Source organism: Pithys albifrons, chromosome 7 (genome assembly GCF_047495875.1).
Source record: "Pithys albifrons albifrons isolate INPA30051 chromosome 7, PitAlb_v1, whole genome shotgun sequence".
Lineage (NCBI taxonomy): Eukaryota > Metazoa > Chordata > Aves > Passeriformes > Thamnophilidae > Pithys > Pithys albifrons.
In genome coordinates, this window is record NC_092464.1 from 43,317,654 (window position 1) to 43,433,295 (window position 115,642).

A 115,642-nucleotide genomic window follows, 5' to 3' on the forward strand; every position below is an offset into this window, starting at 1 on the left:
TGGGTGGAAGGTTGTACATGTCTTTAAAAATAAACTGTGATAATACCCTTGTTGCAGTCATGTTAATCTTACCATATGAATCACAGAGTATCTGAACACAGATATCTGAATGCAGGCTGGGTGTGGGGAAGGTCCACCTGAAAACAAGACGTAATTGATGAAAGGGTGATATGCTGTGCTCTGCTCCAGCAATGAGATACTTCTAAGTGTCAATGCCATGCATTTCTTATAGGTGAAGGTGAGATGTGCAGTTTTTGTGCCTATTTATGTCTTTTTGGTAGAGAATCTGGTTCCTCACAAAACAGCTGAGTTACTATAACCCTGTGTAAAAAGGCATCATTAGCTTAAAAAGAGCCTTGCATGTTGCACTGAAAGAAGGTGGGAAAGGTGCCTATGGGCTCAGATGGACAAACAAGCCATGTGTAGGTAGGTGGCTTGGCAATAATTGGCCGTGGGCATACTCTGGTTCTTGGGGAAACATGGGGGAATTTGAGATAACTTTACCCTTCTTCTGGATTTCTTTGTCTGTACAGAGAAGGTTGTATTACATTGCATAATGATTTTTGCATGTAGGCAAGTCATGACTAAAGCCCTTGCCTATGTATCATAAAATTGTCCCTGCTGCTGACAGGGCTATGGGCAAGCTGCCTTCTGCATAAGTGACCTGAAGGGGATTACTCTGCACCCTCACCCTTTGGGTGGGGCTCTTCTGGCTTCTGTGTCCCCAGTTCTGGCATGTTGGAATGGCTCTTCAGCTAGGAAAGAAGCACAGTTCCTGTGAACTCAGTGGAGTTCTACTAACCTGTGTGAGTGGTCTATATGATCCATTATTATTAGTGTTCCCAGAGGGTGTGTCCAGATGCTGTTACTGTAGGCAGGGAGTAAGAAGCCACAGTTTTGTCTTTAATCTGTATCTTTGTAATGCTATAGTGGGGGGAAAAGGTGAAGAAGCATCTTGCCTCCTCTCATGTCTGCTAGTATTTACTCATGGATGTGACAAGCTGTCATTTTCTAGTTTGTGTGAAAAGTGACACTTATTTCCCTTCCCCCCACTGCAACCTTGCCAATGTATTTGCTGCATGCAGATATAGATTTGAGTTCATTTCCCTAGCAGATGTCACAGTGATTCAGTGCAAAATCTGCTTGGGGACATGATGATAATTGAACTGTTCTCCAGGAAGGGGAGATGAATGTGTTGGTATTTTCTGCTTCAGTTACAACAGGAGAGCTTTATATTTCAGATCCTCTATTCAGAGTTTTAACTTTCCATTTTGCACAAGAAGGTGGCAATGTGTGGAGCTGTTTTGAACACTTCAGAAATTCTGTAGACAAATATAAATAACTAAAATATCTGATCCTAGAAAATAATAGATCTATGCTGATTTCTACAACAGGACTCTGAACATCCAGGCAGCAGCCTACAGTGCAAACTGCTCCTTCTAAGGTGTTTTAGGCAAGGCTGGATGAGATGTACTGACATACCAATGTGTATTTAAGATGATGCTTCTACTGTGCATTGCTTAAAGTGTTTAGGAACTGACTTAATATTCAGTGGCATTGTGATGAGACAATTGTTTGACATTTAGATCCAAGAAAGTGTCTATGAATAGAATATAAATACTACTGTTACTTAAAGTAAGGTTTAATTAAATGCCAGCTCCTATTACTCAAAATTTACTGACAATGCTTATCCTTTATTTCACTTCTGCATCCAATTTACATGGAAAAATCATTCTCTGCCAAGGATGTGGCTCAATAAGGCTTGGTATGCTTGTAATGACAACACAGGGGCACCACTTCCCACTTCACAATACAGGTTGATTATATATCTGCAGCAAAATAATTCAGGAGCCAAATTTAAAAAGAGTAGAAAGCAGTTACTAGCTGCTCACATTGCTGCTGCTGCTATGCTAATTGTTTGATAGCTGTATAATTGATGCATGTGGCTGGGATATGCAATCTCCCATTTGTGTGCATGCTCAGTGCCTATATATTCTTTCAGGAATTCCCAACAGCCTGCTATTTTCTGTCATTACAAGTAGATGCTTATGTAGAATGCATCTCCAGCTGGCTCTTGACCAAGCCTTCTCAGGCTTGTGGAAATACCCCTCCTTTAATAAAGTTAATGTCAGTGGAGATTGCCATCTTCAACCATTTTGATGTCCTTGGCACAAAGGAAATGCTGTTTCCTCCCTCTGGAGGATTAGGCAGCATTAAAGCTGCTCCATCTGTGAAGATTAGCACACTGCTGGGTGGCTGTTTTTCCTCCCCTTCCCCCCCTTGAAGGAATCACTGCTCCAAAGGGGTGCCCACAAGAGGAGAGCTGTGCTGCAGACTGCCTGACATCTGCTTTGTTCCTTTTGCTCTGTCTGCAGAATGCCTGCATCTGAAAAATCAGTTTCATCTCCTGCTGTTTGGAGAGGGTGTTCCTGTGCTAGTATCCCACTGCACATCCCCAGCACTCTGCAATAGTTGGAGGACTGGGCCCAGTGCTGCAGCTGTTGTGGTACTGGGACACCCGCCCAGGCCTGCTTGCTGGGACTGGGGAGCTGTGCAGGTGCCAGACTCAGCTGGAGCAACTGCCCTTTTGGACCAAAGGGAGCAGTTTTAAAATCCTGCACTAAGGAATCTTATGTCACCACCACTCTGATGGTCTAGAGAACATCTCAAAAACCCCCCAAAATAAAAAAACCATGCCCTGTCCCCATAAAAGGAGTGTGTGGGGGAATTAATTTCCTGATCTTTGGTGGAGTTGCAGGGACTTCCAAAGTAAAATGGTTCACTTCTGTCCCTATGACTTCTTATTCATTGGGATTGTGAAACTGTCCTCATTCATAGTTAGTCTTTCCTGGGGTTGAGCATATTTTCTGTGGTGAAAGAGACTTTTCTGGTCTAGGGAAAAATCAACATACTCCAAATGGTACTGCAAAAATTCTCCAGTCTCTGCAACAGATCAGCGAACCCAACCCAGACTGGCAGGTGGAATGATGAAGCTGCATTATTTTGACCAATGGTGGTGTTGACCCATAGCTAATGACAACTGCCATGTACCAGTTCATATATGAAAAAAGTCTGGGTTTGAGAGAATTTATTACTATAGCAAGAATTACTTTTTTCAGTTAGGTAATTGGTGCTATGGCAATGTTAGTGAATTTTTTTCAAAGACTATGCAGTAGGGCCTGACTCCTAAATGGGTAATTCTAATTCAAAGTGAGAAAACACCTTTTGCAGAACTAGTGGAATAGAGCAAGGATGAAGTGTACCTAAAAGGAGAGTCCAAAAGAGTGGTTACAATAAATTTAAGAAGTGACTCTTAGGGTCTGCCTTTGAATTTCGTCATAAGGTTCTTTTGTGCCTTTTTGCCTTTTTTTGACCTTTTTACTTGTGTTTGTCTGAAAAGTAGATGTAACAATAATACTGGTACAGCTCTTCTCTCAGACTCTTACTCAAAGCTAATTTTGTTATCATTCTCTGGCACAGCACTTGCTTTTATCATGCAGGAGAGACAACAGCTACCCTGGCACTGGGAACAGATTTTTGCTGGTATATTGAATTAATATATAAGCGTAGGTCTGGAACTTGTCTGGACCTGCTGGTGAAAGAGAAAAATCTGGAGCAGTTCAAAATAGTGAGTCCACAAGCATGTGGTGGAGGTATCTGTAACCTGGTAGCTTTGAATATTTGGTCTTCAGTCTTCAGAGCTCTTCAGTTGATGCAGCTCATGAAACTCTGAAGACCCTTTTTTCCATCTGCTCCTGCGTGTCCACAGTGTACTTCCCAGACATAATGTCAGTTTGTAGAAGCTGTGAGTATATTCCCTAACCCTCAGAAATTCCCAAAGCATTAGGCAGTTTGGGTTTTTTTCCCTCCCAGAACCTAAGTTGAGCCTTCTTGCTGCAGCCTCTGTTCCTCCCTGGGTTGCTCAGGCAGCCCCAGCAGCCTCCACTTTATGCCTGCCTTGTCTGAGGGCCCTGTGGGGAAGAGCAGATCAAGGGTGGGATGGGGGACAGTTGCCTGAGGATTGTTGTTCAGTCTGGGCTGCAGCACTCAGAGTGTGATCCTGAGACCATGTTTTGGTGATGGATAGTTGGGGTGTGGGGAAGTGATTGAGAATTGGGGTGAAACAGAGAAATGAGAGGAAAATTTTCAGGTAGTAGGAGTGAACATCAAATTCCACTTCTAGGGGAAGGATTTCCAGTACATAAAATTGAGGTGTTTTGAATATGGGGAAAAAAAGAGAAACGAAAGCCAAAGACAGTTTAAGGAAGGGGAGAAGCAGTGGGTTAAATGATACTTGTGATGGTAGAGAGAGGGGGAAGATACTGAGACTGGAGAAGCAGCAAGGCAGAGTTTGGATAGTGAGGGAGAAGTCGAGGTGACAGTTGAAGAGTGGGGAGGAGAGGTGAGAGGGAGAGCCCATTGCCTGCATTGCCCTCCAAAGTGTTTACTCAGCTCTTGGAGATGTGAGGCCCTTGGTCAGATACTGCTGGCAGCACGGTTGTGGTGAGGAGGCTTCAAATCCTGCCTCGTGTGTCTGACTGGTTTCATAGCCCTGGTGCTGCTCTGGGCTGCTCTTGGCCACCAAGATGGAAATGCAGGGACGTGGCTCTGCAGCAGCATGCCCCTGCAGGTTATGGCATGGGCGAAGGCAGGAGAGGGAACACAGTTAATCGCTACCTCTCCTGATATAAAAAGTTGGGTGCTAAAACAGACTCTACTTCACTCCTACACACAATGTGCTCAGTCACTCCACTTTTATGTAACAGGAAACACTGAAAAATATGATTCTGCCAGGGCAGAAAATCTTGCTATTAATAGCAGGAGAGGCAAAAAAGGGCTTTGTACGCAGGAAGCATTTCTGTTGTACAAAGCTAAGACAGACTTTTAAAATTTGAATATTTTAAAGATATGTGGATTTTTATACATATATGGAAGGAGACACTTGAAGTGTGGACAACTAGGATTTTGCAGGCATCAAACTAATAGTTGTTAAACTGACAATTTTTTTCTGTATCTAGATACTTGATAAGATCTTTTTTTTTTCTCAAGGTAAATTAGGCTATAACTGGCCTAGAAAGGAAACTAAGGATGAGGGGGGAAAAAACATTTCTTATTTCTTCTGTCATTACTTATGGGCATCTGAGTGTGGTTAGAAAGCAAATAATTTTCTTAATTTCTTGATAATGGCACTTGGCTGTGGAAGGGTCTGTCCCCATCTCTGGGCTTCCCAGCTGTTTCCCTCTTGGCTGTCAGTCTGCCTTTACAACTCGGAAGCAGGAGTTCATGTTTGGTTGCCAACCCCTGTCTTTTTTCTCTGTAGATATAGACCAGGATTCTGCCTTTGCACTTGAGCTGATCATGATGGTAATGAGGTTCCAGATCTTTCTGTAACCACGTGGTCTACTCAGCCCGCTGCTTGAAAGCTCATTTTGAGTAAGTATCTGTTTCCCCTATGCTCTGGGCCATCCTTATACTTGAAATGTCAGCACTGTTTCTCTTTGTTAAATCAACCTGCAAGAAAAGAGATTTGTGCTGGAAACCAAAGGGAAAGTTTCCCTGGACAGCCAATGCTTGAAAGAACACTCTGAGGGAAGGTGTTCTGGAAGCTCAAGATGTTCATATTATATGCTCAGCAGCTTAAAATAGGGCACAGGTGAATTTCCTGTCTGAGAGCAAGATTAGTACGAAGTAAAGTCTGTGGCTGGAGAGCCTTCAGCGGTCACCAGGCTGCTTTTGCACAGAGCTGTGCTCCAGCCTGCACACAACAGGTACCTTTGTTCCATAGGAGATAACTCACTGGAGGTGGGAAGATGGCTGCTCACAGTGTCACCAGGCATCTGTCAGGAGCATGGCCTGTGACTGGGAGGCACGAGGAGACCCTGTCCTAGTGAGCTGGAATGTACCAAGGGTATAGAGTAGCCATGCTGTGTGAGGGAAGGGTTGTAGAAGTTGCCAACTCTGAGCAACCCTTCATGGCTCTCTCACAGAAAGTGCATCAGACACATGAATACACAGAACCATACCCACAGGAACTTCACTACCTCAATTTTCTTGTTTGTCATTACATTTTCATAGTGCAGGGATTCCTGCCCTCATCTGTCAGTGTTGCATTTGGCATCACAAGCAGGGTGGGCTGGTGGCAAGAGACCAGTGAGGGGACTTCATCCTGTAAATTTACCACTGAGAAACCCACTGATAAAATTGAATAGCCACAAATATGGAATCAGTCTGAACATTAAGCAAACTACTGGAAAAATGAGAGGTATTCCTGCACACAGGTAATGTTATTTGAGAATTAAGAGGCAGTTCTTTAAATAAATGCTTTAAATGTGGTTTGCATAGATGTCTAAGTATAAAATAAAATATGAGGGTGGGTGTTTCTGAACTGAATAGCAATGATGTATCCACACCACTGCAAAGCATTAGTGCATTGTCAGGCTGGGTAGATGAGAATGGCACTTGCATCTCATTTTGGCTCTCACGAGGCAATGCCTCTTGTCTAAAGCCTTATTGTGAGTACAGACTAACACCTTTGTATTTGATCTTACTGCCATTGAAACTGACGGGAGACTGCTTATCATGGGAAGCAGATAGCAGGACTAGGACCAGGGTGGGTATATTCAACTTAAAAGGGTGCACTGTAGGGTTTTTCCCTGTTCAGGTATCAAGCACTGTAAAAAGGATCTTCCTTATCATTCAGCAGCAGATCTGAGGAAGAGTCTTATGTTACTCTGTTATTTTCTAAATCTGCAAAAGCAGCACATGCTGTACTTTAGTCAGAGGAGCAGCAGCACTGCTCTGCTCCTCTGCAGATGTAGTGTCAATGCTCTGATGGTTTCCAGTGGGAAATTCCACCACCATCAGCCTTGCCAAAAGATAGCTTGGAGGAGGAGAAAAAGTCCCATGAGGATAGTGGTTCTTTCCCAATAAAATACCAACAAGCAGGGAAATCCATCAAGCTGTTAGTCATGCATTTTACACACATATATATACATAGCATAGTGGATGTGAGTCTGTATATATGTGTATATAAAAAACTATATTGCACTCACGCTATCTGTATGATGCATCATCAATTTCAGGCTTCAGAATAATAAAAAAGTAGCTTATAGGATATAAATGTACATACAGTAGAAATTGGCCCAGCAGATAATTTTGCTAATAAGCTTTGTCTTTAGTTTTTATGAAAGATAGTAAGATCAGTGTGGCTAGAAAACAGATTGTACCTCTTTAAATGAGCCTTCTTTCTTTGTAGCCCTGTGAAGCCTGGAGGTTATTTTTAATTTTAAATGGTGCTTGTTAAAGAGAAGTGAAATCAAAGTGTATTTTGGAATGGGGTTTTTTCTTTAAATACATTCCTTGTAGGTGGGGAAATCTACAATTTTTTGTACCACAGATGCTCAAGCTCCATTAATGTGTCTGTGTGTGAAAGTTCATAAGGTGATACCATCTTACAAACTGGTATCGGAGAGATAATTGATTTTTAGTGCTTTCTAAAATGCAGAGCACAAACATGTCACAACCACTGTGAGTATGGAAGTGTGCAAATTTGCTTGAGAAATAAGTAAGGGGAAGTTTTGAGTCTGACCACTTCTAAAGTGTTTGGAAACCTGCATATGCATACAGGACATTTAAAATCTTCCATAAATGCAGGGCATATTTTCAGAAAAATATGTGCTTATCCTCTTATAAAAGATTAAATAATGGAGGACCAGATCTTCAAATGCACTGTGACTGTGGGTGAGATGCTACTTAATGTTTAAAAATGTTTTGAATACATGCAATATACTTCTGAAACCAGGAAAGCATTTGGGATTTGAATGGTGAGAGAGCAATGTCTTCACTGCAGTTGGGAAGATGGAGATGGTGGCTCTGTTTTTAAATGAGACATTCCCTGGGCTAAACTAATATCTGGTGTAACATTGCAAAAGTCAGTATGGTAAACTGGACTGCAGGGTTAATTCAGTTAAGAAACCACATGGGTTTTAAGCTCATAAATGTATGTTAGGGGACCATGTTTTGTATATTTGGGGGTTTTCTCCCTAGAATTGGACCGTTTATACGTCTTTTGTGTTTGTTTGATGATAAGCTGTTTAAAACTAAATTGCAACAGTGCTTCAATATTTGAAGCCAATTGGAAGTTAGCCTCCAGCATGGTCATCAATGGAAGCAGAAGAATTTTTCAGAGCAGAACTATGTCTCCAGTTGCCTTGAGGAGAGGGACAGTATTCTGTAAGCAAGGCTTTGTCTCTCAGGCTGTTCTCTTCTCAAAGCTTTCCATGAACTGAAATGTGTCTTTAGTAATCAAGTGAGCTTTAATTAGTCCTGAACTCTCCTCAATATGCTATCAGTGTTCAAAAAGAGAAGACACATGTTTCTGAGGAAAGAAATGCAGCTTTGATTTGTATTTTAGGCCTTTGCCTCTCATGCTTGAGGAGAAGCAAGCTTTAAGGGCAAGTATGAGCACAAATTTGAGTATAAGATGAGATTTGGAAAAAACCACAACTCTTCCTTAAGATCCATTCAGAATCTACCATTATCAAATATATGTAAAATTACACTCCATTCCCTCTGAATTTTATTCTTTAAATTAACTACAGTCATTAGGATGTTTCCTCAGGCAGTTCTTCACTGATGCATACCTCTTCCCAGCTGATTTTATTCAAAATGCAACTTCTGGTTCCCCAATGGCTACTCAGAAATGTAATACCTCATCTACAAACCATTCTTCAGAATGAGGGTAAGAATTTCTCTCTGTATTCCTCCTTCAAAGTACAGACATTTCAATCTTTCCCCTGCCAAATGTTGCCTGTACACGGAGGATTTCTGTGGGACCAAAAAAAAGAGATTATCATGCAACTTCCCCCAAGTGTGCGACTGTAACAGCGCTCTTGGCCAGAGCATTGCCCTTGCCCAGAAATTTCTGTGCTCCAGGATCTAATGTTAATGACCAGGCTTGTACCCTAAGTGCCTGCTGTCATATCACAACACAGAGGTGTTGCCTGGTGCAATTAAATTGGTTGTTGAAGCAACTTGGATTGTGGCTTTTCCTGCACCAGAACCTCTCCTTGTGCTTTTTAGTTGAGCGGTACCATCTCCAGCATAGTTCATGTTAAACTGCAGCCCAACCTGACAGGTCGGGCTAATTCTCTGCTGTGGCCACTCTGGAATCCCATTAGTGAAAGAGCAAGCTGTTTCTTCCTGTCTTAACTTCAGAGTGCTTTCTTCAAATATTGAATACTTGGGATGAACATGTTGAAATATTGATACAGGAGAAAGCACAGACTGTCTTGGTCAAGCCTCGTGCAGGCTTTACTCAGGCGCCTTGGCACATGTAGGACCTGTGGGGGAAGTGAAAAGGTCAGTATGACTGGGAGTGGGGTGGGGTTGGGGAGGTGTCTGGCTTTCAACAGACTGTGTAGGAGAGATTTGCTGGGATGAGATCACTCATGAGTTGGCAAAAGTAATACCCAAACGCCATCGTCTGCAGTTGACTTCTTGCACAGTATTGGCTTAAGTGGAGCACAGAATCCTAGACTAACAGAACTGTTTGGGTCCACAGAAATCCCCTGCCACAGGCAAGGACACCTTGCACTAGACCAGTTTGCATAAAGCCCCATCCAACCTGACCTGGAACACTTCCAGGGATGGAACATCGACAGCTTCTCTGGACCTGTTCCAGTGCCTCACCACCATCACAGTAAAGAATTTCTTCCTAATCTCTAATCTAAATCTATCCTCAGTTCAAAGTCATTCCTCCTTGTCCTGTCACTACATGCTCTTGTAAAAGTTCCTCTTCAGCTCTTTTGTAGGCCCCCATTAAGTACTGGAAGGCTGCTATAAGGTCTCAGTGTTCCCTTCTCCAGGCTGATCAACTATCTCAGCCTGTCTTCATAAGGGAGATGGTCCAGGAGAGGTGCTCCAGCCTTTTGATCATCTTTGTGTCCTTCTGCTGGACTTGCTCCAACAGGTCTACATCCTTCTTTTGGGGACCGCAGAGCTGGCTGCAGCACTCCAGGTGGGGTCTCACAATAGAGGATTGAGGGGAAGAATCACCTCCCCATAGCCTGCTGGTCATGCTTCTTTTTATGCAGCCCAGGATGTGTTTGGCTTTCTGGGTTGTGAGTGCACATTGCTGGGTCATGTCAGGCTTCTTGTCTGTCAACATCCCCAAGTCATCCTCAGGGCTGCTCTCAATCCATTCTCCTCCCAGGCTCTATTTGTGCTTGGGATTGCCCTGATCCAAGTGCAAGACTTTGCACTTGACCTTGAACTTCATGAGGTTCCCATGGGCCCACCTCTCAAGCCTGCCAAGGTCTCTGTGAATGGCATTCCTTCCCTCCAGCCTGTCGACCTCACCACACAGCTCGGTGCCACTGGCAAACCTGCTGCAGGCACACTCAAACATGAAGTGTGAGAATGTGATGTGCAGGATTGTTCTGTGGATATTTGTGAGGTTCTGCTGCCCTTTGCATGAGACAGCAGTTTCAGCCAAAACTTTCATGGGGAAGAGAAAACATTGAACATGTAAATAATAGTGTTGAGTTTTTTTATTATTTTTTATTTCTTTATGTGTACTGAGTAGTCTCCCTTTCCCTTTTCTGTCAAATCTTTTTCTTAAGGCCACTTTTCAGTTTATGCTTTATTGATGTCTGCAGTGATGACAGACATATGACATGTGCATTCTTCAGTGATTTTATTATATGTAAATCTTCCTAGTGTATTTGATTTAAAATTATCTCAATGGCCTCAGGACTCAGAGATTTCAGAGCCGTGGGGGAAGGGGCTTGTGTATCTGTACCATCTTTTTCACAGTACTAAGCTCTGCAGGCAGCTCTCCCAACTTGCTAAATCCGTTGTACAGCTGAGGAAAGAGACAGCTTGCTCTGCCTTGATGGTAGCAGATTGATGAATTTGGCTGGAGGTTTTCTGAGCTGTAACAATCATAGGGATTGTCATGGTGGCAGTGGAAGAATGGGGTCCTTTGTGTAAACATCACAAATCCCTTTGGGAGAGCACGTCTGTGAAAGAGCATTTCTGTACCCCAAGCAGTGGGCAGTGCTGTGTGTGACATTGTCACAGGTCAGACAGAGTAAGTTTTGGAGAAATATGGCATAGCTGCAGTAGCTGTGCCAGTAGCAGTAGCTTTGTTTTCTAGAAATGAAACTGATAACAGCAGGATTGTGAACATTGACTCTTTCATGCACAGCTTTGTGTTTGCTGTGCTCTTTTAGGATGATGAGAATGTTGGACCTTTGACCACTACAGTCTTGGCATGAGCCACAGCACATTAGAGATGACTAACGCCAGGGCCCTGGAAACCTCTGGCTGTGCGTACTCACTGAATTCCCTTAATGGACAGCAGTCAGAGTAAACACTTGGCTTTGGCTGATTTGTTTTTTGTTTGTTTTTTTTTTTCCTTCCCCTTTACATGATTTCTTCTGCTGTGAGAAGGGAAGATGTTGCAAACAACCCATCTGCATTTTTGCAACACCTCCTCTGTTGATTATTTTAGTTTGTTGGTGTCACTTTGCATGTTTATACTATTTTCAAATGTTTATGTCACTTTCCTCTTTTTTTTCCAGTCACTTAATGGCATTCGGAAGACATTGACTGCTTTTCTTTTACCTCCTTTTTTACCCTAGTTACCTTGGGAATGTTGATTTTTTTTTCTTCTTTTGATTTGCTGAGATTTTTTTTTCACGTTCACTCTCATAAAGGAAGCTGCTTTTTTCACCACATCTAAACTTTCATTTTATTTTTTTTTGTTACCTTTTGGAGAGCTTTATAACACAAATGGGGTTAAATCTAAAGTGATACTTTTAAGACAAAGATACATTCCTCATCGGTTCAAAATGACTTCTTATCCTCCCAGAGGGAGTGAGGAAACAGTTCAGTGTGGCTGGTGTGAACTGGGGAATGGCCTTGGCTGAGTCTGTTGCTACTTCTTGTTTTTCCTAGGTGGGTAACCTGGTCCATGTGACTTGGTGGGACTGTCTCCTCTGTGTCTTGAAGAGGAAAAAGACAAAGCATCATGATTTTTCTTTTCAACATCAAGGGAATGTGCTGTTGGTCTGTCATGGTTGTAACTGTAAGAAGGGAACAGAAAGTAATTGTTTAAATTTTTATTTCTTTTCTGCAGCCTGCAGAAGGGGGTTCAGCCGTGCCTGAGGCCAGTGAGGTGAAGAGATGCTGGTTCCCATCCCTGCAGGTACACTGTTCATCAGAAGGGCTGCCCACTCTTTTCCCATTAGTGTTTGGGTACCAGTATGGGCACTGCCCCTGTGATTAAGGAGACACGAATCTCAAATGCTTTGCTGGACAGGAGCCATGCATGGACATACTATCAGTGCTTGTTGCAAGTTCCTTTTTACTGACAACAAAAGAATGTGTCTTCAGTATGTCCTTTTCTGCTCCATGAACTAGCTACAATAGTTGCTTGCCCAGCTGCCACACAATAGAAATCTGGGTTTCATCTGAATTTTCAAGGTTGTTGAAAGTGCTCTTAGTATTTCCCTCTCCTCCCTCTCTCTCTGCTTTTCTTCTCCATAGGCATGTCATCCTCCAGCAGAGCTTGAAAAAGAGGAACGAAGAAAAGAAGGAGGCGGGGGGAAACCACCAAGGTGTCATTAGCATTTCCCTGCACCTGAAACTCCTCATTCCGCTTCCAGGCAGCGCCATCGGGGGGGGGGGGCGGCAAAACCCAGGCTGGAGCACACCAAAGAAAAGGGGCGATAGGGAGGGTTAAACACAAAACAAAACAAAAACAAAAAAAAAGAAGAAAAGAGAGGGGAGGAAAAAAGGAAACCCCGCAGTTTTGCGTCGATTTCCTCCTTGCGGCGCGAATGCACAAAGAGACGGGGGCGCTGTGGGGAGGGAGGGGTTCCCCTGGAGGCGGGGCCGGGGCTGGAGCCTGAGCCGGAGCCGGAGCCGGAGCCGGGGCTGGGAGCGGCGGGGCGGGAGGTGCCGGCGGCGGCAGCAGCAGGATCAGGATCCGGAGCGGCAGCAGGAGCAGCAGCCGCCGCCATGGAGCCGGGGGGTCGGCGGGGCCGCCCCGCCGAGGAGGCGCCGCGCCCCGAGGAGGAGGAGGTGGACCCCCGCATCCAGGTGAGAGCCTGCCTTCTCGGCGTGGGGGGGTGGTGTTCATTTAAAAATGTATCTTAACACTCTTATTATGGCTGCATGGAATAAGGATTGCCTTTATTTTTTGCTGCGTGTGCCCATACATGTGCACACACACGCATGTACTGTGCACATACGTGTTCCCCGAGGCGGCGGCGATGCGGAGCAGCCCGGGGGTCGGGGCGCCCACGGGATGCGGGGGAGCCCCGGGGCGCCCCAGCCCTTTGTTGCCCCGGGCACCGCTCGGCATCCCCCCTTCCCCTCCTCCCGCTGAAATCCCCTTCCCCTTCTTATTTTTTACCATGACGGCGTGACCTTGCTCGTGGAACAGAGCTGGTGCTCGGAAATCCATAAATGCGGGAAAAACGTCGATTTATTTTTTAAATTAAAATGATTTCTTTAAAGAAGGATCTTCAGCGGAAAATGGTGTTTCCTCTCTATGCATGCTTTCTGCAAGAATTTTTTATTCTTGCATGGTTTCTAAACAAAGCTTTTCTCCCCCAAATCGTGTCATGACCAATAGCCTGGTGCAAACTTCAGCACGCTGTGGTCCACTGAAATGAAATGTATTTTTAGGTCTCTGCAGATTTATGGCTTTTGCCTCCAGCATTGCTGGGACCGTTTGTCAGAAGTGAATATAACATGTGTGTACATTGCTGAGAGGGTCCTTGGCGTAGGTCCCTTGCTCGCTGTAATTGCCGTTCTTTTCTCCATCGTGAGCATTTCTTTTTGCAGGGCCGAGCAGAGCAATTGCAAAATTCACAGAACATGGTTACACAGAGCGAGGCCCTCAGCCAGAGGCGCTAGCTTGTTCCTGCCCTGATTTTGAGAAGCTAAGCCCATCACTTAGTGCCTATTAGTCTAATTTTGGCCTTACAAACAGCTTGCAACGTGTTTCCACTTAAATGATTTGCACATTGTTGGCAAAACACTGTTTTTGTTAAGTTTTCTGCTTGGTTGAAAAAAGAGGCGGCTGTGTCTGTTTCCGTCTCGGTTGTGGGGTTTGTAGCCTTACAGTGAGAGATAATTAGGTAATTTTTGTCCGAGTGTCTTTTTTGGCCAACGTGGATACACAAATAGGTGTCTTCCAAATCCTGGGAGTGGGAAAAGAAATCTGACCTCCGAGGATAAGAGAGCTAAACTGTTGCAATTAATTCTTTTCTGGTTGTAACCAGAGTCATTCTTGTAATCTAGTGGGAAATGGCTCAAGTGACAATCAATTCACAGTGTTCAGTTTATACAACTAAACACTTGAAGGTGGATTCTGTTACACGGGTTGACAATTAAATAACGTTTGAACGCTCCTGTTGAAATCGCAGGATCTCACACGGAGTAACGTGTTGCTCAAATAAAGAAGACTATCTGAGTCTGCTCCTGAGGGTTGCTTTTTGTGGTAACAAAGCCATTAAGAATGAGCTTTATTTTTACAATAATTTCATTCATGCCAACACCACCTCTAGTACATATTTATTCAAGGGATTTAACACCTTTGTTTTTGCTGTTAAGAGATCAAAATCTTGGCATGAAGGCAGGCTCTGTAAACATAATCATATGTCCCATTGATTGGTTGTATTATGAAATGGTTTGCCAAAAATCCAGAGTAAAATGTCTCTCGTGCTTCAGGAGTGTTTCTTATCAATTCTGTGCATTCACTGCATGCCTCCTGTGATAGTACTAACTTTATGCTAATCCTTCTGGAGTGGGTGTGTCTGTTTCCCTAGTGCCTCGCAGATATTGACTATACTGATTAACAAGACAGAACTTAGTGTACCTTATGTTTATTTGTAATAGTGAGGAATTAGCCAGAACAGGAAATGTATTGCCTTAACATAAAACTATAGAGCTTCTCTGATTATTTTGCTTGCAAGTAGCAAAGTAGAAGACCAGTGGCAAAGTTAAACTAAACACATCAAGTTTTCCTCTTTTCACTGAATTTGTAAGCCACAGCCCTTGTGAGCTTTCAGTGGGAATGCTGAATGAGCCTTCTCAGACATGTTTTTTCCCCAGATTCCTTATCATGCATCTGACTTTCTTTCTTTCTAGGGGGAGCTAGAAAAACTGAATCAATCTACAGATGATATCAATCGCAGAGAGACGGAGCTGGAGGTACAGCGTTTATCCTTGCATTTTCCTTTTGTGCATGTTGGATTTTGTGAACAACCGGACAGTATTTCTGAGTAGTTTGCCTCCTGAATTGTGCATGCTGAGTGGTGATTTGGCATCAAGAGTCTGGTGGTGATTTTTTTGAAGGTATGAATTGAGCTAATAGCTGGAACAGAAAGGGAGAAGATATGCTGACAGTGTGAATCCCTCACACCCCACCATTGCCAAACCTTATTTTTAGGTTTGGAAACTAAGCTTAGTCAAGTTTTATTTTTACGAGTCACTGGTTTGGGTTTGCATTCTTGTAATCATAGACAGGAAAAGTTTATTTGGTTAAGAGGTTTTTACATATAGTGCTGTGCCAGGATCTTCTCTTTGGTGGCTCTTTGGGGTTTTTGTAAGCATCTTAACTTTGCCTTTTTTGTCAGTACTTTCTGAGCAAGGCAGGTAATGAAGGAAAGTTGGAGGAAAGCTCTTCCTAGTTGTAAAAAGAGGTTTTCTTGGATACTTAAAAATCTAATAGAAAGTTCTGAAGAAATTGTTTCTAAATCTCCAAATCTGAGCTTCAGCTACTTGGTAGTTCTTCTGGAAGGCTCAACGTTATTGATCTAATGGCAAAGCAAACCAAACTGGCCTACTTGTGTGCCTACATTTTCTTTTGTTTGCAAAACAAAGAAGAGAAACCCAGTGGAAATGTAAGATGAACATGCTGCTTAATAAAAACTGGCATAATAGATGACTTTATGTCCTAAGTAATATTTATATCATTGCAACATTTTGAATACTGTATCAAACATGTTGAGGTTGCAGTGATGAACCAACTATAAAAGTACATCTGTAGATTTCTGTCTGCACCTTCAAAATGTCACTCTCTGGTTTCCTTTATTTCTTCTTGTGTGTGTTTTTTCATGACATGGTGCCTGGAGCATGGGATGATTCCTGGTAGTATTTAAAAATAGTGGAGTATCCACTTGGATGCACTGAACAGAAAATAGGGTTATGAGCTTCTTTGGAAACAAAGAAGCCTTATCTTGTGTCTATTTTCTTCTCCCCACTTGTTTGCATTTTCTGTATGTAGATCATTCACATATTGGCAAATAAATTTAGTGGAGTGGGGAACTATTTGTTATGCAAAACTAAATGATATCATTTTAGATGTGAAGACTGTTCAGTGTCACTAGCTTGATTTAAATGTTATGAGTGAACTCTAAAAATCAGCATGCTAGTCTGCAACAGTACCAATTAAATGGACTTCAGGACTCTTTATATAGATGTATTGAAAAAAGTAATCATTATGTATATCTTTTCACTCTCCTTATTTCATGCTGAGGTACTGAAATTGAGATGGTGCTATGGGCAGTTGCCTGGATAACCCTGCACTGAGGACATATTGTGAAGCAGATGGAATAGTAAAAATAATGCAAAGGCATACTCATGAAATAAGTCCCAGTGACTTTAAGGTGGAATTTTACTGCTTGATTAAAATTATTCCTGTATTCAAGTGTTTGTTTGGCCTGCAGAATTGTAGCTACTGTGTGTGTTACGCACGCTGAGGTGTAAAGGCTGAAAGGCTCCTGGATATAACTGTGACTGAAGGAGCAGTGTTTTCACACCAGCTTCTTGTCAAATTGTTCCTTAATTTATGCAGTCTAATAAATACTCGGTGTCAGATAGTGCAGAGTATGATTATACTATTTCTACCTCTGTGTCATTAAATGTTTACTGCAGATCTGCCTGTAGTACTTACTATAAGCAGTCTTTAATGGAATTAAATTGAAATATTATCAACAGTATGCTTTCATGAATGTTTCCTCTTTGTTTTTCACCCAAAAATCTTACTGGATCAAAGCCAGTTTAGGATATCATGCAACTGCATAATTTTTTATCTGTAAAGATCTTCATTGCTTTTTATATGTTTTAATTTTAAGGACAAATGCAGTTCAGTGATGTAAGCAAGGCTTAATTTGTATACATGTTGATAAATACATTTTAAATGGACTTAAGACCTTTCTACATGAAAGGTATTAAAAAAATCCCCACAACACACAACACTCGTGGCTGGAAGAAAATCTCTGCATTCATATTCTGAACAAGAAAAGATGGCTTTACCAAGCAGCCTTATAGGATAAATCCAGAGTTTGGAAGGAGTAGCTTAGAACTGTGTTCATTCTGCTTCAAAGACTTCCAAAATCCATGAATGCTTTTGAAAATGTGGGTTTCTAGGAGAGCCATGATGTGTTTGCCTTGGAAGATTTGCTCTTTTGGCTGTCATTAGCTGCCTTGGGTCCTTCTTGCTACCCCTTCTTAGTTTTTGGGTGTTCCTGCTATTGCAAGATATTTCGTTAGAAGAAATGTGTGTGGGGGTGTTTTTTAACAAAACAATGGAGTTATATTTATCCTGGTGCTTGTATCATTTTCTTCATCTTTTCAGTATCTTTAATGGGAACAGGGATGTATCATTATGCTATTTACAGCACAAGATGCTGACTGCCAGTTTTGTGTAGGATTACTTTGTGGTCCCTACATTCCCACTGTTGATTTTTTTCCCCTAAATCTTCTGGAAAAGCAATGGGAATGTTTGAGTAGAAGGTATATTTCTTTAAAGGAAGTGTAGAAAAAGACACTCATGTTTTTGTTACTTGATGTACTCTCTGATAAGCAGGAAGAGTAACCCTGTGGCATCTGAGTTCTGCAAGACTGTTCTGTACTTCTTGTGTGTACCTTTGTGTGAGTTGCTTCAAATGGGACTGCTGTCTGTCTCTAGTTCCCATTAACTGGAAAAAAAAGGCTGTTAAATGCTTCTAAACCCCATGCTTTTGTTCTCGTTGTGCCTCAGGTCTATCTCTCAAAACGGGAGTAATAATGGTGCTTTACCCAATGGAAAGTGTTAGGGGGCTGAATTCAGTAGAGGATTGAGACTACACTGTCTTGGTGTAGCCACAGGCATGTCTGTGCTTGAATGATGTACAAAACACTGGTGTCTGCTGCTTACAGAGGTGATAAAATGGGGAATTCTGTTTTAAGTTGATCACCCTGCCATTTTTTTATCTTTTAAAAGACGTTCTGCACACAAACCACCTGTGAGAGCAGTGGATATACATGCATGGCATGACTCGGACAGATATGTTGAAGTTGGCTACATCTGTTCTTTCACTCAGAAGAATTACTCATTTTTTGCTCTTTTGACCCCTATCCTGTTAAACCCTGGAGAAATATCCTGACCTGATGATGCTCACAGCCTGTTCAGGAGGAGTTGCAGGGCTGCTAAAGGGCACTGAGTGGCTGGTGGTTATATATTGCATTAATGTATTGCCTGTTAATGAATCTTTGATTAGGCTTGATTTAAAATCCATAGTGCTGCTCATACTAAGTGCAACACTGAGTGTTACTGACGCAGCACAAGGATGATAAGAGTCCTCTGAGGGATTTAACACTTGGCTTCGCTGGAGTCCCTGTTTATGTTTGAAGCGTCTGTGAAGAGGTGGAAACATCTTGCAGTGGAGATACAAGTATGTTTTTGCCAAATACCAGTTCGAGTGGCGCCTAGCTATTTGAGCTTTTTTCCTGTTTATTGGAAGTGCATCTCCATCTGAACTCGCATCAGGAGTTGCAAATGTACTTAGCAAATGTTCCTGACTCACCAATCCAGCCAACTTATACATGACTTTGACTTGCTCTTGGAAGTACAATTCAGATGTTAACAAATTTACCCAGAGACCCTCTGGCAGCAGTGTGGGAAGGGGAAATGCAGCACATACCATTAAAATTACCACTGGAATCCCAGCTATTCCAAATGTGATTTTTGTTAGAGAGAGCTTTTGTGTTGCTGGATCTATGAGACTGCCCGTGTTTGTGCAGGGGAGACGGCTGCACATGGAAACCAGCGCTGAACAGTGCTGCCTTCAGACATGCTCATTGGAATAGGGCCTGGTTAGGATCCTTCTTGTGTGCTTGCCTTGATCCTCTAGTCCTGATCTGCAACACACTGTGTTACTTTTGTCCTGGATTTATCATAAAGGTCACCCTGGGTGATTCTGAATAGAGTCAAAGGGAAGGGGTGTATCAGCTGTGGTGCTCTTTTGCTTGTGAGCCTTGTCAGCATTTGAACCCCTCTCAGAAGGGGAACTTGTGTGTGTCATGGCTTAACCCCAGCTGGCAGCTAACCACAACACAGCTGCTCACTCACTCCCTGCCAGTGGGGTGGGAGAATCAGAAGAGTGAAAGTGAGAAAAAAGTGGGTTGAGGTAAAGACAGTTAGATAAGCAAAGCAAATGCTGCATGCACAAGCAAAACAAAACAAGGAATTAATTCACTGCTTCCCACTGGCAAGCAGATAGATGTCCCCCAACTATTTAGAATTGCTTCTTACTTCCTCACTAAAACCCTTGGTTTTGAGGTAAAACTCAAGCTGATGATCATGTCACACATAAGAACTTTAAGTAGACTTTAAAAAAAAAATCCTCCATCTTTCACGTTTTAGAAAAATGACCTATGAGTGGCAGGAATCTCGTTCTGAGCATGCTTGCTTGGCATCTCTCTGTAGAAACATCTGCCGCCTTATTAGTATCCCTGGGCAGTGGTTTCCAGTGTCCACAAAAGAATACGCAGACAAGGGCAAAGCCGCTCACTGGCTGGTGCTCCTGCTGGTTTTTGCACTGTGATGATACATACATGATGTATTTGTCCAGCACTATCAGGACAAATCTTTCCATAGGAAGTGTCTCCTGTGTGCAAATTGCTTGTTGTTTTGCCTTCTGCTTTCAGCCAGAGATGAGTAAGGAAAGGCTCCTTCCTCTGCTATGACCCTGGAAAGATTTTGTTACCCAAGTGAGTTTACAGCCTGAAGGAGGAAGGCTTAGGCAGAGAAATCTTGTTTTGGAAGGACCACCCAGTGCCCTGCTCTGCCTGCTTTCCTCTCTTCTTTTAAGAAAACTGAAGATATTTGTTGTAAGAAGTATTTGTAGTCTCAGCTTGTAACTGTCTGCAAGCAGGAGGTTAGAGCAACTTTCAGATACCCATTTTCTCTTGTTCTCAGATGGCAAATTAGTAGCTGCCTGGAAAAAAAACCCAGACAACCTTTCCCCATGCTTTAAAATTAAACAAAATACTGCTTATGCCCTTCCTTGTACTTTAAGGTTTGGTAGCCAGTCTGGTTTACTTGAACTGCTCAGGTACCAAATAGATGTTAAAAATGTCTTTAACCGGTTTGATGCTCTGAAGGCAGATTTCTGAGCACAGCATATGCATCTGTCTGGCATGTCTGTATGGTACTGACGCTGTTTTAGCTTGGAAATGAGCTTTTGCAGCTGGTAGGTCTTTGTAGCAGAGAAGATGGGTATGGGTACTGCCAGCCTCTTGGAAATAGATGAAGCCTGTCCCTCAGTCAGCAATTTATTTTCCTGTGTACCTCCCAGGCAGGCTTAATGGCTTGTCAGAGGTTCTGCACCCTAAACTGGCAGAAAGATCATAAAACAACCTTTGTAAATGAAATTTAGATGTGTTTGGTACTAAGATGCTTCATACTTGGGTGATGAGTTAAGTTCCTTCTGAAAAGAAAATTGTTTGAAAATACATGTTTCATTTGATGGGCAGAAATAGTTATTTGCCTGTCATCTGGCATCTAACACCAGCTCATCACCATCACTTCTGAGAAAAGAAAACAAGCATGCGTTACTCTCTGACGGGTGCAGTATAAGTGGAAAATTGTATTTTAGTTTCTTCAGGCATTTGAGAGTGGATCTCCAGAATGTTCCTGTATAGATGGCCTGTCCTTAAGTGTGATCTCTCTTTTGTTCCAGTATCAAATAGTTGCTCTACAAGAAGTTACTGGAAACAAAGGGTGCTTTAATAATGAACTATTGCAATAAAAGCATATATGGGGTAGAGGTCTGGCATGCTCCCTAAGACAGTGCTAGTGAAATCTATTTTGGGAGAAAAGTGCTAAGGATTTCCAGGAAGAAAGTTGATGAGTATGGAGATCTTGCAACCGTAGAAAAAGATGTTGAAATGTAAAGTGCAGCTGCTCACGAGGTGCACTGAATGCTATGCCTGCTAGAGTTTGTGTATGACAAGCTCCCAGGTAGTGAGAGTCTGCTTTTAAGGCTGTAACCTTGCAACACACATTAAGGGTAACGTGCCTTAATCGGCTTTTGTCTAGCTTGGGAAAGGTTTGTCATCATCTCATTTGAGCAAATAGAAAATGTTGAAAGCTGACTGGCTAACATTTTCAATGTCACCTTTCTGTTTGTAAAATCAGCAGCAAGGTGTTCTTAAAAATTATTGTGGAAGATAAGGAGTGAGTAGAGGGGAATATGTGCTTTAGAAATGTTTTCTAGGTATTTAAGATGTCTTTTGTTAGTTGCATTGCTTCTGTTCGAGTTTATCCTGGTCTGTGTATGTATTCAGTGCAGGGATGAGAAAGAGAAAGCCATGTGCTTTTAAAACAAACAAACAAACAAGTCCTCCCTCAAAACCTAAAAACCCACCCAGAAATGGTGGCTGTGAAGCACAGGGTGAGTACCTAAGGCTGCCTACTTGCTTTTGTCAATAGCATTTATGCTGGTATGCCACAGTCTTCCAAGAAACTGAAATACAGAAACGGGGGATTGAGGACTCTGCTAGAAGATGTGTATGGCATATGCTATGCTGTCTCAGTCCTACTCATGACAAAAAGTTGCAGGGATTGCTGTATTTTCCTATTATCCACGTGTGCTAGATAAAGGTCTAAATGAAGTGAGCTAGATAGTAACACTTGTGTGGAGGGACATCACACCAGGGGATCTGATGAGTAAGTTGAAGGTGATGTGTTGCCTTCCTAACACAGATGTAGGGCTTTACCTTGTGCTGGGGACCACGGATGAGCTGCAGTGATGTGCTGCACATGAGTCTCTAAGCTTTTGACATGAGTGTCCTTACAGAAAACAGCATTAAGAGGATTTATAGCTTTGAACCACTTCACATGTAGGTTGCAGTGTCTCACTGACAGTAACATAGACAGCCAGACATAAAGCAGTGAATTAAATGAATTCCCAAATTATTGTCTTGACCACAGGTCCATTCTTCCCATGAGCCACAGATGCACTTTGCATGTCATGTAAGTGCACCAAGCCCTGGTGCAATTGCCTTGGAACTTCTGACCTCCCCGGTTCCACGTGAAGAGTAAGAACAGCTCCTGCACTTGTATTTCTATTCAGACTTCCCCAGGGGTACCTGCTAGGGGAATTTTGCACTGTCCCAAGGGTGATGTCTTTTACAGCTGCTCTGCCAGCACGTGGCAGGGCTGACACATAGAGTACAGCTGCGTGTTTGCAGGGGGAAGCTGTGACCCTCCTCACAGGAGATGCCGCCCAGCTCCCAAGTAGGAGCTGCGGTCACTGAGCCCGTGAGAGCTGAATCAGTTTGGATTGAGGAGGCTGGGTGGTGTGAATGCACAGGAGCACATGTGGTGTGGATGTACAGTGTGGGATCCTTTGCTTTGTAATTTAATTGAGGCCAGTGGAGGGTACTGTACTGCAGGAGAGGGCATGGCTTTGGCATTACACCTTCTCAGAGACCTCCACATCTTGTTGCCTTGTCCCAAGGGGATGGCTGGAAACCTTTGGAAGGGGGACTGATCCCAACAGAGAATGAGCATCTGCTTGTTCTCTCATGCAGAAGGTGTTGGAGCCTGCAGGCTTGTGTTCCTGACAGTCAGGAGCCTGAGAATAAATGTCACTGAAAATAAGTAATGTGATGGGTGATATGGCTGTAAAGTTCTGGGGTGTTTCGGTTTTCATTATTGCTCTTTACTGGAAGAGAAGAGGAACCAGGCATCTCTGGGGGAAAATGAGAAACTGGAAGTTCCCACCAGTATATTTTTCAGCTGAAGCTCCTTGCTCTGTGCAAGTACTGTGTGGAGTGGGGCTGTGCTTGTGGGCAAATGTGTGCTTAACCGTTGGCAACACCTGTGCCTCAGGTGCCTGTTACAGTAGTTACAGCTCAGTAATTTGGATCTGCTTCATCTGAGCTAGTGGGAGATGAATGGGTACAAAGTAACACTTGCTGTTAATTGGATTGCTCTGTCTTTGGTGTTTTTTGGTGTGGTTTGTTTTTTTAAGCTCCAGGTGGAGCCTAGTCATCTTTTTCCTATTGGATAATACTGTACACAATTATACATGAATAAATTTGGACTAGGTCTCTAAGCACAGATTTGTAGTGGTGGTTTCTTTGTTCCAAGTGCTTATCTTAAGACATGAGAACTGAATTTTTTGATGAATCACTATATAGGACTTTTTTCACCTGAACTATTTGCTTTGCATAACTGGTATCATAATATGTAGCTTTGACAAAGACAGTGAAAACAAACCTTCAGGTTCACTCATTTAGAAATGAGCTTTTAATTCTGTTTCTGTACTTACATGATTGTTTTTGTTAAATATTCAGTACTTAGTTTTTTTCTTGCAATGAAGCCATCATGCTTGCAGCCTTATTTCAGTTACTTGTGAAACTCATTTTAGCAGTAAACCATGTACTGTCCAGTCATTTAATTATTCAAACTTCTCACTGAGAAAATCATTGACTTGATACATATTGTTTAATTGATAAATTTCAGGCTTTCACTCAGAAATGAGATTATTGACTGGATTTGAGTTAATGAAATAATAAGTTAATGTGCATTTAGTTCTCCATTTTTGAGCTAGTTACCCATTTGAGTAATTGCTTAAAATAAATTAGAGTACCTGAAGAATCCAAAGCTATTTGCAGTGGACTGAAATATTACTGGTGCTGCTTCAGGTTTTAGGTAACACGAAAAAGGAAACAAGGAACCTTTACAGAAATGTCTTTCTTTTACTGTAAAAACTAATGTCTTGTTGCACTTTTTCCCCCACTTTTGAGAGCCTAGTGGCAAGTTCCAATGTATTTTGGATCTTCCAATGAATAAACAGTTTTGCATTCTAGAAATCCTCAACAATAATGACAAAACGCTCCTGAATTAGGGTACTTCTTCAAGCCAGCTGCTTCCTGATAATCAGCATGTCACTCCAGCAGTCTACATAAATGCTGCTCTTTAATTAGAGTTTCAAGCCTTGTTGAGAGCTCACATGGCCTTTCCTCTTCATCTCCTTAAAACCTGGGCCAGGTCCCAGCTTGAATTTGCATCACTCTGCAATAGTTTCATGTATGTAGAATCTGTGTTGCATTCTGAGATTGAAATCAGAATCACTTTGCTTACAGGTGTGGACATTTCAGTGGAGCAGAGAAAATATCTTAATTGCTTTAGCTAATCATTTAACTCATCCAGTTTAAAAATAGCTGGAATTTACTTTTCTTAAATGTAGTAAATATTAACAGTGAAATGGAATGTAGGTGCTCTTACCCATTGATACAAACCATAGCTGAAAGGATGCACTTTTATGGCAGGGAGTCTTGCTATGAGGACCTGAAAACTTTTTGCTGCTATCAAAGTAAGATGTGTTTATAAAAGCAAAGAAGAGCTGACTTGAAAATACACTATGTGGGAAGTGTCCAGTTCTTCGTGCAGAAAGCATCCTCATTTGCATTGTCAGATGGTTTCTCTGAGAGGACCAGTACTAGGGGTGAACATGCTAATGTTTAGGAGATGCCAATTCCAGCTGATTGGCCAGCCTGCTGTGGGGATTTGCCTGTGAGCCCTGTTCTGCATTGTCTATCTGAGATGTCCTTGCCATTGAATTCCCTCTCAGAACTTGCTATGCTGTTGTTCGCCTCCTCACTGAGTAATTTACAAACTATTCCTCTCTGAGCAACCCTGCCAGAGGTGACATCTAGAACAGGCTGTTGTAAGCTTTGTATAAAAGCTGTCTCTGAAAGGCCGGGATTTGGTGTCCAGGATGCCAGCCTTCAGATGCAGTTCTGGGCTCCTCTGGTGAAGAATTCTGGTTTAGTCCAAATGCCAGTAACTGTTCTGAATGTGTCAGCTTGTGTGTGAATCTAAAGAGGCACTTGAATGAAGGTAGAAATAATTTTTATAGCTCTAATCTGTCTTTTTCCTTCCTTAACATTTTGAAGGATGCACGCCAGAAGTTCCGCTCTGTGCTGGTCGAAGCAACAGTAAAACTGGATGAACTGGTAAAGAAGATTGGAAAAGCTGTGGAAGACTCTAAACCTTATTGGGAAGCTCGGAGAGTGGCCAGGCAGGTAAGAACTTTTGCCTCACAGGCTTGTGCTGGCACATACTGATTATGCTGTTTTCCTGCCATTAGTAACACCTTAAGTGTGTGCACTTGGCTGTAACTGGTCTGTGTCTTCAGTTGCGTGTCAGCTGTGAGAGTTGATGGCAAAAATGTATTTCTTCACAGCCACAGCTGTACATGATCTTCAGTCCGGGGACAGCTACAGCAAACACAATAGCAAAAGGCTAGTTCTCTTCTCCTCTTGAAATCAACGATCTTTCAGAGCCCTGCTCTCTCCTATCAATGGTTGTAATTATTTGAAAATACAGTGTGGACTTTGTATCTACTTTTTCTTAAATCAAAATGCACACCAGCCAAATGGCTGCAACTGGAAGCTGCTGGGGAAGAGGCTGGAGTAGGGCAGGCTTGGGGAAACCCGCAGTTTGGTTTGGTGCTAATTAGGTTGTGATGAAGCTAAATGCAGATACAAAGTTTTGGGGTTAGTGTGCTAAATAAGGCTAAAGTGTTTTGGTTTGGGGAGAAGCTAACCTCTGCTTTCTCTGCTGTCATCAGGACCTTACCTTGATTGCCCAAGCTACTGCTGGTGTGGCTGGGGTGAGGAAGGACAAGGCATGGAAATAAGGGTATGACCTGCTGGCTGAAGGGAAGGCAAGAGAGCTTGTGAGATGTCAGGCAGCTCTTCATTTAGGGTAAAAGCTGCTGAGTGTTGAGTGTGTGGTGGCTTAGGCAGTGTGTAGTGGGATTTGCTGGTGTCTGAGGCTTTTTGTGTTTTTTTCCCCGAGGGGAGGCTCTTCCTGATTGGTAGTTACTTGTGTTTTCTCTTGAGGCAGAGAGAGTCAGGAAGAACTAGAGCTGCTGTTTCTGTGCTTGACTGGAAGGATGTGAGTGGCGGCACCTGTGGCTGGGTAGCCAGGATGTGATTGTGCTCAAGGGGAAAGTGAGAGATGGGGTACCATGTGTGAAATACATGAACATTGCAGAAGAATTTTGTTTGTAAGAATAGGTAAGAAATGAGGCTGAGGGATGAGAAAAGTAACGTAGGTGTGTGCCAGAAGTCACAGGGTGAAACAAGGAGAGAGAAGAGAATGCATCCTTAGAACAATGCACAGGGAAGGGAGGCATAAGCATAAACTTCATTTCTTTGCAAGATGATGAAGCATGAATTGTGTTATTGGGACATGGCATGAAAGATGATACTCTGAGTATGTTGATGCTTGAAATTGCACAGCATTGTTTTGGAGCCATTGTCTCAGGTAGTGGGGATGAAGTGTAGGGCTTTTAGGCTTAATCCTGCAGACTGGAAGTAGAGCAGCAAATAGGTAAACTCTGCTTCTGAGCAGGGTAGGGTATCTTCTTTTCTCTACCTGCTTTGAAAGCAATCCCTGCTCATGGAGCCTGTGGTGTATGCTAGAGATAAATCAGAAGTGACCTAGGGAAATTTGTAACAAAATAAAATGCAATTCGAAAAAAAAATCTCCATTACTCTGCCTTGAGCATGACCTTATGCTTCTATCACTATAAATAGCTTTGTAAGGCACAGCATGCATAGGCATTCAAGAGTTTTACTTGGAAAAATCAATGGTAGAACATCATACTTTGCAGTACCAAAAAAACCCAAACCAAAACAAAAAATCAGTTGACTTTGACGTTTGTAACATCAAACACTGAGACCAGTGACCTTTGCCTTCTGTCCTGAAGCTGGTAGCAGGTTATGTCCTGGAAATGGAATTTTGTATTGTTATGTCTTTGCTACTCCTGAAATCCATTCAGTCGCTCTGCTTTGAAGGTGCTTTGCAAGACCAAAGAGAAGTAGAAACCCAAACCACCGAAGGCCCTTACATCAGTAGAATTGCTGCTCTGGTATTGGGCTTGATAGAGAGAGCCATATTTTTCCCCCAGTCCGTTCTGTCAGTAGCTAGGTTTAAATGCTATTTATCCCAAATCTGCTAATTTGCTACACATTCAGTTTTCTTTTAATTCCTTGATAGAATTTTATTTTAAAGTATAGAGATTCCCCTTTTAACTGTTCATTTTACATTTTTTCCACTTTGTGTTATGGAGCTGGTCATGTAACAGAGCTCTCTGGAAGATGGTCTCTGGTTTCCTTTTGCTCTTTGTCTAATAAAATCTTAAAATGGAAAGTGTGAGGGCCAAGAGGAATACTGGCATCAAAGGACAGTGAATCTACCTGGAAACCATGATATTGGAGAGATTGGTACCAATCATCAGTAAAACACCTCCTAAGGAGTTTTTCTAGTTTTAATTTAGTCTAGAAAAATTCCATTTAACTGAGAGCAAATACACGATGTTAAAGCAAGAAGAAGGGGTGAGTAGATAGGAAATATGAAACTGGAGGAATGAACTAGAATAGTAACATAGTTAGGTGCCAGTTCACATCTTTCTTTATACTTTGATTTGCAAAACTGTAGAGAAATCATGGGAACAACTTTTTATTTTTTCCATTTAAATTTGCAATAACATCTAGCCTGTGAAGAATTGGCTTCCTCCTCCTGTCTTTACAGTTCTTTTAGAGCCATTAGGCTGCCTCCAAAAACATAGGCCCAAGTTTCTTGGGGGATGAAACAGCTTTAATTAAACAATAAGGGTTAAATGCGAGACTGTGCTTGTAAGAGCAAGGGAAGTGTAAGTTCTTGTTTATTGCTCTCAGTAAAGGGAAGTAAAAATATGACCTATAAATTTTTAAGTCTTTTGGGACTAAAGAACTGCATAAATAATGACATTTAGTTTGGCAGAAATGCAGGAGTTGTCCAGAGTTTACTTGCATTTAAGATGTCAGTTGCAGGGTGAGTTGCCTGATACAAGCTGTATTAAGTCACATTGAGGAGCTTACTTTCACTCTGCACCAGCATGATTCTCTTTTGGAAATACTTGTTTCAGCTATTAAGATAAAACCCAATAAAAAATGCATGAGAGCAGTGACATGGGGTCAGCAAAAAACAGGTCACCAACTCAAGTATGACACTGGAGAAACTTTTGGACCTTGAGCACTTTTTTCTTCCTGCCCATATCCCCAACTTGTGCAATCCTGTGTTGGCAGAAGATGGAGAATTCAAAACAAATTAACTCTCCCGTGCAAAAGTCCTGTAGCATCTTGTTTGTGTAATGTTTGCCAAGAGAGCCTCAGCTTGGCCTGTCTCAGTGTGAAGCTTTGCTTTAACCAAGCAATGGCCCCTTAGCGTTAGGATTTGAGTACCTGGACCTCTGAAATGGTGGCACAGGGAATCAGGGTGCTGCCTGTTGCCACCAAAGCAGTAATGTTGGGCTTTTGCTGACACTGAAGTGAGAGCTGGCTAATGTTCTTGCCCCTGCAGATTTTGTATAACTTAACACCAAGTCGGCTTTGTTGTGATTCCTCATTTGGTACACCAATGGGCCTTCTGTGTTGGTTGCAGGCACACCTTACTGTTTTGGAGCATTTTGATTCAAATGTGTTGTTTAATCAAATTTTAAAGCATTTCTGCTGCAAGAACTTTTTTGTGTTTGGCATATTGGCTTTTCATGTTGTTCTTTAACTTATGCCACAATGCCCACATTCAGTGAGATAACCTTGGCATGTAGCAGAGGATTGTGCATGTACACAAGCAATGACCACATTGCAGCAATGTGGAATTCCAGTAATCAAGAATGTGGTCCAGGTTCTAAGTGTTCCAATGATCAAACTTCACATGTCTGTTTGGCGTGGGTTTTGGTTTTTTTATTATTTTTTGTGTTTTCTTTTTTCCACTAGTAATCTGCTTCCCTAGTTGGCTAGTCAAAGAATTAGACTTTCCTTGCCCAAAGGTAATGGGGAAGAAGGGTGAAGTTGCCAGGAAACATTAATAATGTAAAAAGAAGTCTTGAGCCCCTGAAGTAAGGAGTGTCTTAAGCCACTGTTGACTTAACATTTTGCTGGGCTGGGTCTGGAAAGTGCAGTAGTGCTCACAGTAGTGTCTGAGCGAGTGATGGAGCTGGGAAGTGTGTTACCTCCCTTAGTGACAGTGCGCTCTGGGACAGGATGCTGTGCAAAAGCAAGTTTGGTCTGTTGCATGATTCACTGGGCTGGTAGGAGCCTATTCTGTGCTGCTGCATGGCATAGATAAATGTCTTCGTCTCTCTCTTAGTTCCAATGTAAAATGAAGCTGTCAAGCTCCTGTGAAGCTGAGTTCATTAAGGGAAGTAAAAGCACTTTGGGGTCATCGGGTGAGAGGTGCCATTAAAACACTGTTATCTGTACATCATCACTTGTGAACCCATAGACAAATTGAACAGGAGACTTTGCCTTTCTGCTTTGCTTCTGCTTGAAAAAGAATATGATGAAAATATGTTCCCACCCCCACAGATAAAACAGCCCGTGCATTTGTAGTGACCCTAACCTGAATAAAAGCCTTGGGAGTCTTGCTTTTAATTAAGCTTTAGCTTTTTTGTTTCTTTGCTTTTGGTTCTTGTTTGTTTGGTTTTGCTTGGTTGGGTTTTTTCTCAGGGTGAGGGGTTATGTCTTAGTCACGTGTCTTGGCTCTGATTGGGATCCTCAGGTGGGGATGCTTTGCTCAGCTTTAGTACTGAGCTTATTTGGAAGGGGACATCATTTTGCTTTGTGATATACCAGCACTTCCACCCCCTGCCTCATTTAGCTTTCATAAAAAAGTGTCAGAAAACTTGCTTCAGGAAAAAAATAGGTGAAATATCTCTGCTAGGTTGCATCTATATGTACTATGTGTTCATGCAGCAATGTGTTGAAGGATATGCATGTTCTACTTCCTCTGGAGTCAAGTCTTCCTGGTTTGATTTTACAACTAATTCTCCTTTTCATGTTGTTGGAATACTTTCTTAAGCAGCACTCGTTTATCTCAAAAGGCTTGGAAAAATACACTGAAACAACAGTTCTTCCCTTTTGATGTGTAGGCATACCTGAGAGGAAGTGCAGTTGATAGACAAGTAGATTCAGCAGGGACAGCTGACCTGTCCTGTTCACTGCAACTTCTTATGTAGTAGAGCTCCTTTGTCTCACCTCACTAATAATCTTTCTGTCATGTAATATTCTATACTGGATTGCTACTTCTTTTTGAAGAAATCAGCTGACAGAGTAAAGAATTACTGGGGGTGGGCCTTCAGATACTCAGATCCCTGGCCTCCATTCTGCTTGTCTTCACAAAACTTAGAAGAGCCCAGTTATCACTGTTAAATCATTTCCTCTCTCCAGTGTGACTTTTGGTTGGTTTTGATCAGTGGGATCAGAAGTTAATAGTGGACACCAGTAGGCCAAGGTAGAGGGTAGCTTTACCTACTGAAGTGTTCAGTTTGTAGTCTAGGATAATAAATTGGGCCTTTAATCACTGATTGTAATCAGTGGTGAAATGTTAAGTGCATGTGGAAAGTGTTCTGGTATACATCCCTTCTCAAATGCAGAGGCAGATCAGCCATCTCATCTTGGGACATTTAGTCATTTGAAAGTTGTCAGGTGAATCCTGCTCCAAGTGGTTCAATGAATCTTATATCCCAAGTGAATCAGGATCAAAAGTAGCTGCTGTGATCTTGCAGAACAGGAACTGGGGAGGAACTGAGCCACTTGATGGTGGGAGGGGTATAAGCACAGATAAGCACACTTCCCTAGTTGGAAGAGTTTTCCTCAGCAGATGAGACTGATATCCTTCTTTGCAGAGATCAGGACTGCAGTGCCAGTAAATGAACAAAACTGTCCAAAGTGACCATTGCATTTCAGCTTCTAAGTGTTCAGCTTGAGATGTCTGAAAGTAGTGTGACAAGTATAGAAAGTTACAGATGGTAACGTCCTTAGCTCAGGAGACAAAAGCTTTTCAAATTCATGTTACTTGGACATGCAAAACTGCCAATCACTCTTAAAAATTAATTAGGAACTGGAAACCATGGTCTTGCCAGTGTCAATTTGTGCAGCACCCAAGTTTCCCATCCAGATCGGCTCAGTGAGTGAGAGCCGATAGGATCACAGCACCAGCTGTCTCTGCTGTGGAAAGGAGGGCAGCAGTGAGTGGATGACAGCTCCTGGGTCCAGTTCCAACAGTGGTAAATATCCAGGTCTTTCCCTCTGGTTCCTAGGCACTAGATGTGTTATCCTTCAGTGTATTGACTTCCCATGTCATAAGGAATCTCCTTTCCCATCCTGCTTTTATGAGCTGAAGTCCTGATCCTCGTGTTTAAGACAACAAGGAGTTAAGACTAAATTGTATTATCTAGTAAGCTTATCTTGGCAAAAAAAAAGTGGAGGGAGAGGGAACTTGAGAAGCAAAAATTAAATGTCAGCAGATCTGTGACAGACTTTCATTCCTGTTTGGCAACTTGCCATGCAGCTAGTAAAAAGCAAAATTATTGGCACAGTTACAGTGGAACAACCAACTGACCTTTCTGGCAGAGTGTTTCTAGTTAACTGTTCAGAAACCAAATAACTATGATGTGGATTCATATTTTCAAAGGAAGGAATACAGAAACTTGAATGTTAACTTTGACAAACCTACAAATCCTCCTCCCAACTCTTAAAATAAAAACTCAAACACCCAGAGCACTTGTCTGCTTTCTGTGGCTATAGTTTGGTACTGTGTTATTGTTAAGGAATCATACAGCCTCGAAGTGGTTGGGGTTGGAAGGGACCTTAAAGATCGGCTAGTTCCATGCTCCTGCCATGGCCATGGATGCCATCTACTAGATCAGGTTACTCAATGCCCAGTCCAACCTGGCCTTGCACTTCCAGGGATGGGGCATACATGATTTCTCTGGGCAACCTGTTCCAGAACCTCACTATCCTCTGAATAAATAATTTCTTCCTAACATGTACTTTTTCCTGTCATTAGGACTTTTTGTTTAGCATTTTGTGTTATTTATGTTTTGTAAGGAATGTTGCTCCTCCAGCTGTTTGCAATAACCAGTCTGGGCTGACAGCATAGGTTGTGTGGTTTGTGCTCTGCCTGTGCTGCTCATCTGCCTGGTTAACTGGAGGTGCTGTGTGGCAGCTGCCCTCACAAATCAAACAGCTGTGATTTGTTTTTCTGATTACTTGTCCTGGTGGGGTGGAGAGCTCCCTTCCTGAACTGGGGCTTGCCTGTTGGTGGTTGAGACACTTTCTATGGGATGGAGGTTGATGTGATAGCTTCAGCTAGTGCTGCAGCAGGCCAGGCATGGGAGGGAGAGTCAGGCAGGCAGCACAAGCCTTGCCTGCAAAGGCATGGCTGGGTTGCTCTGAAGGGAAGAGAGACATGGAAGTTGCAATGTGGGCAACTGGAAAGCCCAGAGCTGTGAAGAAATGGTAAGGGGATGAAACATAAGTAAGCTGTGCAAGAAGTGGTGCCAGAAACCACTTTCAGCATGGAGGCTGTGCATTGTACCTGATAGCCTGTGAAGTTTTGTGTGTCCTTTTTTCCTTTTTGCTCCCTGTGAGCATGCCCTAGGCCTGAACCCCTTCTTCCCACCGCTGTTTTGATTTTTTTTTATTACAAAACATGTCCTTAAATCTTGGGGAAACCATGTCGATGTGACGTCAGCCCTATTGTGCAAGGTGGAGTTCCCATTGCTGTTGTGATCCCAAGGGGTGTTCTCAGTATATTAATCATCCTTTCCTCATGGTGCATGGCTGGCTGCAGAGCCAGGCACCCATCTGAAAAGGAAATAAGCCAAGCAAGGGAATATGTAATGTTATTATTGAGGGTGAGGAGTCACTTCCTGAACTTCCACCAGGGAATCCACTGAGTTTCGTAAACCTTATTTCTAAAGCAGGATGTACTTTAGGTTCAGTCAAGAAAATGTTTTGCCACACTCAAAATTTGGAGTGTATTTTGTTTTTGCTCTCTTGTCATGTTTGCACAGTTGCATTTGAAACCCCCTGAGTAGTGTGTAGGATTTCCTGCCTTGCATTCAGGTGTATATGGCTCAGTGTTTCACTGCTGCCGGATGGAGCTTGTGCTCAGTGTGTCCTGTTTGCTCCACCTGAATGTTTAAAACCTGCAAATTGTATTTTAAGTCTTGAATTATGTTTCTGCTGCCTTTTCCTTTGGGCCAAAGTAGCAACAAAGCCTAGGAAGCAGGGAGCTCAGGTAGACTTACCTGGGTCAACAAGCTAGGTTTTGTCTGGCTGATTTATTAATGTTATTTATTTACTTAAAGCTTAAGTATGACTCAGTATGACTCTTGTCTTCTGGCTTTGTCATCTGGTTGAGCAGTGTGATATTCAAGTGTCTCAGACTAGGTGCCCTTAAACTGCTGAGAAGATAACAGATGTTGCCTGGTCGGATTTGGAAAACTATGCCAAAGATCTGATGGGTGAAACAAAGCTTCTTTATGTGTTTGTCTTCCCATCAACTCTACTAATGCAGGATAGTGGGTCAGTGCAACTGGCAGGTTTTTACCCTCGCAATGGTAATCTGCCCCATGTTTGGGAACATTAACAACTACTGCTTCACAGATGAACTGAAGAAAAATCCTTACCTGATTCAAATGTAGTGCTTGGTTGCTTAGATTTCCTGCAGACTATGTGACATCTGTAGCAATACCATCTGCAAATAGTATGTTCTTGGCACCTTTGGGCAGCAGGAACTTATTTATAGCCACTTGCTTGTTGAAATACCTGTCAGTGAGTTCTGTGCATATGTGTCTGCCCTCTAAAAATCACCTGTGTCTGAGCTTTCTGGGTCTAGCTATTTTGTGTTTGTGTTTATACATCCTACATTTTTGTTTGATGTAAGCACTATTCTGTTGATGGATGATTAGTTTGTATAAGCTATTGATGCAAAAACTGTGACTTTTTCTCACTGTTGCTGGTTGACATGCCTTGGAGGATTCCATTATGCAAATTTGTTAGCTGTGCACTGTGAATTAGAGGTTCTTGCCTCTTCTTTTCTTTGCAGAATTAGAAGAAAATATACTGTTTTATTAAGCATTTTGAAGAATTTCTCTAGAAGAGAGGAACAAGATGCTCTCTCTTTTGGTCTCTTTCTCCCACTTCTTCCAAACCCCCAAAGCCTCCATCAGTTCTCAGCTATTGTGTCTGGCAGTAGTACAAAGCCAGATAGCTGTTCAACCTCCTCTCCATTAATTGTCAGGAATCCAACCAGTTATCATTCCTACCTTCAAGGATGTTTTTTCTTCTTGATTTTCTTCTATTGCAAAATACTAAAAATGTTGGGCAAGTAGGTCTGAAGTATTGGAATACTGGGATAGGTAAGTGAAACTCTCTGTTCTTTTGAGTAACAAGGAGAGGGCTAGGGCAGGAAAATTTGGAGGTTTTATATGTGTCAGCTGATTTAGGTAGAAAGAAGTGATTCACTTGATCTGGCTGCTGTGCTTAGCCACAGAAGCAATGGCAAATGCTGGAACTGGGGGAAGGTATAAATAGATCTCAAAGGGTGCTGGGATGTGAAAATAGAAGTGAATTCCTTTTTCCTCTCCTGTTGTCTGAAGATATGATTAACATCATATTGCATCCTCTTCAATTTGTTAAAACAAGAGATTAGATTGTGCATTCTTTTCTGTAGCTGTAACACTTGCATAGCTATTGCCAAAAGGCAGATATACAGGAAAAAAACAACTTAAAGGAAAGATTGCCTTGCTTTGTTCTCTCCCCTCCCAAGTTTTTCTGGCTACTAGTAAAGACTGTTTCAAGAGATTGTAAACCACAGACAGGATAATCTGTTAAAAATAGTAGTTGGCATTTGAGCCTGGGTGACTTGAGGTCAGGGTGATATCCTGTGTACCTGTTTTGCATGGTAATTGCTCAGGGGTGGCTGCTGAAGGCAGCAAGAGTCTTGCAACTTAGGGAAAGTTCTTCGGCCCACCCAGTCTTTATTGTGCATAGTGGTCTGAATAGGTGGGAGTTTATTATGAAGTGCTAAATGCTCATGCAAGGGGCTGCTGCCAAAATAGAGATGCCTTCTGCGTGTGTTTCATTATGACTTCCAGTAAAACAGTATGCATTTATGAGCTCTGCTTTGTTCTTTCTGAGAAAGGTTATCTAAAGAACCTAATTCCTGTGTAGCGTGTATGGGAATGGCTCTGCATGGACTTAGTTTCTGTAAGAAGTATCTTTCACTTGCAACAAACATGAAGTGCTATTATTAAACAAGACATTTTGTTGCCAGGATGTGGAAGAAATGTCCATTTCTTTTAGATGTGTCTGTTTCTGGTGGGTGGTTGTTGGGGTTTTGTTGCTGTCATTTTGTTTGTGTTGGTTTATGGGGTTTTGTTTGTTTGTTTTCATTTGGTAAAGAGTGCTAATGGTTTGTTCTCAAAGGAGGATATTATGGCTGTAAAGTGGAATTGACATTTACTCTATTCCTGCTTCTACCTCGACTTTTTCCTTCAAGGAATGGATTTAGCCCTTCATTTTTCCTGGACACCACCTGCAGCTGTGTCCTTTAAGTGAAGCAAGCCAGTTATTTGCATGTGCTGCAGTCATATAATTCCACTAGGAAAAATCTTAAAGGTCCCATAGATATATTTATCTTCAACATGTCCCTTAGGAAAATGACAGTCTCAAAAGTAGCTGTGAGCATACAAAGATCTATAAGGTTAGCCTGGGGCTTTCTTCCAGAGCATATCCCTGCTATGGTGGATGGGCAGTTGCTGGTGGGTGTGAGGCTTTCTGGGAACTGGGAGAACGTGCAGAGCAGCCCATCAGCCAGGTGAAACTCCTACCCACGCACCTTGGTTTCGTTAGTGCCCATATGCATGCACAAGATGTGCTTTCAGAACTAGGCTGACAATCCCTTGCCAACACTCTGGAAATTTTTGCTTAAAAATGTTTGCTGCCTTAGGGGCAGTTATGTGAGACAACGATCCAGTGTTTTCCTGAATGTATCTGTTGCATCTGTATGTGCCGAGTGTTTGTTGTCTTGGATAATTAGCCAAATCCACTAAGGCAGGCGGTGTACCTCTTGCAGGGTGTATTTGTGGGAGCTTGTTCCTTGCTTCTGTATTTAATTCCAGCAGGGGAGACTGATGCCAGGTGTAGATGAGCATGTAGAGCCTCTGTAAACCTAGAAACCAGCTGTAAACCTCACTGAGTCACTGCCTAAGCTCTCATGCTGCAGGTGCATACTGCTGGGAGGATTATCTTGATGTTTTTCTCTCTTAATAAGATCTTTTACCTTGGAGAGAAAAGCCTGAACATATTCTATGATCCCCTCTTCCAGAAGGCAGCAACTTAATAATTTTGGCCACAAACAAGTGCACAACCAACAAGCAGATGGCAGTGAGTGCCCAAGAAGGCTGTGCCTGGATGGTTTTAGACTGAATAACATGTCATGCTTTGGTGCCATGGACTTGTTAATCAGTATGAGTAACTCCAAGGAGACCAGCACCTCTCAACAAGCATGAAAAACAAAGCAGGGGCAAAACGCTTGGGGTAATGTCTCCTATACAGTCTTTATGCCCAAATGAGCATCACCTCCCTATTCCTGTAGGCCAAGGAGTTAGATCAATTAAAACCAGTGAGAAGACCAGTAGATTTCAAATTGCTGACTGCACAGTGGCAATGGTTGGCTCAGAGGTGATATCCTTGTTCTTGTTTCACAAGATCCTAGTGTACAGCCTAGACTGGAGCCATGAGAGAACAGAGAAGGACTGGCAGCTGATTGTTCAGTCCAGTCCAGGATTGGTCTTCACAGTGTTTAAGAAAATTTTGTGTTTGGATATTCGCTTTCTTGTTTCCTTCCACAGCTCCTAAAGAAGGGAGGTGGCATTCTGTCTTAGAGGAGTCTGATGGTAACAGAAGTAGCTAATGCAGTGAGCTGCTGGTTGTGCCCTGAGTTTTTTGTCTCTTGGAACATGGCTTATGATCCTATCTTAAGGAAGTTACACATGTCACCTAACTTTAGCAAAGAGCTAAGATGTCTCTTGAAACATGCTTTGTAGGTCTGCTCTTATTTCCTGGACCTTTTTATAGACTACAGTTTACTAGGAAAGTAACACAGAACCAGGAGTCAGGTCAGCTTTGTAAGAATTAGGCTGTTAGAAGAGGAGGGGTACATTCATGCAGAGGGCCAAAAAGCCCAGCACAAGAGTAAGACAATCAAAAGCAGGGACTAAGGGACGTGGCTATAGTGTTTTATAGACAGCAAGGCTTGTTTCCACCTTCTCCTCCCCTTCGCCTTCTCCATCCAGTTAAAAATCTTCAAATTTGCTTTTGAAAAAACAAGTTTTAACCCATGTGCAATTTTATAGCTTTACAATAGACAGCTTAAAGAATCGAAGGGTGTTTCAGACTCTTGAGAGACTATATTTTCTGTCAGTAATGCAAACAGTCATTGCAGATTAATGTACAGCTCACAAGGCTTCAGAGATCTGTCAAAATGAGGTCACTCCCAAGGCTTTGGAGTTTAGAAGCTGTTTATAAAAATTTGTACATGGCCTATAGCAAGAAGGGGTTTCTGTTGTTTTGGGGGATTTTTTTGTTTGTTTGGTTTTTTTTGTATTACTTCTTAGTTCTGTTTTGACTCAGGGTTTTTAGGCTGTAGGAAGAGGGGAAAGGAAGGTCATCATTCTTAAGCAAAGCAAACAAAACCTCTACCCCCAATTGCACCACTAGTCTGTTTATTTAGGAAAATGTGACTGAGATTCTAGGAGAACATTCAGCATTACTGCAGAGTTTTTGCAATAATGTTCTTTGGGTTTTGAGAAACTGTAAGAAAAAATGATGGTATTTGAATAAATAGTGGTTGCACAGAACCTCTGGAGTTCATCGGATCCCAACTTCCTGCTCAAAGGAGAGCTGTCGTATGGCTGGATTGCATCAACCATGGCTTTGCCAGGTCTTGAAAGCCTCCAGAGATGGAGATGTGTAACCTCTCTGTGGGTCACACTGCCTCCTGGTAAGGAAGACATTTTTCAGTGTGCAACCTGAACTTCCATGCTGCTGTCTGTGGGTGTTTTTCTATGGTATACCACCCAGTATAGCCGAGAAACTTACTTGACTCTTTCTTCTTTACAGCTCCCTTTCAGATTTTAACTGGCAGCTAATTACATTGCTCCTTAGTCTCCTCCTTGGCAGACCAAATAAACCCATATCCCTCAGCACTCCTTGTAGGAGTCATTGTTGGCCTTCAATCCTATCAACATCCCTTTTGAACTGGGGACCTGGAGGTAGTATTCCATATGCATCCTCAGCAGCACTCATTTGGAGGAATGATAACTTCCCAAGATTGGCCAGCCATGACCCTCTTAATGTAGCCTAGCACATAGTTTGCCTTACTCCCAACAACTGCCCCTTTTTAGCCTGACACTGTTGTAATGCCCAGGTCCTTTTTGGCAGGGCTGACCATGGGATTATTTCACCCCAGGTGCAGAACGCCACACCTCTCCTTGTTGAATCTTGTAAAGTTTCTTTTGGCCCAGCCACGTTTCACAAGGTCCATTTGGGTTGAGGTTCTGCCATTTGCCTTTCCAAGCACCTGGTCTGACTCAGTGTCATTGGCAGATTTTCCGTGGATGCAGTTGTGCCAGTATTGAGATTGTTGTTAGGATGTTGAGCATTATGGGCCCTTGTGTTGACATCTGGGCTGCTGCTGCCAACTGCATGGAAACAGGTTGAGGAAAACTGGAGCCAAAATAGCAGCACTCAGTGGCTGATCAGTGTGAATGGTGCAGTGAGCACTCACCTGCCTTCACTTTGTAGGCTTCTGAATGACTGAATCCACTGCTGTAGTGGGTAGGGCAGGTATGCTGTGGTCAGTGAGTGGTGATCTGTTGTTCTTGTCCCTGCCAGAGCCTTGTGCAGGATGCCCTGGTGCAGTCACTGCCATCGGTGATCCCTCAGGACAGGCAGTGCTACAGCAATTCTGGTGGGCAACTGATGGAGTAATGTTCCTGTATTAAAACTTGTTCCTTGTTACAATTTACACAGCAAATTAACTGTGGGATGCTGATAAGAGTGAGAGGAGGCCAGAATAGAAACATCTGAAACTTGCTTCCTTCTGAAAAGTATGACTGGAACCTGGTTAATCATTATCACTTTGGTAGTAAGCAAGTACACGTTTGCTGTAGCAATTAAACTATGTTTTAAAGATTAATGAGTGGGAGAGACATTGGTTTCATGGTGACAAACAAGAACCTTCTAGAGCAAAAGCCTTGGGCCAGCACGTGGTGTGCTGGTGGCCTTGTTCTGAGCAGCAGCTGTGTGTTCCTTTCATGCTCCAGCTTACAGTGATTTCATAAACAGAGAAGTTGTTTGTGCCTTTTGTTGGCAGTAATGCAGAGATGCTGAAATAAAGTGGATGTCCAGGCCTTAGCAGTGCAGGCTGAGATAGATTCACCTGGATTAATGAGAAGCCAGTTTTGTAAATACGTGAAAATAACTGATCTTTACTGACTGCCACTTCTGACGGGAAGTTGGCTGGTTATGTTAGTGATGTTGTTTTCATGAATTTATCCACACTCGTGGTCTGACTCTCTGATGGGGAAGGCTGGCTGAGGGGAGAAATTCTGTGTAGGCTTGTCTCCGCAAAATGTACCTCTGCATCTATTTCTGGCAGCCTGGCTGGGCTGTCAGCTGTGTGCAGGTGTGTTCACGTGTCAGAGGCTGAGCAGAGTCTGCCAGGGTATGTTAGATGTCAGCTAACCTCAGAGAAATGGTATAGCTGTGTTGCACCGTGTTTCAGTGTCAGGGATACTGTGCAGAAAACAAAATAAAAATCAGAGCTTAGATGAAATGGAGTATATGTCATAGATCCAAGCTATATATGTTAGGGTGGGGAAAAATATTAGGTCAGCTGGGCAAGGGCTCTGACTACAAAGAGGACTTGGGTCAATAAAAGCTTGTGGACAAATCAGAAGATTGTAGTTCATAATTAAAGAGTACAGGTTTTTTTCTGCTTTGAAAATGGACAAGCCAATGTCTATATACTGTTGCCAGTTCGAGGAAGACTACATTATAAAACGTGCCTGGTTTTTTTCTGTTAGCTTACCATGGCCTAGCATTTTTTGTTTTCATCTCTAGCTAACAACATAATCCAGCTGTGGTGTGTGGTTCCCTTATGTACAAGGCCCAGTGTAGGCTAAGTAGGGCAATGCTCATGAGGGTGCAGCTTTTATCCCCCCAAAGGGATTTGTCATGATTGAGCACCTTTCAGCAATACATTAATAGCTTGTAAATAATTTTACATAATTTTTTATTTTCTAAGTTGATGTGTTTTATACCACAGTGCTCCATTTGCTTCTGTGAGTGCTGCTCCCATGTGTCACGTCAGAGTCCTTGGGAGATGCCTGGGAAGTGCAGGACTGTGCCTGTCGGAGCCCAGGCTCCATAGCCGGTGAGCTCCTGGCCATGAGGAGGGGGCTGAGTAGGCAGAGCAGGACTTCTGGGTGCTCTGCTTGCTGTAAGGAAGGGTTTGCTGTGGGACGTGTTTGTAGCAGGTTGCTTGCAGAGTGCTGAGTTGCAGAGGAGGGCTGAGCAGAGTGGCAGAAATGATGCTGTGTGTGACTGACACTGCTGTGCCAGTGGGATTCTCCTTAGCTTAAGTCTCTCTGGCCATTTCATCGGGTATCTCAAGGAGTCCCACTTTATGTTTTATGCTCAAACTATAACATAGGGGAAGGATCTGTGGGGGTGAAGGCATTCAGCTGAGTTTGCTGGCAGAAAGCACTGATCATGAGCCACAATGAGCAGGGTCACTGTGGCAGTGGGAGCTGGGGAGCAGATCCCCCAGATCCCGAGGTGTCATGACTTTCTCATTTTCAGTAAGGGGTTTCACTAGCCTAGCTCCTTCTGACTATTTGGAAAGAGATCCTCACTTTTGTGTCGAATAGACTCCATCAGGCACCAGCAATGTGGGTGACAGGCCGAAAGGTGACATCCCACTTGCTTCCAACCTCCCTCAGAGATTTTGTCCTCATCCCTGGAACATTTTCCCCAGGGCTAAACCTCTCTCAGCTCAAACACAAGCTTGGGATGAAAGAAAAATAACCTAGTTTTCAGCCATTCATTTGAATTTTGAATTCTGGTCTTTTGAGAGAAACAGCCACTGTCTAAAGTGATAAACTTCATATGCACTGTAGGGAGGTTGGATGGAGATGTGAGCTCCCGTTGCTCTCTCTGGTTTTAAAAGCACCTGAAGAACATGCCCACTCTCTCTTCCATCAAACGGAATGACCTGCAGGTTCAGGACCAAGAGTGTGAGAACAGCAGCCTGTTGGTGATGGTGCAGAACGACTTGTGTGTGCTGGAGGGAGTTTAAATGAAGCCTAATTATTGAGTAACCATACTAAGTAAAAAGTGTTTGAGTATCCTTTTCCACATTGGCAAAGCCATAAACCTGTTGATGTTTTTCTAATGATGAACGTATCATGCTTTACCATAGAGTTTGGCTGTTTCTTTTCAGGCTTTCAATCAGTTGCTTAAAATAAAAGACTGTACATTGACTTTGGATAACTGCTGAAGCTAAATTGCTATTTGGACTAACTGTGTTGCCTAAAAACAAAACAGTGTTTCCAAATTGCCATTGCAGAGTAGTATTCAACAAATGCAGCTGGGAGTGAGTATCTGACTATGGTTCTGTTTCAGTTTTCCGTTTGCCCACACAGTTACAGGGCATGAAGCTGAATGGATTATGGGCCCAGAGTTATGGGCCTGCTTGTTAACGGCTCCAGCTCAATGTCCTAGAGGTCCAGGTGCAGGTAGAAATCTGGCTGAATTGTAAATTTGGATTCTGGTTTTCTTATCATAAAGTCCATTTTCCTGCTGTGCAGCCAATTTTGTTTTAGAGGCTTCATCAGAAAAGCTACTAGTACTGCAAGCTACCACTAAATGTTGTTTTCTCTGGGGATTTAATAACTCAGCTCCTAATGCTCTGCAGGCTTTTTGCTGGCTTAGATGTCTTGATCCCTGACCTGGGTGTCTGTGCCAACAGAAACTTTCAAGTGCTGATGCAGTTACGGTGAGAAAACTGTGCTTCTCCTGTGCTCACATTGCCCCTGGGATCTGGTTTTGCTTGAGTTTCGAAAGCAGTTACTTGCTGATGAGGTTCTTTCTGTGCTAGGAATGGGTCTCCAGCCTGTTTTCATGTGTTCGTAAGTCGTTTCTTGCACGGGCAGGCCCGCTCATGCAGCGAGGCAGCCATGGAGCTGGAGCTGCCTCCACAGCCTTACTGCTGGCAGTTACTGGGACCTGGCTCCTTCTCACAGGGTCATCCATGAAAACCAGTCCTGCTCTTCCTCCAAACATTCCCAGTACTGTTCTGCAGTACTTAGTGCAGCCTCTTGCTGGAATCTTGCATTTTATTTCATTTGTTAAAATCCCATCTCAAAATATTTTTGTGGGAAACTTTTGGCCTTTACTTGTGTTTGGTTCCTTTGCTAGCATAGGTCAAACTTACTGGAAAGTAAAAAAAGTTATGAATTTATTTGAAAATTTAGTAGAGAATATTTTGTACATCCATTGACATTGGCCCAAAGCTCTGTGCTGCTTTGGAACATGCAGTTCTGCATGGAAATTAACTCTCTGATGCCCTGGCTCTTCACCAAGGCTTCAGGCAGAGTGCTGTGGTGTCAGCTGCCTGAAAGCAGCAAAGGTTAGATGAATTTCTCCTCTGAGGAAATACCATGAGCCTCTTCAGAAGGAAATGAATCAGGGACCTTGGTTGGAAGGAAATTACTGCACTGATTGTGATGACTTTTATTTCCCTCTCTAGCTAGTAACTGAAGGACCTCTGACACACAACTTCCATTTTTCCATGGTCACTTCAAGTACCTCTCTGTGTGAGAGGGGGAAGGAAGTAAGAGGAGCTTGCTGCTATTTCAGGACGTAGTGAGGGAAACTTAGTGTGTTTTATTTCCTTTTGAGACTGTGTTTAAGTTAGGAGTCAGTCTCCCCTGCTACGGGGCAGGGAGGGAAGGCTTTTTTCCATTACCTTTACAAATAACTATGGTGTCTCAAGTGTGAAGGTATTTGCAGCTGGTGTTGAGAAGGTGTAGCCAGCTGCTTGCTGGAGAAATGCACCATTGTTCTATTTATTTTGTATTAGGGATTTTTTAGCCACTTCCCAAATGAGACTTTTCTTCACACTGAGACTCTTTCTTTATTAATAAGTCTTTATCTTCCTCAGTTTAGTATTCTGTGTATCAGCCTTCTTTTCCCTGTTTCATTCTCAGACTCCTTCATATATAATGAAATACAAAATTTTATTAATTATTTTGCTCTGACAGTTGTGTCTGGTCAAAGACATTTTTCATAGGTATTAACTGGGTAATTCGAGTTTATTTTTGAAGAATCAGTGAAGTGCAAATGAAAATCATCTTCATAGTGCTGGATGTTCAATTAATTGAATGTGAGACTTACAGTGGAAGGGTGGTGTTTCAGTGCAAAACAGCTCAAAAATAGAAATTTGTGAAATATGTAAAAAAAGTCAAGTAAACAAGGCATTTGTGTGTCAACCTCAAAAGAGCTGCTGAGCAGTAAAATGCTGATATAGCAAATGAACACAAATGTTTCTGAAATGAAAAAACTTTTGATGTAGGAAAACAATGTGAAACCTGCATGTTTGAAAGTCTGAATGGTAAAATTGCTAGTCACTCAATGATAACTATAAAAAGAAAGGATATCCCTAGCTTATTAAAAAAACACCCAACCAAACAAAACCCGCACACCACCAGTAATTTGTTTATGGATATTCTTTTTGTATTTACTGTAAAGTCATCTATTTTGAACATCTAAGACTTGGTCACACTAGGTACTCAAGTGTGACACTGCTGAACTCTGCCGTGGTATGACTGGCATTGTTTCTGCTTTATTGGCTTTCCCCTTTCAGGCTGAATAGGCCAGGGCTTGCTGCTGACCCTGGAGGGCTGGTGTTCAGCTGTGAGAAAGGGAGGTGGCTCCAGCCTGCAAGATGGGATGTGAGCCTTTCACTTGACCACTGCTCAGAGCTGGATTTAGATACAGTGAGAGCATTGTTAAAACCTTTGGGAGAGGTGAAGGTGGCCTGTACATGCAGAGTCTGAGAAGATTTTTTTTTTGTCCAGAACAGAAGAGATCAGAGCTCATTGATTAGGTAGCTTGCTTTGCTTGGGACGTTTTGGTATGTTGTTTTGGAGGAGGCTTTTCTCTCACAGCAAGACCCATATAGTTCACCAGGACACTCTTCTGCTCTGCTTCCATGAAGATACTTGAAAGTGCTTCCTCCAAGCTCAAACTTTGTGTTATTTTGCTGAAAAGAAGCAGCAGTTTCTACAGGACATAGCAGGGCCTTTATCTGTGTCTTACATGCATTGCAAATTCCCTTGGTTACCTTTGTGTCTGTGTACTGGGGACTCACCGCACCAGTTGTGTCCCAGCAATAACAAAGTAGAAGAATGTCCAAAGAATTAGTAGCCACCATCTCAGAAAACTTGTTTATGCTTTATAGCAAGGTAATACTTCCAAAACATTTCCTCAGTGTGAATAATGGTGCATCAGATAAAAATCCACCCTGAATAAACTCAGGGAGTGCCATTCTCAATGTATTCTTAACATGCTGCAAGCTTGCTATTGCATTTTCTTTTGTTTTGTTTCTCAGTGATTAAACCTGCCTCATAAGGTATTTATCTCTCAGCCAGGTGCTTATTGTAGGCTGTCAGCTGTGTGGTTTTTTGACCATGAACACCATGAGAGAGTTCTGGGCAGACTACCTCTTTGGGTGGGAACTGCTGTCTTAGCAGGACTTACTCCAGGGAGAAATATGTTCCACTTCCAAGTAAGAGGTTGGGAAAGAGCAACGCTGGGGTGGTGCTTTGAAAGTCTTGGAATTAGTGTTGTAGATCATGTAGATGTGCCTGGGACAGTTTCTTTGTCCCTGATTCCAACTTTTTTTTTTTAAATTTATTTCTTTAGGCACAGCTGGAAGCTCAGAGGGCGACTCAGGACTTCCAGAGGGCCACTGAAGTGCTGCGTGCTGCAAAAGAGACCATTTCGCTTGCTGAGCAGAGGCTGCTGGAAGATGACAAACGTCAGTTTGACTCTGCCTGGCAAGAGATGCTCAACCATGCTACTCAGAGGGTAATACAAACTTGCCCCAGCATCTGTCTTCTCCATATTTTGTGTTCTCCTGTGGTATATAAGGCTTGATTTCTGAAAGATCAAATTTTAATTTTGGTCCAGATACACGATGTGTAGAAAATGAAGCTATGAAAAATGATGAAGCCTAAGGTTAAATGATCTGGGGTGTAGGCTGCTTCTGGGACAACTGTATTTCTCTGTGCTAATAGCTAGTAGAGTAGCTCTCTACAGAAAAAAACCCAACATCTGTATTATAGGGATAAACAGTGCCTTAACACATATCTGCATTTGTAGTTGTGCCTGAATCATTGCATGGAAATAGCTGTTCCTGAATACATGTGTTATGGGAGCTCTTACCCTGGAAGAACAGGGACATGTTCCAATTTTAGTATAACCTGTTCTTAGTATGGAATAAGTTGAACAAGGCACTTTGCTTCAGAAATGCTTATTTGGATGTAGAATTACTCAAAAATGTGGGTTCCATTTTAATCTTGCACACTGCTTTATCCTGAAATAACTTTCAAATGTAGGCAAGGTCTTACCTGCTTTGTAAAGTCAGAAGAGATGCATCATCTAACAAAGAAAGGCAATGTTCTTTCTAGAAGCTGTCAAGAAGAATTTTCGTGTCTTTTGCTGTGTCTCTTTTTTCCTGTCTGTTAAAAAAGATACATATAAAATGGCAGAAAGGTTTTTCTAACATGAAAGAACCAAAAATTGAAGTTAAAAATCCTTGTTCTGTCAGTTTCCTTAATATGTTGATGAAGCTGAGCTTGCTGTTCTAAGTATGCTAGTGTGCCATACAATGTTCATATTGTCTTGCAGTCCTCAATGCAGTAGCTCTATTCTGTTGCAGAAGCTTCTGAGTTATAAGAAAGCCTCTATTTCAGGGTGAATTGTAAAACCCAGCTGCCTGATGAAGAAACAGGGAACAAAAAGGACGTTGGCTGCATGTAGGGGAGACATGGAAAACCTGGTATATATTAAAGAAAGAGAAAACACACTCCAGGGTATTGTTTGTGTTACTGTCTTTATGATCATTAGGTATTTGCAGATCTGGTAACCTCTGTGTGTTTCTGAGTGGAGCCCTCCCTTTGCAGTGAGTATGTGCTAGGCTGTTGTTTTCCCTGGTTATTATCCCTGCTCAATATGAGCAAAGTCCAGAAATGTATACACAATTTTTGATTCTCAGAATTGATAGGTGAGAAAACAGGAAGCATCTAAGGAGTTGCTGGGGGCTGCTACACTGCTGAGTTTGGGTGGAGAGTGACAACAGTCACATATTGGCCACCTCTCTCTAGCTGGCTTATAAAAAAAACTTGTGTTGGGGTGGGTGAGGAAAGAAAGAAACAAAAGCAATTTTGAGAGTTCAAACAGGTTCCTCTTTTCATTGGAATTCTTAAGGGGATCCCTGTGTCCTTCTACAACCCTTAATCTTTCCCTGGCAGTCTGTGAGAGTTGTACACCTGAGATGAGCAAATGCAGTGATTTAGAGCAGAAGAGGACTGCTGACAGTGTTTGGAGTCGTGCTGGTGGTGTTGATATGTCACTGAGTGCAGAATACCTGCTTGTTGGGGCACTGATTCAAGCCACAATGTCTCTGGTTTGTTACAGCTGAACGGTAAGTAGGAAGTGTAGATCTACCTACTGCAGGTGTAAAATCCCATAGGCACTGACTGGACTGCAGCTGAGGGCTTCTTGAATGGAAAACTTATCATCCAACAGTTCCCAGTGCTTAAAATAGCCTGGGTAAGCTCAGTTCCCATAAAGCACCCATCTGCACCTTGCCTGGGTGTCGCAGATTTTGAGAGAGTGCCATGGAAGTTTGTCTTGTGATTTTCACTGGCCACAGTGAAGGTCACGAGATCTTGAGGTTATGGCCAGAGCCAAGGAGGGTGAAAATGCTGCTGCTGGTCCTGATTGAACAGACCCAGCATTAGTCTGTTTGGGTTGCTTTACTGAGTTTTGTATGTTCTTTAAGAATGGGGTTAAAACTTTCTTGTCTTCAGTTCATGCAGTTAAAGAAGTGCTTTGTTCCATGAGGCAAACAGAATAGCTGGGATCTCAGGGAGCAGCAAATGTAATCATTCTCTACCAAGCTGTGGGTGAAAACAGATTGGACGATGAGATCTACTAGAACCAAAGTTCTCCTTGACTGCCCCAGTGTTTGCTGATAACTCAAATAATTAACTGTTAATTACATTACAAATCACTAATGGAAAATGGTTCTGAGAGTGAAGTCTGAGGGTTAAGAAATAGAATTCTACTTCTGCATAAGATTACTCTTGGAGAAAGCTTTTGCACTAATTATTTGGATTTGCTAGCTTTTTTTTTTTGCATGTATTTATAAGTGACAGTTGTACTGGGCAGAGAATAATCTTGTAGTGGGTCTTGTACAGCAAGAGCTCAAGTGCAGAAAAGCATCTCTGAGCCAAATGTTAGAAGTGGGGCACTAATTAATTTGTTTTGCTGTTGATAGTAATGCCAGACAAGAGTAGTGTTTTTATTTGCTATTCTTGGGCAGAGGCAGCAGGTGTTCTTGAATTACTCTGAAATTTGGAACAAAACCCGAGCCCTGTAGAGGCTTGGTAGCTGTAAAACACCACAAACTAAAAGCATAAAGAAAAAGGATAAGCAAGAGAACAAACAAGAAACTGATTTCTTATATAGCCATATGTGGAAATGCTGCCAGGTTAGTTTTGCACTAGACCCGATGGATATGGACAAAGACTTGGGTTCCAGAGTACCAAACAGGAAATGCTGTTTCCAGACCCTCATTGGAAGGAAATAGAGTTAAGGGTTTCTTGTGATTGCTTTTTGGTATCTCCAAAGACTGAAAAGCTATTAACACTATTTTTAATGTGGTAATCTAATGGATTACTGTAAATAAGGCTTTTGTAGCCACTGATATAGAAAATCATGGAATTCAACAGATGCAAAACAAAGAAGTTACAGGAATTTTGTTTATCCTGAGTGAGCTGAAAGTATAACGTGTGGAAAGGTCTTTCTCTTCATGGAGCAGACAAGGACCAGCGTGAGCAGGTACAGGGAGAACAGACTGTCACTCTGATATTTTCTACACCTTGCAGTTTGAGCTACTTTTCCAAAGGAAGCTGGTGCATAAACAGGAGCTGGATGCCTGCCTGCCTGCCTCAGAGATGCAGCTAATCCCTGTCTGTGCTGAGCTATGTGTTGACAACCCTGAGGCACTGGACTGTGGTGCAATCCTGCAAGTCAGGCAGCTGCCTTACCCACTTCTAATTTGATGTGTATTTTGGGGTAAAGTCCTGTGCTTTTTAATAGATGTCTGTTTTTCCACAGATCTGAAACATGTAATGACACTTAGGCTGGAATTTGGTTCATCAGTGTCATGTATCTAGAACCTGACTTTGTATTACAGTTACTTGGCAAAGTTCCATTATAGTGAAAGGAGATCTTATCAATATGTTGGTGGTTTTTGGAGAACAGTTTATGTGACCAGAGAGGCAAGTTCATTTTAAGATAAATTCTCTTTTGATTGTAATGGAAATATAGACAAGTTTGATGAGCTCTTAAGTTGCCTGGAGAAGAAGAGTACTGTTCACTCTTAGCCATTGGCTTACTGGCTTTTCGGTATGTCTTTAAAATTTGGAGATGATGTTTTTTGGAAGTGGAGTTGTGTTGCCTTTCTGCTAGTACCTTGAATATAATGCTGCAGTTTGGAGTGCAGAGAGCAATGCTGTGAAAGGGCCAAAGGATGCTGAATATTGGAGGGATGGAGGAGAAAGATCTTCGTATTCATACTCCTGTTGAAAATTATTCATAAAGGTGTACAAAGGGAAAATACTGACAGATGTGGTAACCTTGAGACAAGCTGGAGCAAAAAGGAAGATCCTTCATGAATTTCAAGAGAAATTGCTAATTTCTAATTGCTGATGCAATCTGCAGTCTTAAAAAGGTTCTGCTTTTACAGTCTTTCCTGAGATATGCTCAGTTCATAAATTCTGGCAGGGAAAAGAAATGTTTTGGCTCTTGATCATGAGACATTTTAAAAAGGAAAGGATGAGGGGAGAGTTAAAGAGGGAAGAGGCATGCTCCCTCTTGGATTAACTTGGCTTGTGAAACTCCCTTTGATATTACATCGTGAAGTACCATCTGTCAGTGTAAAATGTGTGGGTGCTTTCATGATGTAGAGAGGAGAGAGACTTCCTGAAGCTAGAAAAACTTTGAGAAAAAAGGGGGAGAAGAAAAGTCTGTGAAAGAAACAACAAAAATACTACATCCTTCCTTGTCCTAATGTCTCTGTCACTTCATGGAAAGGATTCTATGTAATCCCTTGTATTATTGATTCTCTCCTCCTGGTTTACTGATCTTGTATTGTCTCTTTCCTCTTTTACAATCAGTTTAGTTTTTCGAGAAAGAAACAATTGTCCAGAGTAATTCTCTGGCTTAGATGGTCAGCTTTGCTGAACTCCACTGATAAAATTTTTCTTTTGCATCTGTTGTCATTACTAAAGTTTTGTCTGTAGTCCATTTTTCACTTCAGGTCATGGAAATGTTTTGGATGGAGCAAAGCTTCTAGTACAGACCTAATAATGGTAAATATATAGTCTACACTGACCTTCCTTTCCCAGACAGCTTTGTTTCCCTTTCTTCCTGGAAAGGGTAATGAACATGGGGACATATGGCTGTCAGCAAATTTCATATTTTGTCAGCTGTTTTGAGGTTATTACAATCTATCATCCTCAAATCTCAGTTCTGCAGGGTTCAGCATTTCTGTGATGTTTGATATGAAAGATAGGAAAAATCAGCATGATACTGGACACCTTACCTGCTTTATGACCCTGATGTTGGTAGTACTTACCATGTGATTTGTCCCAGGTACTGAAGGTTATACTAATTTAGCCTCAAGAATGGATGTGAGGGATTGAAACTGAGCACTGGCAAATTCCAGTTGCTCCATTATTTTTGTAGCTTCCAGCATTTTTGAATTGCAGTTTCCTTGCCACAGTGCAAAGAAGATGAACCACCTTTTAAGCAGTCTCTGGAGACTGCATTTTCATTTGAGATACTTCCACGCTAAAACCAGCATTGTCTGACATGTTTCACTAAGGAGTGTCATTGCAGCAACCTGGCTCTCAAACAGTTGGTAGAGATAAGAGGTTGCAGCTTGTTTTCAGGATGCAGGAGTCAGTCTCTTATGAACCTGATAGATTTGCTCCCCGCCCCTTCTTTGAAAGTGGATGCCTTATATATATAATATATATTATAGCAGATGAAAAGATCCTGTGGAATTCTTCCTTTCTTGTAGTTTAAAGTTCTGTAGCAACTTTTTTGTTTAATAAGTGGTGTGTGCAGATGAGCAAAAAGTGGCCTCCAGTTGCAGCAGCAAGAGCTGCTAGTTGATGCTGATGCAGTGCAGCTTTGGCAATTTCACACTTTCATTTCGGCATCAGAAAGGACAACATGAGAGTTTTCCTGACAGGAGCAGCACTTCAAGCAAGTCCAAGCTGACCATCTCTTTTCCCTGTTCAGTTCAGTCTGAGGGCCAGGAGGGCTAGCACACTTCCCAAAACTTAGAGCTTTGTGGGTGAGGTTATTTAAAATCAAGATATCTTAAATATTCTCTTTCTCTGGATCTTAGAGTTCATCACAGTCTGGTGTATGGAAGCCAGACTGGTGGTAGGAGCCAGTTGGAACACATTTGCTTGAAGTTGTGGAGTAGCTGGTATCACAGCTGAAATATTTCAAAATCCAGTACTGGAGTAAAATAAGTCCTGCCATTTTTTGTATACCTTTATAACTGCAAGAAAGGAAGATAGAAAAAATTGCCTGCTTTCCCATCAATGCCAGACCAATAGTGAGATGTCACCAGTTTTCTTATTTTTCTTAAACAAATCAGTCACCTCCCTGTCTGGATCGTGACTATTAGTGCATTAAATAAAACACATTTTCTGACTTACACCTCTGACATCTCAAATTTGGACAATGAAATACCCTGGACAGAATTACTGGCAAATGTGAATATGGGATATCACCAGTGCAGCTAATGGAGAGACATTTACTTTTCCTGTTGCTTTTGTAGACTCCTGGTAGCTGCCAGATGCCATGGCAGTGAGTGTTTATTTATGACGCTTTGAAGAAGTGATGCCTTGAAGGATTTGTGGGTGTGTGTGCAGGGCTGCAGCTTGACTGGCTGGGGGAGGTCTGGTCTGGCCATGCAAAGCAGCTGATGTGCTGCACGTCAAGCATCTGCCTGCCCAGATGGAATCAGGGTATTGTTCAGATTGGAAAAATCCTCAGAGATTGAGTCCAACTGTTAACCCAGCACTGCCAAGTCCACCACTAAACCATGCCCTTAAGTGCCACATCTGCAAGTCTTTTAAATACCTGCAGGGATGGTGACTCACCCACTTCCTTGGGCAACCTGTTCCAGTGCTTGACAACCCTTTCAGTGAAGAAATTTTTCCCAATATCCAATCTAAACCCTCCCTGGTGCAACTTGAAGCAACAAGATGCATGTTACTTGGCAGAAGAGGCCAACCTCCACCTTGCTGCATCCTCCTTTCAGGTAGTGGTAGAGAGCAGTAAGATCCCTCTGAGTCTTCTTTTCTCCAGGCTAAACACCCTCGGCTTGCTCAGCTGCTCCTCATAAAACTTGTATTCCAGACCCTTCACCAGCTTTGTTGCCCTTCACTGGACACTCTCCAGCACCTCAATGTAGGATATACATTAGGATGTATAGGATATACATTAGGAGTGGTGGTCTGGTCATCATGATAGGTCTGCTGGTCTGCATGGTAGGGGTGTCAGCTCAAGGCTTGAACCTCTGTATTTGCAATGTTGAAACTGTGATTTGAGGCAGAAGATCTGTTTCAAGAGAAGAGCCATCTTGGGCATTCTGTTTTCTAGTGATTCAGACTGAACTGGGTTTGAGTCTTCCCTCTGCTCAGCCCTTTGCAGAGTGGTGGGGCTGCAGCTGGGGCTGAGCACCCTGCAGCTCTCTCCTGGGAAGGCTGGGCTCCTGTGAGAGGAGCAGGAGGGTAAATGTTCAGTGTAACTTCTGCTAGTGGGCGTTGCTCCACTCATGAATACCTAACTTAAGTGGTTTAAAAAATGGATGATCCCAAAATCTGAGGTTCTTATGAACCTCCCGTAAGAGATATTATGAGAGAAGCTGCAACACCTCTGTTATTATTAACAGTGTTTGCAAATCTGACATATTGCTGCTCTTCTCAGGAAAGATTTTTAAGAAGGTTCATTGTAAGTAATTTTTTTCTGTTTTTTTTTTCTGACATGAGCTGATTGGAGAGATTGTGAAGTTGCTGTTAATTAAAAGGATAAGAAATGCATCATTGTGTCTTGGCATTGAACCTGTTTCTTTCCCTCTTGAAGGTCATGGAGGCAGAACAGACCAAAACAAGAAGTGAATTGGTTCACAAGGAGACTGCAGCCAAATACAATGCTGCCATGGGAAGGATGAAACAGCTGGAGAAGAAGCTGAAAAGAGCCATCAATAAATCAAAGTATGTTTTACATCTGGAGATGAATTTTGTGGTGAAATCTATTTGGGGGAAATACCAATTCTGTGGGATTTTTTGAACTTGTGAAAGTGTATTGCTCTTTAGGCTACTGCCTGCGTGTAGCAGCCTCACAACATAATTGGTACTGGTGTTTCTCCTTGCATTTGTTGTCCTTTTAACATTATTTGAAAAACCTAATTTGATAGACTGGTGAACTATATGGAATAAGAAACCTTCTCTGGGTGGCATCTTGGTCTTGTTCCAGTGCATTGAACCCTTTTTTGGTGGTGTGTGACTTGAGAAACAGGCCCGTGGGATTCACAGGGATGCTGTCTGCAGAGCAGCACAGCTCTGTGTGTAGGTGTTTCACAGCTTAGGCTTGCTTGCAGCTTAGTTCTTATTTTTAGTTGGGAGAGCAACAAAGCAAGTGATGGAAGCCTGAGAGGTGTGAGACTGCACTGGTGTAGCTGCTGTACATCAGACTTGTTTACTTCCTGAGGCTGCCGTGGCAAAGCCGTGTGAGGGCTGTTCCTGGGGAAAGAAACACACTTCAGAAGGCATAGCTGAGCAGCATAAGTGACATTAATAATTGTGTCTGCATCTGATGTGCAGTTTTGCTCCATTGAGGAGAAGTGAAACAGCTTTTTGCTCAGAACCTGTTTAAATTTTTGGCCCTGTTTACAAGCAATTCTTAATCTTCTTTATATTTCACAGTATTTTTTTTCTACATTTCCAGACTGTAGCTTGTCTAAACAATCTGCTTGCTGTATTTAACTTTTAATCCCTCCGTCTAAAATGACTTTTTGGTGAAACTGGTCAGCTAAAGATCTATTTTGGTTGGTGTTTGCTCAATTCAAGAAAGGATTAGCACTTTTCAAGCAAGATTCCAGCATGTTTGCTGAAACAGTGTAGCGGTGTGACTTCCTAGCATGAGCTGCATGCTGCTTGTCTAGCGCTGCACAGGAACTGTGAAAACCATCATCACATCACTAAGTGACAGATTCCTCTGGGGGAAAGCAATATCTGAGAAGTGGTTTGACTGCTAGAAGTTCCCTCCTTACAATAAGATGTAAAATAAATACCCTGGTTAAGTTGTCAGTGGGGTCCTACACAGCTTTTTATAGACATGATCGTGCAGAGTCTGATGCCCCAGCTGCCTCTTTTGTAATTTGCCTCTAAGTCTTCATTTCCTTGCTGAAACTACCCTCAGAGGAGTGTGGTCTTCTGTCATTCTCCTCCAGACAAGCTGTTTTTCACTTGTTTAGATGGATCCCAGCAGATTCCTTTGTCTCATGGCAGGACTGACTGCAGTTTAAAACCACCTACGTGGGATGCTTTGGAGACCCTTTAATGAGGGGTGTACCGAAATGCCACTTCTAACCTAGTATTGAAATGGAAGGTACCTGATGGCACAAACAGTCATGGATGTATTTGAAGTTGTGCTATATAGGGATGTTGGAAAGGTGACTTGTCTCTCAGCATTGTAATTTTCATGTAAAGAAAAATTGAAACTGAGCTGAAAACAGCAGTGCTGTCAAGTGGCTACATAAACTGGGAAATGAGGCTGCTGAATTTGCAGCTGTTTGTGCTTTAGCATGTAGCTGACTACTAGCTGCTCCTCAGGGAGTGTTTAACACCAGCATCCTGCTCAGACCTTCTCCCTGGGTGGTGTGGGAGCACTGGCTGTAATGCTTGGGCCTTTCAGGCCCATTTCTCCATCCTCTCTCACTATCAACTCGTGAATAGACATGATGAACGAGCTGCTCTCTTTCAGGCAGAAATGATTTGCATTTGCTCCTTGCTTCAGTCTGGATTAAGTTGCTTAAGCATTACTATTTTGAAAGTAAGACTGGGACAGCCTGGAGGAAAGTCATTTAGATGATTTGCTGTGTAAAGTTGATGAGCGAAGGATTATTGGATAGTTTTGTTTTGGTTTTGCTTTTAATTTTCTTTCTGGGTGCTTACTTCTTTGTAAGCTATGAATGTGCATAGGGCTGCATGTTCTTAACAGTCACCAGATCTTCTGGCTCAATGCCTTTAAGCTGTGGGATAATGAACTTGCCTGTCTGTGTTAGCTGGTTTTTGGAAGTCACTTTCTGCTCCGGTGACTTGGGCAAAATGCCCTTCACTCTTCCTGTCACCTACTTAAAAAGCACTTCGGCTGTGCAGTGCTCTGGCCTTGGACAACTGATGGAGTGGGGCATTGATTCCATGAGTGAAAGATTCACCTGCCCTGCTGAGTTATGGGTCAGATTTCAATAGTTACGGGCCATGGATGTGAGAGGATGAAGTGACTCGAGGAGATGGGAGTCCCTGCCCTGCCATTGCACTGGTTTCTGCTGGCATCAGATGCCTGGCTGTGTGTTATAGAAGTGAGTGAGCAAGAGTGCTTATGTACAGGCTCCTGCATGCCAGTCTGTCAGAGCCTTCCTGAGGCTTAGATGGCATTTTTCTTACTTGTTACAAGTAAACACGCCTGCTCATACGTGTATTGTGTACATACACACATGCATATATATATTGTTTTTTTCACACCATGCAAATGCACATGTGCTTGTGGCTGATAGAAAGAGGACTTTCCCCCCAGGTTTGTGGAAGCTGTTGGGAGGTTAAGACTCAAGCCTAGTTGTTTCCTCCCAGTTGGCGCCAGGGTAAGGAGGAGAGAGAATCAGGTCATTTGAGGTGAAGGGGTTTCCCTGTTTTCCCTGTTCATGTTTCCCTGCAACACTGTTCTGTCAGTGTCTGTGTCTTCCCATTGCTTTGGGGTACAGCTGTAGGAATCCTTTATCTCTTGGATCCAAACTCTCACCTACAATGTTTTATCCTGCCTGGCAGGTGCATTTGTGTAGCCTTTGGCAGGGTTATGTCCTAGTGAGGGAAGGCAGAGGTACAGTTTGACTGGATCAGTGTCACTGGAAGCATCAAGATCTGGCTGTGTGCTCCTACTGATGGTAGGGGGGGTGATTAAAAATATCAGAGCCTGAAATGACCTACTCTTAGGGAAACACAGCTCAGTTATATTGTGTGTGACTGCATAGTGAATTGAACCCTTCAAAGAATATAGGATCAGAAAGTCACAGTTTTGGACCCCCGAATTCTAGTGCGCAGTCCAAAATGCAGCTGCAGTAGGACTTGCAGCTCAGAAGAGACTTGCTGTCAGGGTAGAAACATGATATGGGTAGTTCACATTCTTGTAAACTCCTGTCTGATTGTTTATCTCTCCCCTGCTTTCCAGGAAAGTGGCTGAGAGGTGAAGAGGGTAGTAAGCTCTGCTAAAAAATCAGGACTCTTATTTCCTTTAGCTCCTCAGTGTTGTATCAGATGATATTGGCTTGTGGGCTTCAAAACTTTGAGGCTGGAACATGGTTCCTAGGCTTCGTCCTGCAGCTCTTATACCTCTGTCCTCCTGCAGTCTTTTTTATTTTTTTTGTTGTTGTTGTTGTTGTCTTTTTGTTGTCAGAGGTGGGAAGCAGAGTGGATGTGACACTGTTCTGTGTCCAGGCAGACTGTTTGAGAGCTGTGCAGCATCAGGGAAGTGCCTGGTGGGCCACTGGCAGGAAGTGCTGTCCTTCTATGTGGTGCTCTGACCTCCCTTCATCCCCTTTCCTTCCCTGACAAACCTGAGAACTGCCCTTCCATCTCCCACATCTGAATCCAGGGAAGTCTAAGGTTCACCTCCCATGGGGAATTTATGTGTGCTGTGGGCTGCTGAGGAATTAGATGGGTGCAGAGAAGTTGCTTATGCCTGAAGGTGGATGTTGCATTTAAATATCTTGCAGAATCTAGTCCTGAAGGAAATAACTGTCAACTCTAAAAACTGGAATTTTGCAATTTGTATTTAGGTCAAAAGACCCATGAGAATAGATATATTAGAGAGGGAAATACACTGGGAGCACATGTACATGTCCTATCGTCTAGGTAGTGGTCTCCTGGGATTACAGTAATACGCAAAATGGCTGTGTTAATGCTACAAAGAGAGCAACTACTCACCCCAGTACTCTGCATTCAGTCCCAGTGATTGTAAACAATTGTTCTTTGTTTTTTCCACAGACCTTATTTCGAACTCAAGGCAAAGTACTATGTCCAACTGGAGGTACGTATGTAATTCAGATCCATCTGAAACTCTTTACTGCTTACAGTAAATACTGAAATTACATCTAAAGTGCTTGACAACTGTGTTGTGTTTCTGTGAAAAAGCAATTCAAAACCTCTTGAGCAATTTGCTAAGCACATTTTGAAGATAAAAGACTAAGAGAGGCTTTGTTTTCTTGTGTGAAATCAGTGTGTTCAAACCCTGCTGCTTACTGCCAGAGCCAAACACAGTTTGGCTATCTTTATTTCTTGTATTTTAATGTGTTTGGGGTTTATTTGTTGTAGGGTTTTATTTGGTTTTTTTTTTCATGCTTCAAACTGTTTAACTGTGCTTGGGGTGCTCTTTTATGTTTACTTTTATTTAACAGAACAAGTAACCTGCTTGTACTACTCAAACATCACACAGATGTGAATTTCTGATTTGGAGTTTGGCATAAATGGAATTTGTGATTTGGCTGGGTGGGCTTCCAGGGCTTTTCTTTAACATCTTAGCACTGCATTATTCTGTGTGGTGCAATGATGTCTGGCCAGTGCTTGGGCACAGCACATGCCTTGCAAGGCACAGTGGCCCTGGGGTGGGCATGGCAGCTGTGTGTGGGATGGTAATTCCTGCTATTACAGCCCTTAGTCTTGGAGCTGCCAGGAGTGGGAGAGCAAAGTAGCCCTGCAAATTCAAATGCAAGAAACATTCTCTTTCTACTTGAGTGACTTTTGCTTCATTGGCCCCCAAAACGAGGGGCCTGGCTCCTCTGAGTTGGAGGGTGGTGGCTGGTGCTGTGGCTGTGTGTGACGTGCACAGGGTTTAACTGGAGCCCGTTGCCTTGCATCGTTGGCCATGGGTGCAGGAAGGCTCCAGTTGGGTGCTAGGTCAGTATATTGCCATTCCTTGCCTGGGATGCAATGCATGTCCCCCATCTTTTTTGTGAGCCCTTCCCTGAGCTGTCTGAGATGCAGCAGCTCTTTGTAAGCCTCAGAGACTCTGGCGTGCACCTTTTCCTTGCCAGTTTCCAGGCTTGGGTGCCCTCTGCTCCCCTCTTGCCTGCCTGTGTAGCTGTGGTCAGCAGCTGTTGCTGCATGGAGCTGAACCTTTGCCTGTCCTGGGCTGGCTGCCAGCCCAATCATCACTTCTGGCTAGAAGCATCTTTTGAGAAATCCCCTTTTCCCCATGGGTAAAGGCTCACTGTCAGGGGGCCTGTTGCTTCTCTGTGGCAGTAGCTCAATGCCCTTCTGAAGCAAGGTGATTGTGTAAAATGTAATACAAAAGAGAGCACAGATTGCTTTTAATGTACAATATAAAGTATTGAGACAGCCACAGACACACACAAGCATTGTTCTCCCTTTGCGAGACAGAGGGTACAACACTTTTGGCCTTGCTGTAGAGTGGTGTTTGTGCCTGGGGACACAGAAACTGCTGTATTACAGCTGTCAGGGTTTGAGCCTTGCTGCTTTCTGGTCTGAAGGTTTAGTGACCAGAAGGGATGGGTTTGGTGCTCAGTGGAGAGTGAGGCTTAGCCCCCTCAGGGGTGACCCCCAGCCTTGCTCTGCTCTGCAGACAGGGCTGCCAGTAAACCTTAGGGGCGGTTCTAGCACAAGCCGTGACATTTTGTTGAGAGCTGATTCCTGCAAATGAGAGATCCTGCATGTTAGCAGCGTGGGGGGGACTCTGCTCTGTGCTTAGCCAGGGGCCATTACTACACTCCAGAGGCAGTCCCAGACCCTGGCTCCTGCGGTTTGCCCTGCTGTTGTCTCCTTCACAATGTCACTGCTTGTGCTAGGATGCTTTTGAATTCCAAACCCTCCCAGTCCCCTAGATGGTAACTAGCCCTGGTTTGTGCCAGCTTGTCTGTGTAGAACCAAGTCACCTGGGCACATGATGGGGAACTGTGTGCTGTGTGTCATTTCTAGTCAAAGTCCATCTAATACCTGTCTTCCTTGTTAGCAACTGAAGAAAACAGTGGATGACCTGCAGGCAAAACTGGCCCTGGCAAAGGGAGAATATAAGACTGCCTTGAAAAATCTGGAGATGATCTCAGATGAGATTCATGAGAGGAGAAGGTCCACTGCGATGGGGCCCAGAGGATGTGGTGTGGGTGCTGAAGGGAGCAATACCTCCGTCGAAGACCTGTCAGCAAGTAAACTGGAGTCGGACACTGTCTCCAGTGAGTACAGAGCACGCTTGGGAATATCCCAGGGGCATGGTAGGAAATGCTGAGATTAAGGTTGTTCTGTGTATTCTGCAGTTTTGAAATTTGCTGGCTGTTGTGGGACTGTGGCTAAGTTGTTACGCTTCTTGTTATTACAGGCATTGATTGCATTATTTTCCAGCCAGTTTTCAAGGGGAAGGGTTAGGAGTTGAAGTGCATCAGCTGCTGTTTTTGTACAGTGCTGTATGAAAGGAGCAAAATGAATGCACTTCAGAGCATGCATCTAATTTTAAGGCAGTGATGCTGCCGTTGGTGACTTGCCTGGGGCAGTCACAGGCTGCTGCAGGTCATACAGCAGGTTGCTGAGGTGGCAGTGCTGTTTGGGAACAGACCTTTTGGATCAAGTGCCTGTCTGCCAGTGCTGGGTCTGTGGCAGAGGAGCTAAAGTTGCAGCTGCAGCACTACAGAAAGGTGTGATGCTCGCACAGAGGCATGTAAGGATATAAGCTCCTTCCCAGTGCAGAATCTTTTGCCAAGATGTGATTTCAGCAGGGCATGTGTGCTGCAAACAAGGGAAGTGAAGAAGCAGCAATATGCTGATGCAGTGTGCTGAGGGGCTCTGTCTGAAATGGGTGCCAGCAGCAACCTCCAAACAAGGTCCAGGCAAGCTTTCTGGTGGTACATGGGGACCTTGTGTTGCATAGTCTTTTGTATGGAGAGTTTGCATTTGTCCTGGCTCTGGGTAAAAGTGGACATTGTATGTGGCCTACTTTTGCCTCCCTCTTGGACACTTTTTCCCCTTCCTGATGCAGAAAGTCTTTTTTTGCTGCCCAATCCCACAAATTCCAATTTAATTTGTATTTCAGCTCCATTTTTGCAGGAAAAAGTCTGTCAGGATTGCAGGAGTTCATAGTTGCACAGCTTGGTGCCTGAAGGCTGAACATGCAGTTTGCACATAGAGGCTGGTGCCTATTAGCACTGAGGTCCTGTAAGTCTGTGGTACATCCTGGCTATGCCCTGGGAGCTGGGAGATGGCCCTGGACTGGCATTCCATCTCTGCACTGGTAGTTTTGCATGCTGTATTGGAGCTCTCAACTCAGTACGGTGCAGCTGGGACCTGAGTTGCTGCAGGAAGCAAGTGTGGTGTCTGGGCCAGCTGATGCAGTGGGGTTTCAATGTGGCTGCTTATCTTCTGCCACCCTGAATTCCCGAGGTTGAGCCTTTCTGAGTTAGGCAGCAGTTCCCTCTTTGGATACCCCCGAGTCCTCCCTCCTCCTGCAGAAGGCCTCCTGAAAGGCTTAGCTTAACCTAGTTAAGGTTTTCTTGTGCTGGAGTTCAGGGGCCTGAGATACAGGGGCAGAAAGAGCCAGAAAATTATCAAAACAACCAGTTGCTGGCTCTCCTGGCAACTGCTGAGGCTACAGGTAAGGACTGATAGCATGGTCTGGTGTAGGAGGAAGGACTTCAGGTTGTGTCTAGTGCCACCACAACTGGGTTACAACAGGGCAGAACTAGCAGCCTGCCAAAATAGACTGGATGAGTCAAACTGTCATTGTAATGTGTACAGAGGTTTCCACCAAGGTCCTTTTGTGTCTTGATTTCTGTCTGCTGGAGCTGAATAAAATACCTTGTCATTAGCAAAAGGTTCTTGGCCCTTGCAGATGCTCCTGTATTTTACAGTAAGTTTAGATGGTGGAAAGTAAGCTACAGTTTAAGTTCTGCTGCTTGTAGAACTGGCTGATGTCAGTGCTTCTTGGCAAGTAGAGGACTCTGTAATTGGAAACTTGCTTTTTGCTCAACCTTTTTTTGCTTTCACCCCCTGCAAAGTTATCTGTATTGCTCTCCATATATTGATAAAATGCAGCAAATGAGAATGCCTCTCTGCAGTCTTGTATTTGACATCATTAAAAGTAAATCACAAAATGCAGACCACAAGAAAAACTGCCTCTGAGCACGAAGTGCCCTAGAGGGGGCTCAGAAAGGTGGATAATGCTGTTATCCATTTTATGTTTGAAGCCTTTTAGGTCAGTTCTGCAAATGTGTAAGTAAAAGTTCTGCCATCTGCAAATCCAGCAGAAAGAGGCTGAACATCTTTGCAATAACCATGTTGGTGGCTGCCTCTGTCGGCACTTCTGTGTCCCAGTGGTGCCTGTGAGCCCTGGGCTGCCAGGCTGACATACTCCTTTGAAACTTCTCCTTTGAGCCATTTTGTTAATGCTCCTGCTTTACTCCTGCTGCTCCTCCGAAGAGCTTCTGAGCCTCACTGGCAGTGGTGGGAATTGAATCGGAGGGAGGCAGAATTGAAGATAACCTCAGGTCACGTGTCTTGCTGTCTGTGGGACATCTTCAGGCCAGTGTGATTCCAGCACACATTTCTGTTGTGCAGAGGCCGATGCACATAAAGAACCTTCTAATCCCAGTGGGACTACTTGTCTGCAGAAGTCTTTGGCTTGTAGGTCCCCATCCTACAGTGAGCCATGTCTGAAGTAGGTTGAATTTCAGCAAAATCTACATCCCCGTGTTGCCTTTAACGGTTTCTCCTCTGGCTGCTAATAAAGACCCGCAGCTTAATCTAGCCAGACAGTTCAGAGCTGGTTTTCTTTAATTAGAATTTAGATTTGAGCAAATACGAAGAGGAACAAGAATATATGTGTGGGGGGCATTTTTTTAATTTGGTGTTGCTTGGTGATCCTCATTCAAAAAGAGATCTTGGGAGTTTGTGCTGGATTTTAACTGCAAGTATGTGAAGATAAGGTGGAAGCAATCTGCCCTGGGAGCTGTATCTTTCTAATTAGTGCCTTAAATAACCAGAAGTCTGTGCTAGGATCAAGATGATGCTGGGTGAGGCAGACACAGAGGATTAGGCCCTGGCCTGAGTTGTGTGCTGAAAACCATGAGTAAACAAGACCAGCTGGGCAGGGGGCAGCAGGGCCAGTAAAAATCCAGGAGCTTCTTGGCATGAGGAGCAGCAGCTACTGTAAAGCTGGTCTTGTAAGCCTGGGCTGGCAGGTGTGCTGTTCCTCAGAGCAGAACCAGGTGAGGGCTTTGCACAGGGAACAGGTGAGAGGAGGCAGCCCATGGGTTGGCAGGATGTCTGAAGATGCAAACCTGAGAAACTGCCTTTGCAGTGGAGGAGCAGGGGTAGGATTACTAAGTGGAATATTCTTTGAACATTGCAGTGGCTTCAGAAGTGTTTGAAGATGATAATGGCAGCAGCTTTGTATCCGAAGAAGATTCGGAAACTCAGTCAGTGTCCAGCTTCAGCTCTGGTCCTACGAGTCCCTCTGAGGTGCCCACCCAGTTTCCTCCAGCGACACGACCTGCAAGCCTGGACCTGCCCAGCCCTGTGTCCCTCTCTGAGTTCGGGATGATCTTTCCTGTCCTTGGCCCCCGAAGTGAATGCAGCGGGGCGTCCTCCCCCGAGTGCGAAGCTGAACGAGGTACGCGTGGCTGGATGCACCCTGGGCCAATGTTTCTCAGCTTTATAAAGGGAGCAGGCAAACCATCTCAACTCCCCTACGTGTATGGCAACCTTGGGGAAGGGAGTTCTTGGAGACCCCGTGTCTTAAAGTTAACAGTGACATCTAAAATGTTTTAATTATTGTTCTCCTGGCTGGAAATGTTTCCCAGTTCCTTCTCAGTGGAGGGATGGGTCTGAGGTTTCTCACAAAATAAGTGTTCAGTGGTTTTCTGATGGTACATTTATTTGAAGGGAAATTTGAGTTTATTTATTGTTTTAAATTAGTGTCCTGCTTGCTGAAAATCTTGCTTTCCAAGGGAAAAAAACCCCAAAACAACAAAAAAGCCCCCACAAAACTTAATGTTCCAAAAGGAACCTCTTGCAGGCTCTGCCAGCACTGGCTGACTAATTCAGACTGGAGGATTACCACCGCTCTTGTGTGCTCCAAACTAAGGCTGTGTTCATTAATTTGCTGATGCAGTGCAGAAGCAACAACTTTGGTTTTGTTAAAGCATTTTGCTCCTGGTCCTGTAATTTTTGCATGCTTTGGCAAAGGAAGCTGCAGAGGCACCTGCTTGATGCTTACCTTGCAGAATGAAATCCAAGTTTAACATCCAGTTTAATCCTTTCTTTGCAGGGGATAGGGCAGAAGGGGCTGAGAACAAGACAAGCGACAGAGCGAACAAGAATAGGAGCAGCACCAGGAGCAGCTCCACTGAAGGGATGGCTTTGGATAACCGAATGAAGCAGCTCTCCCTTCAGTGCATGAAAATCAAAGAGGGAATATGCGCGGGCAGGAAAGCTGCCCAGATTGGCTGAGTCCTTCTTGTGCCCTGTCCTGATTAATGGGAGTCTAAATATTTATACATGAACTTCTAAGTGTTTGAAGAACGTTGTGCCAATAATATATGCCAAATCTTAAGTGTTTACTCTGAGAATTTAAAAATGCACTATGAAGTTTAATTGATGTGGAGGGCTGGAGTTTTTATTCAGTACACCCTTTGTAGGCCAGACGAGTTATCAAATGTTTAAGCTGTGCTCATATTTCACAGACTTTGTAAATTGTTTTGTAGCAGCCTGGCTGAAGCAATAACTAGTAATGTTCCCGTGTAAATTCATGCCAGTCGGGGGTCTGAAATTCAAGCCAGACATTTGCAGAGAGCGGTTTGGCTTCGGTTTTGTAGAATGAAATGCTCTTTAGATACAGCTGATCTCTTGAGTACGAGTGGCATATTCTTTAAACATCTGTATTTGTCTGTATTATGCTGAAACTGTAGAAAGATTTTGTATACAGGAAAGCTGTTGCATGTGTGGGGTCTGAAAGCCTTCACTCTTCCCTTGGTGCTCACAGAAAGGATAAAATGAGTCATGCCTATAAAAGCTTATAAAACTGACAGATGACAGGAAGGGGATGGTAATGCTCAGTAGTGGTAGGCCCTTTCTAGACACCTTCCCAAGTCTGGCTTGGACTCTGTGGATGATTCCAGTGACCAAAAAGAGTTGATTGGCCCCTTGCCCTTCCCCTTCCCTGAGAAGTGAAGTATTATTTTTCAGCACTTTAAGTGTTTGGTTTTTTTTTCTTTCCCTCAAAAATGGGAGTCATAGATGTTTTCCAGACAGCTATGATAAGGGATTTGACCTTGAAATATGCATGAAGAAAAGGAATTGCCAGTGTAGATTGACAATGTGTTCTTAAGCTTCTCTGTAGGTTGTACTGTGTGTGGGTTTATAACTGTAAAGGGACTTGGGATTTTAGTATGCCCTAGAGAAAGTGTTCAATAAAACTAGAAAGGGCACGGGGCATGTTTTGCCAGCAGCTGTTAGGCAGTAGTAGTGTCTGATAATTATGCTAATTAAGTGGTAGTAAAAATCCTAGGACTCTTCAGTTTTGGTGACTAAGCATTTCTGAAAGCACCATTTTACCTAAAATGTCAGTTTATATTGTTAATTTGATGGGAATTTTAGTATTGCCCAAAGTATTTTCTATTCTATGTTTTTGCAGTCCTGTTGTATTTCATCCCTGCCACAGCTTGTGTACTATTCTCAAAGTTAATGTAAAATTCTTCACACTACAGTAAACATTTTTGTTTTCCACATTTTGAGTCTGTGCAAGTGAAGTTTATCTCAAGCTCTAGGAACAGAATCTTGTCCTGCAGCAAGTTTAGTCTCCAGCTACCCACTTCCAGCTGAAGACTGCAGGCTGGTCACTCTGGTGTTATAATCCATTGCAGTACATGGGCAACTGTTGCCTCCCTCCAGCTTCCCAGGTCCCTGCATATGTGATTCACTTTTTATTGTGGACTGTGCCACAAGACCAGAGTTTTAGTCGGTTTTCCAAAATCCCTTAGTGTGCAGGAGGGTGGTGTTCTGTTACATGATACCTTTGTGTACCTAATGCTGCTGAAATTGGCCGTAAGGTTGTGCAGAATTGGAGGTAAAGAATCCCGTTTTCCTAAAAAATAGATTCAACACATTATAGGTGTTTAGCTGTAATAGCTTTAAACATTTATATGTGTACATCTTCCATAGACCTGAAGGCTGAAATCTTCCATTGCAAGCAGTTCCCAGGCCCAAAAAATGCTTAGGAAAGACGTCTCTGGATCCAGCTTCTGATGTGACCATTACTTGGGGAAAAGTTGGGGTAAATAGTATTAAATATGAAATAAAAAGCAGTACAGAAGTGCTGCATGGTATTAAATGTTTTTACTTAAGCTTTCATAGTTAAGCTATTGTCTGTGCTGCATTCACTTAGGAAAACTTGCAGAGGTATTTGTGGTTGAATCTTGCTTTTGCAGACCTCCCCATCAACACCAGTTACATTTTCCTGGGTTGTTTGGATGAGGTTTTGGTGGTGATTTTTTTTTCTTTTTTGTTTGGGTGTTTTTTTAACCTCTTGCTATCAGATTTCCTCTGATCTTGCCAGTTCTGATGAAAACCCAAACTCTCTGCACTTATGCCATGAATTAATGTTTTGTTCATCAGGATATAAAAATAGTTGTGTGTGCATTGCCTTGCTCTGTCCTGATTGGGTTCAGCTCCCAGCAGAAGTCCAGGAGTGCCCTTCCTTCTCCACTGTGCTTCCATGGGATCTGTTGAGAGACCACACTGCAGGCTCCTTCCTTTGGTGACCCCGGACCTGGTAGGTAAGTCACCCTTCAAATGCACAAGCAAACAGGCACAACTGTGTGTCCAATAAATTAATGGAAAACTAACTTTATTTTAAACTTCATAAAAGCCATAATTATAAATATGACAGACTTAAAGGGACAGACATTGCTGTGGATTACAAGCAAGTGAACAAGCTTTCTCCAGTTACTTTTCTGTTAGAGCTCTTTATGGATTCTGAAGTGGAACATGATGGTAGCTGCCTCCATGGGTATAAAAATAAGTCTCTGCTGTATCAAAGTATATGTGATCACTTCAGCTGCCCTGACATGAGAGTGTATAAAGCAAATGTTAACTCAGGAATTCTACTTCTCTTTGGTATTATCAAACAATTTAAATGTCCTTTTTGATGAAGTGAGGAAATCCTCTATGTGTACACAAATTTAATTCTGAATAGCTGGCTGTCCAAACACCACAGAGTATGTGGCTAAATGAATAATTACTGTACAAAGTTACACAAAGCTTGCAGCTGGAGACTGGGACTGAACTCGGGCTCCCAGGGTGGATGGGATAGAAGCTGTTGATACCATTCATCCATGGTACTACCTCTCACTGAGTCTTTGAGAATAAAGAGTTAACCAAGGGCTAACCTTTGTCTTCCTGAAAAAAAAAACCCAGATTGGTGTCTCAACCTGAGCTATAAATAGCAGCATTATGGGGTCTTGCATGGAGCTTTAAGGTAGGCTTTTTAAAAGAATACACAGAAAAGGCTTTTTGCAGTGTGTAAGTAAAGAGAATATCACAATTTCTGAAGAGGCTTTCTCCAGTTATCCCTCTGCACTGCTGACAGAGAATTCATTTCTTTCTAGCAGTCTTCCCTTAATGAATCAGCCCCTTACGGCCACTGGCCTCCATTTCACCAGTTACCCCCTTGCCTGTGGCTCTGGGCAGGAGTTCAGAACTGTATCTGTGTGCCAAACAACTTAGCAGGGCAGAATGCTTGTTGAGGCCGTGTATTTTAATGTTCAAAAGCTTGAATTGCATGTTTAGAGGCAGAGAAGACTTAAGGATTGAGAGGTGCATGACTCTCGAACTGGGAATTAAAATAACATGTCCAATGTACCTTTGTTGTGCAGTTATTTTAATTTTTGGACACATGGGGCTTATACCTTTCTAGAAGTCCTGCTGCATAACCCAGCATCTCATGTGCTCTGTCATATGGATCAAAAAGTGCTAAACAGTCTAGGGGAAAGGAAACCTTAACTTAGACAGTGGCCTGAGGTTGTGTTAAAATCTAAGGATCAGTTCACTTGCCAGTAATTTTTCCAGATTTATTTGTGGAGAAAATACAAACGTATGTATTTGACAGAAAATATTAAAGTAAACCAAAAATGCTTACACCAACATTTTTTCCTAAGAAAAAAGGACAAGAAAACTTTGTTGCAAAATCAATTTGTCACAGCCAGAAATCTGTAGACTGGAATTTACAAGAATACTTTGTAGTTCCTCTTAAATAGTCCACCTGAGTGTTCTGTCCTATATCTAAAGGAAACGCACAGTGATGGCATTCCAGTAGCCTATGCAGGTGCAATATTTAAATAGGATTTGTATTATATAAATAAGACTAACACTAATCTGAAAATCCTGTGCATTAATGGAGATGAGCCCAATCCACTGACTGTTCTGTATATGTTATTAGCACATCCTGGTTGGGTCAGGATCTTTGTCCTTAACGCCTTTGTCTGGCATTAAGAAAGCAAGTACCTCTCTTGGTTTTAGTTCAGCACAGTATGAGCCTTATGCTCGTTTCATGCAGCAATAGTTTGGCACTACCTTGTGCTCAGGGGAAAAGAAAAAACTCCTTCCTGCTGAGCAGAAACCAATGACTGAAGAACAACAACAGATTTTACTGTAGGCAAGTCTACCAGCTTGATCTCAAACAGCAGAGAATGTGCAAGAACTTGGTACTGAATGCTGGCAGTTCTGGCATCTGCATTTTGTACTGCCAAAAAGATACTCAGTTGAGAATTCCTATCTCCCTCTAACGTCAGAGTTGGTAAGATACATGCAGGACTCCAGTGCCACTCTGGTTTGGCCTGGGCTAAAAACTTAACAGCAATCTGTAGGAGAAATGTAAGCAGAATGAAATCTTAATTTTGTAGGGATGAAGCAGTCCTTGGCACCTACTCCAGAAACCAAGGGATAAATACAATGAACTTAATCTGTTTTTTTCTCAGCTTCTGCCCAATGCTGTTCCCTCTATTGATTTATTGCAATAATCATCAGAAACTTCCCTGCAAGATAAGGTAAGTCACACTGTGACAAACTTGTCATGAATTTCCTATCCCAGATGGTCATTGAGAGAGTTGCAGTCAGCAGGGCACATGTTTTCAAAGGCATGAGCTATCAGTGCCCTTTCAACACTAGACACTTGTTAAGCAGCTGTCTGATGAAGGAAATTAAAACAGAACAATCTTGCACTTTCTGGAGAGGACTAATAGCAGACTTCTGTGGGAATAATTTTAGCCCACAGATATTTCTGGTGCTCCTGTAGGACATGTGCTCAGTTTCCCAATGGCCAAGTGTCACCTGTGCTCTAAAGCATGATTAAAATGCTACCTTTTTTGCTTGGAAAACTGCCAAACCTATGGGAATGGCTGCAAAATTCCTGTGGCTTTTTAAAAACACCCTCTCCCCCCAGCTGTCAAATATTGTAAATTTTGTAAAAGAGACAAAAGTTAATGCATTTCAGGATCTGTTGGTATTAAATTAAAACCTTTGTTATCTTGAATCCTCTTCATATACAATGCATACATAGCTAGAAGAAAAGCGTGTATTTGGAGGCTTCTAAAAAAAATCTTTTTCTACATTAATCCCACTTCACTATTTTCTTAAGAACTCTGACCCTGCTTCTGTTGATGACAGTGGCCAAGTGCTCAATTCATCCACTGTTTCAAGCAAGGAAAAAAAGTCTTTCCAAAGACCTCTGGTATAATGAAATCAGCAAGTGCATTCCTTGCAGCTGTGGTTTAAATAATCCTTCCCTATAGGGTGAATACTTAAAAAATAATGAAAACAAACCATTTCTTTCCTGGCTTTGTGATGGTGGGCAGTTTCCCATTTCCTCACCAGCAACTGAGACTACTTCAGTAGATACAGTGATTCTTACAGCGGATTTTTAGATGAAAACCTTTCCCACCTGCTCAAGTACTAAAGTCATACAGATATGAAGTAACAGCTCTCAAAGTACATGTAACATGAGTGAAGACATTGCTTTGCTCTTAGAAATAGCTCAGTCTTTCTTTTCCTGTAGTCCTATATACGTATTGCAGGTAAGTTGGCACATGGAATACTCCATGCTCAGCAACAGTAAATTTACATTTAGATGTAAGAACCAGTTCAATGCTGAAAACATTCAAGATAGCAGCACAAATATGTAGTAAAAGCTATTTGGTCCTGAGACTGAATAAGCAGAGTAACACAAGAATACTTTTTCTTATATGTTTACTTTTAAGAATAAAATCTTTAACCCATATACTCTGTATTTTGGGAGAAGGGAATTTCAATATTAGTTTTTCTCCTAACTCACTAGACTTTGATTCAGAGCGTGGAAAAATTGCAATAAATTGAGTTCTGCCAGTTCATCTGAATATATGCATTTTAGCCTATTCCCAAGCCTGTTGAACAGTGCTCTCTCCAGTACCCCCACAGCTAACTATCACAATTAGTGGCAATCAGTGATTCCATGCTTTTGGCTATAATTTAGAATGTCATTTTCTTTTGTGCATATGTGTGGTAAGGGTTATTCACCTGCTCTCAGGCTGTAGGGCAGATCAAAACCATCTCCTTAAACAGTACTGCACAGATCTGTCTCCTCACTGCAGCTGGGACACCTTAAGAGGTGTAGTACTGTTAAAATCTAAGAAAAAAGGACCCTCTTGCTGAGGCAGGAATGTGGTGGGGATGATGTTGTAAACTCCAGCAACTACGTTCTCCACTTCCAAGTAGCAAAATCCACACCTGTGATAAAGAAAACTCCCTGTTAGAAATAAGATCTGAAGTATGTTTCAAACCTCTGTACAGATTTCATTGAGTATTATTACCTGTAGTCACCACTGCTCTTTTTCTGAAAGCCACAGGAACCAGAATCTCCTACTGTCGATACAGTGATGAGTTCAAAACCAACGCTGTATTGCCTGCAAGTCACATGACAGACTTACTTCACTTGTTTGGGTCATCAGGATTACCATGAAGAGAGCTATTTATTAAAAACTTCACATTATGACTGAAACACAGGTAACAATTTTGTCACATTTGTGACAGAAATGGTAAGTCAAACTTACCATGACCTGAATGTAGAATTTGGAGGGAGACAAAACGCAACTCAGGTCTGCAACTAGACTACAGGGAAAATGCCTGCTGGAAGGCTGCCTCTGCACTTAAGCAGACTTCAAGTAGTTAAACTTGTGGAGACACACTCCTGTGCCACATGGCACAGATCCTGGGGTGTGATCTGATCACTGTCTGAGGACTTGTTGTTAGTGATCTCAGCAGAATTTCTCATGTTGCAACATAACTTGGGACACTTTGTCTGCTACCTGTTAATGCATGTGATAGGCACCACTGCCCCTGTCACTCAAACTGCTCAACTCATGGAACTGTAGATCCACACCTCTGCTCTCATTTAATGAGAGGAGTTCCCTCAAGAGGGGAGGATGATTAGAACAGTGCTGCCATTGAGTGGGCCCCACTGCACAGTTTTGCAAAAGATAAACAGCTGCAGGTCAGGAGATGCTGCAGATCAGAAGTGCTGTATACTAGTATTTGGAGGTAATCATTAATTTTGCCAAAGGAATTTGACCTGCATAGGTCTGCTTTATAGGACATCCAATACCTCTCCTGGCCTGCTAGTGGCAGAGTAAATGCACTTTCAGAGATGTCTGAGATCCTGTAAGGGTTTAGTATCCTGCATATTGGCTCTACTACAGAAGAAAAGGAATTATGATCGTAAATAGTTTCAAGGAAAAGTCCTTTATATCTTCTTTGTTCCATCAGGGATTTCTCTCAATAGTAAACATGTAGGTTTAACACACTATCGATGATGAAGACAAACACAAATAGTACTAAATCTGAGCCAACTCCCATACCTTATGGTCTCGATTTTCTGGGAGCTTCTCACCTGCCCCACAGAGGGCACTGCCCAAGCTTTAGCTGTAACGTCTCACTTTGTTGATGCAATGGTTATGCTTTACAAACCTTGGTCCCCGTAGTTCAATTAGCAACGGTCCATTCTTGTCTAGCTGGAATTGATAAATGGGGTTATTTTTGTAGGTGTCTCTGAAGTTTCCACATCCTCCAGCACTGTGACCCTTCCACTGTCCATTAACCTGAAAGAAGTCAAAAGTACAGAAATATATCCTAAGGATTTGTTTGTGTGTATATATAAGTAATACAAGACTAGAGGCTCCTCTCACTTTAGAGGTCATTGAGTTTAGTAACCTCTCCTAATTTTTAAAGTGAAGTGAAAGACTGTGTTAAGTATTGAGAGTTTCACTGCAGTCCTCCACCCACCTCGATCAAAGCCTTACCTCCCTTAAAAGGGTACTGTACTTTTTCAGCTTATATTAAATAAGTAACAAGTGACTGTTTCTGACTACGACAGATTTATATTCCCATCTATCCCATGCCTATTAGACTATGCAGGTTATTTTGCTCTTGCTCAGACACTCCTCTGTTGGGCTAAGTGAGAAACAGCAGCAGTACTGGAATTACAACACTAATGGTGGTATAATCTTTGCTTTTAAAAATTGCAGCCTCCAGCCCTGTCCAGCACCACTGTGCATTCTGAGAACCAGCACTGCAGTGACAAGAAAACCATAAGGACAGATTCTGCAAGGACAAAGACACACAAGAGGAAAAATGCTGCTCAGACTTTGAGAAACAGGCCATCTGTTTCCAAGTTCTTCCTGCTAGTCATTAAACTGAAAGGTTAGACTTGTAAGACATGCCAGGCATTCACACAGATTTATAGCTGAGATCCATTTCTCCTGTTACTTCCCTCCCCTTTCTGTCAAACCAACAAGGGACAACATTTTTCTGTGAGATTTAATTTCCTTATTCAGTGTCCAAAAACCTCAAACACAGTAGATTTGGAAGCAAGCAGGATTTCTCCCCCTACCATCCTGCTCCTCAGGAACCTAAAACTGCTGTGTGCTGTTAAGCTTTCCAGCCCTTTTCCACCTCTTGCATTTAATTCCAGGAATCACACTAGGGCTTGGTGAGCTCCAGAGGTGACTGCTCAGCTCGAGCATAGGACATATAACAGAACTTTCTGTATTGGTAAGGTTTGAATTGGTTCTGTTTGCTTTTAAGTGTGATCACTGCAAAGCAAACACTAAAGACACGTTAAATACAGACAACTAGTTTTTTGTATTTAATCATAAAGAGAGAGCTGGCCTTGGATAGATAGTACATGCTGCTTCTTTTTGGGTTTTGGTTGGGTTTTTTTTGAATAATAGACATCTTCAAATAATTAACAGGAGGCTTCCACATACTTAATTTTCTTTTGAAACATAATACAACATAAAACAGATGTTCTTCCTCAAATAGGTTGGTACCTTTAATGTGTTCCTGAGCTCTTAAAGAACTCCCTCAAAGTGAGCCCAGTTTTTACAAGCCATAAAGGACAATGGGGTTTGGAAGAACTAAGTGAATCATCTCGCTGTTCCCAGGAATATCTGTAGTCACTCACCATTCTCCAGAACAGGCTGGCTGCAAGGGATTGTTCCAGCAATGACAGCTGCTATGGAACACTCTCTGAACTCAAGAGCCTCGCTGCAAGGCAGCATGTGTTCCTGATCACACAAATAATGCAATCCTTGGCTTCAGGCACAAGTGTCCTGGAGAATGGACTGTTCTGGCTCAAACTTGCTTGGTTCTCTCTTCCTGAAGCAGTTACAGTTTGAACAGAAGACTTCTGACTATAGTCAGAAGGCTTCCCCAGGGTAGGCATGGTGGGTACAGAGCTAAAGTGAACAGCTGCTGGTATTCTTTCTTGGGGGTAAAATTGCTAATATATGAAAATACATGCATGTTACTTTATCCTGTGAGCTATTGACTATATTTATACTTCAGCTGAAGGTGTAACTAGAGCTCACATTGACAGCTGAAATGTGAACAGCAGCTGGCCCCAAAACTGCCTGGGCTTCTGATTTAATTTCAGTCAAGTTTTTCATTCTTACCCCTGTTGCTGTTCTCTTGGGGAGCATTTCTATATACCTTGCGTATATTGCTTTGATCCTGTTAGACAATGGGAGTGCTTATCCCAATGGTTACAGACCTTTGGGACACCTACAGCTGTCTTTGCAAAACTCAGGAACAGCAAGTGTTGTGATACTGCCATCCTGTCTGTTTGTCACAGCCTTGCTACGGGAGCATTGGTTTGACATTGCTGATTTTGTCCCATCTTGCCAGGAATCTTCCCAAGAAAATCATGCGATTCTCCCAAGGGGAGTCAATGCTTTTGTGGGGTTTTTACTCCGCAGCATTACTAGCACAATCTGATCTCTGCAGAGTCATCACTTACCAGGGTACAGGTGGTTGTTCTAAAGGCCAGTCTGTTCTACAAAGGCTTTGGAGCATGTCTGCAATGGCACAGCTGCCACTACACACTCTGCAGTGAAGGTGGGGCAGTAGTATGAAAATACATTTAAAAACATTGTACATCTCAAATATAGAAAAGCCAAATTAGAATTATTATCCAGTGACCCATAAAGGGTGATGTTTCCTTACCCGTTTGGAAATGGTGTACGGTGTAGGAATCTTGGAAAAGGTGAACTTGCACAAGGAATATACCTGTGTTGTAGAAGAAACAGCAGGTCACACATTCATCTGGCACTTTTCATATGGAATCATGACAAATTAAAAAAAACAGCATTGGTTACACAACACTTTTAGATACTTGCTCACATCTGATATTACCCATCAGAGGACCCCATATCAAACTCAAAATCCTGAACAGTGCTTGGACTAACAAGACTTAAGTTCTACTTAGTTTTTCTTTTTAAAAAAGGCAAAATGGAAACAATCTCCATTTTATTTTAGTTAAGTGACAAAAAGAGATACTTAGCATTGATCATCACATGATTCAGCAGTTAGAGAATAATCCAAACATTATGTCCGAAGACTTAGAGAAGTCAGAGAAGTCAAAAACCTTTAGATCTTAACTGGGATCTAGAATGGGCATATTTTGGATACACAGAAAGCCAATGTATACATATTTTTTTATTCTAGGAAATAAGAGGTTTTTTCAGCTGATTTCATCACTGAAATTTCCTTACTAAACCCTTAAATACAAACAGAGAATATCATCAAACATTTTATGCAGTGGTTCTTCTTCATAACCTCCCTCTCCAAAATAGGAATTTGATCCAGAAGTACATTTTTAAATCAAGTTTGAAAATAAAGGACACTTTAATTGCTTACATTCATTAAAAAACCAACAGCACGTACCCTGATGGTGTAATGGATAGTGTTTTGTTTCTCATACTGGGACACCACTAAGGTAAATGTGTGGGGCCCTGGAGAGGTCAACTTTATCTTGGTCAGATAATGAGGACTGTTGATCCGAATACCATCGATATAGGGAGCAGGATCAGCTGAAAAAGAAAGGAATGAACACTTCTGATCAAAAAATCCCTCAGCCTGGGAAACTTCTACTAAGATTAGACTGTGAACAGACCTGAGTGCTTTCAAAAGAACAGAACCTCAAGACCTACTCATAAAAAGGACATACAATCTTAAGAGCAAACACTTTTTTCAGGAGAGGTACATCATACATGACAGGACACAAATTCTGCACTTAGAAAGTACAGCTTAAATCCCAAGACTTGCAAGAACTGCTTTATCCATGTCCCACCAATGTCACCACTCAAATAGGACCTACTGTGATTATGTTGAAATCTCACGAGAAAGATAAGGAATGTTTGAGCACTCCTTAAAAATCTCTGAGGTGTCTGTTTCTTCTCCATTGGTTGGACAGTTCCAGAATGCAAGCTGCCAAAATGTTTGGCCACTGGGTAAACAAGACTCAAAACATGTTAATTCCTTTAACTAAATCAGACACACTTTCCCCCTCTCTCCAAATCCTTGTGATCATTACACAGATGTAGTTGCATCCTAATATCACTGCACATGTGGTACTCAAACATCTCTAATGTTTGTTTTTACAATTGGACAATGTAATTTGTTATTTGGCCTCTAACTGGTTCTTTCCAGACTTCTTTTAATTTCAGTGAAGCAGGGCCAAGTCTAGCCAATTACTTCAATAGGCCCAGGATCAGGTCCTTTTGTTTTCTTCCACAAAGCAACAAGGGAGAGGGGAAGGGATTAATATAAAACAATAAGAGGCTTAGGAATGGGAAATCTTGGCCTTGCTGCCAAAGGATTAACCTGCTTTGTTCTGATCTTATTTTAACAGATGGTTAAAAATAATACTGCAGCTTGACCAATCTATTTCCATGGAAAAAGGTTGTAGGTAAGTTTGAGCTCGTGAGATTAAAAGTTTTTTAGAAAGAGTTTGGGTAGCAAGAAAAACATATGAATCATTCAGTCCCTGCTAGTGATCTTGCTAGAAGACTGTCTCTTTCAAGCACAACTGAACACTTCCCTCCACTATACAATACTTTGCTTTGCTCACTTAAGAATGTTTTCAGTGAGAAACACATATAAAATAAGCACTGCTGCAATCACTAGGAAAACCAGAAGCAAGTCCTGAGCTGTAAGGAGAAGCAGATGCTTTAACAGACTCAGCTCTTGCAAGAGCAGGTGATGATTTGGTCAGGTCTCAACAGAGGCTTTCAGGAGAAAGACAGCTCAGATTCCAGGGGAATTGTTCAGCAGAGTTCACTGACCAAAACCAGATGTGAACAGTGCAATGTTTCCCAGCATGTCTCAGCCTGTGCTTCAGATCTGCTGTCTGTCTGAAATAAAGCACACGTGGCTTTTTCATAGCTACAGCAAAGCTCCCAAAGCCAAATCCCTCCTTCTCAAAATGAGCAGAATCTGACACAATGACCAAGAGTGATATTTTGATAAAATGTGGACATTCAAGTATTTTTCTTGAATATTCCATACCTGAAATATGGAATAATTGGAAATATGTTGAAGTGTTCACCTGTATCTCATGAACTTGATTAGGTACTTTACTAAGCCAAATTAACAATTAACCTTATTATTTTCATTTAGTGGTAGCTGTAGGCCTTTAAATAATTTCACAAATATAGGAAATAATTATGCTCTCAGAGAAACAGAAGCACAGCTTCTGTTCCATCTAAGCATTAACGACTGCCACTGCAGAATAAACAGAAAAATAAGGTAAATGGTGCAGCAAAACAAGTGTCAGCAGGACTATGCAGATCTTAGTGTGCTTCCAACATGTGCAGCTCAGCTTATTCCTTCACAGCAGACTGCTAAGGTGATCAAACAGGGCTGAAGGACTATTTCAGATTGACTTCTTCGTGAGGCATCTAGTTCTAAAGCAAAAAATGCCTTTCCCCTCCACAAAATTCTTTGCAATGCTTCATTTATTTGTAACAATTTTCTTGACAATTGAGGTACACTAACCTGGATAGTAAACCTTTTTGCCATCAGTCTTGTATACAACCATTGTAATGAACTCCCGATTGTGTGCAAAATCATCCTATAAAAAACCCAAAGCAAACAAACACAAATCAAGCAGTCATGCACTTCTATGAAACATAACTAATCTTATCAGAGACAAGTACACATTCTGCCATCCCTTTTGATCACCACACGGTGTGATCTGATACTTGTATTTACTGAAATACCCAATACAATTCTTTTTAAAATGCCTGAAGTAAATAAACTGCCAGTAATTTAACTTATTCAGCTTCCAGGATTCAGAATTACTTTGGAACCTTTATGGTGGAATAGAATCCCTTAGCTCAAACATTACTCTGAGTCTATTTCAATTTTAGGTATGTGCACCTGCTGAATTTAAACTTTATACATACACACCTGAAGGTGAAACATAAGCAGTAATACAGCAATAACAGAAAGCTACACAGAACAATCTAGAGAAGCTGTGGGAGAATTCGTAGTGCAGAACAGCACCTTGTCAGTGATGTGCCTGCTGAGCAGGACCCAGACAGCAGCACCACCCTGTGGACACTGCACCTCCAGCTTGTACTGAGGGTTGTTGGCCAGGCTGTAGGCATCCTTCACTGGGCCCTGCTTTGCATCCCAGGTACTGAAAGTGATACAGACACAGTGTTAGACAAGGAAGGAAGTAATTCACACTTTGAAACAGAGCGAGCTGTTACCAGTAACAAAGTTACCAAAGCCTGATTTCCTACTGGCATCTATGACAGGGATTAGACAACACAGTCTTGTGAGAAGCAGCATCTTAGAACATTGCTTTATAAAGAATTTGCTACAATATATGTGTGATGATGAAAATGCTAAATACAAACAGCCTGGCTGCTGACTGCAACCCCACGAAGCCCAGAAAAAGCTGAACCATTCAAGGAGCCTGAGCTACGCAATTCTAGTCATGATTGCAATGACCAATATTAAATGAAAAACACCTACACTACTGTAACTGCAGAAATCCATCCATAAGCTACGGTTAGTTTCAAAAGCTAGCCAAATTTTTCCATCCAGTTTTTTTTATTGAGGCAATTTTTAGTTCTGAATTTGATCTGTTTCATGTCTGGAAGGGTGCCCTGCAGGAAGTGTTAAAAATCTTTGAGGTACCCTGTTGTACAATCTGCCTGGTGCCTCGAGAACTATCTAGACAGTGAAAACACAATGTGAAAAAACAGAAGGTGCCGGTGACTGAATGCAAAGTGTGGCATGCTGGAACCAGAAGTGTATCCAGCTATTCCTGAGTCTCATTGACCCTCCCACATTTTGAAAACTGAACAGCATGTGTGGAAGGCTGCATTAACTAAACTTCAAATTATCACCATCATTATGGCAACCGCCACTGTGCTACGGCATTTCCCTCCACAGAGGTACAAGAATCACCAATAATACAAGGACAGACAGAGCAGTAGGTGAACTCTGACATGAGCACACACATCACCCCATCTTGCTACACCACCACGGAGTATTTTACAAATAGCTGGAATACAAAGATGGAAGGAGCCTTACAGATGAGCTCAGCAGTCACACCGTGGATGAAGGGGTTTGTGCAGAGCTAACAGATGCAGAAACAGGTGTGGGAGCAGTGGCAAAGTGCAGTATAGTGGAGTGGAAGAGTACAGAAACCCTTGCTTTCCAAAACCAACAAGGATACACAAACCTACCCTCAGACTGGGAGACAAAAAAACTGAATGTGATGGATATTTGCTAACAGATGGGTATCACATTCCGAAAAATCAGTAGCCAAGGAAGATTACTTATGATAATTACAACTGGGTGGTGAAAACCAGAATTGGTAAACTCCCCTGACTTCAATGAACACCTGTAAAATGAACACATGCTGCACAGCTGACTTGCAACTAGCCAGAGAAATGAATTCCAAATAAATATGAGGTCAGTAAAGCATGGTCTGGTCACTGTTTAGAGATAGACTGTACAAAAATCTGATTTCTATTTCATTAGAGAGATGTTGGACTGAGGTCAGAGTCTAGTTCACAGAGATCACAGACTATTCAAAGTTGGACGGAACCCACAAGGATCATCGAGTCCAACTCTTAAGTTAATGGCCCACATAGGGGATTGAACCCATGACCTTGGCATTATGCAACCAAGTTTTAACCAACTGAGCTAATCTCAGGGTTACCCAACCTTAGGTCCACAGCAACATCCCAAAGATAACTGGAACTTAAGCTGTGTTACAGAAGTAGTCAAAAAGAAAGCCTGGGCTGAGAATCTAGAAGTGTGACGTCAGGATCAAAAGAACATCATTGGAGTTCAGCCTTCCAGCTGTAACCAGGAAGAATGGAAGGAAGCAAACTCCTATTCAGAACATTTACTGAGATTATGACATAAAAATTTTATCTTTTGGACAAACCTGTGAATACATGTAGATTCTTTAAAAAGACTTGGGTTCCAACTCAAGTAAATAACATCATAGTACTGGCACAGGTCATCCCAGGAAATCCAGAAAATGCCTAAAAAGAAAATGCTGTTACTGGTTTCTTAGCAGACACCTTGATTGTATTGGTTTTTCAAAAGTCTCTTTCTGGGAAAATGATACAGCTTATATAAGCCAACATTTCTGCAAAACTTAGTAGTAATGTCTGCACTGCCCAAATTTCTAAATTCAAACTTATCCCTCCAACAAGTTAAAGCACAAAAAAACAAGTTAGTCTCTGCTTATTATCAAGAACTTTCAGAAGCTGTCAAGATGCTTTTCATTCTCAAGCACTAAGCAGAAGGTATGAGAGGATCTGCTGCACTGAAAGGGACATCACTAGGTGATTCTGCCCTGCCTTCCCCTTTCCTAGGTTTCTGAAAGCAAAAAGTAAAATGCAGCTGCTGCAGAATTTCTAAACTGTTGGCAACCTGCCCTTCCACCACCCTGACCACACTGACTTTCCAGGTACTCTGCTGCTCCCTAGGGAAGATGGGCAACACTGGGCATCATTCTAAGTGGTTTCTCTGAACAAGTGATGTAGTACTACCACTGTCTCAAAGATGGATTTCAATCTAAGCTTACAACCTGAAATGCAGTGTATATAATTAATAAATCTTTAATGCAATGCAAAGGAAAAAGAATCCAATTACCTCCAAGTACAGGCAAGACTAATTTAAATACTGATTACAGTAAGCATGTTGGCAAGTATTTGCCAATGTCACAGGGAAAAACCCTACAAAAAGCTCATTCACATATTAAAGAGCAGCATTTATGCAGCTTATTGTCAGAGTGTTCTATTTGCACTGAACATCCCCAGATACTCAGATAGCAACACTTAAGCAAGGAGGAACTTGTCAAAGAATTTGAAATATATTTAACAGTCCAGATTACTTAAATTCCAGCCAAACCTGAAAAGACAGATTTAGATACAGTAAAACTTCTTAAACTTGTAGATAATTTAATTTCTAGTATTTGTTTTACTCTCCTTGTGCTTAAGCATTTCTCTCTACCTTTCTGCAGGGATATATGACAAAGATCTATATTACTGGAAAAAAATAGTGACTTTTCAAACTTTATTACCATTGTCTATTTTCTGAGCTGTTCTTGGATCAAAGTTCAAGTATTTTTGTAAATCTGGGGTCCAATTTCTTGTGTCATTTTCACTGTATCGTCCTTTCCAACGTAAGTGGCTCCAGGGATTTTTCAACTGAAGAAATCGAAGTCCCTAAAAAAATACAAAATAAAACTGTCAATTCATCTTGTCAGGGTAATTTTTACATATTCAGGGTACTTTTTTTATGGACCAACAGCTAAAGAAATGACAGCATCATTAAGTTTTCTGAAACTTCCTAGTGGAGATCAAAACAAAATACACTATATTAGTCATTAGAGAAAAAAAAAATCAGTAGCCACCTATCTAGAGTGAACCTAGAAACCCACTGGAGTTTTCAAACAAGCATCTGAAAATACCTTCAGTTTTATTTGATACCTTGTATTCTCTTATATCCAAGACTGCATATGCATGGGTTGGAACTAAGCCCCATTTTTCTCCTTCCTCTTCAGACATCACCCCTGTTGCTGTTGTAATAAGGACATCTCCTTTGTGAAATCTGTTCAAAAACAGGTGAAAAATAGTTTAATTAAAACCTTGCAAGTTGCAAATTAATGTTTGCCAGACATTGTACTAGTATGTTTTTAGACTGTCCATTAGCATGACCCTGCTTTATAAAAACTGGGATACAGGTTTTTTTGTCAGCAGAAATCACTCCTGAAAAAGCGTGAAAAGGTGGAACTATTTTTCTTTCAGAATTAAGTATAGGCTTTAAGTGAAAAAAATCCAAGTACCTGGTAGCTGGCATCTATAAACTGCAACTAGATCTTTAACTATAAGTAGAATAAGAGAATCACGTTGTTTGGACCTTTAAGAGCACTAAATCCAACCGTTACAGTAGCTCTGAAAATCAGTATTGCAGTTTTGACAGACTTTTGCTGCTCCTCCAGGAGACTTACTGATGGGGCATAGTTTGTGATATGATTAGAAATACTGGATTATATCTGCTTACTAAGGACAGCAGATCAGTGCCCGAGTTCTGGGGAGCTATGTGAGAACACAGAACGCACTTCCTTCTACTTTTTAAACACTTGTGTATTAGTTCCAAGCTGCTCTTCTCTGACTCTGTATTCTATTTTCATCAAAAAAAGGACTACTATTTTTTTTCTTCATATGTAAAGAAATGAAATTCCACAATATTTTACACTTCTGTTCTATCAAAGCCACCAATACCTCAATTTTCCTCCTTCCACAAAGCATTTGGGGATTTTATAAAGCACAGTTTGTAGCAGTACCAAAACGCTATCAAAGGATCTGTGATGACTGTACTGCTTTTACAGTGGTAATGCAACCACTACACAGCAAGCATTTTAATTACTTAGGAAAGAACAAATGTCTACCTCTGATGAAGCATTCTGAAAGTACTATCTTTATTGAAAGCTTGATTGTCAGAGTGCATAGCAATTCTTTCAGGTATCCAACCAGTCAGTGCATGGAGATCAATATTCTGAAAAGCAAATATTCAAAAGAAATCAGAACAGATGGTCCATCTATAAGTACATGACATCTGTACACATCTTATAAAAATGCCTTGGAAGAAACCAAGCATACATATGTTACAGTACAGCTCTACACCTAAAAGACTCAAGATTAAGACTAACAAACAAAACATTCTCCGATTAGATAAGGACAACATTTCTAAATAGCTTAAAAGGTGAAAAGTAAACTCATGAAACAAACTGGAATTTCAGAGCAATGGAAGCATAAAAGAATCATCTGTCACACTCATTTGTGTGATGTGTTCTATTTATTTCATTGATTCACAGACTTTTAAAGTACAGTCTCAATAACAGTATTTGGAACCTTGCTACTATTATATGCATTTTAAATAATTTATATTTTACTTCTAAGGCTCAGGGTTTGGGTTTTTTATTCTTTTTGGTAAAGCTGACACTGACATGTATTTCCACAAAGAAAATGCTTTAATCTCCCAACTCCTTGAAATATTGCTTATTCCTTATTCTTTTGCTTTTTACTCCTCAGAGCAAAAGCAGACACCATAAATGCTTGAAGTGTCAATAACCAGCACGGCTGGGTGGGAACTTGAGGAATTACAAGACAGCCAGTAAGTAACCCTGATTACACAAGGAAGCTGGAGTACAGTAGGAAGCAGAGACGGGGGGAAGGGTGGAGATTCAATGTCACAAGTCAAACTGTTTTTCCAGACAGCAAGTTAGAGAACAACAATGGGAATAAAACACAGCTATTTTCACCAGATTCTGTCCTTTGAAACAAAGCAGCCCAACACTGACATATACACACATAAAAATGTGTGCTGTATTTACCCCTTACAAAAAGCTCCATTTCCCTCCAAAATCATTTTTCAAGAGGTCATGGTTACCTAGTATACCTCCAAGAATGTGATTAACTAGAATGCAAACAGCACAATGAAATAAAAAATAAACTACTAAAATTTTAAAGAATCTTAAATAGAAATCAGAAAGGCTTCCTAATTAACAAATTAAAAGTATAAGGGGTACTAATTTCAGTAAACAGTCTTTCTTTGAAAGAATAATTTGCATGTCAGTTTAGCTGCAGTGCAATGACTGTTCTTCTGTAACCACATTACAGGAACCCAATACATATTTTTGTGAGTGGAACAATCTGATAAACAAACTTGCACACATCAAAGCACTTGCTCCCTCTATACACATGTACTAAATGACTAGTCTGTTCCTTTCCTGACTCCTTTATCTAATAAGGAAGAACTGCCCTATTTAGTGAAAGAGTTAGAAATCAAAACCAGAAGTATTGACATGGGCAAAGAAAATCTATGACTTCATCCAACACCTTGATCTAGACTCTCTATATAAACATATATAGTTCCCACCCATGAGTGTCAATACTGCAGTCTGAGAACTAAAATTAACTCTGACCATCAAGATGTCTTGCTCATTCTGTTTTGATGGAATAATTTCATTAAGCAAAGCTAAGCATATCTGTCAAAGAGAGAAATGGAAAAAAAATTAAAGTGTCAAACTCCATATTTGTCTCTCCAAGCAGTTTACTTAGAGTTCACTAGAAGAGAAATTATTTGACCCAATGTTATTTAAGTGGAACTTTAACCCTTAGAAATAATCCCATACTTACAGAATTCGATCCAGGAAAATCATATCCTCCCATGACCTTCATGTAAGCCTTTTCTATTAGTGATACCCATAATTCATTTTTATTGTTAGAGTAAGAGCAAAGAAGCTCCCCACTATGATCAACAGGTAACTGGTCATCTATGATTACCTGTGTAAAATAAACGAAAAATCATCGTAACGCTAATAAAGTTTTTTGAGAGAATTAAAAAAATAAACCCAAACCGTCATTAATGTACAGCTGCTCAGACACAGTCAGACCCGACCATTATCCTCACACATGGACACCTCTATCAATCCTCCAGTGGTTTGCTCAGGCGAACAAGAAATTCTGTTGCCAGCTCTTACCTGCACTGGTCTAACTGGGTCACTCACCAGTGGTTGGCTGCCTTGCTCTCCCCTCTGTAAAATCGGGGTGACAACAGTACACTCCTACAAAGTGTGTAATGGGTACTACAAAAAGTACTTGCAGAAAGGTTCAGTGGAATTACAAGCATAAAAGTAAAGAAAAGCCAAACAAGATTCCTCATCTAATTAGGGATCAGAGCATGGATGGTGCTTGGTAGCCTGCAGAAAAGTAAACATTTATTTATCTCAAAGGAAAGAGACTGTGCCGCATCACCTTCACAGCCTCTAGTCCCAGTTCTGAAGAGGGAAAACAACTCAAAGCAGCAGCTGTGACAGGATTAACATTTCTTCTTTAAATTAGGTAGCATACATTCATCATCATTACAGGTTGTTACAGCACATCTGTAGTGGTCTGAAAGTTTCCCTGAGTAGCTTTTCAGTGAAATTGTTGACATTAGTCCATTACAAGTATAGGCTACCAACACAGCACATTTTCTGGTCAAATCCTGTGTGCAAGAATGCATAATCCTTTTCATAGAAGAGCAAATGGCCATTCATCGTAACAAAAGGAAGCCATTAAGAGATATTTTGGAAGGAGCACTAAGAGCAAGGCAAACACATAAATGATACATTTCTGAAACACACAGATTCCAGAATTTGCATCTTGAGGACTTCCTGACCCAGAGGTTATATCTTGGCAATTAAGAGCCTTTGAGGAATTTCCCCTTACGCCCCCACGAATATGCTCACTCAACTTCAGAACTCCCTGAACATTCATCAGACAACAGGATCTGCAATAATCAGTGCTACAGTTAAGTATTATATGAAGAAATACATTATTTTATGTCCTTATTTACTGTGCTGAAAAGAAAATGAAATTGTTTGTCAGTTCTGTGTTCAGGCATCTCCTCTCGTTACTCAAAATCTGCAGTCAGTTGAGTTATTCCTCTATGGTCATTCCATAACTACACTTTTCCTGGATGTCCCTCTCAGTATTTTTTAATTCTGTAACTTCCTTTCTAGGATAGGGTGGAAAAGCACACACCCAAATTTGTAAATATTTGATACACAGTTTTGCTCCTGTTTGGTTTTCATAATCCTGTTAAGTAATATAGGGATTTTTTTTTAAATTAATGTAAGGCTACTCTTATGAATGTCTGTAGAAGATGTACTTACATTTGGTTGCATCTTCACAAACAAAAATGAATCTCAAAAGGTTTAACAGTTAAGAACTACTTTCCAAAAAACCTGCCTAAAGTTATGCAAGCAATTCACAGTGAAGCAGATCAAGCCCTTAAAATACATGACTTCAACAGTAACAGCACTAAGTCATTTACCTTTCTAGGTACACCATTGATATGAAGCTTCACCATGTATTTACCACATGGATTATATTCTGGCTCCCCTTTCTTATTCTGAGGGTAAATTATACTGTTAACAGAAAAAAAGGAAAGGAGGAAATTGTGACAAAGGACTTGGCTGTACATACACTGATAACAATAGAAGTGGTACTAACACAATCTGATTCGGGAATTTACACTTAGCATAATGGAATTCTTAATGAAAGAACAACTCAAATTTAGTAAAAAAAAGTTTAAATAGATCCTATTTTTCAGACCTTGCTCTTGCTGCAGTGTTCTGGTTAGCATAAGTAGCAAAAAGAACGTAAGCAAGCTAATTGTTTCTCAAAAAAAGTAAGGCAAACAAATTTATCTTACTATTAAACAAATAGTATTGACATATCTGTAGTATAAATACAGTATTTTCCTGAATGACAAGTCAAATATTTGAAGGAGAAGGCAGTGAAGAACTGGCTGCTCTTGAAAAGAAGACAAGTTCAGTTCTAACAAGAACAGGTTAGAACAAAACAATCCAGGAACATTCACACACTGGTCCGGCTTCCAGCAAAGTCCACAAAACCCTTGGCAAATTTATCATGGGATGCCCATTAGGGGATCTGAGATAGTGTTGTTAACGTTAATTCTACAGTGAGTTGCAAAATGGACCACCTGTTGCACAGCAGTTGACATAAGGCAGGAAAATGAAACTATAAAGCATTGGAAGTAAAACTTTACTTAAAAAAATCCCAAACAAATGAAAAACCCTTCAACAGTATTCATTACTACTCAAAGCACATCTGAAGTTAGACTCCAGGGCCTGTATACATGTCTACATGTAGTTGGCTCCCTTCTTAGTAGTGCTCAAACCACATGAGTCCCAGGGAGATAAAGGTAAAACAAAATGCGAGTTTTACTGTATACAAGTGTCACAAAACATATTGTAAAAGCTTGGCAGCAAGAAGTCTGGAAAAATCTCAGAAGACAACACCTACTCACCTGGTGATCAATTTTTTGTTGTATCTCCTTTCATATGCTGCACTGATAGCTAGTGATGCCACGAAAGAACAATCTGACACTATTGTCTGTAAAGGGAAGAAAACCAGTGAGGACATTTACTAATAACTCAGATACTGAAAGATGAATGTGGTGTGTGGAGGGAAGGAAAACTGTCAGTTACTCATTGCCTTCAAAAAGGAAAGATTTAAACCAAGAGAAACAAAGGCACTACTGAAAAGGCAGGAAACATATGCTCAACACGAGGCCAACACAAAGCAAACCAAAGCTGGAATTAGGAATGACAATCAGAGGGAAGCACAGACACCTCGGCACTCACTCACACCTCTGCCTCCCAAAACACACCACACCCAACGGCATCATCTACTGGATTCTGAAATAGCTCCGACCACCTGCCATTTCCCTGTTCTCAATGGGCCACTCTGCTTCCCCTTAATTTACTGCTATGTCTGGAAAACAGGATTTTCAGCTGGAACTGAAATTCTAATTTTCACTTCCACTAACACACCTGTTGTTTCTTGTGAATAGAAAATGTATAGAATCTGAAGTGCTAGTATGTATGTATGTATTTATTTATTTATTTATTTTCATGAGAGCCAAGGAAAGAACTCTCACATTTGGGGATTCCTTTTTGAACAGGAAGGTCCCATGCAAGCAACACGCATTTCTCTTAAGGAACAACTTACCTGCTTTATGCTGAAACTTGACACAGTGTAGATCATTGTAGGGTTATTCGTTATGTCATCTGGTCGCACCCACTTGGCAAACATTGCTTTCTGCTTGGGGGATAATGGTAACTTCCCACATTTATCACTAGATTAGTAAGAGAAAAAAAGTAGAAATAAATCAAGAGCAGTTTGGAAAAGCTTTTCATGGTTTGTCCAGTCTTATGTATGTCTGCTAGGTGGTGCAAAGTATGTATGGAACAATTACAAAGCTGCAAAACAATTTCAAAGAACACTATTTCTAGAGTTTGTGATTTTTAGAAGAAAAAGTTATTAAAAATATGAAATAAAACCCAGGAGTTTAACTTCCTACAGGATTGAACAGAAGGGAATTCCAAAAAGCCATCTACACCAACAGAAACTCAACTTCTTCACTTTATTTGAATATGATGAACTTAATCGTAAAACTTCCTTCAGTTTTGAAAATTGAGGCTTGTCTGATTGACAAGCTTTTAGTGAAAATTGGAAAAAAAAGCAAACCAAACCAGAATACCAAACCCAAGTGTCTTTGTCTACTAGGGCTTTGCAATCTTAACATATTATTATTGCTCATGAGTGCAGGTCTAGCAGTTACAGATCACTCTTGCTTTGAACAGTCTTTACAGAGGCAATGGCCATCACCCTAATTTTACAGGTGACTGACACAGAGGGAGCCAAACTCAGTGTGCAGCAGAATCACATAATGGAACCAAGTTGCCAGCCTGGCCCAGTATTTGAAAAAGCCAAAAACAGTCTTGCTCTTATAGCCCTGAAGACACAACAGCAAAACCACTACTCAGAAAGGTCATACTACAATAAAGTTTTAAGTTCAGACTGGAAGAAGGAAGTCATGGTATTTAAATATCTGTGCTTGATTTATGCCTAAAAGCCTACTTAGAGAATTTTAAACTTCTAGAAAGAAAACACAAAAATACCAAATGGGCAAGTTTTGAAAATAAAAACAAAAATTGAACCATACTTACGAAAAAGGCATAGGGAAGGCAAAACGTTCCCTCAGATCAACACTCATGAAAGGTACATATTCAATGCCATTAATTTTTGAAGTCTTCCTGAAAGTTGTAAGAAAAAAATACAGTTACAAACCCATTTACCATCTTTCAAAGACTAAGTTCCAAAAAGAACAACAAAACTAAATTTAAAAAAAATAACAAAACAGTGCTTCTGAAAACGAGATAACTACTGCTTGAAAATTATGTATTTGATAGTTTTCAAAATTCACAATTTAGGCTAAAGGTTTTATGGATTCTTTCTAGCTCATATAACAAAAATCTAAGCAAAAGGAATTGGATTGAACAGAAGTCACAGTCCTACAAAATATTATGCTCCCTCCACTTTCAGTGAAGTAGCAGCTGCATGATCTATAAAAACAGATCTGTGTTTTGGCTTCTCAGAGCCAGATCTCTCATGAACTCATTTTGGAAGATCTTCAACTTACCTGAGCACTTCAATCTCCTCTGCAGTGTATCTCTGACCTTGAGACTCACTAGCTTGTACTGCTCTGATTGTCTGTGGTTTGTCATTCAAAGAAAAATCAGGTCCCAATGGAAAGAACGTTCTGACTGGCTGATTTAGTTTAGCTGCAGTTGACTTCTCTTTGTGAGATGACTTTGACATAGATTCCTTCAGTGCCTCTGCTCTAAAGCAAATAAAAATGTGTTTTATTTACAAGAATGATAAAAACACAGTTACAGCTCAATTACTGATTTTCTTGGTTCATGTTCCCACATGTGTTACAGGGAATAACAAATGCCCAAATTGGCCTACACCACTTTCCCTAAAAAACCCTCAAAATCTATTTCTGATGCTGCTACTTTACTTTCCTGTTCTTGAATCACTTAAAATGTAGCATTTCCAACTCATATAAGCTACTTTTGGCAGAAGTCATTAGATTTTGATTGTCTATAAATTATGATAGTAGGAAATTTGTGTAAGTGTTCATTATCTGGAATCTCAGAACAGGATCACTGAAACACAGAGAGAGAAAACTGATCTGTGTCCTCTCATACCTTCCAGATTTCTTTTGTCTAGCAGCTACGACAACAGTAAAAACCCTTAGGCATCTCACAACCCAGCATTCCAACTGCTTGCAGACTGTGTACTCAGGAGCCATATTCTGTTGCTGCATTAAGCTGCTGGATGGTCACACATATGCAAAATACCAGGTTTTTTTCTGAACACAGACGAAGCAGTGCTAAAACCCCAGCTTATACTGAAATTGGGCCCAGCACAGCCCAGGATTCACCATCAAAGAGCTGATTTCAACAGAGATATACTGAACTTGAACTTGTGTAACTCGTTTCAGACAGACACTTCACTACACACATACCACGCAATTGAATTGCTGTTGTCAAGGTAAGTTTCCAATCAGCCCTCCTAATGAAGAGACAGTGACACCTTAACTCCATGCTGGCCTCAATTCAGTGTCTTTATAGAGGCTAATAATTATAGTACTCTGATATGTATCTCTGAAGACTGAAGTACTGCATTTGCTGGGCATGTACACTGTCCGTCCCTACCTGGGCATGTCCCAGATTCCCAGAGGGCTGGCACAACAGCTGCCACATGCAGCAGTGCAGCAGCTGGCAGCCAGCTCCAGGGAGAACTCTGCAGGAGCTTGGTCTCCTCAGTATCCATACAGACATGCCAGACTGGGAATCCAGCTCAGAGTGTGCACTTAGACCTGACAACAAGTATGTTTACTAACATCAGCAGCACTCACCTATCCAGTGCTTGTCGAGCCAGCTGTTTCAGCTTGGACTGTAGCCCTGCTTCTGAAGTTTCAGTGGCCTAAAGTACAAAATTTAAAAAAAAAAAAGAAAGCTACACATTCAAAGAAATCCAGCATATTTTATAAGCTCAATTTGTCATAATTCTAGATTACATCGAGGAGTAACTAGCTATTTTTTCAAATTCTCTTTTTTAAATGAGAAAATACATGGGTTGGTTTGTTTGTGGTTTTTGTTAATCTCAGCATAAAAAGCCTATGAAGTAAGCAAAAATCATTCTGCTGTTCTAGTGAAATGTTCATAAAATGGAAGTGATGTTTAAAATTCTTCAGCATTGGAAACACCACACACATAAAAAAAATTGCCAGAAAAATTAACTGTATTAAAACACTACAGGCAGAAGGCAAGACCAAATGTAATGTATACTAATGAGCTTGGATGTGTTCCAATTCTTTCCCCAAAATAAGTAAAAAATAATCAGCGTAACTTAGGAAAAAAAATACATTTTTGAATGTTTACTTTCATAAAATACAAACTAACAAGATAGATGTGCAAGAACAATATTTTTAACTTGCAATCAAAGGCATGAAATAACTTAGGGCAGGGCAATGAAATGGGTATCGAGAGTGCTAACTTCTGTTCCCAGCTGGGAGCTCAGCTATGACAGTTTACACTTGTTTTCCTTAGAGGTGAAGCACAGCTTCTGCAGCTGAACAACTGCAAGAGACACAACATGAGGTGTGGCTTCTCCTGTGGCATCCACAGGTGTGACAGGTTTCAGGCTCTAGCTTTGTACCTTGACCCATTATCCCAGCTCAGCCAGGTCAACTGAGGATACAAAAAGCAAGCTACTTGCACCCCAGGAAACAAAACTACACCCTCTACAAGCTACTAACTTCATTTGCAAATGAATTACACTCTGGAGTTCCTGGTTGGAAAAGACTTTGAAAGAAGCATGAAGGTAATCACTGGAGATGGAACACCAGCACACTCGTCTAGGAGTCAGCCACACAAGACAAGGAACTGAGTACTTCAAGAGTAAGGAAGAAATAAATCTCTCCACCTGATATACTAGGGAGAAAGACAGAAGTAAAATTTCAAGATAGCAGAGTTTCTTCAATCTTCTTTCGTCTTGGGAAGAAGGCATTTTTGGGTCATGCCAAGGGACAAAGGTTATCCTCATCTCAACAAAAGAATATGCTGGTCAAGATTAAAAAGAAACTTCAGCAGTATCTTGTACCTCAGGAAATACACGATAAATGCAGTTATTAATAAAAATATGTTCTTTCGGACATGAAAAACACATGTACAAAATATGTACTTTCAGACTAACTTCAGTAATATTTGCATGCACTGACACAACAGAAGGAGGGCAGACCAGAGGAAAATCAGAATGCTGCCCCAGTAAATGTTATGTAATCAACCGAAGATGTTCTGCTTCAACAGCTCAAGTGGAAAAACTAGAGCAGTTTTACTAACCCTTGATCTGGTTGCACTGTATCACCAAGGGTTTTTAGCCTAGGTAAAACCTGCTCACAGAACTCAGAGAAAGAACTTACTCTAGCTAGTAGCAACAGTAACACACCACTCTCAACAATCCACATATATTTTTACATTATTAAAAGGGAAAAAAAAAGAAAAAGAAAAACAGACTTGGTGGAGTTACATTATGATGGTGAGCTTTTCTTCTATGAGTTAGTCAAGGCAACTAGACTTAGGGGAAAAAAGCAGTACCTGTAATTATATCCTTCATCTTTTACGTAATGGCCAATTTATCCTGATTAATTTCAGCATGATTTGAATTCACTTGTAACAGCTTTCATGTTGAGCAATCAAGTACTATTTTTACTACTTTTGGCACCAGTAGACTATTACATCTTCAGAAAGTGTTACATACAAAAATTTCCCTTAAATTACTTCCTTTAATGCAGTCAGAAAGTAACATAGCTGACACATTAGCAAGTCATCATCAATTTTAAGAGTTTTTAATTTGTTTTAGCATTGTATTTGCTCCAGGGCAAAAAAAAGTTCCAGAATATTTCTACATTTTAGTATAATCCAGTTCAGAAAAAACCCACATAAATCACAAGTCCCCATAAATTTCAGTGTTGTACAGCAACACAACAAAGACTGAAAGAAACACTAAAAAAAAAACAGTGGGGAAAAAAAAGGATTAAAAGAGCTTTTAGAAATACAGGTACTCAATTTTTCAATTTTCAGTCACTTGTGTAAATGGAAGAATTTCTTACCATCACATAATTCCACCAAGTTAACCTGTAGCTTAACATACTGTTTTCAAACAGAGTTCCACAGCTTCTGTGTACAACTCTATGGCTTCTTCTGCATTGCCTTTGTCATCCTCATCGAAAGCCTGGGTAACGAGGAAGTGAGCGCGCTCCAAGTCCAACTGTTGTTTTGACTTCAGAGGGTCTGTTTTCTGTGACTGAACTAAACAAAAAGAAAAGTATTTAGCTTTCTTCAGCTGCAGACATGTAAAAACATCCCTAACATGGTACCAAAACAACCAAAACACTAGCAGCCCTAATCAGATGAGTAATAACTTTTTCTTGTCTGGAAACAAAATATTTCTAGACTTTGTATAAACATCTATGCAAGGACAAGAAAACACCATCACCCCCTTCCTGAAGCAGAGATCTGCTCTTAGGATATTTCAGATGTCAAATAATGTAAATAAAATCTCTTTCATACTACATTGAGAACAAGGATGCTCAATTATGTCAAATATTGCACTATTTGTGTAAATACATCACCTGTGACAATACACAAGTTCCTTACGTGTCCACCTCTTTTATTTCCTTTATTGATGACTTGAAGGAGAAGGGAGAGTGCACCTAAGCAGAAACACTGAAACTGGACTAAGCAGAAACACTGAAACTGGATCAAACAAGGAAACTGTAAGGAGAGCAAAGAGCTTCTTTGTCGTCTCAAAGTTAATAATTCTGTATAAATACCAGAACCCGCTTGCTTCAAATCCATCATGCAGCTGAGGTTCAGATGTGAGTTTTGATTTGTTCTTAATGAATTTTTGTTGCTATATTTAATTACTTTCTCAGGTTTTCTCTGCAGATGTGGTTCCTCAGAATATTTAAAATCAAAGAATATCCACACCTAAGTCCTTAGGTAGTCAGCCTCCACTTAATTTCTGATGTATCAGAATTCAAAGCACTGATGTGCTTGTTGTATTTGTGGTTCATTCCCAAAGGAAAAAGAAATTAGAATAATGAAAAACAGAGTAAACACCATTGATATGTATTTCACAGCAGCAAACAAGTTTCCACTCAATTAATTTAAGCAGAGGTTTAATTAGAAAGCTCCTTACCCACCTGCTGAATGGAGAGCTTGAACTCTCTCCAAGTACTCATTTATTTTTTCTTGAATATTTTCCAAGTTGGACCCAGCCATCCCAGCATAAATCAAGGCTTGTGCAGCTTCCTGCAGGGAGAAGAATTTGAGACAAAGTTAATGTTTGCTGCCTAGAAAATTACTTTCCATTAATAGAGGGCTTACAACAGCCATGAGTTGCATGAAAGCAAGCCCTTACATCTGCAAAAAGACTCAGTGGCTGAAGGGAAATTCTGCTGGAAAGAAAAAGTTTCAAGTTATAAATTAGACACATTCAATTTCTCACATCTTGGACAACCTGTAAGACTATAAAAATATTTGGAAGGTCTGTTAGACAAGATCTTAGTCCTGTCTATATAGTAACATATGAAATTAGAAGATTTGGGTTTAAAGCTGTGGATTTAAGGTTAGGAGAAAAAAACCAAGCTATTTGCATTTAATCTGATAATAATGAAAAAAGCTTTTCAAAATCAGATGCAAAGAATTTAGGAAGGGGTTAAATATTATTCAGATAAAGCTGTCAGTTCTGAAGTCTACAAATTTGAGGTTTCCTACCTTCTAAACTTCTTTTTTAAAATGTTTGTACATACAAAAAATACTGGATGCAAGTCTGCTTACAGAAGGGAGCACAGGCTCCCAGCTCAGAGGCACAGTACCTTACCCACATTAAGGTTTTTTCCATACTGTACAAATCTATTAAGAAAAAACGCCTTCAGTTGCATAAGCTGTCTAACCATTCACTAGATTTATGAAAAACATGGAAGCTTTGGCAGGGCTGCAATGAATAGCCAGAGCTGACACAGCCTCAGAACCACATAGGGAATCAACACTTGTCACCCACAAAGATGAGGATAAAAAGCTTATTTTGTCCCCATTAGAGGCCTGGGGAAAAAACCTCACAACACTTTTGTGGCAGTGCTTGTCTTCTCTGCAGCAGCAGAGGAGAGGAGGTGGTCACGTACAGGCGGTGTCTTGGTTTGAGATAAGCAACTGCCAACCCCCCCAAGCACAGAGAGAAAACGCAGAAAGCAGAGGAGTAACCAGAGAGCTGATTGACAGAGACAGCGCTCAGAGAGGCTGCTCTGTACAGGGCGAGCACAGATCCCTGGCCAGGGGGCCCTTGTGTGCTTTATGGCCCTTATTTTTGCCAAGCTTTGCAGTTTGCTCCCATACTCATCTGTCTAGTTTGCCCAAGCTTAAAACTGATTCTGATACAGCCTGTATTTGTTATCAGGAGGAATTTTCACTAAGAAGCATCACAGAACCAGGTACCTCATACTCCCTGTCAGCATCCATCCCCATATTATATTGCATAAAACATCCACATCCACAGAAAGGTAAACTGAAGTTCCATTTACATGAAGCAATTAACTACCCTCAAGGTCTAGCACACAACTACTTTCTGTAGGGGAAACAAGTGCACTACAGCTATCTGATCAAAGGATGGATATATTTGTCTGTGACACACCACAGGTACAGACTGACAAAACAGGTGCTATATCATAAAGGTGTGTTGTCTACATATGATGCAAAGAACAAATGAGGATTTCCAAACCAGTGCTGCAAAACCAATGTACAATTGATGTTGCCTCTGTGACTTCAAGCACAACTGTTCTATCTGGTTGTAAGAAGTAAACACAACAATACAGCCCTTTATAAATTAAGCCAGCCCACCAGCTGTCCCCAGTGACCAGATGGATGTGCAGTTCAGAGTTAGTCTTTCTGATCTTTTCACTCCCACTACTGCTGTTTGTCATGAGTAGTGTGCCACAGACACACTGAGCTAACTACTGCTCCTCAGTCTGCAAAATGCTAACTGCTGGTCAGCAGCCAAACTCAGCAACATCCTCCAGCAGCTTTGCTGAGGCCATCGAGTACCCAGAACTGCTCCTGGCATTTCTGCAAAGCACCGTTCCAAGCTGCCCCAGGCTGGGTCACACACAGCCCTCCTCTAGGGATCTACCAAAGTTACGTGATTGCAGGAAGGAAGCAGCACTTGCAGGCCACAGGAACTCCATTCAGACCGGCCTGTTTTGCTGTTGTCTCTGGGCAACAACTGTGGCATTTTCCATGTTTCATCCTTAGGGCTGAGTTCTCACAGAAGCCAGTTCAACACTCAAGCTTTGCCACGTGCTTGCTAACTGCACCAGAGGGCTCTGAACTGCTTAGAGCAGCTGACAGCAATGTTAGTGATGGGCCAGAGCTTACTAGCACCATCAAAAAACCTCCAAAAACCAAAAAACATGAAGGACCTCCCAAATACTAGATGGTATTTTGTAACTACTTTTGTTTAATCTAACATGGCAGTGATTCTTCAGGCAACATCTGGAAATCCAAAACTACCTTGACTTTAATGGTATCTGCTGAGTTTGCTCTCACTCCTCCTGATCACAATAGGTTTGAACACCAACACCTTCACATATAATCTGACACACCAAAACCTTCACATATAATCTGACACAAGCATCAATATCTAGTCTTGGACTGGCAAGAGTCTCCTGTCTGAACAGCAGAAATCTTAGCTGCAGTCGCGATTCAAAGCTGTAACAGTGCCAAAGCTGTAACTGTGTTGCTTTCAGGCTTAGCTTTAGCACACCAGAAAACACTGTCTAGGTTACACTCTGTGTCACGTGTAGCTTCAAGTGCACCAAGACCATCAGGAGTGCACTTCTGCACAAAGCAAAAACACTGCCCATATACAGGAAGTGAAAAAGATTTTCCATATGCTGTTCAAAAGCATACAAGAGCAATTATTTGCACAAAAAGATGTTTTGAGTAGGTAGAGCAGTGAATAATTTCTTTCAGATATATTCAGAAATATACAGTTCTGAAGCACGTGGCTATCAGACCATGCACATACACAGCTGCTGATAAGCACAGAGTTTATCAGTGTCATTACGGGTAAGTAGAACTTTTGCATGTTTATGCTTTACATACATTAACTTAACTCAACCTACATTAACAACCAGGCTAAAAAAAGAAAATACTTCCCTTCCGATCTCTTCACACTTACATGCCAGGCCACCATAACTTTCTAACACATATGCTTTTTAAACATTTCATAGCACTCATGAAGCAAAAGGCCAACTTCCAAGCCTTTAGCAAGTTAATGAAAGAGAATTACTTTGGCAGGATAATGGAATTTGTGGAACAATTAATGTGATCAGGATAACCATAGGCTTCAAAGAAATCTCCCCTTGCAGGTGAGAAGTAAAGCCAGTGGGATATGGAAACTTTTAACACAACTTTGACAAAATGAGACAACTTACACAGATGAAAAATGCATTAGGGTTGCACAAGAACTATTAAATACCAGTAGTAAGTCTACAGATATTGAGTAAGACACTGAATCAACCTCGTTACACCCTTGGTTACACCAATCTGAAGCTGTACTGAAATAAGAAAATCTGGTGTCTAATGGAAAGAACATTCGTACATGGTTAAAACCACATCACTGACAGCTTATGACCTGAAGCTGTCTTACTGCTGAGCATCTTGCATTCCACCATGGACTTTTCTTTTGATGACTGATTGTACAGTAGAGTTGTTTCCGGCTGTACACTCAAGAGCAGCATCATGCCCACTTGTGGTTCTCCAAAATGCCCAGCGCTTGTATCTCCAGCATAAAACTGATCATTCTTTCCGGCCTGGCGGGGGTGGGGGAGAGGCCAGGAACGCAAGCGTACAACCAGAGGGGCAGAGACGTTTTTAGGTTACGATGAAGCTTCCGAGAAGCGCGGCCGGGCGAGCTCCGCACGCACCTTTGCGGCGCGCCGGTCCTGCCGCGCTGCGCCGAGCCCGGCCGCAGGCAGCGCTCGGTCCCTCCTGAAACCCGCCGCAGGGAAGGCATTTCGCAACGCGCCTGGAAGGACACGGCTCCTCCGGAGCCTGACAAACTTTGGACGCGCTCGCTCGGCCTTCCCCTGTCCTCTCGGCGGGCACCGCCTCGCCTTCCCCGGCCCGAGCGCGGCACAGCGCGGGGCATGGCGGGGGCGGCGCTGACCCAGTGCCCTCCCTCCTCCTTTCCCCGCCGGCAGGGCCGGGCCGGGCCGCGCCGTGCCGGCCGCTCCTCCGCTCCCTGCCCCGGTCCCCGGGGGCTGGGGGGCAGCGCCAGCCCTCCGACAGCTCGGGGGCATCAGTGCGGGGAGGAGACACCGACGCCGGAGGGCAGCGGCCCCCGCCCGCCGTACCTTGTAGTAGAACACGGCTTCCTGGTAGCGCCCGCTCTGGTCCCGCTGCACCGCCAGCTGCGCGAACTTCACCGCGTCCAGCTCCAACGTGGTGGCGTCCATGGTCGGGGCCCTCCCGGTGCCACTACCGGCTGGGGCAACAGCAGCAGCGGTGCTGGTAGTGCTGACCCTCCAAGCCCACGCTGTGCCCGGCGACAGCTCCGCGCCCGCCCGGCCGCTCCCCCCTCCCCGCTGCTGCCCCCGCCCCGCTGACCCCGCCGCGCCCGCGGGACACGCCCACGCGTCTGGCCCCGCCCCCGCGCCCGGCCGGCCCCGCCCCCCAGCACAGGGACCAGCCCCCGCCCACAGTCAGGCCCCGCCCATCCGGGCTGGGAGTGCGCGCCCCGCCCCGCGCGAGGCTGCGCTGCGCGTACTCGGGCGCGCGCGGTGGTGGGCGGGGCTCGGGCTCGCGCGGGGCCGGGCGGGGCTCGCGCGGGGCCGGGCGGGGCTCGCGCGTTTCCAGCTGAGGCGTGTGGGGGCGCGCGCGGGGTCTGTGGCAGAGCCACAGGATCAAACAGGTTGGACAAGACTCTCGAGATCATCGAGCCCAAACCGTGACCCAACACCACCCTCTCCGTGCCACGTCCAGTTGTTCCTTAAACACATCACCAGGAATGGTGACTCCACCACCTCCCTGAGCATACCAAGGGTCTCGTCACCCTTCCTGTGAACGAATTCCTCCTAATGTCCAATCTAAACCTCCCCTGGCACAGCTGAAGGCTGTGCCCTCTCATCCTGTCGCTACTTGCCTGGGAGAAGAGGCTGATGCCCACCTGGCTACACCCTCCTTCAGGTAGTTGTGCAGAGTGATAAGGTCACCCCTGGGCCTCTTTTTCCCTCAGCCACTATCCCTTTATCAGCTTCATTGCCTTTCCTCTGACACTCCAGCACCTCCATGTCTGTGAACTCATATAATTGCACTTCAGTGTTAAAACCAGTCCAGCTGTTCGTTCACGGTGTCGGTTTCTCCTTAATCTCAGGGGTGGGATCCCTGAGGGGTGGGGCCCATCCACAAGCGGCCACACGGCGAAGACAAAGGAAACAGAAACAAGTTTCACTGGGAGTGGTTTCATCTTGACATAAGAAAGAAAGTGTTTATGTTAAGATCAAGTGTTCATTGGAACAGCCTCCCCAGGGACAGGGTAGAGTTCCCATTGCTGGAGGTTTTCCAGGGGGTACAGACACTGCTAGATAAGCTCAGCTATGGTCTTTTCCCCACAGAAGGCTGGACCACGTAATCTTTTCTTGTCCCTTCTAACTCGGGCAGTTCTGTGGGATTCTGCAGGCATTTATTTCTGCCAGGCATTGTTTTCATGAGATGTAAAAATACCGTCTGGCAAATGATTCCTCAGCTCTCCTTTATGAGTGTATATCTTTTCAACCTGTTTTCTGATTATAAATTTAGTAAGAGGTGCACCTAAATGCAGAGTTCTAGGTACTGAAATACTAAAATCTATTATTTTCCCTCTCATTTTCTTATGTATGGAGTCAAATGTTTCCATTCTGTCTTATCTTCCTTATACCTGTTATTCTTAACAGATTGTTCTGATACAAAATGCCGTAATATTTAGTTTTAAAAAACTACTTTTTTGTGTGATCTGCTATGTAGAGGCAAGTTCTTGTAATCTTCATACCTTTGCTTTTTCATTGTGCTCCTGATAAGGTTAATTTTTCTGTGTTTGCTAGTTTGGTTTTTTTTCCTTTCAAAATATGTTTTATTGTATTTATCTGAGCACAGGAAAGATCCAGATTGCCAAAGAATGGTTCTTCTAAATAAAGACATATTTGTTCAATATTTACTTTCTGATACCATGAAAATGAACAGGGAATTTCAATCAAAGGTTGCCTCACTTTGCTATTCAGACATCGTGACATAACTTGTATAGCCTAAAATTAATTTGTGTATCAAGGCTTCAGACTTAGGGATCAAATGCAACTGTGAATGGATTATCCAGAGTGGCATGCATGATGAAAAGGAGACTGAAGTGGGTAGAACCACATATTCCTTACTTAAATCTACACATCAAAAACATTTATTCTGTAACATAAACTAAGGTCTAAGTAATTGGGAGACAGAAATGTCACCTAGGAGAAGTCATTGTTCACTAATTAATGGTCACTGGTGATTGTTTCTGTTTCTTACTTCTCTGCTGTAAAATTCTACAAGACACATTTGAATGTACAAAAAGTAGAGCAAGTTAGTGAGGTCATGACTTCAGCTAAGGCTTCATACCATTTTTGCCTTTTGCTTTTAGCAGCACTTTAGTTTTGGACCCAGATATTTAAATTGGCTCCTTTTGTTCGTAGCTGAAGGAGAATCAGTTCTTTCCATGGATGTTGATGTATCCCAGACATTTAAATTTTTGTATCCATGGTTAACTCTTGTCCTCCAAGATAGTGTGCAGAAAATCTCTTGGACCAGCTAAGGTTGTTATATCCCTTTTTCCACTGTCACAAGTCCCAATTCCATATGCAGGTCCTCCTCTGCCTCAGTTTCTCTTGCCTTTGGCAATATTTGCTCTGAGTATCCCTTGCTGCCCACCTTCTACTTATCTTATGTGCCTTCCTTCCTAACCTCATCTAACACTTGCTTCCTTATCTCTCCTTCCTGCCTGCCTTTTGCAGTCAGTATTCTCTGAGATCATAGCTCTATATGTTGTCCTAATCTTATTCCCTCCCGCTCTTGCCTTTTTGCAGAGGAAATATTAGATGAGGAAATTCAGGTCTCTGTTTCTGTCTCATACTCCTTTACTGCTAATGAGACAGAATCAGCTCATTCTCATTTGTATTCCGTCTTTGAGAGGTTTTCATCCCTCTTTTCCTTTTGTCTCCTTTAATGCCATAATGTGCTGTCTCCCAGCTCCTCTTCCTGCCTTCTGCTCTGCCTTTTCCTTAGCTCATGTTTCCAAGTATGTGCTGTAGGGGTAGATATTTGCATGTTGGTGATGCTTCGTGCCTCAGTTTTGTTTATTGCCTTACCTAGTTTCATTTCACTACAACCAAAGCTTTTAATGATTTTTTTCCCCAGACATTAAAAAAAATCAAAAGTCTGAGACTTTGATATAATCTGTGAATTCCTCCATGGCTACTTTCACTCTGTTGTGGCAATACAGAGTCAGAACAGGAGTCCTTCTAGTCCTGTGTTCTTCTGATTGGAGTGTAGTTGATGTTTTTCAAAAGAGTACAAGAATAGGGCAAATTCATAGAATTTTGTCTCAGCTTCCTGTAGGCTCACACCATTGAGGTGTATCAGAAAGGATATTGAGGTGCTGGAGTGGGTCCAGAGAAGAGCAACAAGGCTGGTGAAGGGACTGGAGCACAAGCCCTGTGGGGAGAGGCTGAGGGAGCTGGGGGTGTTCAGCCTGGAGAAGAGGAGGCTCAGAGGTGACCTCATCACTGTCTAGAACTACCTGAAGGGAAGTTCTGGCCAGGTGGGGGCTGGTCTCTTTTCCCAGGCACTCAGCAATAGGACAAGGGGGCACGGGCTCAAGCTCTGCCAGGGGAAATTTAAGTTGGATATCAGAAAAAAATTCTTTACAGAGAGAGTGCTTAGGCATTGGAATGGGCTGCCCAGAGAGGTGGTGGATTCCCCATCCCTGGAGGTTTTTAAACTGAGATTGGATGTGGCACTGAGTGCCATGATCTGGTAAAGGGACTGGAGTTGGACCAAGGGTTGGACTTGATGATCTCAGAGGTCTTTTCCAACCCAATCAATTCTATGATTCTATGATTGTTTCTGATACTACTTGCTGGGCTTTTTTTCAATTAATTAATCTAATTGTTGCTTTAGCACATTCTGATTTTGTCATTTAAAACATTTTGTGGGAATGTTTAAATTTGTTGTATAAAATAACAATCCTTTTAAAACAAAACCCCAAAATGATAAACCAACCCCCACCCATTTCCCAGTGTAATATTTTAGCCTTATCTCCCCTGCTTATAAAAAATTATTTTATTTTATTAAATTTTATTATTTTATTAAATTATTTTTGAATTTTATTATTTTGCCCCTAAATTTGTGCTCTTTGCTATCTCTTTCTTCCATTACTTCTTTCATTATACATTTAGTCTCTTTTCAATGTCCCCTGTTTTCTTCTAACATGGAGCAACCAGAATGGTGTTCAGTACTGGAGTTGTGTAGTTAACTTTGTATCCTGGTGTACTGTTTTCTTCTCTTTCATAATGACTCCCAACACCGGATTTGCTTTCTAACCACTGCTGAGCACTGACTGAAGTTCTGAGCAGTGTCCAGGATGACTCAGCTTTCCTGAGGAAGGATGGATGGTGTAGCATCTGCCATTATGTGCCTGATGTGCTGGTTTCCCCCGGTGATTTAACAGCATTTAATTTCACAGGCAGTTTACTACACACACTGGAGAGATCCCTGCACAACTTTCTGTAGTAGGCTTTCACAAACCACAGTATTTGTATCACTGGCTGTGGAAAATTGCCAGGCTTGCTGCAGGGAGTTGTTGAGACTGGTTAAGCAAGAATGAGAGCTGAGACACTCGCCTGTCTTGTTCCTGGCTAGAGCAAGGCTTGATAACTTGGTACATGGAGTGGAGTGTGGGTGGGCCCCATGTTGTCTCAGAGAACCAGGAAGAGCACTCACACCTCTCTGCAGGGATGTTAACCTGACTTCCCCTTATCCATGTGGAACAGGCCTTGTTAGAAGGACAATCTGGTCCTTTAAGGAGATAATGATGTGCCTTTTGAACATGCTGAAGGGAGCAGACTGTCAGATGGAGGTCAGCCTGTGCTGCTGCCTCAGCTGTGGGGAGCAGGAAGCAATACTGAGGTGTCACACTTCTCATTCTGCCTTTGATTCAACCCTAAGTCCTATAGCTCAGCTGGACCAAAGGCAAACAAACCCCTCATTATCCTGCCTTTACACATGAAAAAATGCACCCACCAATATGAAAATGAGAGTCTGCCCCCAGTCTATGATGACAACATTGGGCCAGTTATGTTTAACCACAATCCCACCTCCATTTATTCAAAGGAATAAAATTGGTATTTGAAATCCTCCATGCAGAGAATGAAAATATGACCCCAGTTCACAAACCAGCTGATGGGCTTGCTCCTCTCTCCTCCCCATGGCAGGGAAGACTTTTTGGTAACATTTGCAACTCTGACTGTGTCAGAGCATACCCAGGTGAATGTTAATTAACAGTGAAGTTGAGCTTAGTGAAAAGATGAATTTATTCATTCAGTTTGAATTATTAACTTAGGTTAATTAATCATTGGCTAGCCTTAACCTATTTAGCACTAATGCAGGAAGTACCTTATCAATGGCTGTTCCAAATCTTTATTTCTGTTGCTTCAATAAACCTCACCAGCCGTGAATCTGTGATTGTGAAGTTTTTCTCGAGCATGATTAAAGTGCCAAATTGGTTATAATCACAAACTCAGCCTAACTGCACCCAGCCCCTCTGATCTCTGAGGAATGGCTGGAGTGCTAGGGGGGTTATTTTCTGCCAAATTCCATGCTCCAGTGCAGCACTGGCATACCTCATTTCCTTATTATTTCTTGCCCTTTCTGGGTAGCTTCTGAGTTTTTACAGGAGTTGACCACTTTGTTCAGAAACAGAAGTTGGATATTCTGTGCTCAGGTTCCGTAGAGGCCTCCTCCTTTAACATTTTAAGAACTGGCATCCCATGTATTTTACTAATGATTTTGTTTTCTTCTACTTGTTTGAGAAGAGCACTGTGTGGGAACCTCTAGAGTGCCCCTGTGTTGAACTGCCTTCCAAATTTTCACTCTCTTATGAGAGGCATAAGAGAAACTTTCTACATGAGATGCTGTTCGTGTTCTGACCTTGTTGCTTAGCCAGGACAGTGGGTAAGTAGCCATGAGTGTTACCTCACTGCTTCCATGGGCTGTACTGTTTCATTTTGAGTCAGACTATAGGTAATCTCTTTAGTTCCAAGTATAGCAAGAATATGATTGTTGTCACTACTGTAAAATAAGTAATAAAACTAATTACTGTATTGGCCCCACCACCCTTCATGTAATATGTATTATTTCAGTCATTTAAGAGTGTTGAATAATCTTTTTATTCTTCATTTAAAGGTTGTAGGTTTGTGTTTTCCAGTTTGATTCAGTACATAGATAAAAATATTTTAGACATGTGATGATTAATAATTTAAGGCTGGGACAGACCTTAGACTTAGAGGCAGGCACCAAAATGACGAGAAGCTAAGGAAGGTAAAGTAGCTCACTAAGCAGTGACTACTCTTTGTTCAGAACATCATTGAAAATCAATACCTGTTTCATCAATAACTTGCTGAATGTGTACACACAATTCTCAAATGGATTCTGCAATACTTTAGAGAAATGTGTCCTATATTTTTCAGCTATGAAGGAGCAACTCCTTATATGTGTATTTGTGGGTCTGCTTTGGTTGGGCTGTTCCAGAGCAAATCTCTTTTAACAGATGATTGGAGTTTGTGTATGTTCTCTAGTGCATAAAATGTTTTCTTAAACAGACTAACTGATCTTGGCTTATTTATATGCAAAGTACCACCAATTAACTTTTACAGAGGGGTACCCAAGTATCATATTTTCAGGGCTGAACCCTTACTCATAGAGTATAATAAATTCTTTTTGCTACTAAATTAAATTTTCCTGGCTTGAAGGCTTCTGATTATGAACCCAGAGCCCTGATTGCTGCTGATGGTACTTTTATGAAATGAAGAAGGCAGGTAAAGCACAGCTGAAAATAAAGTCTTTAAGTTTGTGTATGGCATTTTAATTTTTAATATGCTAGAAATACCTTCAATTAATAGTGCTTTGAAGAAAGGAGAAATATATCTTGATAACAACAATATTCTTCACCTGAGTAAGCACACTTCTTTTAGGAATTGCATCTGCAGATTCTTTCTTCTCGCTGTGCTGACTGGGAAAAGAAGCTTAATAATGAAATAAGCTTTAGATAAAGTTTTTTTATATAAGTTTGAGTGAAAAGGCAAAAATGACACTATGAATTGATGCATTAGCTAAGAGGTCTCCACATGCTATTTACACATATATATTTAATTATTTATATGAATAAAAATTTTACATAATCTTGAATATAAAAAAAATCTGCAGTGAGTTACGGCAGGATGGTGTTTTTCAATTTACTCACAGTATTATTGTGTTGATAACTCTTTGAATTTAGTCATCAGAGAATTTTAGAAAATGCTGAGCTCTGAAATTATTGCAGTCTTCTCCCCTTTGATTTCAAAGATTAATTCTGTGGTTTAAGGAGTCTACAAAACTTGGGTTTGGTTTAAGAAGAAATGCAGACTATTGACCAAGCAGAGCCAGAGCTTTTGTTTGCTTTGTAAATGAGCTAATATAAAAATACTACGGAATGCGGGAGGGAGAGGATTACAAGTTTTGTTCAAGCCTTATGCACAGGAGCTGTGATGTGTTAAGACTTCATGAGCATCTTGAACTGAGGTGACATTTCAAGTTTGTTGAATGACTTCACTGGAGACAAGTTTTCCCTTTTCAGGGACTGGTGGGAGAGACTAATGTAACTGTCTGATATTCAAAGGTCTGACTGGCATCATTAGTGACAAAATAAATTGTTAAACACTGTTTTCTGTCTTAACTGTGACATGGCAGGTGTGATAGCAGTAGAGTCAGCACAATATAAAGGTGAAATTCCTTATTTAATTCATATTTTTCCCCACTTGCTTTTGCTAACACGAAACCAGAAAGGTTCCTCTGTTGTGCATCAAAAGGTATCTCCTATGCTGTTTGTAATTTAGTTCAGTTTCTTGACATGACCTCTGTCCTCTGACTTTTCTTCTTTTATCACAGTGACTCTACTTTTCAGTGCTCATTTTCTCTATTCAGTAAATTAATTACAGTAGATATATATATGAAACTGTCATAATAAAAACGAGGCTGTCACTTAACAGCAATTCTTTCCTTCCTGTTTATACAGAGGAAAAGCTCTGGAGCAAATTAACTCCTGGGCACTGATAGTTTCTTGCTGTTGATATCCCATATTACTCCTCAAAATTGCCCAAAGTAATCAAAATAACTAATCAGTCATAGCTGATTTTATCAGTTGCAAGGGTAGAAAGGTACTGAAATATATGCTGAAATGTATGTCATTTCTTGAAAAACATTTCTGTAAAGAAGATGGTGTTCTTTACAGGATAGTAAATTTTTACAGAAAGCAACTCCTAAAGGGTTAGTATTGGCTGATTTTTTTTTCCTTTCTGAACTAAAATTAAAATTCAGACTCTTATAAATTGGGCAAGAGGGTTTGTTGTTTTTTTTTAATTTAAAAAAGTGTTATTTTGGTGCTATTTATTTTCTCATTTCCGATGAAGGCATTTTTATTAGCATGAATAATGTTATTTGCAAGGAACTTGGATTTAATCAAGCAAGTCCTTTACTGAAAACACTTGTTATACTGTCAGACTTTTGCTCTCAGGGAATTAAAAATTTAAAACACATTCCTCATTGTGATGGGTTGGCAGCCAAGCTCTCACCCTTCTGTCCCCACAGCAGGACAGGGCTGTGGGAGGAACAGAGAAAACAGGAAGCACAGGAGTGAGAAAACTCCTGGGTCAAAATAAAGACAAGGGGAAGTAGTTCTCCAGTTACTGTTGTTGGCAAAACAGACTCCAATTGGAGAATTTAAATTCATTTATTGCTCGTTAACATAAACATTTAATTAGTAGGTTGGGCATTGGAAAACAAAGATAACAAACATTTAAATGCTTTGTGAAAAACTTTTTTTTTCTCCTTTTCCAGGCTTAGTTTCACTACAACTGACTCACATCCCTTCCCCTCTTGTCACTGATTCACGTTATACCCAGTAACCAGTGAGGTGAAGTGTGATGCAGGACTTAGAGGTCTGTATGTAGCAGTTTGTCTTTGCTGTTCCATTTTTCTCTTCTGCTTCTCCTTTCTGCTTACTTGTTTGCTTTAATTAAAATAATACTTCTTCAATAAAGTGAATTCTTTCAGGATTTCATTAAATGTTTGTGTTTTTATTATTGTCTTGCAGGGGAGCAAGACATTGGATGCTTGAAGAACCTTTTCCTTCATGACTGAACTTCATTGCTATATTAATGACATCAGACCTAATTTTGAGATAACCCTGTGGAAAAGACATTTTAATGTCCTCATTCTATAAACTCCAGGTGAAACAAACAAGTGCTTGCACAGCTGGAGCAAGAGAAATTATAGGTACACTACATTTGAATTCCTTAACCTAACCATGACTCTACAGCAGTTAATAAAAAAAGCATGCAAAAAAAATCAAGTGAGGTTTTCAAATGAAAAGCCAACTGCAATTTTCCCTGTGAGTAACCAGAGTATCCCTTTAGTCCTGTGGGACCGTTATCCAGTATTTAACTGTGTCATGAAATAACACTGTGCCTGGTATGGAGTAGGTTTCATAATCCCTGTTGTTGCAGCATGTCTGCTCCAAACAACCAAAATAAAATGGATGGGTACGATCAAAAGGAATTAAGGACAGAAAACCATGACCTGGAAATGTCACTTCTGATCTGGCTGTCATATCCTATAACCTTTGCATGTAGTGGTGGGCTTTGCATGTGACTCTAATTTTTATTATGTTTTTACTTATACATTAAATGTTTTAAAATCAAAAGGCAATAAGATATTTGTTTAGGTTTCAATGAAATTATGTCTACCTCAGATGACTGAGTGAACAGAAGGATGATATAAAAATGTCCTTCAGACCTAAGACAACTCCTGTACTTTTTTATATTTAAGGTACTGCAGGCAAGGAAGTTGGCACTGAGCATGGTCTGGAAAACAACTGTGACCTCCATCAGTATTGGTGAACGAACATTTCTTTGCCTGTTTTGCTGCCTAGAAACAGACAAAGAAGCAGTTTAGAGCTGAAACTGGAGCAGTCTGGAAGTTATAACTGTTTATGGCAAAATCCCCAGTGTTTCTGGGAGGAAATTGTCTTTCTGCCGTGTTTTACAAGTGACTTCTGTGCATGCTTTTTTAAAGTGGACCCTACTGTTAGAGGTTAACTTCAGGCTCTCTGCAATGACCCTTAACCTGAGTTCTAAGAGGAATCCTTGTGTTCTGTATGATGGTAAATTTTTCAGATCCTTGGTTTAGCAAAAGTGTTTCAGATCATGTTTCCACCCTCCCCAGAAGTCGGTGTGAGAGATGTGCTGCTGGAAGAGCTGTTGTCCTTAGGCAAGTATGAGTGACATTTGGTAAAAAAGTAGTGTTGTTCCTTAACAGGAATAATCTTTTCTTTTCAGAGGCAGTAAATAAAATGCTGCAACAGGACTTCTTTAATCTGCAGGGCTGGATGGCTTGCTCTTCATTTTATGGCAATTTTAGCATTTGGGTAACTAGCCATAAAACTCTGATTGGCAACAGTTGATATGGCCAAGTGTCCATCTAAGCTGCTGTTCTGTCTTTGACAAAGAACACAGCAGCACTGTAGTAATGCTTGAGGATCAGAGAGTCTTACAGCTTAAAAGTGGCATCATTAATGCCCTCTGATATATTTACTTCTAGTTCATTGACTTTAATGCTGAAAAAAAGGTAGTACAAACTTAAGGCTATACATTCTGCATGATATCTACATTCTTGGCTTTTGACATAGGTCATTACTGAAGTCAAACCTTGCTGTGATAATTTTGGTATTTAGCAACAAAAATTGGGATGTCAACCAGAGGACACTTAAGGAAAATCCTCAAAGGCACACCCACCTTCTATGGAAATATGTTTTCCTCCTCTGGCAATCACCAGTTTTCATACAAAAAAGAACGGAAATTACAACATCTGGCCAAGTGAACCTTGCTATGTTCCTAAGAATGGAGCGTTTATTGAGCTCTAATACAAACTGAGTACTTCCTACTTAACTGGTACATAAAGATGAGATGAGCTCAAGTTGATAAAACATGCACAATTACACACCCTTACTACTTTTCGGATATCCCTTTATTGCTTCATAATCCATAGCACCCTCACCTAAGCATTGATTGTACTAGATTTTTATTTCTGTTCTTGTGACATCTTGTTTGGTTTTGAAGATTTTGATCTATTGAAGAGCCTAGTTTTATTGCAGGGTGTCACATGAAAGAGAAAAAAGCAGCAGGGTTTGCACAGTTACCTCCAATTAGAGGAGAACTTGACTGGACCACTCGGACCTTTCAAGCACATGTATTTTTTCCATCTCTTTTTCTCCCCCATATGATCAAATCCCCAGGTCTCCAGTGGAGTAAAGTAGAAGTGATTTCAGAGACTGGCAATAACTCCGCAGATTGATCCAAGCACAAGGCAGGGTAAAACAGCTAAATGAAAAGTACTTAAAGACTTCCAAGTATAAAATGGGTGTATTCATTCCAGTGGGAAAAAAAAGATGACTGACTAAAGATATGGTGGATGTTTATAGAGCCATGCTTCAGTTTTTCCCTTCACAGGTAATCACACAAAAGCTGTATTGTGCTCAAAAGCTGCCTTCAGCTACAATAAGGCAAGTCTGCCTTTTTTTTTCCTCCACCTCCCCAGTTTGCTTCTATCTATGAAGCACTTAAATGTTCCCAGCAATTTCTGCAAAAAAATCCCAGGTTCCCAAGAGACTTAGTAAAAAGCTTTTTTATTTATTATAAGAAAATAAATTATATAGTGGTTTTCCTTTGACTCAGAAAACAATATCATGCTTTGAATTAATTAAGGAATAAAGACTGATCTTGCATTACATTATGAAAAGGTATACAGATGCAGTGATTTTTTAGACTGGAATGGGTTTAGTCCTAGGACTCACTTTTGACTGAGCATTTAATTTTTTTTTAATAAGAAAATGTTAACTTTATTCATATATGGTATTAATTCACCTCTTGCTGGCTTCTGCAATGCAGACATAACGCTCCCTCTAATGATATTCATGTGATGGATTCAGTCCTCTTAAACTAAGAGAATGTCTTTTTTCTGCTTGAAACAGGTGGCCTCCTAAGGCATCAACCTGTTGGCATGGTGGCTTGTCTGTGTTAGGGAGGGTGAGAATCAGTTTTTCCAGCAGCTGATGTTGCTCCTCTGACCCTGCTCCTTAACTTCAATAAGCCCTGCTTAGATTATTGTAATTTCATTCTCCCCATCCACTCTGTCCTTTTATTTAAAACTGACATTCTTGACATGGGATGCAAGCTGTGTGCAGACAGACATAGGTACCTGGAAACAGGTAGAATTTTGTATTAGCTTTATTTGGGAGATTAAATTAGTTCAGTGTTACCAGCTAGTGGGGTTAGATCATCCCACAGCAATCCCACAGCAATGACAGCTACCCAGTTTTCTACATGTAGGTACTTGTGTTCCTTGGTTTTGTCTGTTTTCTTTGGCAGCATGTCTTTGCTGCTGGAATTACTTTGGAGCCATAAGATGTCACTGCAGGGCTGAAAACTGAGCCAGGGATATTTGTAGGAAGTTTAAAAAGCCACATTTTGCAGATGTGTTTTTATGAAGAATTCTCACCTTCCTAGAGAGTGAGTATTTATGATCTGTACAGGATTAAGACATTAGCCACGTACTGTTATTTTGTGAATGTGCTACAGGATCATGGTGATCCTGAAACTTTTTCAGGTATTCTGCAAATAGATATAGTTTGATCCATCAGGAAGGGCAAACATTCTGCAGTGTCAGTCCCGCACACTGACTAGTGGGCTCCCTATCCTCCAAATGCAGGAGAGATTAGCAAAATATTACAGTATTTGATACCTGAAAAAGGCACAATAAAATAGAATTAAAACCACTGCATCATTTCTAAATTAAAAAAAAACCAACGAAAAAACAAATGACAAAAACCAAACTAACCAAGCAAAAAAACAACAAAACAAATTGCACAAAAACCTCAAACCCAACCCCAACCCAACCCAACCAAGCAACCAAGCAACCAAAAAACAACCAAAAACCCAACCAACCAACTAACCAGAAAATAGTACAGTGGCCCTATTACTTGGTGTGATTTAGTCCACACTGTGTAGAGCATCTTTCGATGGGAGTAGGAGTAGATTTGACAGAAACTTTAACTATGTCCTCTCTGTTCCAGCATTAGCCTTGGTTACAGTGGCATTATTAGCTGATCTTTCTTTCAGGTTTTACATCTTTGCCAGTTACTGTCTTCATAAGGGATGGACTTTCCCACTAAGTCTTTCTTTCACTGGAAATAAACTAAAGGATCCGTCTTGTAGGTTGAAGCACTGTGACCTGTAGAGTCACTCTTACAATACCTGATCAGTGCCAGTGCCAGGCAGTCTGAAATGCAACAGCATTTCCTTTTCCTTCTAAGGGAAGAGATTACTGAAGAGGTTGGAATGAAAGCCCCATCTGCACGCCAGATCTTTATATACTGTGAACTGTGCTATTGAAGTCAGTGGTCCTTTGCTGATTTGTATCTCAAGGGATATGTTGACTAGAAAATAAATTTAAAAAAAGCAAAGTTGCTGCCTGTCTTTCCTCAGACAGCTGATTGTTATAAAACAGAACAAAAAGTGTGTGGGTTTTGAGACTGCATGATACATACAAGATGTTTCCTGTGGAAAAAAGGTGACACAGCTGTAGGTTAAAGCAAGCTGAAAATAAAAGAAAAACTGAAGAGAAGAAGTCAGGGTGCAGGGAGGGATCAGGAAAGCCAAGGCGCATCTGGAGCTGATTCTGGCTAAGGATATGAAAAATAGCAAACAGGTTTTTTGCAGGTACATAGGACAACAAAGGAAGAGAAAGAAACTCTCCTTTCCCTGATTTGTGGGAAATGAGAGACCTGTCTACAACTCACATGTAGAAGACTGAGATACTGAACAACTTTTGTTCTCAATTCACAGAATCCAAAGACAGGGACTGAGAAAATTAAGAAGTACCTACCTTAAGAGAAGAACAGGTTCGAGAACAGCTTAGGATATTCACAAGTCCTGCCTTTTCCAGGTGTTCGTGCCTCCCATCCCCACCTTCCCAGGCGCCCTTGCACAGTAGGTATGAGGGTCTGCAAGTGGAACCAAATAGTAATGAAGATGATGGTTCATCTAGTAAGGGGGTGGCACTGAAGGCAAGTCATCCTACTCCCTGCATCAAAACTGCTTCCATAAAGGAAAAAAGTTGGGTTATTGTTGTAGGAGACTCCCTTCTGAAGGGAAGAGAAGGCCCAGTATGCAGTCTGGACCCCCTCTTAGGGAAGTCTGCTGCCTCCATCAGACCCAGGTTAAAGATGTGGAGAAGAAGCTTCTTATCCTAGTATGCCTCTCAGTTCATTATCCATTAGTGATTTTTCAGGTAGGCAGCAGTGCAGTTGCAACAAAAGGTCCGAGAGTAATCAAAAGAGACTTCAGGGCCTTCAGATGACTGGTTAAGGGATTAAGGCCTGAAGCTGTGTCAGGAGAGGTTTAGGGTGGATACTAGAAAAAGTTGCTTCACCCAGAGGGTGGTTGGGCACTGAACAGGCTCCTCAGGGAAGTGGTCAGAGCACCAAGCCTGACAGAGCTCAAGAAGTTTTGGACAATGCTCTCAGTCCTATGGCATAACTCGGGGATGGTCCTGTGCAAGGCCAAGTGTTGGACTTAATGTCTTAGTGGGACCCTTCCAATTTGGCATATTTTGTGATTCTGTGATTCTGTACTGTTCTTCTCTATCCTAGGTAGGGGGGATGGCTTCAAACTGACAGAGGGTAGTTTTGGATCAGATAGGAGGAAGAAATTCTTTATTCTGAGGGTGGTGAGGCACAGGAATAGGTTGCTCAGAGAAGCTGTGAATGTTCCATCCCTGCAAGTGTTCAGAGCAAGGCAAAATGAGGCTCTCAGCAACCTGGTCTAGTGGAAGGTGTCCTGGCCCATGGTGAAGGGTTTGAAAGTAGATGATCTTTAAGCTCCCTTCAAAGACAAGCCATTCTGTGATTTCATGATTGTGTGATTTTCCCAGCTTTCTTCCTTCATTGAATAAGTAAATGCTATATGCAGACAAGGTGTTCTGATGCTTGGCATGATTTCAAAATCACAAAGTTCTTTGCAAAATGCCATTACAAATGTATTAGTTATGTGTATTATTGTAGTTCAAATACCTTTATAATTCACTGTGGAAAACTCATATCCCTTAAAACATTGCTTAGTGATTGAAAACAGGCATATTGATAAATTCCCAAACTCTTACCACAGAGAGCTTGAGACACAAATTTGTTCAGGGCAAGGTATCCTGTGGTAGGACCACTGCTGGCTGAAGGAGTGCAGCCTGGAATGAGCCTTGTTATCAAGCTGTTGTCCCAGGCCTATGGTGATACATAAAAAGTTCCATGTAAGTACAACTTTGATTGTTTGTGTTGCAGAGCATTTTACTTTGGACAAAGATCCTATTGGTGAGATCATGTGTTTTAAAAAACCTTTCTTTTGTTTGGTTGTTTTTTTCTTTAATTTAATTTGATTACTATATTATAAAAAGGTGTCAAGGGACAACATAACCCTAATAGAAGCAATTCCAAAGAGCATTGTGCTTTTTCATCCCCAATCCATTAATGAAAAAATCTGAAGAGAAATTGCATCCAGATGTAGCTGTACTATATATAGCTGATGAGCACAACTTGGTGTACTTGTATGTAAGTGAGAAGGTAACTAGGAGGACTGTTATTTATAATATCGTACAAGGTTTACTAAATTAAATTCACTTTTTTTTCTTTATAAGTTTTAGGCTTGTGCACTCTTCACCTTGAAATCTCGTGTTTAATCATTGTCTTTGATGTGTACAAGTGAGCTCTCAGCATTTTCCTTCCCATTTAAGTTTGAGACATCTCAAATGTGTCTGAGCTTGAACAAGCATTTCTCTTACCTAGGGGATCTCCAGATAGATTGGGTCACAGAGCTGTTGCTGCCTCCCTTTCTTTGGAGGGATATTTACTACCTATTGTGGACAGTCACCCAATAGGATTTTGACCTGCTTCTCAACTTTCAGAGGTTGCTAAGAGCTCTGCTTGCTGTTTGGAAGTAATTAGAATGTTTTCAAAAGGGACTGAAGTTAAATTATCTGTATGTCACTGCATTGTGCAGTCCAGTGTGTAAGAGTCCATTTTAGCTTTCTTGATACCAGATGAAGTAAAAGCACTTATTTAGAAACCCTTTTACAACTGAACTGAATCTACAACTTTACAAAGCAAATTTAGAATGTAGGAACATAATTGTCCCTGTAAGAATTCCAGTCAGTGAATAAATAGAGGCATATGATAGTTTTGAACTGAAACACTGGCCAGGAAATGTTAGTAGCGCTCAGGGAAAAAAACAGTGATATAGTTGTTTTCTTTTGTGTGGTCCTAAGGAAACAGAGGATTCTTTTTGTAGATGATGCTGTAGAGACTAAACTCTGTGGCTTATTAATTGTATGCTATCCCAAAATATTTTTTCTACATTAGTTTTTTAGTGGCCATGAAGTAGATTTCAGTGTGCTTTGTGGATTAAAAAAAAAAAGTAGTGAAGGAGTTTACGTGAACAATTCTTGCTAGGCTGGGATGTTCTTGATGGATTGGGACATCAGGCACAGGACTTTAAAGGAAGAGAACCCAACATCTTCCATACTACTCTGGAAACTCAAGAGATATTCCTGTATCTGCCAAAGTAGTCCTGTGTAATATTGATTAATTGTGTATGACAGACCCTCATTTTGTAAGTGTGATGTAGCTCATTTCAATGTTTAAAAACTTGCTATTATAGTATTAAAAAAAAATCAGAGGACACTAATTTTTGAGATAATACAGTACTTGAGGGATGCCAAATTATGTTCAAATTAATTTTCCTTAAAGGTAAATTTGGAATTTTTGGCTCTTATTTTTGTTCAGTGTAAAGCCACATTTTAAATTTTCTTATCTTCTTGCAAAATTGTTTTTCAAGCTCTGCTATATTGAGGTACCATTTCTGAGGGTTATTAATAAATGTTTGCATATGCATTACCTTACATTATATCTACTGCATGGTGACTTTAGTGCATGATGAGTGTCACAAAAACATTTTCTAAGCTCCCTGTGTAAGTTCACAGAGAAAATATTAGCTTTCCACACTTACTTTCCAGCATTTATTATTGATTCTTCTCACAATGTGGCGATATAAAAAAACATGCTGTTTGATTTTCATTGCTTTTGCAACAGCTGCAGTTGCAAAGATGATTGCCATAAAAAGCTACTCAGCTCTAATTTGCCTGCACAGTCATTTACGTAATTCTTCCACACATTCAAATCCATATACAGTATCATTCAGTCAAACAAATCTCCTTCATGTCAGTGAATAAGCAAAGAGCTTTTGGATAAACAAAAATTATTCCAAATGATTCAAAGTAAAATATGCAGCTAATAATTATATTAGTGTGTTTCAGAAATGTGTATGTCTCTGTGTCTTGTTCATGTTACAAGGATGTCTCATTTGACATGATGAGCTTTGAACTAAATATGGACGATACTGTAGTCTTGATTCTTCCTAACTTCTTATTTTCCTGCTATCAAAAGTGATAGATTCTGCTAAAACTGCATGATTTTCAGCACTAGAAATGTGAAAATAATTAGGTTTTTTAAAGCAAGTATGTTGGCAGAAGTTTTATTTGTTGACTATTGCAGTGTTGCATTTTTCTAACACAAAGCTTTTGTAAAACAAGAACCTCCATCTTGCCAGCACCAGTGAGCTCATATTCTTAGAGTCCCATTTCAAAGGTCTATCTGGCAGATGTTAGGGGATAATTTTCTGGTGGCTCAGAAACTTCTGTAATATTATGTGCAAACTGTTGTCCTTAATTTTGAATTCCACACTTTGTGGTAGTTCAACATGAGGTGACTTACAGTATTTTTATTCTAAAACAAGACTTTCAATAAAAATAATCTCTTCCAGATGAGCCTGGGTTTGAGTACTTTCTCCTGTGTATGTGATGCTTCCCTACTCAATATTCCTGGAAGTATTAGAATCACATCTGTGGTTTTCTGAAAAACCTGCAGCTCTGAAAGCTGATTTCATGAATGAAATGTTTGTATTTAGTTCACTTAATATCCTTTACTAAATGAATCAGTGAAGCACATGTGGGAAAAGTTTGGCATTTATGCTGTTCACATTTGTCTACTTTCCAGTCAGAGGAACTGACAAGGATATGACAAATTGCTTGCATCATCCTCTGGGTTTAACTGGCCCATTTTACATGACGTGTTGAATGGATTTGGTTTCCTGTTTTAATGCTTTTTTATTGATCACTTTTATATTCGTCTCTGTAAGTAAACAAACTTGATCTGTGGTACTGCCATGATATTTCTTTGGTACTGCTATGATGCTACAATGCCTTGTGCAAAGCAGGTCTAAAGCCAGGATTGATGGGAAAGAGAAAGAAGAACAACAAAAAAGGGCATCTCCAGCTCCATAGTGACTTTCTACTCCTCCATACCAAGGTGGTCTTTTGACCTCTTTTACTGTCTTCTAAGAAATCCCTTAGTAGGAGGCAAACTCACCTTAATGGGAAATCTCTCTACATACAGGATATTGATTACAGTCCTGAATTGTCATATGAGGTCTCCTCCTGCTCTTCTTTTATTAAGGCCAAAGAACAAAGTATTTAGGAGTTTTAAAGTGAACTTGTTCTGGTTCCAAATAAGTCATTGCTAGGGAAGAACTCATTTAACTCAGTTAAGAGACTCGTCAGCTTCACAGCTCCATTTACAGGGTTTGGTTTACAAATTCTTTCCCCTATCTGGGATGAAAGGTGAAATGTAACATTGAGCCTGACTTCTTTCTTGAGGAAACTAAACCAGGAGAAAAGTCTAAATCCATAGTCCTGTGTACAGGAATGTTCTTATTTTAATAACAGCCTGGGATAATCTTGTTGAATTCATACACTTATGGACAAACTTTAATCAAACTGCTTCAACTGAGTATAGCAGCTTAAATCAGTGTCTAATTAGTACACAGCTATTTACAGAGTGCGCAAAGTGAAGAAGTGA

General features: G+C 41.6%; 2 protein-coding genes and 1 long non-coding RNA gene across 5 annotated transcripts; 2 read left to right on the forward strand and 1 right to left on the reverse strand.

The window, feature by feature from the left end:
* Positions 1-12,882: 12,882 nt before the first annotated feature.
* Positions 12,883-64,648, forward strand: SH3BP5 (SH3 domain binding protein 5). The gene is made up of 9 exons (XM_071561201.1): positions 12,883-13,107; positions 15,166-15,228; positions 25,252-25,380; positions 45,193-45,357; positions 52,729-52,859; positions 56,907-56,949; positions 58,888-59,107; positions 62,272-62,532; positions 63,190-64,648. The coding sequence occupies exons 1-9, from the start codon at positions 13,027-13,029 to the stop codon at positions 63,369-63,371; spliced, it is 1,275 nt and encodes a 424-aa protein (XP_071417302.1). The 5' UTR covers positions 12,883-13,026; the 3' UTR covers positions 63,372-64,648.
* Positions 64,649-65,738: 1,090 nt separating this feature from the next.
* CAPN7 (calpain 7) lies at positions 65,739-96,889 on the reverse strand. Of its 3 annotated transcripts, XM_071561198.1 has the most exons (21): positions 96,666-96,889; positions 92,457-92,565; positions 91,403-91,560; positions 89,106-89,173; positions 87,822-88,022; positions 87,349-87,435; positions 86,348-86,474; positions 85,644-85,729; positions 84,645-84,738; positions 82,964-83,110; positions 81,214-81,320; positions 80,252-80,372; positions 79,843-79,987; positions 78,697-78,796; positions 76,791-76,926; positions 76,281-76,356; positions 74,169-74,314; positions 73,449-73,511; positions 70,914-71,044; positions 69,761-69,853; positions 65,739-69,677 (listed from the first exon to the last, which is right to left on the reverse strand). In XM_071561198.1, the coding sequence occupies exons 1-21, from the start codon at positions 96,765-96,767 to the stop codon at positions 69,533-69,535; spliced, it is 2,442 nt and encodes an 813-aa protein (XP_071417299.1). In that variant the 5' UTR covers positions 96,768-96,889; the 3' UTR covers positions 65,739-69,532. The 3 variants fall into 3 exon arrangements, with proteins under 3 accessions (XP_071417299.1, XP_071417301.1, XP_071417300.1); XM_071561200.1 differs by lacking the exons at positions 74,169-74,314; positions 76,791-76,926; XM_071561199.1 differs by lacking the exons at positions 92,457-92,565; positions 96,666-96,889 and having other exon boundaries at positions 91,362-91,444.
* Positions 69,766-82,465, forward strand: LOC139674617 (uncharacterized). The gene is made up of 4 exons (XR_011698330.1): positions 69,766-69,953; positions 71,471-71,645; positions 75,136-75,192; positions 81,857-82,465. It is a non-coding gene; the product is annotated as an uncharacterized lncRNA (long non-coding RNA).
* Positions 96,890-115,642: the final 18,753 nt, after the last annotated feature.

Bases quoted from the DNA above. Each gene is read 5' to 3' on its own strand.
- SH3BP5 (XM_071561201.1), top strand. From the start codon at position 13,027: ATGGAGCCGGGGGGTCGGCGGGGCCGCCCCGCCGAGGAGGCGCCGCGC. The intron at 15,229-25,251 runs GTACAGCGTTTA...AACATTTTGAAG, and splicing joins GCAGAGAGACGGAGCTGGAG to GATGCACGCCAGAAGTTCCG. The intron at 56,950-58,887 runs GTACGTATGTAA...CTTCCTTGTTAG, and splicing joins AGTACTATGTCCAACTGGAG to CAACTGAAGAAAACAGTGGA.
- CAPN7 (XM_071561198.1), bottom strand. From the start codon at position 96,767: ATGGACGCCACCACGTTGGAGCTGGACGCGGTGAAGTTCGCGCAGCTG. The intron at 87,436-87,821 runs GTAAGTTGAAGA...TACAACTTTCAG, and splicing joins GAGGAGATTGAAGTGCTCAG to GAAGACTTCAAAAATTAATG. The intron at 76,357-76,790 runs GTGCTGTTCTGC...GGTTTTTTATAG, and splicing joins GCAGGCACATCACTGACAAG to GATGATTTTGCACACAATCG.